Source organism: Oncorhynchus mykiss, chromosome 9, assembly GCF_013265735.2.
Source record: "Oncorhynchus mykiss isolate Arlee chromosome 9, USDA_OmykA_1.1, whole genome shotgun sequence".
NCBI classification, from domain to species: domain Eukaryota; kingdom Metazoa; phylum Chordata; class Actinopteri; order Salmoniformes; family Salmonidae; genus Oncorhynchus; species Oncorhynchus mykiss.
Genome location: NC_048573.1, coordinates 39,997,380 through 40,114,453, shown reverse-complemented (window position 1 = coordinate 40,114,453; position 117,074 = coordinate 39,997,380). Strand labels below are relative to the sequence as shown.

General features: G+C 42.3%; 7 protein-coding genes across 13 annotated transcripts; 1 reads left to right on the top strand and 6 right to left on the bottom strand.

The window, feature by feature from the left end:
• Positions 1 to 5,246: 5,246 nt before the first annotated feature.
• Positions 5,247 to 15,720, bottom strand: LOC110532061 (lethal(3)malignant brain tumor-like protein 1). 3 transcript variants are annotated; one of them, XM_021615664.2, is made up of 23 exons: positions 15,444 to 15,720; positions 15,114 to 15,166; positions 14,508 to 14,667; positions 14,102 to 14,289; positions 13,869 to 13,992; positions 13,534 to 13,699; positions 13,140 to 13,275; positions 12,903 to 12,939; positions 12,700 to 12,791; positions 12,187 to 12,291; positions 11,836 to 11,971; positions 11,536 to 11,627; positions 11,276 to 11,427; positions 11,077 to 11,153; positions 10,877 to 10,962; positions 10,560 to 10,670; positions 10,071 to 10,185; positions 9,825 to 9,924; positions 9,491 to 9,691; positions 9,318 to 9,367; positions 8,982 to 9,139; positions 8,823 to 8,885; positions 5,247 to 6,122 (listed from the first exon to the last, which is right to left on the bottom strand). In XM_021615664.2, the coding sequence occupies exons 3-23, from the start codon at positions 14,644 to 14,646 to the stop codon at positions 5,988 to 5,990; spliced, it is 2,463 nt and encodes an 820-aa protein (XP_021471339.1). In that variant the 5' UTR covers positions 14,647 to 14,667; positions 15,114 to 15,166; positions 15,444 to 15,720; the 3' UTR covers positions 5,247 to 5,987. The 3 variants fall into 3 exon arrangements, with proteins under 3 accessions (XP_021471339.1, XP_021471341.1, XP_021471342.1); XM_021615666.2 differs by having other exon boundaries at positions 15,560 to 15,720; XM_021615667.2 differs by lacking the exon at positions 15,114 to 15,166.
• Positions 15,721 to 15,848: 128 nt separating this feature from the next.
• Positions 15,849 to 19,772, bottom strand: LOC110532062 (serine/arginine-rich splicing factor 6). Its single transcript, XM_021615669.2, has 6 exons — positions 19,542 to 19,772; positions 18,798 to 18,952; positions 17,427 to 17,551; positions 17,082 to 17,284; positions 16,896 to 16,958; positions 15,849 to 16,805 (listed from the first exon to the last, which is right to left on the bottom strand). Exons 1-6 carry the CDS (start codon positions 19,646 to 19,648, stop codon positions 16,451 to 16,453), a joined length of 1,008 nt encoding a protein of 335 aa, XP_021471344.1. The 5' UTR covers positions 19,649 to 19,772; the 3' UTR covers positions 15,849 to 16,450.
• A 4,033-nt stretch (positions 19,773 to 23,805) lies between these two features.
• Positions 23,806 to 28,443, bottom strand: LOC110532058 (mRNA export factor). Of its 4 annotated transcripts, none has more exons than XM_036987969.1 (13): positions 28,225 to 28,443; positions 27,796 to 27,911; positions 27,569 to 27,673; positions 27,361 to 27,453; positions 27,181 to 27,267; positions 26,928 to 27,014; positions 26,447 to 26,518; positions 26,133 to 26,240; positions 25,772 to 25,878; positions 25,594 to 25,669; positions 25,281 to 25,475; positions 25,073 to 25,158; positions 23,806 to 24,896 (listed from the first exon to the last, which is right to left on the bottom strand). In XM_036987969.1, coding segments are annotated over exons 2-13 (1,098 nt in total). In that variant the 5' UTR covers positions 27,877 to 27,911; positions 28,225 to 28,443; the 3' UTR covers positions 23,806 to 24,895. The 4 variants fall into 4 exon arrangements, with proteins under 4 accessions (XP_036843864.1, XP_036843861.1, XP_036843862.1 ...); XM_036987966.1 differs by having other exon boundaries at positions 26,112 to 26,240; positions 28,225 to 28,352; XM_036987967.1 differs by having other exon boundaries at positions 26,112 to 26,240; positions 27,796 to 27,909; positions 28,222 to 28,349.
• Positions 28,444 to 28,635: 192 nt separating this feature from the next.
• LOC110532060 (eukaryotic translation initiation factor 2 subunit 2) lies at positions 28,636 to 38,602 on the bottom strand. The gene is made up of 9 exons (XM_021615663.2): positions 38,454 to 38,602; positions 37,799 to 37,979; positions 37,450 to 37,550; positions 30,979 to 31,111; positions 30,654 to 30,754; positions 30,336 to 30,484; positions 30,123 to 30,179; positions 29,921 to 30,006; positions 28,636 to 29,757 (listed from the first exon to the last, which is right to left on the bottom strand). Exons 1-9 carry the CDS (start codon positions 38,466 to 38,468, stop codon positions 29,582 to 29,584), a joined length of 999 nt encoding a protein of 332 aa, XP_021471338.2. The 5' UTR covers positions 38,469 to 38,602; the 3' UTR covers positions 28,636 to 29,581.
• An 11,996-nt stretch (positions 38,603 to 50,598) lies between these two features.
• Positions 50,599 to 57,646, bottom strand: LOC110532057 (charged multivesicular body protein 4c). The gene is made up of 5 exons (XM_021615658.2): positions 57,301 to 57,646; positions 52,324 to 52,501; positions 52,109 to 52,223; positions 51,868 to 51,994; positions 50,599 to 51,660 (listed from the first exon to the last, which is right to left on the bottom strand). Exons 1-5 carry the CDS (start codon positions 57,482 to 57,484, stop codon positions 51,596 to 51,598), a joined length of 669 nt encoding a protein of 222 aa, XP_021471333.1. The 5' UTR covers positions 57,485 to 57,646; the 3' UTR covers positions 50,599 to 51,595.
• Positions 57,647 to 58,902: 1,256 nt separating this feature from the next.
• Positions 58,903 to 63,438, top strand: LOC110532056 (vesicle-associated membrane protein-associated protein B). Its single transcript, XM_021615656.2, has 6 exons — positions 58,903 to 59,182; positions 60,386 to 60,538; positions 60,685 to 60,788; positions 61,101 to 61,181; positions 61,445 to 61,621; positions 61,850 to 63,438. Exons 1-6 carry the CDS (start codon positions 59,095 to 59,097, stop codon positions 62,012 to 62,014), a joined length of 768 nt encoding a protein of 255 aa, XP_021471331.1. The 5' UTR covers positions 58,903 to 59,094; the 3' UTR covers positions 62,015 to 63,438.
• Positions 63,439 to 67,900: 4,462 nt separating this feature from the next.
• On the bottom strand, positions 67,901 to 101,358 carry LOC110532055 (guanine nucleotide-binding protein G(s) subunit alpha). Of its 2 annotated transcripts, none has more exons than XM_021615654.2 (12): positions 99,949 to 101,358; positions 98,140 to 98,212; positions 95,284 to 95,338; positions 94,945 to 95,064; positions 90,378 to 90,475; positions 84,564 to 84,618; positions 74,121 to 74,194; positions 73,883 to 73,941; positions 73,492 to 73,612; positions 69,563 to 69,693; positions 69,323 to 69,408; positions 67,901 to 69,066 (listed from the first exon to the last, which is right to left on the bottom strand). In XM_021615654.2, exons 1-12 carry the CDS (start codon positions 100,085 to 100,087, stop codon positions 68,920 to 68,922), a joined length of 1,158 nt encoding a protein of 385 aa, XP_021471329.1. In that variant the 5' UTR covers positions 100,088 to 101,358; the 3' UTR covers positions 67,901 to 68,919. The 2 variants fall into 2 exon arrangements, with proteins under 2 accessions (XP_021471329.1, XP_021471330.1); XM_021615655.2 differs by having other exon boundaries at positions 69,323 to 69,390; positions 99,949 to 101,353.
• Positions 101,359 to 117,074: the final 15,716 nt, after the last annotated feature.

Below are 117,074 nucleotides of genomic sequence, written 5' to 3'. Positions count from 1 at the left end.
TCTTTGTAATGCGGGGCAGCTAAAATATTTGTGTCATGAATATCTGTTGTGCGATCAAATACGTTAATGGATGTGTAGTATTTCTCGTTTACAAGTTATTAAACATTCTGTTCCTAACTGAACAAATTAACATATGACACTTTGTTTAAACTTTTTAACTACTAGAATGCTAAAAAGGCAGCGAAAATGGTAAATATCGGTTATCGGTGTCGTTTCTTTTTGGCAAGGAAAATATCGGATATCGGTATTGGTTAAATTTCCTATTGGTGCATCCTTACCCACACCCCAAAGGACATCCAGCCAACATGACACAACTGAAGGAAGCATTGGAGTCAACATGGGCCAGCGTTCCTTTGGAACTTTTCGACACCTTGGAGAGTACATGCCTCGACGAACTGAGGCTGTTCTGAGGCGGAGGTGGAAGTCAATATTCAAAATCAAATCAAATTTTATTTGTCACATACAAATGGTTAGCAGATGTTAATGCGAGTGTAGCGAAATGCTTGTGTATTAGGAAGGTGTCCTTAATGTTTTGTACACTCAGTGTATGTGTCCCATGTCAAGCTGCTTCCAAGTTCGCTAAAACACCAGTATTATCCAGCCCATATAAACCTATAGGGTCCCATGCAGTAGGGTCCCACTAGCTGATCCTCAACACTGGAGCCCCCCAGGGGTGCGTACTCAGTCACCTCCTGTACTCCCTGTTTACCCACGACTGCATGGCCAGGCACGACTCCAACATCATCATTAAGCTTGCAGACGACACAACAGTGGTAGGCCTGATCACCGACAACGACGAGACAGCCTATAGGGAGGAGGTCAGAGACCTGGCTGGGTGGTGCCAGAATAACAACCTATCCCTCAACGTAACCAAGACTAAGGAGATGATTGTGGACTACAGGGAAAGGAGGACCGAGCATGCCCCCATTCTCATTGACAGGGCTATAGTGGAGCAGGTTGAGAGCTTTAAGTTCCTTGGTGTCCACATCATCAACAAACTAGAATGGTCCAAACACACCAAGACAGTCGTGAAGAGGGCATGACAAAGCCTATTCCCCATCAGGAAACTAAAAAGATTTGGTATGGGTCCTGAGATCCTCAAAAGGTTCTACAGCTGCAACATCGAGAGCATCCTGGTTGCATCACTGCCTAGTACGGCAACTGCTCAGCCTCCTACAGAGGGTAGTGCGTACGGCCCAGTACATCACTGAGGCTAAGCTGCCTGCCATCCAGGACATCTACACCAGGCGGTGTCAGAGGAAGGCCCTAAAAATGGTCAAAGACCCCAGCCACCCCAGTCATAGACTGTTCTCTCTACTACCGCATGGCAAGCGGTACCGGAGTGCAAAGTCTAGGACAAAAAGTATTCTCAACAGTTTTTACCCCCAAGCCATAAGACTCCTGAACAGGTAATCAAAAAGCTACCCGGACTATTTGCATTGTGTGTGTCCCCCTCAACCCCTCTTTTTACACTGCTTATTCTCTCTGTTTATCATGTATGCATAGTCACTTTAACTATACATTCATGTACATACTACCTCAATTGGGCCGACCAACCAGTGCCCCCGCACATTGGCTAACTGGGCTATCTGCATTGTGTCCCGCCACCCACCACCCACCAACCCCTCTTTTACGCTACTGCTACTCTCTGTTCATCATATATGCATAGTCATTTTAACTATACATTCATGTACATACTACCTCAATCAGCCTGACTAACCGGTGTCTGTATGTAGCCTCGCTACTGTTGTTTTTATTTCTGTCCTTACCTATTATTCACCTAATACCTTTTTACACTGTTGGTTAGAGCCTGTAAGTAAGCCATTTTACTGTAAGGTCTACTACACCTGTTGTGCTCGGCGCACATGACAAATAAACTTTGATTTGATTTCTTGAAATAATCATTGATCCAAATATTGGCCTATTAAATAAAGGATGATAGGCAATAAAGAAATAATCACTGATCTGACATTACTTGGTTGGTAGTCGGGCATAATATCTCCTTTACTATCCTTCTATGTCTTCAAGGATGGGAGGAATGAAGGATTCATAGCTTATACCAAAACAAGGGTATCGTCTCCATTATAGGCTATTTGTCTCCGCTATTCCGCTAACATAGACTACCACTTGCTCACCTTAGAGGCAAGTGGCTAGACCTGTTGGCTGTTAAGTTATAATGGAACGTAAACGCAATCCGTGACTTACATTCACAAGATAATAAGCATAGGCCTATGAGACCACTTCATTGGAGTGTGGCCTAGATAAAACACCATGCCATTACGCACAAATTTGTAATTTAACCTTTTGTTTCTACATATAGGCTGCTAGCCTAGCTGTTACTCTCTAAAATATACTGTGCATGGTGTTGGCATAAGCAGGGGATTGTAGGGAATTCGAGGACCACCGTGACGGGGACTGATACACACAACTCCATGTCTCTTAGCAGTCTGACAACGCACCATGGCAGAATGATATTGCTTTGGAGATAACGTGTGTGTGTGACGCTTGTTTGAACGAGTGTGTTATACCCCCCCCCACACACACACACACACACCTGCATACACACACAACCCCCTATCTCTACTATGTATAGTCATGGCCAAAGGTTTTGAGAATGAAATAAATATTAATTTCCACAAAGTTTGCTGCTTCAGTGTCTTTAGATATTTTTGTCAGATGTTACTATGGAATACTGAAGTATAATTACAAGCATTTCACAAGTGTCAAAGGCTTTTATTGACAATTACATGAAGTTGATGTAAAATAGTCAATATTTGCAGTGTTGACCCTTGTTTTTCAAGACCTCTGCAATTCGCCCTGGTATGCTGTCAATTAACTTCTGGGCCAAATCCTGACTGATGGCAGCCCATTCTTGCATAATAAATGCTTGGAGTTTGTCAGAATTTGTGGGTTTTTGTTTGTCCAACCGCTTCTTGAGGATTGACCACAAGTTTCCTGGCCATGGACCCACAATATCAATGTTTTGTTCCCCGAGCCACTTAGTTATCACTTTTGCCTTATGGCAAGGTGCTCCATCATGCTGGAAAAGTCAGTGTTTGTCACCAAACTGTTCCTGGATGGTTGGGAGAATTTGCTTCGGAGGATGTGTTGGAACCATTCTTTATTCATGGCTGTGTTCTTAGGCATATTTGTGAGTGAGCCCACTCCCTTGGCTGAGAAGCAACCCCACACATGAATGGTCTCAGGATGCTTTACTGTTGGCATGACACAGGACTGATGGTAGCGCTCACCTTGTCTTCTCCGGACAAGCTTTTTTCCAGATGCCAAAAAAAATCAGAAAGGGGATTCATCAGAGAAAATTACTTAACTCCAGTCCTCAGCAGTACAATCCCTGTACCTTTTGCAGAATATCAGTCTGTTCTTGATGTTTTTCCTGGAGAGAAGTGGCTTATTTGCTGCCCTTCTTGACACCAGGCCATCCTCCAAAAGTCTTCGCCTCACTGTGCGTGCAGATGCACTCACACCTGCCTGCTGCCATTCCTGAGCAAGCTCTGTACTGGTGTTGTCCCGATCCTGCAGCTGAATCAACTTTAGGAGATGGTCCTGGCGCTTGCTGGACTTTCTTGGGCGCCCTGAAGCCTTCTTCACAACAATTGAACCGCTCTCCTTGACGTTCTTGATGATCCGATAAATGGTTGATTTAGGTGCAATCTTACTGGCAGGAATATCCTTGCCTGTGAAGCCCTTTTTGTGCAAAGCAATGATGATGGCACGTGTTTCCTTGCATGAAACCATGTTTGACAGAGGAAGAACAATGATTCCAAGCACCATCCTCCTTTTGAAGCTTCCAGTCTGTTATTCAAACTCAATCAGCATGACAGAGAGATCTCCAGCCTTGTCCTCGTCAACACTCACACCTGTGTTAACGAGAGAATCACTGACATGATGTCAGCTGGTCCTTTTGTGGCAAGGCTGAAATGCAGTGGAAATGTTTTTGGGGGATTCAGTTCATTTGCATGGCAAAGAGGGACTTTGCAATTAATTGCAATTCATCTGATCACTCTTCCTAACATTCTGGAGTATATGCAAATTGCAATCATACAAACTGAGGCAGCAGACTTTGTGAAAATTAATATTTGTGTCATTCTCAAAACTTTTGGCCACGACTGTATAACAACACGGACTTGGATGAAATATCTCATCCGAGTCCGTGTGGTAAATCCTAAAAAGAATATGTGGCATAACCTCTTCCTAATAGGCCTACTTATCATAATATAGTCATTATGTGCTAAAAGAGAAAGGATTTACTTCTTACTAAAGCTAGTTCTAAAGTATATTTTCACCAGGTCATCTAACAGCAGGCATTTCAATTGTGGATCGAACAGCAACAGGGAGCCAAGGAGACATGCAGTTAACCAAATCCCCTACTTAAATCTTGAAATATAACTGAGACTTTATTCTCAAAATAATTTCTACTTTATTTTCAAAATATTGCCACTTTATTCTAGAAATATTGCAACTTTTTTTGCCACCCAAAACCCACCGGTACCGTAGATATGACAGCAGATGGTTCTGATTCAAACCGCTCATCACTAGTCCGAACCGTTTGGGCTACAAACTAATATGACCCCACCATAGAAAGGGGGGACTCTCATGAGCAAGATGGTGTTCTCCTTGTCACGGGTCTCATCTGACGGTAACATATACAAATGAATGGAAGTATGGAGGTAGTTTTGTGCCAACAAACAAGGCCTTAAATATGTGTCCAAAAAAAGTTCCCGAACTTTCTAATATCTCCTATGTAGATATTGGACAGACACTTCAAAACCTTATTCCTTATGATACATTTTTTGACGGGCTTTTTTTGCCATTTATGAATGTGTTATTCAATGTGTTTTATGACTTTATAAACATTTTATAGCAGGCGCCAGCAGATTCTTTAGATCTGCAGGGCGGAAAAAATGTAATTGCATCATATTAAACTGTACATTATTAAAAAACGTTTGTATCATAAGTAGCCTATCGTGATGTTTTGATACCATGACATTACCTGGTATACCATGCAACATTAAGTCAGTGTATGGCTCAGTTGGTAGAGCATGGTGCTTACACTGCCAGGGTTGTGGGTTTGATTCCTGGGGCCATCCATAGGTAAAATGATACCTGCACATTGATACCAATGGTTCATACCTTCCTTTTCACAAGCACAATACGTTTTATAATGATCAAGTATTTTGAATTCAATTACCTTCATCATCACCAGTCAACTGACGTCAAGACAAGTAAGAGATTGAACTGGACATTTATTTGTTCATATGGAATGAATGATTTTGACCCAAGCATATCTTGACACAGTTTGCCCACCAGAGAGAAATATAGTTCTAAGAATCCTGAAGCCCTTGTAACATTCTATTTAAATACAGTGTATAAGCCGACATAAAAAATAAAACCGACATAAAACAATAAATCCCCAGATATCTTGATTATATCCTTTTTGAAATGTTCCAAACTTAAGTTCATATTTTGAAACATTATTTTGACTTTGTCACATAAGATTTGTAAGTGCTTGAGAAACTTGAACCCGTTTCTGGTATTCAAAACGGACCATTTGCTCTATCTAGTGACCAACTATAAGAACAGCAGCATAAAATCACCCTGGATTTCAAATCTGGGGGAAAATAATGGCAATAAAATATCCCCATTTTTTATCTAACTAAATCCCACATAAATAATTCCATATATTTTGCATAAATCAAAATAAGTATATATTTCGACGCTCCTTACACTTTCCGGTAAGAATCCGTCTGATTTGACTCCTGTTATTGCATGAGCAGTGAAGCAACCGTACAGAAAACCTCAATTAGACGTTTTCCCTGTTTTCTTCATCTCTTTCCCCCACTAACCCCCCTCTACTGTTCTCTCTCTCTCTGATGGGTACTGAACACCAAACACATAACGGGTAGGATTCTGGATGAATTTGGCACATGATGACTGGTCACTGAATCTCTGGCCGAGTGGGGACGGGATCACTTGAGGCCTTCGTCAGTACTCTTGAACATTAAAATGGCGTTGGAGATTTTGAGGGCGGGACCGAGCTTGATGCTCATGATTTTGACGATGTCCGTCTGTTTCAGTAATAGAAAGGCCTCCCCGTCAATCATCTGAGAAGAAATATACAAGAAGCAGGTATATAAAAAATGTAATCATACAAACGAAAAAACAACATAATACAACTTAAATTGCAAGACCGGCTCTAGCCTTTTGGGGGCCCTAAGCGATATTTGGTTGGGGGCCCCCCCACCTCGCACATTTTTTTGTGTGGCCCCCCTCTTGATGGTGGAGAGAAAATGTAAAAGTTAATTTCCTGCAATTCTGCCATGGGGCGTAGAGAAAATGTTGCAGTTTTAAAGCTAATTTCCTGCAATTCTACACCTTTTATAATGACTTATGCCATATTAATATGATATCTGAGTGAAAATGACAAAATCAATCTCTGCACCCTGGAGGTCAGGGATCCTGGGAATGAGCCGGTCGATATTCGGCCATGATTATTACCAGTTTAGATAGCTGGCTAGACTAACTACCAATCTAAAAATTGTTAGCTGACTTGGCTAATTGAGTGACTGTGAGTGACTGACATAACAAGAGAAAAACTGCTGTTGCACAACCAAACAATGTACCTGGTGTATTCTACTATTCTTACTCTCAATAGTAAATTGGGACCCAGAGTTCCTAAAAAAACTAAACGCTTACCGCTTGTGCCTGGAACCGGCCCTGCTTAAATGACTTAACTTAGTTGTTTTCAATGTGCTCCAGTTTGTTTCAATACTTCAAACTTAAAAGGGTAGTGCAGTCAAAAAAGTAATTTCCTGTGTTTTATACACTGCTCAAAAAAATAAAGGGAGCACTTAAACAACACAATATAACTCCAAGTCAATCACACTTCTGTGAAATCAAACTGTCCACTTAGGAAGCAACACTGATTGACAATAAATGTCACATGCTGTTGTGCAAATGGAATAGACAACAGGTGGAAATTATAGGCAATTAGCAAGACACCCCCAATAAAGGAGTGGTTCTGCAGGTGGTGACCACAGACCACTTCTCAGTTCCTATGCTTCCTGGCTGATGTTTTGGTCACTTTTGAATTCTGGCGGTGCTTTCACTCTAGTGGTAGCATGAGACGGAGTCTACAACACACACAAGTGGCTCAGGTAGTGCAGCTCATCCAGGATAGCATATCAATGCGAGCTGTGGCAAGAAGGTTTGCTGTGTCTGTCAGCATAGTGTCCAGAGCATGGAGGCGCTACCAGGAGACAGGCCAGTACATCAGGAGATGTGGAGGATGCCGTAGGAGGGCAACAACCCAGCAGCGGGACCGCTACCTCCGCCTTTGTGCAAGGAGGAGCAGGAGGAGCACTGCCAGAGCCCTGCAAAATGACCTCCAGCAGGCCACAAATGTGCATGCGTCTGCTCAAACGGTCAGAAACAGACTCCATGAGGGTGGTATGAGGGCCTGACGTCCACAGGTGGGGGTTGTGCTTACAGCCCAACACCGTGCAGGACGTTTGGCATTTGCCAGAGAACACCAAGATTGGCAAATTCGCCACTGGCGCCCTGTGCTCTTCACAGATGAAAGCAGGTTCACACTGAGCACATGTGACAGACGTGACAGAGTCTGGAGACGCCGTGGAGAACGTTCTGCTGCCTGCAACATCCTCCAGCATGACCGGTTTGGCAGTGGGTCAGTCATGGTGTGGGGTGGCATTTCTTTGAGGGGCCGCACAGCCCTCCATGTGCTCACCAGAGGTAGCATGACTGCCATTAGGTACCGAGATGAGATCCTCAGACCCCTTGTGAGACCATATGCTGGTGCGGTTGGCCCTGGGTTCCTCCTAACGCAAGACAATGCTAGACCTCATGTGGCTGGAGTGTGTCAGCAGTTCCTGCAAGAGGAAGGCATTGATGCTATGGACTGGCCCGCCCGTTCCCCAGACCTGAATCCAATTGAGCACATCTGGGACATCATGTCTCCACCAACGCCACGTTTCACCACAGACTGTCCAGGAGTTGGCGGATGCTTTAGTCCAGGTCTGGGAGGAGATCCCTCAGGAGACCATCCGCCACCTCATCAGGAGCATGCCCAGGCGTTGTAGGGAGATCATACAGGCACGTGGAGGCCACACACATTACTGAGCCTCATTTTGACTTGTTTTAAGGACATTACATCAAAGTTGGATCAGCCTGTAGTGTGGTTTTCCCACTTTAATTTTGAGTGTGACTCCAAATCCAGACCTCCATGGGTTAATACATTTGATTTCCATTGATAATTTTTGTGTGATTTTGTTGTCAGCACATTCAACTATGTAAAGAAAAAAGTATTTAATAAGAATATTTCATTCATTCATATCTAGGATGTGTTATTTTAGTGTTCCCTTTATTTTTTTGAGCAGTGTATATATTTCCACACTATGAGGTTGGAATAATACTTTGAAATTGTGAAAATGATGATAAAGCACTTGTTTGGCAGAGTGGGTTTTTTGGACCGCCTAGTGACATCACCAGGCGATATAAGTTGATAGACTAATAACAAAGAGAGTTTGCCCTCCTCTCTGCCAATAACAGCTAGTTTTCTGGTTACACATCCCTCCCATTAGGCTCCTCCAAGTAGGCCCCTCTGACAGTCCTAGAAAAATTATTGCTTGAGAAATGGTATTTGTCTAAGAAGCTATTTTGGTTTCTTTTTGACCATTTTAATTGAAAACAAGCACAGTAAGGTACTTATAATTCTTATCCAGATAGGATTTGATATTGAGATAAAAACAGCTGCTTAGACTTTTAACTTATCAATTAACACTCACTTCCTCTTTGAAGACACAGGCTTGCTCTTCACAACCGGTCAGATTCTGGACAAATCCAAAGACCTGTTGCACAGAACACGAAGAAGAGTGACTGATAGTACTCTGCTCCACCTTTTGTCGCAGCCAAAGATAAATAGGGCTGAGTAGTATAGCTCTCACCTCCTCCACAGTCCACGCTGCCACCTGTGTAGCGCTGATGCCCTGGACGCCAGGCAGCAGTTTGCAGTGTTGCTCCCAGCACAGAGACAGGGTTCGGTCCGGGTGGGCTGACAAAGCAGACATGAACAGAGACGGGCACATACCCTCTGTGGCCATCGCTGCAACACAGGAAAATGCACGCACATATTAATGCATGTACACATATGGTACCTACACAAACACACAGAATACTGTATGGATGCAGTAAACTCGTAGCTGCCATAGAGAATCAGAGTGCGGACATAGACATAAATAGATATATGTACTGTGTACAAAGCTTAAAGCTGTGAGACTCACTCTGGTATGTTCTCTGCTGGATTTTTCTGTACTTAGGGGGACGGCCAATCCTGACAATAGAGAACGAGAGACACTGGTGAGACGGGGAGCTACAGCGGCAGATCAATACACCACTATGACTCCTGAGTCTGACGTCATACAACAGCCTTAGCCACTGTTGACATGAGGCTTACCTGCCATGGTACCGGGACTTTTTGGTCCTTTGGCCAAAGACTAAGATGCTCCGCTTTGCTCCGCTCCCCTCTGTATCTGATAGGTCGGTCTTGAGTCTGCCCTGGTTTCGCTCAGCCAGTGGGCAGCCTGACAGACAGTGATGTGCGGTGAACCGCCCAGTCACATGACCCGAGCCATCACATCCGGGTGTCGGACACTTCCTGTTTCAAACAGTAGAGTTGACTCCATTATAACATCAATATAACATAATCATAGCATTGGTATGGAACACATATCCACTTCCATTTATTGCTTCATAGGCGATTCAAATACCTATTTCTGGGGGTTACTGACCTGTGATGGAAGCTGTACTTGGTGGATCTGGAGTGGCTGATTCCTTTGCAAGGCATGGAGGAGAAACTGGACTGGCCTGTGGTTGCAGGTTTCCTGGGGCCTTATAAAAAAAACACACACACGCACCCAAGCACAAGCACACACGCACACAAGCCAAACAGAACATGTAAGCACTCAAATCAGGGTGAAGTAGAGTCAGTGAAGTATGGTAGCTGTTACCAAGGTGTTGGGTTTTGTTTGACTCACCGGGGGGCACTTTTAGCGGGTGACCCGTACTCTCACACCAGCCGACCGGGTGGATGTCAGGGTGGTCCGAGTCCATCCAATCATCATACATATGACTCCAGCCATCAAAATGGACCTGTGGGAGTATGGTATATTTAGGCAATAAGGCCCGAGGGGGTGAGGTATATGGCCAATATACCACGGCTAAGGGCTGTTCTTAGGCAAGACGCAAAGCGGAGTGCCTGGACACAGCCCTTAGCCGTGGTATATTGGCCATATACCACAAACCCCAGAGGTGCCTTATTGCTATTATAAACTGGTTACCAATGTAATTAGAGCAGGAAAAACAAATGTTTTGTCATACCCGTGGTATACGGTCTGATATACCATGGCTGACAGCCAATCAGCATTCAGGGTTCAAACCACCCAGTTTATAATATGGCATAGTTATGGGAGTATAGTAGTGGTACTGGCACATACAACCATGAGACATGCACACTGCTGGTTGACCTTAATGCGGTGTGTGTCGACCTCCTCCACTGTGGCCACCCGAATCAGGCCGGGGCTCCTTTTGTCTACTGCCTCCAGCTTCATCTGAGCCTGGAAGCCATGAGCAGGACGCTGCGGAGGGGAGGGTCACATCGTCATCACACAACGGCACTTAACACCTGACCTCAAATCAGTCCCTATGGTTAATCTCAAAACAGTCATTATGTTCACAACTCCACTTAGGCCAACACAAAAGGATTCAAGTCTAAAATCAATGTCTAAAATGACAGTAGTGTATGGTGGTTTTCATTGCAACAAATCCTCAGTGATGTACTCACTACTTTAAAGGCCTCAGCAGACACCGCGGTAGAGCCAGTCTCGTCCAGGTACCTTGGCCAGGAGAACCTGCCTGGGTCTGGGTAACCTGGCAGGACAGACAGGGCACATGGGATCCAGTTCAAAGGTGTGTGTGAAATGCCACTGTATTCCCTATCGTTTACTTAGAACTATATTCATTTCTTACAACTTTGTCAGTCACCTTGAGGTGGCGTGAGGGGGAGGCTCCTCTCTTGGCACCAGCCAATAGGATGGATGTATGGACTGCTGGTGTCACACCTGGATGGGGATTCAACATCGACTAATCAGATTAGAATTTAAGTCATGGCCAAACGGCTACTAAAACAGCACAGTTGATGATTTAGAGAAGTCGTGAAAAAAAACATGAAAAATGGCCTCACCAGTAGTCATACGTGTCATCCCAGTTATCAAAGTGAACCAGGAAGCGGTCGTCCACCACGTCGGTCACGGTCGCCACGCAGATGAGAGAGGGGTTCATGCGATCGACAGCCTCCAGCTTCATGCCCACCTCGAAATCACCCTCCGTATCAGTCTGACCAGTGGGCCACCAACACAAACACACCAAATTAGCTGCTTACAGTTCATTACTTCAGGTAGATGCAGGCCACTGAGTGGGGATAAGAGTCGTGCTTAGACTTACTCTTCCAGGGCTGGCAAACACCTCTTTGGGGGCAACTTGGGCTTTACTCATCCTCAGGTAGCTGGCCCAGGAGAACTCCTCCTCTTTGCAGCCTGTGGCACACACAGACACAAACATGTGACATGGACATGTCCCTGGACCACTACTCTAATAAGGGAAATCTCATGAATGACTTTATGACTCAGATCCTTAGGTGCTTGGGCAAATGATCTGCGCCATAATCAAAATGTGAAAAGGAAACTAATCGAGTCCAAATTGCAGCCCAACCACAAACCAAAGCCTAGTATAGTATACTCTGACCTTTGGGGGTGTACAGTTTGTGTCCAGTGCCCTCACACCATCCCGCCGGGTGGATGTCGGGGCAATTGGCATTTACCCAGAAGTCATGACAGTCTGAGTAGCCGTCAAAATGGAGACGCAGCCTGTAGCCACAAATCTACAAACAGGACAAGACAGACAGAAGTCAAACCGTGTCTCCCCAAATCTCTCTCTCCGTGTCTTTCCCTCAGTTATGTGGATCCGTCTCTCTAATCAGTGTGTACAGTCAGGGTGTATAGTGTGTATGAAACAAAACAGTCAGGACAGGGAGAGAGGTAGAAGCAAACCTCAAAGAGCATGCGACTGTAGGTTGAGCAGCGCTGCACACAGTACCTCAGCCACAGTCAGAACAAAGTACATGGAGGGGTGCTGCGGGTCGATGCCCTCTAACTTCATGCCCTGGCGGAAGCTGCTTTTGCACTGTGGGACCCGCTGAGACTGAAAATACAGGCGGTTATAGTGAGAAAAGCCATAGACACATTCATGCACGCACACTCACAATTTAATTTGCAAAGACTGTTAACTTTTATCCTCTAATTTACAAGGGCTGTGACAATACCAGTATCGCAATTGTTTTTCCATGGCAAAAATGAAAACCCAAAGCAGACCAAACTCTTTGTCCCTTTATAAACCTGCAGTATGTAAAATATTGTGTGCTATAAATAAATAAATGTGACTCTGGATGGCAACATAATGATGTTTGTTTCCAACATTAGCACTATTTTCCTAAAGAAGTTAAGTCCGCTTCGTATTTTGTTTCCTTGCTACGATACTAATGAGTGTCGCAATACTGGTATTGTCCTGGCCCTATCATTTAGTATGTATCGAAAGTTAGTAAAAACCAACCTTTTGAAAGAGTTTGGCTGGAGCTGCCACTGATTTGGTCTCCTCCAGATAATGTCCCCACGTCCACAGCTCCATTTTAACTTCACCAGTACCTGTTGTACACAGACAGAAAACACAACACAATGCATATTAGAAATCTGATACGAAAGAAACATGACTTGAATATATGGTTCAAATGGGTTTACATTTTTGCTGATTCTCACCCGCTCTGTTGTGTCCACTTTCTGTCTTCAAATAATCCTAGAACCACGAATACAACACATGGATTTACTGCAACAAAGAGATAGTACCTACAGCATGAATAGTATTGAACAAAATAATTGATTGATGCATATGGCCATCACATGCACGTGAGGTCATTTACTTATTACAACAACAAAAAATACTACTAAATTGCGAATGCTTTATGTGGGATAGAGTGACACTTGAGCCTTTCCCACCATGCCATCCAGCTCAGACTCTTCCTCCGATGGACTCAGGTAGTCCTTCCTCTTCCTCTTCTTCATGGGTTTCAGCAGCTCAGGGTCCAGAGACGCTACCCTGCCCCCGGGAATCTTCTCGGCACCTCCCACCCTACTAAGGAACAGATAAGAGAACAGTTGAGTCCACCACACAAAGCTTCGCCTTAGGTTACCTATGACCTACGTTACATCTTCTGCATGGTGGTTAATATCTTGTAGTTTGTTTGTTTTGTGTCTGACCATCCACTGTATGCGTATGATACATCCTTGATTTTCATTTAGCATAAAAGGCTACGATAAAATGCTTTTTATGGTAAAAAAAAAAATTCAGACATGAATTTGATGTGGATAGGCTTCACGCTTCAGTACTTACTTGTCAGTCATGGGTTCCCTGCGTAGTTGCTCCGGGTAGGTTCTCTGTGCCACTGGATAACAGCTCTCCTGTTGGCCTGTCCCTCCCTGGGTCTTAGGCACAGTCTTGATGGGCCTCTCCTGATCCACAGCCACACCACCCACAGTGCTGAGAGGACGCGCCACATCTACAATGGAGGCATTATGTCAGGTTTGGATTAGGAAAGGACTGCATACAGGGTTGCAAATTGTTTTTGAGGATATGTTTGAGCATGCTAGTTCATTTCCATTACAATTTAGTTAAGAGACTGTTAAGCTGCAGACAACACGCAGTATGACTAATTTTCAGTAGCCTACCTGTTTTGTTCATTGGCCTGTTTTCGGAGTCAGGTATTTTTCCAGACACCACTACTATTGGTTCAGCGCTGGTGATATTCCCTTGGCTGATCATCTCCAGTGTTCCACAGTCACTCACACAGAACTGGAAAAGAAACATATTTCAACAACTTGCCCACATGGCACGTCTTTACTCCAACAATGCTTACTATTAGAGAACCCTATGTTTCTAATAAAATACGATGGTCGTTCACCTTTAGGTTGCTGCTGGGTAAGATGGCCATCCCTTCTTTCCACTCCAGCACATGGACGATACTACAGGTCCCCCCAACCTGGGGGGCTAGAGTGGGGGTCTCCACCTGTCCAGCTATGGCTCCATTACCTGTCTCAGCAACACCCAGAGAGACCTCCACCTTCTGGGTACTAGGAGCAGGGGCTGGGGCTTGGGAGAGAAGAAGCAGGCTTCTGAGTTCTGAGTGAATGTGAAGATATGATGTAGCTACGTGAGACTAGTAGGAGGGTAGTATGTGCCCCTTCTGGGTTGTCAACATTTAGAACTTTGTGCAGCATATCTGAGTTGAAAAATGTTCAGGGTGTAATTCATAGCAGTACCCTATTGAGTGTCATAGTTCCAGAAGTGTCATTGTGGCCAAATCTTACCTGGCAGGATGAGTGCTGTGGTGGTCTGTGGGCGTGTCTTCTTCGACAGGCTGTCATTGGAGAGGGAATCACTGGAGTCAGTCAGGGGAGTAGGATCTGCTTTTTTGGCTGAAAAATCCAGCTCAACTTTGGCACTCATCGCAGACCTCACTTACTGCCTCTGAAAATAGATCATAACAATTTCACATATTTCTTAGGATTATAGTGACAGGGTGAGGTAACAATGGAATTCAGTGGAAAGGGGCCTGAATGTCAGAAGGGTTACAGGCTTCACATGTATTCCCCATATTATCCATCCCCTGCACCCACAGTATTATGTTTTCTGTTACTATTAAACATCAGAATATAGGGGACAATTCCCTATATGCTGCCATTTTTCAAATTTTAAGAATAAAAAATGTGGTGTGGGGCATTTTTAAGAAACCTTCCCAATTTTATGAATCACTTTTAGTATCACTTCACAGCATTGGAGATAAAAGTACATTCAGATTAAGGTTTATTTAAAAACAATTTGTTTTTAGGACATTTCTGTCGATGCTTTTTGACAACGCTGCTCTTAGAATAGCAAGGGAAAGTAGACAAAGCAAAATCGATATATTAATTTACCAAAAACACAGCAATTCCGCTGTAAAATGGCGGAAGATCATAAATCCTTGAAGCTATGAGAGAAAAAAAACAGTAACTCAGAATTTGTGAAAATGTACAAAGCAACCAATCCTGGCAAAATGTCTAATTAACGGCATCGCTTTATGACATGCAGCGACAACAATAATACAATCCCGTTTATGTTGCGGACCGTTAGCCCGTTATAGGTTTGCTGAGAACTATCAAATATGACAGAATATATTGAATAAAATTTGCGATAAGAAATAGCTTTATGGCTAATTATATGCATGCTGGATACCAACCACAATAAAATGACAATTGACATCTTACCATCTGCAAGTTATAACTTCCAAGATTCTGGACCGCCCTATTGTATGCATGTCAAAGCATTATAAATGTTTATCAGCTGATCAATTTGAAAAATGAAATGACTCAATTTCGCTTACCAGAGGTTCCTCTTGCGGATCAGAATTGTACGCATGCGCAGACCCATGTTCATTTAATCATAAGAATGTATAGCGCCAACTCAATGACAGCACCAAAATGTTTCGGGAATTATTTCGTCACAATTTCCCTACCACCGCTTTTCACATAAATACAATTTAGTATAGGAACACTGTACACCATTTCACCGTAAGGAAGAATCAATTTTCATATAGAACTGTCTGTAGTTTTGGCCCTAATACAGTCAAATCAGCGCTTTGTGTCATGGCAGCAATATAAATCACAACCCAGCGATTTTCATAACTTTTATTAAATGTACAATAAAAAAAATTGACATGGTTACACGTAATCAGACCGGCTTCTCATGTGGGAGGCTGGAATCTGTACCACGATCCCTGGTTAAATCTCGATGCCAAAAAAGTGTACCGCCACAAGATGTACAGCACATACATTGTGGGGTGTCAAAAACAAACCTTGGGCTCATTAGGTGAAATTACTCAAATCATGGAAAATAATGTCAAACACAACTGATGTAAGCAAAAGCAGACCGGAGGGAGGAATACAAATAACAATTAAGGAAATAAAATAAGTCCTGACTTGTTTTAAATACAAAGCCATTCAGACAAGCTCCTCCATGTACAAAACATAGCAGCTATAATCTACGATGTGCCACCCCCCCCCCACACAATGACTAAATTATTCTCAAGCCATGAATAATACAACGTCAAGATCATGGTTTAGATTGCTAAGTGCCAAAGATAGCACCGATTAACTGAGCAAGCCTTGATTAACCTGGTGCTGCGATAGATCTGCTAAATCAAATAGAAGCTGCTCCTATACATCCAGATTGCTTTAATGGGGAACATTTGGATGAAACAAACTGGGCAATGCCTTTAATCTCGGGAAGCTGATCTAGACCTGGAGCGAGATGGGGAGCGGGAGACAGGACGCTTGTCTGGCGACTTGGAGTGGCGGTCAGCTGCTGGGGACGGGGAGCGAGAGGACGGCTCCTCCTTCCCATTCCCCATGGGGGACGCCGAGCGGCTACGTGACTTCTTGCTGGTCAACTTCTCCTTGGAAGGGCTGCTGGAATCCCGCTCGGATTTCACCTTGGAACGGCTCTTGGAACGGGACTTGCTTTTGTCGGAGCGGGATCTGGATTTGCGGGTGCGAGAGTGGGAACGAGACTTGCCGGAACGGGACTTCCTTCCAGATCTAGAGCGACGTCTCTTGCTGCGAGAATGGGATCTACAGGGGGTGGACAATGGTTTACAATCGTTGTTGCACTCATGTTGACCAATCTAAACGGTCACTTTGTAGACAGGTGGGCATTCTTACCGGGACCTGGAGTTACTCCTGGAGCGGCTGCTCCTGCTACGAGAGCGACGTCTGCTGCGAGACCTGCAGAGGGGAACAAAAATACAAATGTCACACTCATCCCTTTAAAGTGACAACAAATGGAAAGCAGCAGGTTGGATGAGAAATTCAACTACTCATAAAGAGCAGGGCGGTGTAGAGCCTCACCTGGAGCGGCTGCCAGAGTAGGAGCGGCGGCGGCGAGACTTTTCCTCCACCAGGCGGATCTTCCTCCCGTTGATGTCTGTGCCGTCCAGCTTGTCCAGGGCCCTCCTCATGTCCGAACGTGAGCCGAACTCGATGACACCCTCGTTGGTACGCTCCTTGTGGGCGTCAGCGTACGTGACCTCCCCAGCCTGGCGCATGAAATCCTGTAGAGGCCGATGCAGAGTCACCCCGCAGTATATTTCCCACATTTTTTTTAGAAACAAATGGCCTGCCATGGATAGCAACTGGCAGCATCTTTAGTGCCCGCCCTTCACCTACAAATATAAAACTGTCCCAACAACTCACCTTCAGATCCTGCCAGCTGCAGCGGCTGGACAGATTCTCAACGATCAGCCGGTACTCGGTACGGACAGGTGGCCCGTACTTATCCCTGCCAGTGCGGCTTCTGCTGCTGCTGTAACCACTACTACCTTTAAAATGACAGGTTATACAAATAGTCAACAAAACAGAGTGGCATATAGGCATTTCACTCAGTGGATCAGACCATAAACAGAGAATGCAGCTACCAGGATAAATGGTGTGGTCATGTTTAACCTAGGTCCTGTAAGATGTCCATCTGGACCCATTCAAGACAAACCTCTTAATAAGTGACTGAGGTCTTAAAGCCGTGGCATTTGTTGTCTTAGTGGATGTCAGTTTATATTCTCCTCATTGTACCGCCTCTGAAGTAGTTCACTGCTGTTGCAAAGACCACCACTGCATCTGTTACCAGCAACATACAGCCAGTCTGACAAATGTTAAATAAGTGCAATTCTTTAGCCGTACAAACAAATCGACATTGATGTTCTTCTTCTTACAAACCCTTGAATCCTGAAAGACAAATAGAGGCTCCCACAAAGTCACTGTCAAAAATGGTATCACATTTAGTGAGTGCCAACTGACATAACGCTACATAAGTTTTGCCCATGACTTTGCCTAACCGGTTGTCAAACTGGGGGCAATTCAGCTGGTTTGCCCACTTACAGCGAGCGGTAACATGTTTTTGACTTAGCCGCCCCACTTATTCTTTCAACATAGAAACCAATGGGAATCCTCACCATCACCCCTGGTCTATTGGCAAAAGGATGCTGTCATCATGGCTTCCGGTTAGGTCAGCCAAGGGTCAAGGGGCATAGGTCACACACACATTGTAAGGTGAAAGCCAAGGCCAAACGGGACAGGCAGTCTCATCTTAGCCAGTCATCTTAGCCTCTATGGACTCGGCCTCAGCCTCAGCCCGCAGCTGGACTCTTTCAAATTGAAACATCAAGGACTTTGTTAATGCTGAAATCAAACGTAAAATACAATTCACATGTAATAGTATTTAATGATACAGCTAGGCTACATGGTGACAAAGCCATGACTTCATATTACCTAAATACAGTTGTTTATATGTGTTTACAATTCCACCAGGAAAGAAAACACTAGAAACATGGTTTTATTACAGCTAAACAGTAGTTGTCTGCGCCAAGTTGGGTCAAACTTGGACCATACTCAATGGTGACACTTATACTAACATGAAATACTTTATTACGGCAATGGTGAAACCATTGAGTATTGGCGAGCTAGGTCAAACTCCACTTTAGGATCACAGGTCTGCGTGTATACGGTCCACATTCACAATTCCTTGATCCACTGGGAAAGGGCAGAGGGAACATTGAAATAGATTGTACTTACTGCGACCACCCCCGCCACCACTATATCCATCTCGGTCGCGCCGCGGTCCTCTTGCATGTTCCACGGTCACACGCTCCCCGCACAACTCCTTGCCATTCAGTTCATACACAGCGTCATCCGCATCGCGATTGTCCTCAAACTCTACAAATCCATATCTAAAATATATATTTTTTAAAGTTAGGCTCGTCTTCGGGTAGCAATGACTACAAAACTAATGAGTATGAAGACGGTGATACTAATTTCGGGCAGATGTGGTATGTTGTAACGTTTTTTTGACGAGTAGGGGTTAACTTTACCCCAAAACGGGGTAAAATCAATTAGTGGGCTCATTGCCTGTGCATGAAAGGGGTTAAGGCAACAAGCTAAATTGGTTAACGTTTGGGTAGCTAACAGTTACATGGCGTACAAAAAAACGGTCTGTAGTGAAGCCAAACAAGCAGCCATTTTGAACACGCTAACGTTAGCTAGCTAACTAGGCAAGTTATTTACAAAACATTAAACGCTTTAGTAAAGCCAATGTGAATCTAATAACCACTAATGTTACCTAGTTGCTATTACATGCACGAATAGCAACACAATTGAAAGTCAAATGTGACTGTAGCTAGTTATTTCACGTATATGCTTTGGGAGAGCTAGCTAACCGAAATCAAGTAGTTATGAAGCTAACGGTCGCTAGCTAACGTTAGCTTTTCCAGCCCGGTGTTGTTCAACTGACTCTCTCTCATATGCTCAGCTTGAACTTACCCATTTTTCAGATCAATTTCCATAAGCTTTCCGTAGCCATTGAAAAACCGCTGAAGGTCTTTTTCTCGAGCATGATAACTTAGTTTTCCAACATAGACGCGGGGCATGACTATTGATACTCGGATGGCTTCTCCAACTGATAACAAAATGCCGTTAACAAAAGAGAAGTCGCTGAGTTAGGTAGTTTTATGTAGACCGTGACGTCAAGAATCATCGTCGCGAGAATACACGAGAATATCACACTCCAGAGTCAATGTCATATGCCGCGTTCATATACTAGTCGGAACTAGGAAACTCGGAAATGTCCAAAATAAAAAATATAAACTCGGAAATGTCCGAGTTGCCGATTCGTTGAACGCGGCACATGTATAACTATAACAATAACCTCCAAGCGTTTATTCAAGTTGGATAATCTTTGGATGCCGACAGCAGTCGCACCATTGGAAGACATAGCTTGGACTGTAGCCAAACCTATTCATGGTACACTGGGCTCCTGTAACTAAACTAAAGATATTCATTATTGTTGAACATGTTGCATTTTTACCCTGTTTTACCCGTTTCGATTTCTATTAAAGGGATTTCTATTAAAGGGTCACACATTTGGCATCAATGTGTGCAAGTCCCAGTATCTAAATTCTCCTTGTCTATAGTAGGCTATAGTATGCTACTAGTAGGCTACTAGAATACAGAACTAAACTACTCTGTACGATAGAACTAAACTGAATATCCACCAGTATTTTTCAGTCTATGTTTTAGTAGCCTACTACTACAGACAACTAGGGATCCTGAGAGTAGGCCGTCGAAGGACTACAGCAGTGGCGTTGTCTACCGCTATACGGATGTCACGTATCATTGATACCGACAAAGCGCATTGATATGAATCACACTGCTGCTCTCTTGTTTAGCTATTTGCGTTTTACGGATTGTGGTCGTTGTGGATGGATGTTCCCAAATCTAAATGTGTATTTGACCCCAATTCATTTATTAATGTTAACTGCCTATCAATCATTGTTTTTGAAACCAGTTTGACAGCCGGTGAAAAATGCGCTCTTACCATAGCCGCATAGTGCGGATCCCAGCCTATGGAATAAAAGTGGGGCTTTTATTGCTCAATCTAATTCATAACTGATCATTTATCCATATGCCTAATGGACACATGCTCAAACTCGCACACTCTTGATAGACTTAAAGGGGCAAACTGTAGTTGCTACATCCGTTTTTGGACTTATAAATTACATATATAGACAGTGGCAAGAAGAAGTATGTGAACCCTTTAGAATTACCTGGATTTCTGCATACATTGGGCATCAATTTTTGATCTCATCTTCGTCACGACAATAAACAAACACTGTCTGCTTAAACTAATAACACCCAAACAATTATAGTGAATGTCTTTATTGAACACACCCTATAAACATTCACAGTGCAGTTTGGAAAAAGTATGTGAACACTTGGATTTAATCATTGATATACCCGCTGTAGTGAGTGGCGTTTAATACCCATAAACCACCGTCAACAGAACAATACAATAAATGGGTCAAACAAAACCCAAAACCCAATACCAGCATACTGTGCATAAGCACTACAAGAAAACAATTACCTACAAGGACATGGGGGTGAACAGAGGGTTAAATACACATGTAATTGATGGAATTGGAACCAGGTGTGATGGAAGACAAGACAAAACCAATGGAAAATGAAAAGTGGATCAGTGATGGCTAGAAGGTTGGTGACTTCGACTGCCGCCCGAACAAATAGAGGGACCAACTTCAGCGGAGGTCGTGACACCCGCCCTCCTTTGGCAGCAATAACCTCAACCAAGGTTTTCTGTAGTTGCGGATCAGACCTACACAATGGTCAGGAGGAATTTTGGACCATTCGTCTTTACAAAAAACTGTTTCAGTTCAGCAATATTCTTGGGATGTCTGGTGTGAACCTCTCTTGAGGTCATGCCACAGCATCTCAATTGGCTTCTGGTCAGGACTCTGACTGGGCCACTCCAGAAGGCGTATTATCTTCTGTTGAAGCCATTCTGTTGTTGATTTACGTTGGTGTTTTGGATCGTTGTCCTGTTGCGTCACCCAACTTCTGTTGAGCTTCAATACACAGACCACCTTACATTCTCCTGCAAAATGTCTTGATCAACAGAAATGAATTCCCAAGTTTATGATAGCAAGCTGTCCAGGCCCTGAGGCAGCAAAGCAGTCCCAAACCATGACTCTCCCTCCACCATACTTTACAGTTGGGATGAGGTTTTAATATTGGTGTGCTGTGCATTTTCTTTTCTCCACACATAGTGTTGTGTGTTCCTTCCAAACAACTCAACTGTAGTTTCATCTGTCCATAGAATATTTTTGCCAGTAGAGCTGTGGAACATCCAGGTGTTCTTTTGCGAACTTCAGACGTGCAGCAATGTTTTTTTTGGACATCAATGGGTTCTTCCGTGGTGTCCTCCCATGAACACCATTCTTATTTAGTGTTTTACGTATCTTAGACTCGTTAACAGATCTTAGCATTCTTTCTAGGATGCATTGAGCATTCTGCGCTGTGCTCTTGCAGTCATCTTTGCAGGATGGCCACTCCTAGGGAGAGTAGCAACATTGCTGAACTTTCTCCATTAATAGCCAATTTGTCTTACCGTGGACTGATGAACATCAAGGCTTTTAGAGATACTTTCCACCTTTATACAAGTCAACAATTCTTAATCTTAGGTCTTCTGAGATCTCTTTTGTTCGAGGCATGGTTCACATCAGGCAATGCTTCTTGTGAATAGCAAACTCAAAATTTGTGAGTGTTTTTTATAGGGCAGGGCATCTCTAACCAACATCTCCAATCTCATCTCATTGATTGGGCTCCAGGTTAGCTGACTCCTGACTCCAATTAGCTTTTGGAGAAGTCAGCCTAGGGGTTCACATACTTTTTCCATCCTACGCTGTGAACGTTTAAATGATGTATTCAATATAGACAAGAAAGATGCAATAATGTGTGTTATTAGTTTAAGCACACTGTGTTTGTCCATTGTTGTGACTTAGATCAAGATCAGATCAAATTTTATTATCAACATTTATGCAGAAATTCAGGTAATTCCAAAGGGTTCCCATACCTTTTCTTGCCACTGTAACCATTGTTTCTTAAATAATATAACTTAGAAATGCCTCATAAGCTTAGTTCAACTGTCACACACCATACGAACTCAAAATGTAAGCTTGTTTTTGTCCAATGTTTGTAAACATTGTAAATGTAAACTACACTGTATAGCCTCATAACATGTTTCAATCAATAGTTTTGATGTCATGGATGGTCAGTCCTTGCATCCACAGCTCTGTCTATTAATCTGAAAGTGGTTGCATTTCTCCAGGCCCATCCCTCAGCTTTCTATCAAAACAGAGGCGGGGGGCGACCGTTTTGTTATTGTTTCATCTGTGGATTTGCCCTTTAAACAGCTGCATATTATTAAGATATCAAATTGTCACCAACAAAAAGGTCAACAATAGGCCTATAGCAAATGCAGCATATGGCATTCATTTTTCACTATTAAAATAGCAATTTTCAGTACTGCTCAAAGCATGCCATTGCATGAGCACAGCATTTATTTTTCATCTCGAATCAATGAGCCCAATCAGTCCTCCATGACAACAAAATCCTAAACAACAGAGTGGGGCTGGCTAATAAGTCCTTCGTTTTTGGGTTATGCTCAGGTAAAACAAGTTGTCTAATCTATACTTCCATATTTCCAAGTCCTATTCTTGCAGCTCAAGCGGTGTAACATTTATTGGAATGACTGGAATTCTGATAGACTTTGGTTTTTAATGTAAATATATCATTTATAACTTAATAGTATTATTGTATGTAGTAGAAGGTGATTGGTTAGAAGCCTACATAACCAACCCATAAAGTAAAATTTAACATCCATATATTGCCAGCTATGTGAACTTTAACATTGATTTATCCTGCAGTAGATGTCGTTCAATTGGTAACATACATTTTTGTCCTCTTCTAATACCTCTTAAGGGGAAAGTAATCTAAAAGTAACAAGATTATGTTACTAAATTTGGGTAATCCACAAGTTACGTTTCTGATTACAATTTTGGACAGGTAAGTAGTAACGGCGACAGATTACATTTAAAAAGTACCTACCCAACCCTGGTTCTATGCATTCCTATTTGCTTAGTGTTCTAAACATTGTGCCCCATTGCACGGAGTATGTACAAGTGTAAAATAGATGAGCATTAAAAAATGTCTTGTAAAAACCAGTCAGTTTAACTTGTCTTTATTTACTAATTTATTTAATTCTTCAATGTCATTAAATTGTACAACAATGTAACAGAGCACCATGCAATCATGGTGTCAGTTACCAGGTTTCCATCCAACTCTGTATGTGAGTAAAGTACGTTGGATAAAATATTTAATGCCAGGCCTGATGGAAACAGCAAATTTGTCGGTAAACTTTTAAAATGTCGACAAAACAATATGCTAGACGTGGCATATTTTCTTTGTAAATGTAATTATGCGAGTAATGGCGGTGGAAATGCTTTATGCGCAAATGTTGATATAATAACGAAGTAAACTTGGGAGTCATGCGATGAAATAAGTTATGATAAACTTCACAGGGCGGGGAGTGCACGGTGATGAGCTTTGATGCTACTTTCCAATAAATGTTGAGGGTCTTATTCTGGTGACATGATCTATGCTTGGCTGCCGTTTGATAAATACAAATAATCTTGCTCTTTTGACCATAATAATCTTATCCTGTAGTAGTAGGCTAAACCCACACTATCTGCCTGCTGTTAGCTGGAGCGCACGTGCCTATGGCCACATTCGCTATATAACAAACATTTTTGTGACAAAACCATCAAGAGTTGAAAATGCGATGGAAACCCATTTCATTTGTAATTTTTATTTAGTACATGGGAATTTAACCACAAACGTTATTTGTATGTGCACTATGCCATCAAGCACATCCTTCTACCCACAAAAAATCAATTGGATGGAAACATCTCTGGTGGAAAAATGCACACATTGTTTTCAGATTTAGTTTCAGCAGATTTAAGAATATTCACATGAAAAATCTGTCAGCAATTCGACGGAAACCTAGCTACTGACAATAGAAAATAAAATATCAGATATTACAAAACAATATCATCTCCTCACTCTCCAACCCCTATTTGGATGCATGTGGCTGGGACAGAGATCCAGGCCAATGCCAAGAAGATGAAAGACCTCCAGTGATTGGTCCTTTTGCAAGCAGCAGCTCCACCATTGGTGTTGGCACAGGATAGGAACAGAGTCGTGCAGGCATCACGTGTGCGTTTGACAAACCTCCATTTTGCAAACAGCAGGAGAGACAGGACAGATCTAGGGACATGAGGAAATGTACAAAAGGTCATTAAGTCTGTTGCTTTCAAGTCTTTGCTTGTCCGCCAATAAACATGTGGTTCTAGATTTCTTAAGCATAGAATGTCTTGTAAGGGCCACCATAGAGTTGCCCAAAGGCGATTGATGTGTTGAAAATCACAGGCAGTCTGACTCACCATTTCTTATTCCGAGGTTTCAGCTCCTCAGTAGCATTACGCAGGAAGATGTAGTTCTTTTTCTGAGGGTTGTAGTACTCATGCCCCTGAGGTTTAACACAAAATGTATCAATTGAACTTATTCAAAATAATGCCTGGCCATTTTGAAGGAATATAATGAGTCTTAAAATCAACCAATCATAACATGAGGTACGAGACGAAATGTTACCTTTGACCAGTCATAGCTAGAGGCGTAGGCAAAGATGTTGCCGTTGTTGTTGAACGAGCAAGCTGTGATTGGCTGGTCCAGCTGCTCCGAGGTCTTCAGCTTGGTGCGAGCGTCTTTATCCCAGAAGCTAAAGCGACCGTCAGACCCAACAGTCGCCAGTGTACCGTGGACAGGGTGGAAGGAGATGGCATTCACCTGTTTGATCAGAAACAGCAAGCTTTTTGCATTAAAAAACACCAACATCTTTCGCTTCCTACTGACTGTAGCCAAACTAATATGAAAGCAGGGTGGAGAGAGCACAAGCTGCACTCACAGCATAGATGTCTTGTGGTGTGGTTGTGTTGGTTCCATTCGACCTGTGGCACTTGAAGGTGAAGTTATCCTTGGCTCTACAACACAGAAAAAACACAGTGTGGTGAGTACGGTGCCCTGGGTAATAGCTAAGGTCTTTCTCACAGTTTGTAAGGAAAAGCACGTTTTGTGCCACTCACGGGTTAGGAGGGTTGATGTAGTGAATGGCGACCCGCCCTTCAATGCTCCCAAGAGCAAATCCAGCAGGCTTGTTCTGTTTGTCCTTAAAGATGGCTATGCAGCGGTGCTGATACAGGGAGACGGAAGAGGTGGTGTTAGGGTGTACACCACAGGCATTAATTACTCAATAATAACTGATAATCAATGGAAACCGCACACTGCGAAAAGGTGAGTGTAATATGTGCGAGGCAGATAAAGTGTGTAGTAGACAGTCCTGTAAATGTATTGGTCTTTTTAATTTTTTTTTATTGATCCTTTATTTATCCAGGAAGACTTATTTTAGGGAGACCTGTAAGTCACCTGGTATGTGAAACCAGTCACCTGGTGTTTGAGTGGTGAGTCTATCCTCCTGAACTCGGACGGCTGGTTCTCAAGCTGATATACAATCAAACCTCGCTCTGCCGATGCTACCACTGCCATGGGATACACCTGGAAATGACAGCAGCCAGCTCACCAATCAGCAGACAACACATGGCTTATAAAACCAGGACACAGCAGACTTTCATCTAAAAATGTTTTGAACATTTAACTGCTGAACACAATTTAAAATCACTAGCCGTTCCTCGCTATTCAGAGTTATTATAGAAAACTTAAAGAATATTAAAATCACTGGAGCTTTAGCACCAGGTCCTTACCACGTCTGCACAGTAGCACCTCTCCGGCAGCTGCAGGGACATCATTGGGTTGGGCGAACGGGTGTCCCAGAACTACAAGAGCAAATCAAACACAGGTGAGCAAACCATTATAGTGAGTAAGATAATGACATTATTATCCTCACAGGGACATTTTGTTTGTGGCACTGTGTACTTTAAAACATATCATCAAGCATACAATGGGCATAAATACAAAAACAGACAAATATAATGAGAATAGAAAAAGTGCAATTCATGGGTGTTTCATAATGATTTAACTGTACACAATATACACATCAGTACAACGTCAACATCAATGTCAACTGTAGGCCAGACCGTCATTCAGTAGCCTTACTGTCACTGGGATAAAGGACTGTTTGGCTCTATTTATTTTATGCCCTGTATCACTACATAATAACTATGATATAAAACAGATAGTCATTTTGGAACAAGGATTGTTTCCAATCACAATACATTTTCTTACCTTCAGAGTTTTGTCCCAGCTGCCTGTCATGATGCAGTTGTAGTTGGGGGCTTTGATCCAGTGGACTGTTCTGATAGGAGCATCATGCTAAGAGGAAACACAAATCAATACCATTTCTAATCGGATCTAGGTTCAACATACCTTTTCATAATGTTTTCATGGGAAGCAATTCCCCTCAGTTGTACAAAGATGCGATGAAACTACCAATTGAAAAATAACACTTAAAACAGTGTTCATAGCCTGAAATATTTACCTGTGCGATCTGTATTGCCTGGTTGCTGTTGAGATCCCACATTTTGGCAGTCTTATCACAAGATGCAGTGAAAACCTTGCTTCCATCCTGAGAGAGCAAGGGAACGAATAAGTAAAGCTTAATTCAAAGACCTTATATGGTTCGTAAAGATATGTGATGTGATATGTGAGGGGGGCCTACTTCGCTCCAACAGACATCAAGGACTGGACCTGTGTGCATTTGCTGGGCTTTGGGGACTGTCTGCCCATTGTCCTGTACCTCCCAACACCTCACCTGGAAAAATGTAAGAAAACAGTCACGTTTTACGAAGTGAATGGTTTTAGACTCATAACAAAAAGGCATAAGTCTGAAGTGAACACTTCAAGTGGAACTTAATGACTTGACTCACATCATTGGCCCAGGACCCCCCTATCAAGAAGTTCCCTGGCATGGCAGGGGGACTAAACGCCAAGCAACTGATGCTGTCATCTGGGGGTGAGGTTACTTCCACATCCTATATGAGATCACACATCATTCAAATTTATTTATACCCCTCAGAACAATTTCTAATAGTCAAATAGATTGATCATTAAGCAGGTTACTGAAAGGGAATGCTATTTTTTTTTAGCTAGTTACCTTCATTGGGTTGTGTGTGTCCGTGGTTGCCGCTCCGAATCCCCCTGCGCCAAACCCAGTGCTGGTCCCAAACAAGCTCATGACGTCGGATTGTCTTGAGCCAACACGCGGTTACTAATATGAAATGGTACATATTAGTAACCGGTACAATAAACAGCATTACAATAATGTGAAGTTATTCGATCAACATTTACATGCATTAGTGATAGTATACATAAATTATAATAATGAGAGGACAGTTAGCTATTGGACTTCAGTGGCTAGCTAAATGAATGGAGGTTGCTCACAAACCATCATGTTGTTCACCTAGCTAGCAATACATCTGCACCCAAGCCTCATATCAAGCGCCACTGTGATACTAAACAGCTTACTTTTATCGCAGGGAAATGCAGTAGTTTCAAATGTGTACATATCGAGTTTGTTTACCTTTTTTTTACGTTGAAAATAAGCTTGGTTAAAGAAGAAAACGCAGCGCGTTGAGCGGAATAGGAAGTGCATTCACTGCACATGCGTCGGCAATTTAGGTTGCGTTCCAGGTAGTCTTCATTGCAGTCGCGCTGTTCAGACAATCACACCTCACAATGAAAAAACTGTTAACATGTAAAACGTATTTTGATCTAAATCCTATGATTACCTAGAATTAATTTGTTCTAATTCCACCCGTTTTCATATAAAAACAAGTTTCGCTCCCTTTCAATGATAAGTTGCATTATAAACATTTATCTGGGTGTTACCTAGTCAAGAAAATCCATAAGGCAACCCACAACATACGGTCTTTAAAAAAAAGTGATGGGAGAATGTTAAATATCAGGTTGAAAACAATTTGAAAGAGACTTTAAATATGCTTTCTGAACAAATCCGGAGTATATTTGATACTATGTGAATACCTTGTAAGATTCTTGTTTGCTATTTGAAAGCAACAATCTTCTTAATACTAGGTGACCAGGCAGAATAATGTTTTTCCTAAGTGTCGAGGATCGGAAGTCAAAGTTAAAATCTTGTAATTGCCATAAAAGCGCGCACACGCACGCACACGCACACAATAAATAGATGTCATTGTCGTTTGTCCCACATATTCTGTAGTCTCAGTTTGAAAGTAATTAATGTACTCTTACTGGAGGACACCCAGCTACTTCCACCCACTGACAGTCTGCTATGATAGTATACAGATCTCAGATAAGCCCGTAAAAGCAGTAGAGGAGGGTATACAAGTTGAAAAACCGACTCTCCATAACCCTTTCACAATATCCTGCTGAAACTCTACTGCCTTGAAGCAAGCACAGTTCATGCAGCTGTGGTGGATGCGTAACCAGGCCCATACAGTATGGCTCGGCAGTGCAAAAGGGTACATACATGATACTGAAACCTAGCTCTTGGAATGCATCTTTAAAATGTTTGTTTACACACCCACTATGCTTCAACCAAAGGAAAGCCAATATCAATTACTTTGTCATAACAGCTTTGTCTTTATGATCCGATATGTGGGCTACATACGATTGAAGAAATGTGGGAAGAAGACACACTTGGAGGGAATAGAGAAGCTCTGAAAGAATCTGCCCACAGCTGAGAAAAGAGAAAACTGGGGGTTTGCCTGTGAAACCTTATGCATCTGCGCACTGCTCCTTATGACCTGCAAGACCTTTGAGCCTCAGAGCTTGTAGCGTTTCTCTCTCACATAATGCAGCGACAACAACAAACCCTCTCGGACTCCAAACAAAAGTCCAGTTATCAAGAGGATCCAAAGCTCCGGCGGGTCAGAGAGGGAGAAGCCAGGGTGTGGTTGGCCTTAGTTGGCTTTGGCACGGAGCTGTGCCCTCTTGCCCGTGACTGCCTGGAAGCCAGTCTTGATGCTGGCCACGGAGCAGCGTGAGTGGCAGGTCTCACACTGGAGGAAGTAGAGACGGGTGTCCTTTTGTAGGATGGTGTCAGGGGAGCGACACGTGTGACATGTCACATATTCCTCTGCAAGTCAAACACAAAGCCAAGATGAGGCACGCAAATATGTCTATAGTAGCTACAAGTGAAGGATAACTAAATTATATGCCTCTACAACTATTCTTTACATATTTTGCTCTAGGTCACCAGTATACCAATGTAAAATGGAATCCTGTATATTCCCACGTACTAATATATCTTCTCAAGACATTTTCAATCTGTTTCTGTTGAAATCTTCCTTTGATCACAAGCTGATTATTTCCATCTATGGAGCCACTGCAAAGAAAATAAATGTAATAGTCATTCATAAAAACAGAACTTAATAACAGATGTCTGGATATGAAGATTTCTACTGCGAAATCTGCAATAACCATAATACTAGGCCACTTTACCTTGTCCCCAGCTCAGCCAATAAAAATGCCAGAAGATGTTTTGGCTGACGATGCAACCTACAGAGAACAATAATTGACAGTTAAATGCAGTCAAATGTACTACTAGAAACACTACCACACTTCAATCATCATATACTGTAGCTCTCCTGTGGGAAGTAGAAACTCAAGTCCCTAAAGTCTGTAGAATGTATGAAGTAGACATGTTTAACTCACAGTTTACAGATATCAGTGAAGTTGACAAACGAGGTCTTCTTGGTGCCCACTCGGACCACCTGAGGGGGCTTCATAATAAACTTTCTCTTCTCTCCGGCCACCATGTCAGGGTTCTTCTCCCGCATGATGTTGAAGACGCGGTTCAGCAGCTGAGGAGGACATCACAAATATGATCATCAGACTCTCTCAAACTGGCGCAACTAGAATTGAAGGCACCAACAGCCTGAGGCTGGGGCGTGCCTTTGAATCAATATAACCAAATGCCCTTTGCAATATTATTTAAAATAATCTGAACTGAATTGAAATAAATAGGCCTACCTCATCATATGTGTAGTCTCTGTCTGTCCCTAACCACGCCGGACCAGACTGGGAGCTGAATGAGATGCCATCATTTTTTCCCTCCTCATCGTCCTCGAGGCCTCAAGCAAAAACACCACTTGGTCAAGTTTTAACGGATACAATTACACTCATTGAAAGGAAAGTAGAAGACAGATATCAGCATTCAATAATAATAATAATAATAATATTAATAATAGATTTAATTTGTATAGCGCATTTCATTACCCAAGAATCTCAACAGCGCTCAAGACAATGTCAGTCACTTAAGTGGATAATTACTACAAGGTCAAATGCCATCCCATACCATCGTCCTTCTCAAGTATCTCTCCTTCCTCCTGGAAGTCAACCTTCTTGGACTTTTTTTTCTTTGCTGGCAACTGAAGATCCAAGTCGTCCTCTTCCGCTGCCTCGCTCTGCTCTTCTTCAATTTTCAGCTCCTGTTTTTAATAGATTGGGAGAACCTGTCAGCAAAACTTAATTAGATGTGACAAGACTAGGGTTGCAAAGGGTCGGAAACTTTCAGGCAAATTTCCAGAATTTTCCCGGAAAGATTCCAAGGGTAGTTAGCCTGGGAATTTTGTCTAAATTCATTAAATGTTTTTGCTGAAAACAATGAAGCTTTTTTGTGGGATACACATAAGGCAATTCAAGGTCTTGTGGAATATTTTGGTTAAACTATCCCCAATTCAATGGAATTGCAACCCTCTGCATGCACAGTGCATTCTTCCATCACATGTGCAGTGCACTCTTCTATCTATTCTATTCTATTCTATTCTATTCTATTCTAATGAGATGATATTGAGCGAAGGACTACATGCTTTCTGGTAAGTTTTGATTACAATACTGGGTGGGGTGAATATATTTTATATGACATACATTATTTTTTGTTAACTAGTAATTAGTAGCCTACAGCAAAGTGTGTTTAAATCATTTCTTACTTGTTAACAATTTCTGCTAGTTAGTTATTTCTACCATGTGGGTTTTAGCTTGCTTGAGCCTGCTAACTGAGTGTTAATTCACCTGTTTCCATACACGTTTCATTTTAAACCATTTATCTTACAAAATGAGTTTTTTAATCTAACTGCTTAACTATTTATCTGTACATGGAATTGTATTTTTTTTAATTTTTTTTAAATCTTCACAGGAAAATGCCATGGGCACTATCTGATGTGGGAGACATTTCACTGCTAAAGTAAACTCAGCAAAAAAAGTAACATCTTCTCACTGTCAACTGTGTTTATTTTTAGAAAACTTAACATGGGTAAATATTTGTATGAACATAACAAGATTCAACAACTGAGACATAAACTGAACAAGTTCCACAGACATGTGGCTAACATAAATGGAATAATGTGTCCCTGAACAAAGGGGGGGTCAAAATCAAAAGTAACAGACAGTATCTGATGTGGCCACCAGCTGCATTAAGTACTGCAGTGCATCTCCTCCTCATGGACTGCACCAGATTTACCAGTTATTGCTGTGAGATGTTACCTGTACATTTCTGGGGGGAATGGCCCTAGCCCTCACCATCCGATCCAACAGGTCCCAGACGTGCTCAATGGGATTGAGATCTGGGCTTTTCGCTGGCCATGGCCGAACACTGACATTCCTGTCTTGCAGGAAATCACGCACAGAACGAGCAGTATGGCTGGTGGCATTGTCATGCTGGAGGGTCATGTCAGAATGAGCCTGCAGAAAGGGTACCACATGAGGGAGAAGAATGTCTTGACTGTAACGCACAGCTGAACAAGCTCAGTCCGATGATGCTGTGATGGACCCTCCACCTCCAAATCGATCCCTCTCCAGAGTACAGGCCTCGGTATAATGCTCATTCCTTCAACGATAAACGCGAATTCGACCATCACCCCTGGTGAGACAAAACCGCGACTTGTCAGTGAAGAGCACTTTTTGCCAGTCCTGTCTGGTCCAGCGACGGTGGGTTTGTGCCCATAAGAAACGTTGTTGCCGGTGATGTCTTACTACAGGCCTACAAGCCCTCAGTTCAGCCTCTCTCAGCATAATGCGGACAGTCTGAGCACTAATGGAGGGATTGTGCCTTCCTGGTGTAACTTGGGCAGTTGTTGTTGCCATCCTGTACCTGTCCCGCGGGTGTGATGTTCGGATGTACTGATCCTGTGCAGGTGTTGTTACACGTGGTCTGCCACTGCGAGGACGTTCAGCTGTCCGTCCTGTCTCCCTGTAGCACTGTCTTAGGTGTCTCACAGGACGGACATTGCAATTTATTGCCATGGCCACATCTGCAGTCCTCATGCCTCCTTGCAGCATGCCTAAGGCACGTTCACGCAGATGAGCAGGGACCCTGGGCATCTTTCTTTTGGTGTTTTTCAGAGTCAGTAGAAAGGCCTCTTTAGTGTCCTAAGTTTTCATAACTGTGACCTTAATTGCCTACCGTCTGTAAGCTGTTAGTGTCTTAACAACCGTTCCACAGGTGCATGTTCATTAATTGTTTCTGGGTCATTGAACAAGCATGGGAACCAGTGTTTAAACCCTTTACAATGAAGATCTGTGAAGTTATTTGGATTTTTACGAATTATTGTTGAAACAAAGGGTTCGGAGTTTAGAAGGAAAAGCTGTGTACATTTGCAAATACTGTGCCAAATCATTTGTGAAGAATGCAACAAAGATGCATAATCATCTGGGCATGTGCATAAAGCTCTACAAGAGAGCCAAGGAAATGATTAGGTACATGAAGGGTCATCAAGTTATAGCAGCAATCTACCTCACCAAGCAAAGTAAGAAGAATAAGAGCACCACATTGAAGCTGCCCAGCAACACCCATTGGGGTGGTGTTGTCATCATGTTTGACAGTCTCCTGGAGGTGGAGGAGTCTCTCCAAGAAAGGGCCATTTCACAGTCTGCCGTAATGGACAGCCCCATCAAGAGGATCCTCCTGGATGATGTCTTTTGGGAGAGAGTGGTAAGCAGCCTGAAACTCCTGAAACCTATAGCAGTAGCCATTGCACGGATCAGGGGAGACAATGCCATCCTGTCTGATGTTCAGACTCTGCTTACAGATGTAAGAGAAGAAATCTGTACTGCCCTACCCACTTCGCTGTTGCTCCAAAGGAAACTGCAGTTCTGAAATACATAAAAAGCGTGAAGACTTCTGCTTCAAGCCCATACATGCCACAGCGTACATGTTGGACTCCAAGTATGCTGGCAAGAGCATCCTGTCTGGTGTAGAGATCAACAAGGCCTATGGTGTCATCACTACCGTGTCTCGCCACCTTGGCCTGGATGAGAGTAAGGTTCTTGGCAGTCTGGCAAAGTATACTTCCAAGCAAGGGCTTTGGGATGGAGATGCAATATGGCAGTCGTGCCAACATACAGTGCCTTGCAAAAGTATTCATCCCCCTTGGTTTTGTCCCTATTTTGTTGCATTACAACCTGTAATTGAAATTGATTTTTATTTGGATTTCATGAAATGGACATACACAAAATAGTCCAAATTGGTGAAGTGAAATGAAAAAATGGACTTGTTTCAAAAATGTCTCAAAAACAAAAAACCTCAAACCGGTGCGTGCATATGCCTCTAAATAAGATCTGGTGCAACCAATTACCTCCAGAAGTCAGATAATTAGTTAAATAAAGTCCACCTATGTGCAATCTAAGTGTCACATGATCTAAGTATATTATACACCTGTTCTGAAAGGCCCCAGAATCTGCAACCCCACTAAACAAGGGGCACCACCAAGCAAGCGGCACCATGAAGATCAAGGAGCTCTCCAAACAGGTCAGGAACAAAGCTGTGGAGAAGTACAGATCAGGGATGAACTTTGAACATCCCACGGAGCACCATTAAATCCATTATTAAAAAATGGAAAGAATATGGCACCACAACAAACCTGCCAAGAGAGGGCCGCACACCAAAACTCACAGACCAGGCAAGGAGGGCATTAATCAGAGAGGCAACAATGAGACCAAAGATAACCCTGAAGGAGCTGCAAAGCTCCACTGCGGAGATTGGAGTATATGTCCATAGGACCAATCTAAACCATTGCTTAAAGAAAAAAATAAGCAAACACGCTTGGTGTTCGCCAAAAGGCATGTGGGAGACTCCCCAAACATATGGAAGAAGGTACTCTGGTCAGATGAGACCAAAATTTTGCTTTTTGGCCATCAAGGAAAAAGCTATGTCTGACGCAAACCCAACACCTCACATCACCCCGAGAACACCATCCCCACAGTGAAGCATGGTGGTGGCAGCATGATGCTGTCAGGATGTTTTTCATTGGCAGGGACTGGGAAACTGGTCAGAATTGAAGGAATGATGGATGGAGCTAAATTCAGGGAAATTCTTGAGGGAAACCTGTTTCAGTCTTCCAGAGATTTGTTCACCTTCCAGTAGGACAATGACCCTAAGCATACACACACACACCAAAGCACACAACAGGCTGACCAATACAAGGGTTGACAAATTGGTGGCCACCCGGGCAAATTTGAGGCTTTTTGAGCCTGACAACGAGCCATCCTCAACAAGGTTTGAAAGTGACAGTGAAGATGAGGCCTCAGACTCTGATGTTCAAGAGGTGGACATTGAGGAGGTCCAGGGAGAAGACATGGAAGCCTGAGAGGAACACAACCAAATCTTTAGTTTCTACACTATCATTTTACAGATGTCTGTTGAAAACATTTTTGGGAGATGCAATGGATCATTGGGGATCATTCAATATTCCCTTTCTTTTGTTGTTCAGTGAAATCATCCCATTTGAAGAGTCAACTCATTTAATTAAAGTTAAATTTGTAAATAAATAGTTTTTATTTTATTTCTATTGGAAGGATTTAATCATTTGCATTTATTTATACTTATGATAAGTTAAAATGTTTATCTTTTTGTCTCCATATGATATGGTAAATATATCCAATGCAAAAAACATCTACATTTAAATGGTATTAATATTAATTTGCATATATTTCCCTTAATTCCTATATATTCCCGTTAATTCCCACGGAACGTTTCCACCTCTGAATATTCCCCAAAAAGTGCAACCCTAGACAAGTCTCAGCTCAAAGTAGAGATTCAGAAATAAAAGTGCCGCAACAAAGCCTTGGAAATAAACACAAGGCAGTTAACTTCAATATCACGTCAATATGGCTCCCATAGACATGGCTCCACTCCAGGTACACACACAGCGTAAATGACAGTGCATTCGGAAAGTATTCAGACCCCTTGAATTTTTCCACATTTTGTTACGTTACAGCCTTATTCTAAAATGTATTAAATTGTTTTTTTCCCTCATCAATCTACACACAATACCCCATAATGAAAAATAAAAAAATATATATATATTTTTTGGAATGTATAAAAAAAAAAAATTATAATATCACATTTACATAAGTATTCAGACCCTTTACTAAAGTACTTTGTTGTAGCACCTTTGGCAGCGATTACAGGCTCGTATGATGCTACAAGCTTGGCACACCTGTATTTGTGGAGTTTCTCCCATTCTTCTCTGCAGATCCTCTCAAGCTCTGTAAGGTAGGATGGGGAGCGTCGCTGCATAGCTATTTTCAGGTCTCTCCAGAGATGTCCAATGGGTTCAAGTCCGGGCTCTGTCTGGGCCACTCAAGGACATTTAGAGACTTGTCCTAAAGCCACTCCTGCGTTGTCTTGGCTGTGTGCTTAGGGTCATTTTCTTGTTGGAATGTGAACCTTTGCCTCAGTCTGAGGTCCTGAGTGCTCTGGAGCAGGTTTTTATCAAGGATCTCTCTGTACTTTGCTCCGTTCATCTTTCCCTCAATCCTGACTAGTCTCCCAGTCCCTGCCACAAAAAAAACATTCCCACAGCATGATGCTGCCACTACCATGCTTCACCGTAGTGATGGTGCCAGGTTTCCTCCAGATGTGACGCTTGGCATTCAGGCCAAAGAGTTCAATCTTGGTGTCATTAGACCAGAAAATCTTGTTTCTCATGGACTCATCAGAGTCCTTTAGGTCCTTTTTGGCAAACTCCAAGCGGGCTGTCATGTGACCTTTACTGAGGAGTAGCTTCCGCCTGGCCACTACCATAAAAGCTTGATTGGTGGAGTGCTGCAGAGATGGTTGTTCTTCTGGAATGTTCTCCCATCTCCACAGAGGAACTCTGGAGCTCAATCAGAGTGACCATCGGGTTCTTGGTCATCTCCCTGACCAAGGCCCTTCTCCCCCGATTGCTCAGTTTAATTGGACGGCCAGCTCTAGGAAGAGTCTTGGTGGTTCCAAACTTATTTTATTTAAGAATTATGGAGGCCACTGTGTTCTTGGGGACCTTCAATGCTGCAGAAATGTTTTGGTACCCTTCCCCTGATCTGTGCCTTGACACAATCCTGTCTCAGAGCTCTCCAGACAATTCCTTTGACCTCATGGCTTGGTTTTTGCTCTGACATGCCCTGTCAACTATGGGACCTTATATAGACAGGTGTGTGCCTTTCCAAATCATGTCCAATCAATTGGATTTACCACAGGTGGACTCCAAGTTATAGAAACATCTCAAGGATGATCAATGGAAACAGGATGCACCTAAGCTCAATATCGAGTCTCATAGCAAAGGGTCTGAATACTTATGTAAATAAGGTATTTCTATTTTATTTTATTTTATACATATTCAAACACTTCTTAAAACCTGTTTTCGCTTTGTCATTATGGGGTATTGTTTGTAGATTGATGAGGGAAAAACAAATATTTAATCACTTTTTAGTATGGCTGTAATGTAAACAAAATGCGGAATAAAGGATGGGGTCTGAATACTTTCCGAATGCACAGTATATATCATACCTTTATCCCCTCCTCAATGTCATTATCAAACCCTTTCTTGGGCTTCTTCTTCTTTTTCTTCTGGTTGAAAAAGTTCAGGTCATCAAGATCGTCGGATTGCTCTAAAGATTTGAACAAACACTTCTGATATTGGTCTTACTGAGTTACTCTTCCGTTCCAGTCATGACAGATTAGTGGTCTAGAAGAGCAGAAAGTCACTACTGGGACATTACGTTTCCTCTGTTCCTTGTTTCCTCTCCTCACTTCCATCTGACATGTTGAGTAGGAAAGTGAGTCAAGGATGGAAGGAGAGGACCAAAGAATTTGAGGAAAGACCTTTGAGATCTTTGTCAGGTGTGAGCCTTCCTACCTTTCTTCCTTCCCTCGTCCTCGTCCAGGTCGAACTCTCTGTCCTCCCCACCGTCAGGTTCCACCTCCTTGGCCTCTACCTGCTGTGTGTCCTCTGCCACTCCGTCTCCACCTTCTTCTTCCAGCATGAAAGGCTTCTTCTTCTTCTTCTTCTTCTTGGTCATGTTGGGGTCGAATATCATCTGATGGGAGAATTAGACCATGATGATTAGCTTAGTCCCAGCGTTATTGAAGATAAATAGCTGTTTGTTGATACATTACATTATATTTGCAGTCTAAGACTAGTTCTGGTACAATGTGTACAAACATTGACATACACACACACAGCTAACATAAGTTTCCCAAGCCTAAATAATGGTTAGCTTTAATAACTACAGGAATAGACTTGTAGCTAGCTACCTAGCATAGCTGACATTTGGTCACTAAATTGAGTATGTGATTAATTGTTTTATTAGTTAGTTAGCCCACTAGCCAAGCGCTCAACATGCGTGAGTGGTCTGCTGTCTGATATACTGGTGGGAAAGACTTGTACTGTAGGCTGAGGCCAAAGTCATTCAACAACGATCGCCACTAACGTTAACGTAACTGGCTTATCTTCTTCTACTCGACCAATACTGATAATAGTATATACACCATGATAAAAAGTGATTACTTACTTCGTCTCCTGACATGTTTGCGGAAAGAACAAGAACGATCTAGGAAGTTTTTTTATCCCCCGACCAGTCTCACTTCAATTCGCCGACACTTCTTGCATCAGCGGTAAATTACCAATGCGCAATCGTGGACTAACGTAATGAGGTCGATATTCAGGGTTGCCAGGTCCAGTTTAGATATCTTGCCGAATGATCATACAAATAACCCATTCAAAACGCCTGAAAACTTGACAACAATTTTTTTTCACACAGCAAGTGCTGATTTGCCACATTTATACAATAAACCCTTTCCCATAACGTTATCGAGCCAATTAAGAAGCAATATCAACATAACTTGTAACAAGAATGAAAATGAGTTTTTCATCAAAATAATAATTAGAGCTATGATTATAAAGGAAGTTGAATATGTCTCAAGATAAAATATAATTCACCCTTATTTAACTCGCCAGATCATTTTCCATCAATTGATGTCGATTTAACCCGTGTGACTGCTATGATTAAGCAATATGGCACAAGGGGGTATGGTATATAGCCAATATACTACAGCTAATGGCTGTTCTTAAGGTTGAGGGCAAAGGGATACAGCCATTAGCCGTGGTATTGTGGCAAATACCAAAAACCCTTGGGGTACCTTATTGCTATTATAAACTGGTTACCAACATAATTAGAACAGTAACAATACATGTTTTGTCATACCCATGGTATGCAGTCTGATATACCACAAACTCTGATATACCACAGCTTTCAGCCAATCAACATTCAAGGCTTGAACAACCTAGTTTATAATTGTAAAGAAATCCCTTTTGATAGATACATCCGACAGGAGAGTTTGAGTGATAAAAGTTGGACAGAGGATTTCGAAATCTCTGAGCAAGAAACACTTGGATGAACTTTTAAAAAAGAAATGTTGGGCCATTTTCTGGCAATTGTGACTTTATGTGCCAGATGTTAAGCCTACAAACAGTTATAATGGCCCATTTGCGAGAGATTGACTTGTCATTTCAATAGGCATAGGCTACAGACTAAAATCTGGGTTTATGATTGTAATTAGACTTTGCTATGGTTTGCTTAGCTAGATGGAGGTAGCCTATAGCCCCTGATAGGCCTACATCTAATTTCAGATAGCTTACTGTAGCCTAGGCAAGATGTAAACTGAATGATATAGCAGCTTGATTAGTTCAAATTGACAGACTTATTTATTCAACATGAATAGCAAGGAGATTTCAAGAAGTGCTTGTGTTTCCAATAGCCTGTTGAAATAGGCTACTGAGGATGGGGGTCGTAATTTCCATCACTGATTTAAATATTAATAATGTGTTGGCTATATGAACTTAATATTCTTGTCAACAACAGCCAGTGTAATTTTTTTAACCTGTAGCCTAATCTGACTGATTGTTACCATCAATCTAATATGTTCTAACATATTATCGGCAATTGCGATAGAGCTTTGTTAACTTCCAGTTTAATGAACTAAACAATGGCCATTAATAAGACAAAACAACAATAAACTGAAATTATACACAATTTATTAAATCAGTTTGCCAGCTCCAGGTAGGCTACACAAGTGGCACAAATTGATTTGCAATGACTATAGTAATCTAAAATGGCATATAAATTAATAGGCTACTTCTAGCATGCTAATATGCTTTATGGAAAAAGGCTTGGAAAATAAAATAGTTGTCTCTATAATGACAAATAGCCTACCTACAACTGACAAAAAGTTATCACAACATGTGCACTTGCTACTCTGTCTCCTCTCCAGTGGCGATGTTAGCATGTAAATCTTGGTGGGGCAAACCCCCCCAAAATTTTGGGATGCATGCCAGCAAAACCACTACACAACACAACACTAAACAATACATGAATTTCCCTATAACAGTGACAAACGGTGCCCGCAAACTGTTAAGACCTAACAGCAGTCCCAACACCTTACCACTGCTACACCTGGCTATCAGCGGAGCCTTGTCTGACAGCGAAACAGTTAGTTCAGCTTAATTTACTGCCTTTAAAAAAACATAGCTGATATGGCTGACTGGCTTAAACAAATGTGGTTTCTACTGACAATTGAGATATACAAACTATGGCATAAGGGGACGACAAGCAGATAAGAGGCCATCCGTAATTTCGATTAAGACATTAATGAGCGAGCTAGGACGGCCATAGTCAATATAGCTATTTGTTCAGCACTTTTGAAATATACAGCAACAGAATTAAGAACATGTGCTGTTCTTACAGTATTATCCCTGTACACCAAGTCAGAACTGTGGGATAAATAAAGGGGGCATACTGTATAAGCAGACAATGAAAGCTCTTACAATATTCAATGATTACATTTCTCTAAAACAGGTTATAGGCTACATGTGCACCAGCAAGTCAGAACAGTAAGTGAAATTAAGAGGGGAAAATATACTAAATTTTTGGCTGAGGCACATGGGCTACTAAAGGCTTACTACATAACATACACAGAGTATTACTTTCTTAGCTACAGTATACATATCTCCCTGGCATATTACATCATTTATGCAGCAGCATACAATACATTTTTGGACTCACCTTGTTGTGTTGTACTCACTTGAACAGGAAGATTTCATCAAACTTTGTTATCAAAGTCTGGCATTATCTGGATTTAAGGTGATTTCAAGACAACTGAGAACTCTAAAAAAAACAAGGCCGAATCATGATGATGTCAGTGATCTTTATTTCGTAGCTCTAGGAAGAGGCCCGAGTTCCCGGCTTACAATTCCGATGACCGTTCAAAATGTATTTTCCCAGTCGGAGCTCGTTTTTTCCTGAACTTCACAGTTGTCTTAATTAAACTAACTGAAGTCAGATTTCCCAGATCCTAATTAACAGTTGTTTTGAGCGTGGCAGAACTCATGCTGGATTGACAGCATGGCTAATGTTGAATGTTTATCATTTTAAGCTTGGAAAAGAGACCCTTAAACATAGACTTGTGACCACACAGCCCTCCACTGAATAGCAGGCTAGTGATTGCTTTGCAATGCTTGCAGTTAGCCACTGATTCCTTCCAAACCACTCATTGTTGAATTTGCGATTTCCAACTTGTTTTGTAATGTTTATGTCCATACGTTTTATCTATAATTTCTCTTCATTATTTTTCTTAATTTGACAAGGATTAAAATGGATTTGCCAATAGATTGTCGATTTGATTCATGATGATGACTTCTAGCTAACATTTTGAAAGTATGATGTTGACATGATCAGTCCAATCAAAGCTACTGTACATATCAAGTGATTTGACATAATTGTATCTGTGGCTAGTGACCTTGAGCCTTCTTGGATGGGAATTTCTAATGTAACTATATGGCAGCAAACAAGGGGCTTGAATTTTTTTGCTCTACCATTAGATTTGGTGGTGACGTAGTGTCCCCATGAGTGACAGAACACTGAGCCAATCACTCTGTATTTTCCGCTGGCTCCCTCACCATCACAGAAAGCACTGAGCTAGGCTGAAACCCTTGCATTTTGGAGCAGCCTTACTCAAGAAAGCAAAAAATAGACCATGTTTGTATGTGGCCTTATTAAATAAATGATTTATTTTTACATTGTTTTGCAAACTAATATGTGACACATATTAATGCCAAAATAACATGCCAAACGCTTTAGCTAAAAATGTGGGGCTCAAAACAGGTGGGGCAGAGCTGAATGACACGTCGCCACTGCTCCTTTCACTCAAGTGACTCAGCCAATAGTGGACTTATGCCACCTGCTGCAGTGTTATCTCAACACACAGACCTATGGGGAGTGATCCAGGCCAGAATTCAGCCCAGGCTGACTGACATGACGTGATACCAATGCCTTACTAACGTCTGAGGGACGCCTGCGTGTTAATAAAATGATGCTGTCTCCTACCATTGAACGTGAAACTAACATGTCTGACAGGTCATAAGGTGCATACTTTATATTTATATGAATTGAATCTCAACCATAAATGTTAGAAACATACAGTGTTTCCCGTGAAAGCCAACGTTCTGATGTAGCCACATTGAGCTATGCGTATTTCCTGTTATCACAAGCACAATCTCAAAAAGGCTCCTGAGTGGCGCAGCGGTCTAAAGCACTGCATCTCAGTGCTAGAGGTGTCACTACAGACACCCTGGTTTGAATCCAGGCTGTATCACAACCGGCTGTGATTGGGAGTCCCATAGGGCGGCGCACAATTGGCCCAGCGCCATCCGGGTTTGGCCGGTGTTGGCGTCATTGTAAATAATAATTTGTTCTTAACTGACTTGCCTAGTTTCAATAAAGGTTCAAGAAAAAAAAGATGATGTCTAATCTATAGGCAATCTGGCTTTCCCTCAACACCTCATGGGATGGTATCTTATCTCGCTGCATACAGATCTAAACATTGTTAGCCAATCACAGACTGTGTTGTTACCAGTTCCTAGTAGCCTACTTCAAGCAACTAATAGTAGTTGTTTCTGTGACTTTCAGTGGAATAGACAAGTTCATAGGATTTCCCAGAGGGTCCATGTTATTCAGAATCCTTGGGCTGTCTCTACCTCAATCAAGTAAAAATGTAAAAGGGTTAAGTTAGTGTTAGGTTATGGTTTAGGGTTTAGGGTAGATTCCAAAGGAATCTAGATATGAGCGACCATTCATAAGAGTGCGAGAGGGTCATGGTATTTGAAAGCTTGGCGGCGACACAGACATGATTTATTTTTATTTTTTTACAAGCGTTAGAAGCGATTTTCTAGAATGACCAAGATGTCCTTAATCTGATTGAGGATTAAGTATATTTAAATTGTGTTATCGTTAGGAAATATTTAGGCCTACTGTGTTGATAAGGACATTTTGGTTTATTTGAAAATAATAACTTTTTGAGGAGTTGATAACGTATTGTTGATGGCACATAGACAATAATATTTACTGTGGCTATAGGGTAGTAGGCTAGTGTACAATAATAACGTAATTTGATGTGGGTGAAGTTGTAGCGGGAGTTGTAGCGATGAGACAAGACAGTAATTACTAACAATTGGATACCACGAAATTGGGGAGAAAAAGTGGGTAAAAAATAAATTTAAAATAACGCCATTGAATGTGCTACAGTATTATTTATTTCATTGATGAATTCAATTGTAAATGGGGATGGGTAGGTTACTCAATTTAGTGAATACTGAATGTCTTTGGCTTTTCAGCTGTTGAACTATGGCAATGTCGAACTAATTGATAAATCTATCTTTATTTTAGTCAAGATGTAATGAACCAGAGCAACTAATCAGCTTCACTGCAGCTGTTCAACCTACCACCCCCACTGCTCTCCCTCCACAAGCAACCACATCCTCTTCTCCTGTTCAACTAATTTGCCGCCACACTGAAAAGGACTGTACTGTGTCTGTACCCTGTCTGTGTCTGTGCTCATCTCAGTGCAACATGATCCACCCAAGGCCTCAGCTGAATGCCTAAATTGTGAGAAATGTAGTGTGTGTGTGGAGTTCCAAGAAAATAAGTGTGTGATGTGCCCCTGTGTCAATGTTGAAATGCCATAAATGTGTATGAAAATAATGACCCCTTGGGATCTAAAATGAGGGTGGAGTGCCCTCTTGTGTCTCCTTTTTGTCCGTTTGAGGATGATACAGTCACCCCTGGTGGAGGATCTTGGAACATGGCTATTTAAGTCAGCAGAGGTTGACAAAAACGTTCAAGGGATTGGTGCTATGTTGGGTGATATCTTGAATACCAGACAGGTGTTGGGGTACAGAATGAAATGGGGTAAACTGAACAGGTTGAACTTGTTGAGCACACTTCAAAAAAGGGGTTCTAACAGGGTTCTTTGGCTGTCACCAAAGGAGAACCTCTTTGGGTTCCACATAGAACCCTCTGTGGAATGGAACCTTGGCACTGAAGGCGTTCTACCTGTAACAAAAAAGGGTTCTTTAGTGTTCTCATATGGGGACCAAAGAATAATCATTTTAGATTCTAGATACCACTTTTTTTCTATGAGTGTAGGACTATATGGTGGTGCTTCAGTTGTTTTCTGTAAAAAATAAAATAATAAAATGGTTAATTGGGGTGCTGAGTTAAGATAATCAGAAATACTATGAAACATCCCCACTTTTAGCACACATTTGCAAGCAGGCAAAGTAGACTACTCATATACGTGCTGAGGCATGAGAGATCACTCAACGTTGACAGGACCACCCAAAAAAAAAAATACATGCTCACATGCAAACAAAAGGCGATAAAGAAATTGACAAAACATTGAAGAAATTGACAACATTCGTAAATGTTATGAGATAAAACAAAACTTGTTGATCAAGTGTAGCAGCTTGAATTGCATGAACAGAAATGACCGTAAATCAACATCGTAGATTATAAAAGACTGGAGTTAACTTTGAACCTTTACTGCTGGTGATATAGATAACGGGGAATTGATCAACATGAACAAACAAAGGGTAGCCTAAATAATTCACACGATGACACAATAAATACGCACATTTGTCGGGAGACAGAAACATGCCTTTGGTGCGTCTTCACCACACACCCATTCCCTCCCATTTTTTTATTACACTCAATACATAGCCTAATATTTACAAGGAATAGGCCTAGGGGTAACCTTAACGTTGTGAGGTATAAAGCAATAGTCGTTTGTGGAAAACAAATGAAACATCAAATGGCCCATGCAGGAGCATCTATTTTTATTTTTACAGATGCCTGTTTAATTATAAAAAGCAGAAGATAGTACATATCATTAATCATAATGGTCAAGCTATGCACACTAATCGGAAAACATTCTAACCTTATTAATAGGACTACATTTAGCCTAATTGGGAACACAGGGCTGAGGGGAGAAGTCAAAGGATCCTAGTCAGGCTATCGTTAGTCAAATCCGGATTAAATATAGGCCCTCGTGTGTATCAAATCTGTGGGCTAAAATGACAAAAATATAGCTGAAATATTCAGGCTTTATCATGATCTGTGATCAAAGTAGTCTTGGATGTTTTTGGTTCCGTTTAAACTAAGGTTATGCGTAAGAACGCAACTGTACTCAAATGAATAGCCTGATTCAATACGATTATCCTAAAAAAGAATGTGCTCGAATACTCATACCTACTATTAGTGACGTAAATTGAGTATGTAGTGTATTTATTGGTCATAGTATGGCTATAATAAGTATGCCAAAAGTTCCCGGAAATCATACTAAATTCTCCAAGGTAAGAAGAAAACACGCAGTGGACACTATTTCCGTGCTTTTATGGCCCATAATGCAATTCTTCAGAAAATGAACGTGGTTTCACAACGTTTTCAGATTGGAACAAAATATGCAGCCGAAGTTCGACGAGGGCAGATAAACATTCATTGCTTTAACTAATTATGACAAATGTTAAGAAAATGTTGAGCAATGTAATAAAGTAATGTTGGCTGAAAATGGGTTAGCTACGCTATCTTTACGAACCGCATAGCATTACAGCAGTATGTACCGCCTGTAAATTAGCTAGTTACCTATTAATATATCGAACTTGCCAGGCAGTGTTAACTGTGTGCTATCTAACTAATTAACGTTACCCAACGTTTATTGACTTGATTATTCACGTAATTCTTAGCTAAGTGGTATAGTCGTTGTGCGTTCTCAATGTACATAGTTAATTCTGTCTATCTACTTCGATTTCAGAGCACTCAATGTGCCAGAGTGCAGAATAACTGATGGATTTGCGTATGCTCCAGACCCGTTGAATATGGCGGGTGTCAGTAAACGTCAGCAAACAAAGCATAATTAAATTGTTGCCAGGAGCACAGTTACAGTCACCAAAGCTCTGGATAACATGAAATCAGCCTAACCAGCTCTGCCAGGGTGAGTAAAATGGTCAGAGTGTTCTCTCATGTGTCTGGCAGTAGCTAGCCAATGTTAGCCAGTTAGCTGGGGGTGCTTGACTGCCTTTGTGAGGTCAGAACGCTGAGATCAAAATCTACTCGGTCAGAGCGTCCAGTGTGCGATCCGAAAGCTTACACTCAGAATTTACTAAATGGACTATCTGACAATGTTTTGGATTTACGAACATCCAGAGCTCACTCTGACACTCTAGATTGAATTTACGAACACACCCGAAATCGTGAAATGTCTAGCTAGTCATTTGTTACGCAAACAAGCTAGCAAGAGGTTGCTTAGCAACAGCATCGACTTCCGGGTGACAGGCGAAGCGCTAGTACGCTCAACTGAAATGATACCAATGGTTTAGTATACTAAACTTAACTAATAGTATGAATTTAGTATGTTGGTATGGGTATTCGAACACAGCTAATGTGTTTCTGTTAAGATGTTTGGTCTATGAATATACCCATACCGCTTCTGTCTTGTTGCTATAGGCATAGCCACTAATATTCTACATTGCGGAGCATTTAAAACAACATTATCTTACGTGGGATAATGACACTTGCTTTACATTTAAAAGTGAATGTTTTCATAAGCCTATAGGTCAAAAAAATTCTGAGTTCCCAGTTGTCTTGTTTGCCGAGTTCAGAGTTGTTTTGAACGCGACAGTAGAGACCTAGCCATATCTTTGTTTAAAGGTGATATGCATATTCTAGCTAAATCGACAAATTCAATTGATTAGATTACTCTGGCAATTAAACATATATATACAAAATAATGAACTTGTAGACGTTTGTAAGGTGTTCATGGTAAGATATTTAATAATAAACTAAATTGACAATTAAACTAGCACAAGTGTGGCGTGTACATGACGTGAACGCATGATGTACACGTAGATGTTTTTAAGGCGTTCAAGGTGAGATATTTCATAATAGACTTACATGCAAACTGACACGTGATGTGTCAGTGTCACGTGTACGTGATATGAACGTGATGTGAACACGTTAGAAGAAAACTTGTCTCCATTGACAGTCCATGTTAATTCATTGCGGTATCTTATGGCGCTAGGAATAAGTTAGGTGACTTGGTGAGAGGTTTCAGTAGCTTCACTAGGCTGAATTCTGGCCTGAATCACTCCCCATACACACCACTCACTCACACAGCCTGCCTCACACTGCCTGATAGTCAGCAGAAGGTCACAGCTAAATACTGTATATATATTTTTAAGAGAAATGCCATGTTGGCCGCTGTGCAACTTTGAAGTACCCCAAAAACAAGCGACCTGCGATCTATACATTTTTACCTGCAACATCTTTTTCAAAGTAGCCAAATTAATCAGGAAAATCACAAACAAGACAACTCTGTCGATATTACAGTTTTTTTTCAAATACTTTTGTGCAATTTTCACAAGTATGTGGTATATTTCCAAAATGCTTACAACATTCAAAACAGATCTTTACAAAGGCAGTTGTTTCAAGTACAACACACACTATCATGAAGTCAGTTTTTCACCAAACTTAATCAGTTTCATCTAGAAATACATGTTCATATAAGGCAATGATGGGTAACTTTGATGGGAGTGGGCGTCACAAAAAATCAGAACTCATCATGGGCAGCAGTGGCTTGCGGGTCTGCATCAATGGTTTATATTAACACTAGATTTAGTTGTGTTGAAGCCACCGTGCCTCCATCTTGGCACTCCCACTTTAATTAATTTTTAGGAAGCTATAGCTATGCATTTATTAATGTCTACATTTAGTATATTACAGACACCTTAATGCATACTTTAAGCTAATTTCCTCGATTCCTCTGTGGCTCTCATGCTCTCTGGTGAAGAATTTAGAATGATTTTCTTTCTTTTTGTATAGACAAAAATAATTATATAAATTTAGGCAAATTTATTTCAATTTACTTTAGGGGAAACTTAGCCTATTGGACACACATGGTGTTTGGGAGCGCATGGGCACCACCATTGAGGCCATCTCCGTTTTCTTTGTCTATTCCTATGAGTTGGTAAACAAACTGAAAATGTGCATACTGCCACCAGGAGTGTGTTGTTTGAACAGGTATAAAGCCATGGTTGGTAATGTACTGACTGACACCTGTAGTACTGGCATGTTTGCTCACAAGTATAATTCATTGGCTGGTCCATCCTGATGACCTGGATGGAATTATGTGATCCTTCCTTAACCGAAAGGAAATCCCACCCAGTTGACTACTTCAAAATGGAGAAAGTCAATGGCGATGACCGTGCTAAAACAGGCTTTCGGGCACTAGAGTCCTCTATCATTCTCTATGATCAGGATTCAGATCCACATATGGAGGTGGTGTAACTCAGAAGCCAAGAGATCAGATTGTGTTTTTGTTGTTGTTGCTGTTCACACATTAGGGAAAAGATCCAATAAGTATCAGATATGCAAATAATTGTCAAGAAAATATCTTAATAGGGCTGCCTGTGTAAACTCATCCCTTATGTGTACATGTGTCAGTGGTATCCACTAGCAAGAGGCTGCTACTGCTCATTATCTATCCTGTCTATAGTCACTTTCCGAATGCTTTGTAGGTATGGGGTAAAGTCCTTCACTTTTTCCACATTTTGTTACGTAATATCTTTATTCAAAAATTTATTAAAAAGTTGTTCCTCAATCTACACACAACACCCCATAATGACAAAGCAATAAGTTTAGACATTTTAGCACAAAACAAAAAACAAATCATATTTACATACAGTACCAGCCAAAAGTACCTACTTTTTCCAGGATTTTTCAAATAGGGTTATCTTCTGTACACCATCCCTACCTTGTCACAACATAACATATTTGTCTCAAACGCATTAAGAAGTAAATTCCACAAATTAACCTTTAACAAGGCACACCTGGAACCTCATGAACCTGCTTGAGAGAATGCCAAGAGTTTGCAAAGCTGTCATCAAGGCAAAGGGTGGCTACTTTGAAGAATCTCAAATATAAAAATGTATTTTGATTTGTTTAACACTTGGTTACTACATGATTCCATATGGTGTTATTTTATAGTTGGTCTTCTATTATTCTACAATGTAGAAAATAGTAAAAATAAAAACCCTTAAACGTAGGCGTCCAAACTTTTGACTGGTACTGTAAGTATTCCGTACTTTGTTGAAGTCTTCTTGGGTATGACGTTACAAGCTTGGCACACCTGTATTTGGGGAGTTTCTCCCATTCTTTTCTGCAGATCCTCTGTCAGGTTGGATGGGGAGCATCACTGCACAGCTATTTTCAGGTCTCTCCAGAGATGTTTGATCGGGTTCAAGTCCGGGCTCTGGCTGGGCCACTCAAGGACATTCAGAGACTTGTCCCGAAGCCACTCCTGCATTGTCCTGTTGGAAGGTGAACCTTTGTCCCAGTCTGAGGTCCTGAGCGCTCTGGAGCAGGTTTTCATCAAGGATCTCTCTGTACTTTGCTCCATTCATATTTCCCTCGATCCTGACTAGTCTCCCAGTCCCTGCCGCTGAAAAACATCTCCACAGCATGATGCTGCCACCACCACGCTTCACCGTTGGGATGGTTCCAGGTTCCCTCTAGACGTGACTCTTGGCATTCAGGCTAAGGAGTTCACCTCATGGCTTAGTTTTTGCTCTGACATGCACTGTCAACTGTGGGACCTTTTTATATAGAGGTGTGTGCCTTTCATGTACAATCAATTGAATTTACTACAGGAGGACTCTAATCAAGATGTAGAAACATCTCAAGGATGATCAATGGAAACAAGATGCACTGGAGCTCAATTTCGAGTCTCATAAATTCTTATGTAAGTAAGGTATTGTTTTTTAAAATACTTTTGGAAAACAATTCTAAAAACCTGCTTTCACTATTTCATTATGGGGTATTGTGTGTAGATGGAGATTTGTTTCATAAATTATAAAGCTGTAACATAAAATGTGGAAAAAGTCAAGGGGTCTGAATACTTTCCGAATGCACTGTACATTTCTACCACAATAACCTCGTACCCCTGCATGTCGACTCGGTACTGGTTCACTGTGTATATAGCCAAGACGTCGTTACTCATTGTGTATTTATTCCTTTCGATTATTTTTCAATGTTAAAAATCTGCATTGTTGTGAAGGGCCCATAAGCATTTCAGACTACACCTGTTGTTTGCAAAGCATGTGACAAATCAAATATGATTGGACTCAAGAATTCCCTACCTGAAATTACAGCAACATCAGACACATTGCAAAACATTAAACTAAAACACCTTAATGATTTCAAAGTAATAAAAAAAAAATGCTTTTCTACTTTGAATTCACTGATTCCTAAGCAAGAAAAACCTCACCCACAATAAAATAATCCAAAACTTTAATGATTTTCCAAATAATGTTCTCATCTGGATAAATAAACCATAGGAATGCAAACATGCTTATCCTTGTTGTCTTTTTCCTATGTATTTTTGTTTTAATACATTGCTTAAAAAATTAACTAATCCTCAAATCCAAAATGTTGATACTATATCTACCTTCTAATCTATTCATTACAAAGCATTATCTTATTTTTTGCTGCAGTTAATATGTAGACTTTTTCAACATAAAATAAACTTTTTCAGAAAAGAGACAACAGAACAGGGTGGAGTTTCTTTCTCTAAAGCTGTGTGGTGTATTAAGATTTGCCTCATTGCATGCTTAGCACATGAAGAAAACCTGTGCCAGCAACAATATAAACGATTTAGATATTTCCTTCAAATCACAAGTGTCACATGGTGAGGATGCTTTGGAGTTGGAATAGTCAAAATGTAAAACAAAAGTTTCAGAATAACAATCCTGAAAATAGACCATTCTAAACGTTACCATGAGCGCATGCTCATATTTCTTCCTATTTTGGTAGAAATTAAACAAACAGTAAGTACTAATAAAAACATCTAGACCACACCCACTACGCCACACGATAAATATGTTTAAGTCGGAAAAATAGACATTGCAACTCCCATGTATTAAAATGTAAATTTGTCAGTGATGTTCATAACATCCCACAGACAAAGGCAACAGAACAGTTAAGTGATATTACAATAACTGCCCAAATGCAAGAGCGGGTGTTAATTATGCTAAACTTATTGAGAATTTTGATTCAAACATCCTGTTTATAGCTTTTATACAGTTTTTTTTTTACTTCATCTTTTCATGCAAGGCCATGGTACCCTTTCTCTAGTTTTGGGCGGGAAACAGAACCTACAGCATTGGCCTTTGTAGTGATAGTTTTAAGTGGTTGGTTCTCCTCGGACACAAAACAACCAATTTCAATAAGTCCTTTCTTTCCCTCTACAGCAGGTGGTGTCAGTAATGCAACTATATGGCCTCCATCGCCCAGCGCTGTAAGTTATCCATTTCATCCTCGTCTTCATCCTCCTTGGCTAAATTTAAAAAAAAAAAAACATATGCAGATAGTGAATTACTTGAGTAAATGTGGTAAATAAATGTTTGATAGCAATAAAGTGGTAAATTACAATAGATCAATTAGTTATTTCATGTTCTGTTGGGACAGTAACCGTGGCATACAATGTTCCCATGGAGGATTTGCTTGTTTTATTGCATATTATTGTATATTCCAAAAGACTCACCTGGTCTGGAGGGTAATGAAGTAGAAGGCACATTGGGTAGATGGGCATCTTCTGTCCCGCCGATCTCCAGCAAGTTTTTGTCCAATTCCTCTTGTTCCAGCTCATCCAACTCTGCCAGGAGTTCATCCTATGGTGCAAGACGATAAGAACATCCCAGTCTCTGTGATATCTGGTCAACTATTGAACTAACAGCACTGATAAGACAAACAAAGAACAATGTGCAACGAACATTGTCACCTACCTCATCAAACTCCTCTCCAAAGCCTACAGGTTTTGAGATGGCATCTGAGATTTCTTGCGCCAGCTCCTGCTGCTCAGTGATGTCTTGCATCAAGTCATCTACTTTGTCTATGTCCCTAACACAACCGGACAGGGGAACAGAGATTTGAATAAATACAAGAGCTGTATGACTGCACCTGACCAAAGCTAATAAACAAGTAGTGTGCCCTTGCTTACATGTTTTCATGGGCAGCCTTCATTGCCTTGGCGGCAAAGCCCATGTTTTTGAGCACTTCAGTATTGGTATTAGCATTTTCCAGCGCCTCCCTCTGGAACTCGATGGTGGACAATGTGCCATCGATCTGGGTAAGCTGGTTCTCGTACCGCTTCTTCCTTTTCAAGGCCTGCAGGGCCGCTGTGCGTAGTGAAAGGGGAATTTAAGTGATTAGTGGGTTCGATTCCCGGAACCATGGACAGCGTTTCTGAATCCCCAGGACTATCATGTGAGTAAATACATAACCTCTAACTACACTGAACAAAAATATTAAAGTGTTGGTCCCATGTTCTATGAGCTGAAATAAAAGATCCCCAGAAATGTTCAAAATGCAAAAACAGCTCTCTCTCAAATGTTGTGCACAAATTTGTTTACATTCCTCTTAGTGAGCATATCTCATTTGACAAGATAATCCATCCACCTGACAGGTATGGCATATAAAGAAGCTAATTAAACAGCATGATCCTCACACAGGTGCACCTTGTGTTGGGGGAAAAATGCCACTAAAATGTGCAGTTTTGTCACAACAATGACACAGATGTCTCAAGTGTGCGAGGGAGTGTGCAATTGGCATGCTGACCACAGGAATGTCCACCAGAGCTGTTGCCAGAGAATTTAAATGTTAATTTCTCTACCATAAGCCATCTTCTACATTCAACCGGCCTCACAACTGCAGACCACATTCAACCGGCCTCACAACCGCAGACCACGTGTATGGTGTGTCGGCAAGCGGTTTGATGATGTCAATGTTGTGAACAGAGTGCCCCGCGGTGGGGTTATGTATGGGCAGGCTTAAGCTACGTACAACAAATACAATGGAAATTTAATGCACAGAGATACTGTGACAAGATTCTGAGGCCCACTGTCGCGCCATTCATCCACCGCCATCACCTCATGTTCCAGCATGATAATGCATGCCCCCATGTCACAAGGATCTATACAAAATTCTTGGAAGTTGAAAATGTCCCAGTTCTTCCATGGCCTGCATACTCAGCAGACATGTCACCCATTGAGCACGTTTGGGATGCTCTGGGTCGATGTGTATGACAGCGTGTTTAAGTTCCCACCAGTATCCAGCAACTTCGCACAGCCTTTGAAAACGAGTGGAACAACATTCAACAGGCGACAGACAATCAACAGCCTGATCAACTCTATGCAAAGGAGATGTCTCGCTACATGAGGCAAATGGTGGTCACACACCAGATACTGACTGGTTCTCTGATCCATGCACCTACTTCTTTTTATGGTATGTGACCAACAGCTGCATAGAGTCACGTGAAATCCATAGATTAGTGCCTCTTATTTATTTTGACTGATTTCCTTATGAACTGTAACACAGATAACATCTTTGAAATTGCTATATGTTGCATTTATATATTTGACCATTATATTATGTCATATCTATGTTTAAGTCATTCATAGACGCTAACTGCATTTAGCGCCTATTAAAGATAGTATATTCTGGCCGGGAGAACGTTAAAACGCATCGCTTGCGGTACGGTTTTGGAAACAATTTTAAAAAATACTGTAAATCGCAACGGTGTTAAAACCTGTTAAATTCGCCTCGAAACAGAACATGTAAGGTCCTTGGACTATAAGGACTAACATCAGGCTCCTTTAGTCCGTTATTGGCTACGCTAGCCTGTCATGAACACTACTCAATACTTGGGTGTATTCCTCTGCTCAGGCGTTGCTGACGCCTGCCAGATGTTACAACACCTGGATAGGTATTTTATGTATCAGCTAACCCCATCCAATATTAGGGCACTCTGCCAGTCGATAACACACTCAATGACGTCACACGCAACCACTGGTTAAGGCATGCAACGTCTGAACAGGGGAACGCAACCAATGACAGGAGTCACTTGGAGCCTCTCTGTTGGCACTCAGTATTAGGTTACTATCCTGGAAGGATATTGAGGTCATCCCATCAGTAGGGGATGCCTGGTTGTTCTTTAAAAGTGAGTTCCTCACCATCTTAAATAAGCATGCCCCTTTCAAAAAATGTAGAACTAAGAACAGATACAGCCCTTGGTTCACTCCAGACCTGACTGCCCTTGACCAGCACAAAAACATCCTGTGGCGTACTAAACTAGCATTGAATAGTCCCCGCGATATGCAACTTTTCAGTGAAGTCAGGAACCAATACACAGTCAGTTAGGAAAGCAAAGGCTAGCTTTTTCAAACAGAAATGTGCATCCTGTAGCTCTAACTCAAATGTTTTGGGACACTTAAATCCATGGAGAATAAAAGCACCTCCTCCCAGCTGCCCACTGCAGAGGTTAGGTAACACTTACCGATAAATCCACGACAAACGAGAATTTCAAGAAGCATTTCTCTACAGCTGGCCATGCTCTACTCCTGGCTACCGCAACCCCGGCCAACAGCTCCGCACCCCCCGCAGCTACTTGACCAAGCCGCCCCAGCTTCTCCTTCACCCAAATAGCTAATGTTCTGAAAGAACTGCAAAACCTGGACCTGTACAAATCAGCTGGGCTAGACAATCTGGACCCTCTTTCTAAAATTATCCCCTGCCATTGTTGCAACCCCTATTACTAGCCTGTTCAACCTCTTTCGTATTGTCCGAGATTTCTAAAGATTGGAAAGCTGCCACGGTCATCCCCCTCTTCAAAGGGGGTGACACTAGACCCAAACTGTTACAGACCTATATCCATCCTGCCCTGCCTTTCTAAAGTTAGCCAAGTTAACAAACAGATCACTGACCATTTAGAATCCCACCGTACCTTCTCCGCTGTGCAATCCGGTTTCCGAGCTGGTCACGGGTGCACCTCAGCCACGCTCAAGGTACTAAACAATATCATAACCGCCATCGATAAAAGACAGTACTGTGCAGCCGTCTTCATCGACCTGGCCAAGGCTTTCGACTCTGTCAATCACCATTTTCTTATTGGCAGAGTCAACAGCCTTGGTTTCTCAAATGACTGCCTCGCCTGGTTCATCAACTACTTCTTAGTTAGAGTTCAGTGTGTCAAATCAGAGGGCCTGTTGTCCGGACCTCTGGCAGTCTCTATGGGGGGTACCACAGGGTTCAATTCTCGGGCCGACTTTTCTCTGTGTGTGAGTAATATTTATTTAATGTAATATATATATACACACACACACACATTGCTCTTGCTGCGGGTGATTCCTTAATCCACCTCTACGCAGACGACATCATTCTGTATACATCTGGCCCTTCTTTGCACACTGTGTTAACAAACCTCCAAACGAGCTTCAATGCCATTCAACACTCCTTCCGTGGCCTCCAACTGCTCTTAAATGCTAGTAAAACTAAATGCATGCTCTTCAACCGATCGCTGCCCGCACCCGCCCGCCCGACTAGCATCACTACTCTAGGCAGTTCTGACAGAATATGTGGACAACTACAAATACCTAGGTGTCTGGCTAGACTGTAAACTCTCCTTCCAGACTCATATTAAGCAACTCATTAAGCAACTTAAATATAGAATCGGCTTCCTATTTCGCAACAAAGCCTCCTTCACTCACGCTGCCAAACATACCCTCGTAAAACTGACTATCCTACCAATCCTCGACTTCAGCGATGTCATTTACAAAATAGCCTCCAACACTCTACTCAGCAAACTGGATGCAGTCTATCACAGTGCCATCCGTTTTGTCACCAAAGCCCCATATACCACCCACCACTGCGACCTGTATGCTCTTGTCGGCTGGCCCTCGCTACATATTCGTCACCAAACCCACTGGCTCCAGGTCATCTATAAGTCTTTGCTAGGTAAAGCTCCGTCTTATCTCAGTTCACTGGTCACCATAGCAACACCCACCCGTAGCACGCTCTCCAGCAGGTATATCTCACTCGTCATCCCCAAAGCCAACACCTCATTTGGCCACCTTTCCTTACAGTTCTCTGCTGCCAATGACTGGAACGAATTACAAAAATTGCTGAAGTTGGAGACATATCTCCCTCACTAACTTTAAGCATCAACAGTCTGAGCAGCTTACCGATCGCTGTACACAGCCCATCTGTAAATAGCCCACCCAACTACCTACCTCATCCCCATATTGTTTTTATTTACTTTTTTTTGCTCTTTTGCACACAAGTATTTCTACTTGCATATCTATCACTCCAGTGTTAATTTGCTAAATTGTAATTACCTCCCTACTATGGCCTATTTATTGCCTTACCTCCTTACTCCATTTGCACACACTGTATATAGATTTTTCTATTGTGTTATTGACTGTACGCTTGTTTATTCCATGTGTAACTCTGTTGTTGTTTGTGTCGCACTGCTTTGCTTTATCTTGGCCAGGTCGCAGTTGTAAATGAGAACTTGTTCTCACCTGGCCTATCTGGTTAAATAAAGGTGAAATAAAAATCACTACAGGCCGTGTAACTTTGTTTAGTCATAAAATAAAGGTGAAAAAATAAATTAATAAGCAGTAACTTTGTCCCTACGTGTCTAGTGTCTCAATTTTAACTGCAACGTTTGTATTTTTTTTTTTTTTGTTTGTATTGAAATTGTATGCACTTTGAGATTATTCTGTATAATGAAAAGCGCTTTACAAATGTAATACATTTTTAAGTAGATACTGTGTCAATGGAAGGGTGGCCCCTTCCCTTCTCTTGACAAACAGGCAAATTCATGACTCACACAAAATCCCCTGACTTGTTGATGGTGTAGCCAGAGTTTTGATAGCAGTCACTAACACAGAACGCACCTATACACGGGGATAATGTAATTTAGCTGTTCTAACACAGTTGTGGCAACGAGATAGGGCGAGCCTGGCAACCTGACATTCAGTGACAGCCGTGGCAGCTCGGAAAGTTAGCTGCTTTGACTAGTTAGCCAGCTAGTTGCTAACGTTAACATACAGGCGAACTTTAAGTAGCTAGCTTCATTAGCTAGCCAAGTTAGACAACCATCGTGAATATGTATATGTTATGTTAGTTGGCGACTCACCTCGTTTGTTTTTTGTGCCGTTTTTCTTTGCAGTTATGAGTTCCTGGTCAATCTTTTTCTCTAGAAAGTCCTGTTTCTTCGCTAACATCTGCTCTGTGTCTCGGAGTTTCTGAATCGCATCTTGTGGACTCGGCCCTTTCCCTCCTTTCCCCCCACCGCCGAACAGCTTCCCAAACACGGACATTCTGGGATCTAAACTATATGGAAATAATGTCCTTTTAAAACGTTTCAGACTAACTACAGTCTATGGTGTCACTCTTCTCGCCGATTGTTTTTCCTACTTCCTGGTTAAGGCTGTATGACGTAACATTATTCCCTAGTGGGTGGTATTCCATGGGGCTCCACCTGCTGGATAAGAAATGTAATAATATTTTTTTGTCAATTAACAGACGCTCCTATCCAGAGCAATTTACAGGAGTAAGTAGAGTTACTTTCAGTGCCCTGATCAAGATTTTTCACCTAGTCGGCTCAAGGATTCAAACGAGCAACCACTTGGTTACTGGCCCCACGCTCTTAACCTCTAGGCTACCTGCCGCCCTTATAATAATAATAATATATACATTTTATATTGGGCTTTTCACAGTTGTGTAAAGTAGTTAAGTAGAACTTAAAAGTACTTTTACTTACGTAGTTTTTTGTGGGTCTCTGTACTTTACTAATTATATTTGTGACAACGTTTACTCCACTGTATTCCTAAAGAAAATAATGTACTAATTACTCATTTTCCATGACAGCCAAAAGGACTCGTTACATTTTGAATGATTAGCAGGACGGGAAATGTGTGTAATTCACGCACTTATCAAGAGAACATCCCTGGTCATCCCTATTGCCTCTGATCTGGTGAACAAAAATGCATAATTTGTAAAGTATGTCTGAGTGTTAAACTGTGCCCCTTGTTATGCTTAATATAAGACATTTTAAATTATGTATACTTTTACTTTTGATACTTAAGCACATTTAAAACCAAATACTTTAAAACTTTTACTCAAGTAGTATTTTACTGGGTTACTTTTTTTTAAAGGAATCTTTTCTTTTACTCAAGTATGAAAATTGTGTACTTTTCCCCACCACTGGCTTTTCATTACAAGTAGATTCTCTCCAAGTCGCTTGTGTTGTTCTGATAGGCAGTTCGGAAAAGTAGTGTATTGAGCACTGATGGTGTATCTGATAGATGGGCCCTGGAGCAGTCACAGGAGGCTGCTGAGGGGAGGACGGCTCATAATAATGGCCGGAACGGAGTGAATGGAATGGCATCACTCCTCTCCCAGCCATTACCATGAGAATGTCCTCCCCAATTAAGGTGCCACCAACCTCCTGTGTTTGAGCTCTTCATCGGGCACCTCGTCGTACGAGACGTTCACAGCTCCTCCTTTGTAGGTAGGCTGGATCGTTCACTACCAGAAGTGAAGCACCCTCCTATTGCCCCTTGGGGCAAAATCAGTTTGACACCCCTGTTCTAAATTAAATTGACTTTACATTATCAAATAGTTGCCAGAGCAGAGGCTGTTCGGTTTGCTCTTTCATTTGTCCAGGTCATTTAAAAATAACCCTGCAAAAATGTAATAACTCACAGAAAAGATCTTCGCTGACATTCCACAGACCTGCCCTATCCCATGACGTCACATGGAGCCCTTCCTTCCTGCTTTCTGCTTGCTAGCTTAGCTTCAGCTGTATTTGGCAGTCCAAGTTTTCTTATTTTTATCCTCAGCTATCCCTTACCGAAGTCAGGTCGTATTCAGGAACATTTACAATAGCCATAATAGAAACAGCTGCGACATATAGTCCAGGTAATTTATGTCAGAAAGGCTTACGAACGTCTGTGACATGGCCAGACAAGAACAAGTCCTCCAGCTTGAGCCACCACACGAACTGAAATTTAGAGGTAAGACTAGGGCAGGGCCTGATAGTTTGGTCTGCAAATATTTGACCGTCGTTCCTAGATAATGTATTAACAATAGTGTTAACTTCATTGTGAAAAGATGGGTCTGCACACGGTGTATCATATTTCATATTTCCTATTTGCATACCGACGTCTTCTACCTACCGATGCTAACAGGCTAACGCCTAGCTGTCATTTTCTAGTTTAGCCTGTAACGAGAAAGCAGGCCCGGATCATTTCCTCAATCAATATCAGTTGCATGCTATTTAGTTACTATCATAATCACGATCTCCCTGGTTTGTGAGTCGGCTGTTGCCAGCATAAATAAATACTTATTTCAATAGCTACTAATGAAAAAATGTCTAACGTTGGTAGCAAACTAGATACTTTCTATACAGTCAGGACTACACTAGGGAAATTTCCATGAAAATAAAAAAACTACCCGAATGGATACAGAGAATAGTGTTTTTCAATCCATTCCTGGGGCTAACCCTAAACGTGGGCATTTTTGTTTCAGCCCAGCACACAACAACAATCCCTCGACCTCGATAAATTGAATCGGGATTCCCTAAGAACACGTCACTTCGATACAGCTAGGACCGGAAGTGACTCTTCGTAGCAGGTTTGAGCGCATTTTCGCTGAGACTAACCCTTTTCTTAACCTTAGTAATCCTAACTTGTTCCGTTAATTAGCCTAACCTGCTACGTACATTCCCCTAACCGGTTACGAAAAAGTCACTTCCAGTCTAAGGCTCTTTCAAAGCGGCGTGTTTTTTGAGGAATCTCGAGTTGAATCAGGTATGTTATGGATGGGCTGAAACACAAATGTGCACCCCTTAGGGGGAGCCCCAGGAATTGATTGAGAAATACTGCTGTAGAAAAAGGTGACTGTTGACAATTGTTAGGCACGGATCAGTGAGTCCAAGCAGAATGGTAAGATCCGGAGGTGGACCGTTTTACCTCTTCTAATGGAATTATTGAACAGGGACTATCATTGATGATTGGTTTTGAGAATTATATCAATAGTCATAACAAAATATATTAACTAAAGATACAAGTCTAAAGATAACAAAAAATATGTGGGGTCATCTCAATAAAATGGTCCTCCCCAACTTTTTTTGGGGAAAAAAATAAGATCGCTATAATAAGATGAGTCAGCTAGCTAGCATTGATATCTATTGTCTGTTCTCTCTCCGTCTTTTCAAGGTCCATTTACAGATGTTGTCACGGCCACCCTGAAGCTAGGCAACCCAACGGATAGAAATGTCTGTTTCAAAGTCAAGACGACCGCGCCCCGTCGATACTGTGTCCGTCCAAACAGTGGCATCATCGACGCAGGCACCTCAATCAATGTGTCTGGTTGGTGTTGATTGCACATTTATTGTAACTGACAAATCTCAAATAGAGGAACTAAAAGTATGTTGAGCTGGTCAAAGTAAGGTAACACGTTGTGCTGTTGCTAAGAGGTTGCTCAGTGGCATGTATCTGTCTGCTTTGTTTCATAGTTATGCTGCAGCCTTTCGACTATGATCCCAATGAAAAGAGCAAACACAAATTCATGGTGCAGTCCGTGCTTGCTCCGTATGACATGACTGACATGGAAGGGGTGGTAAGTGTCCAAATGGAATGTGATTAATCTGAATTTCACTAATTATGATCTGATGATCACAGTAAGTCCATTCAAGTTGCAGTTCTAGTTCAGAGGGACTGGTACTTACTGTCTCAATCCTCTACTTCTTTAGGTGTTGCAAGTGGGACAAATGTGCTGTCAAGATATGCTTGTCTTATGAGTGTCATAAGAGTCCCAAGCTGGGTGTGGTCATCTTGGTGTTGCCTTGTGATTCAGTTTTCCGTCAGCCCTCCCCTCTTCTTCTTTTTCTCTCTCTCATTCTTTCTCTCATTCTATCCTTCCCACCGACAGTGGAAAGAGGCAAAGCCAGAGGAGCTGATGGACTCCAAGTTGAGATGTGCATTTGAGCTGCCGCTAGAGAATGACAAAATTGTAAGTACTCTGTCACTATATCTTGTCATATCACTACATCCAACTGCATGTATTTTTCTTAATATTCCTTCCCTCATATATTTCATTTTAGTGTAAGATGCGTTCAGAGCACCTTCATTCCATTCACAAACAGTTCCTGAATGATTGTCATCTCCATTGCATCTCTGAAGCAGCCATTGCCCTTTTTTTTTTGTATGTTGTCTTTCTCATCCCCATTCTGTTATTCATCTGCATAGTTCTGTCTCCTCCACTCCTCCCCACAGCATGCCAGTGAAAGCAACACAAATGTGTCCTCCGCCCACGTAAAGCCAGAGCTCTCCTCACTCCCTAAGTCGGCCAGCTCCTCCCTGGATGACGGGGAGGTGAAGAAGATCACGGAGGAGTGCAAGAGGCTGCAGATGGAGGTCCAGAGGCTACGGGAAGAGAACAAACAGATCAGGGTGAGTCTCTAATGGCTCTAGGACCCACAACAGTCAGATCTGTTCCACACAATACATTTATCTGCACCATCTGTAACAATGCAGACTTACTTAACAGGCCTCACCTTTCGTTTCTTATTTGAGATGGGTAATTGACTGATTTGAGATCAGTAACGGCTGTTTCACTGTTATTGCCACAAAAAAACAGCTGTTCTATATTTGCCCTGTGACTCCTCCCCCTTTACCAAGGAGGATGATGGTCTGCGGAAGAGGAAAGTCACCTCCATGGTGTCCTCCCCCCACTCCTCTTCCTCCCAGGCCATGACGAAGGAGGAGGGCCTAAGTACCCGTGTTCTGGCGCTCTGCGTGCTGTTCTTCGTCATCGGAGTCATCATCGGGAAATTGGTCCTGTAGACAGCCAGTGGCAGCGTGCTCGGAGGACCGAACAAAACAACAACGGGATGTATACTTTTTGTTGTTGCGTAATGCAACATCACAAGTTTATTTGAGTAGTGACATTTTTTAACATAAAGCGAAGGTAATCAAGAGTCGTCTTGCCTTTTTAAAATCACTCTATTCTCCGTCCTTCCACTCCTACTCGCACAGATACAGTACAAATTATTGTGTGGGGGAAGTGGCAACGTTGTGATCTATAAGTAGCAATGTGTTCCGGTAAGGCCAAGGCTTTTCCTACTGCAGGATTAACGTGACAGTTCTGATGTTGTGTGAATGTTTTACTCATTGCTTTTTTTTAAGGGAAGGACACTGTCTTGTGAGTCGAGAGGCTCCCTGTGAGTTTTAGCAAGAATGGGTAATTATGTAAATTCAGTCATCCAAAATTATTCCTTAAACAGAAAATGGATTTAGGAGGTAACTGAAAATGAAATGTTAACCATTGTTTTGTCCCAAAGAGACCCCTTTCCAATAGTCAAACTTGTAATTGGTTTTCAATATATCACAGAAGATGTACTGTCTCACCGTGCTGCAGTGAATTAGTTCTATGCACACTTGTTTAGTGACTGAGGTGAAAGTACAGAATGACCGACTTGTCCTTTTGGTCGAAGGCCTGGGATGTGAGTGATATCCTCAGGGTCAGTATGAAATGGCTGTCATCTTCAGAGAGAACAACAGTGATGCAGCTTTTCCAGATGACGGCAAATGGCTTTACCTTAGGTGAAGCCTGGAAATGATCCAAGTCCTGTATCTGATTGCAGCTGAGTAAGAGAAATATGCAACATCCATTTTTGACATACAGTACACTAAAATATAACGATGGGTTTGGACTCATGACGCTGTATATAGTTTGATAGTACTTTATGTTCTTGTGCTTTGCTTCAGTTTTCTTTTTTGAGTATCATGTAAGGCATAATTGTTTTGTAATTATATTTGTACGCACTGTATTCAAATCAAGTTCTCATATAGTGTCTACAAATAGCATGGAAATGACCTCAATAGTTTTCTTTCTTCCTGTCTTAAACACAGCAGCAAATATGACTGTCTTCTCAAAAGGGACCATCTCGGAACTAGCTATCGGTTGGGGTGTTTTCTCTCTTGGAATGGTTTCCACTGTCTTAGCTGTCTAAAGAATCAACCGTCCTGTTTGTATTTAAAATCACTTTTTTTTTGTAGCTTGGGGGGCTTGGATTGTGGACGGCTGGATGGAGATTTGAGCTGTGAACACTATATTAAAAACTGCTTTGGCGCTTCAGACCATCACATGTAACCACAATAATTGGATACAGTTTTGTATGTACATTAAATAAACAAAATATAATGGATTGTGTAGCATCATAATGAATTAAATGCATAAACCCAAAACTTGTTTTTTGGTGGAAAGTTGATTTGCTTCAGTCTTATTCATGGTGCAAGGACAACCAAGCAGAGGTGTAAAGTGCAGCCTTTGGGAGTTTGGAATGGCCCCAGTCAGTATTTTGCATTATTGTTGGGACAGATTTTGTGTTCGAGTGTGTGGCATGCCTGTGTCCACACAGTCTTTAATGCATGCCCTATTTAGTTGATCTAAAGATTTATAGGTTTATAAAGATTGTATGTAATCCTTTAGTAATACCTTATTCACTTGCTAACAGCTGTATTCTACAGGACCAAGGTTTCACAAAGCCCCTGCATTACTGAAAGTTGGACCCTCCCTCTATAACTTGTTGATAATCCTTCCACCTTCAGACAGATTTCATCTCGTTCAACTATAAATGCTTGCTTGAACAACTAAATTATTATTCTTACGGAGATGGGGCTGTAAGATTCTGACATGCATGGATTTGTCACCATCTAGTGGTGGAAAGTGGCAGACTAGAGCAGTGGTTCCCAAACTTTCAGTCACTGTACCACCAACTGAAATATCACATTTACATAAGTATTCAGACCCTTTACTCAGTACTTTGTTGAAGCACCTTCAGCAGCAATTAAAGCCTTGAGTCTTCTTGGGTATGATGCTACAAGCTTGGCACACCTGTATTTGGGGAGTTTCTCCCATTATTCTCTGCAATTACTCAAGCTCTGTCAGGTTGGATGGGGAGCCACTCTGCACAGCTATTTTCAGGTCTCTCCAGAGATGTTTAGTCGGGTTCAAGTCCGGGCTCTGGCTGGAACACTCAAGGACATTCAGAGACTTGTCCAAAGCCACTCCTGCGTTGTCTTAGCTGTGTGCTTAGGGTCATTGTCCTGAGCGCTCTGAATCAGGTTTTCATCAAGGATCTCTCTGTACTTTGCTCCGTTCATCTTTCCTTCGATCCTGACTAGTCTCCCAGTCCCTGCCTCTGAAAAACATCCCCACAGCATGATGCTGCCACCACCATGCTTCACCGTAGGGATGGTGCCAGGTTTCCTCCAGACATGACGCTTAGCATTCAGGCCAAAATCTTGTTTCTCATGGTCAGAATTCTTTAGTTGACTTTTGGCAAACTCCAAGCGGGCTGTCATGTGCCTTTTACTGAGGTGTTGCTTCCGTCTGGTCACTGCCATAAAGGCCTGATTGGTGGAGTGCTGCAGAGATGGGAGAACCTTCCAGAAGGACAACCATCTCCACAGAGGAACTCGGGAGCTCTGTCAGAGTGACCATCGGGATCTTGGCCACCTCCCTGACCAAGGCCCTTCTCCCCCAATTGCTCAGTTTGGCTGGGCGGCCAGCTCTAGGAAGAGTCTTGTTGGTTCCAAACTTCTTCCAATTAAGAATGATGGAGGCCACTGTGTTCTTGGATCGTCAATGCTGGAGACATTTTTTTGGTACCCTTCCCCAGATCTGTGCCTTGACACAATCCTGTCGACCTCATGGCTTGTTTTTTTTGCTTTGACATGCACAGTCAACTGTGGGACCTTATATAGATAGCGTGCCTTTCCAAATTGTCCAATCAATTGCATTTTCCACAGGTGGACTCCAAGTTCTAGAAACATCAAGGATGGTCAATGGAAACAGGATGCACCTGAGCTCAATTTCGAGTTTCATAGCAAAGGGTCTGAATACTTATGTAAATAAGGTATATGTTTATTTTTTATAATTTAGCAAAAATGTCTAAAAAAAACTGTTTTCGCTTTGCCATTATGGGGTATTGTGTGTAGATAGATTGAGTACATGTTTTCCTCATCAATTTTAGAATAAGGCTGTAACGTAACATGTGGAAATAGTGAAGTTGTCTGAATACATAGTATATCATATATCAAACAAAGTATGGAGGTCTCTGTTCAATACCCACACTACGAGACAGGATAAGCTATTCTGATATGGTTGTCACAGACCATGAACCCAGCCCTCACCCAGTCACCAGGAATTGCAAGCTATGTCAACCATTCAGGACATAGATAAAAACAAAGTATACACCGAGTATACAAAACATTGCCTTTTTCCATGACATAGACTAACCCAGGTGAAAGCTATGATCCCTTATTGAGGTCACTTGTTTAATCCACTCAATATTAGGAAGTGTTCATACTGGTTGGTATACTCAGTGTAGTTCATGGGTCAACCACCCTGTAAATCTCGCTCAATATCATTGAGAAGACTTGTCCATCGTGCTACATAGGATACCTACCTTCTGCGCGCAGTTGTGTCAATGGCAGTGTTCTCATGTTCAGGAGCATGGCACTGAACGGTGGTCATATGGGGCGGCAGGTTAGCCTAGTGGTTAGCGCGTGGGACTAGCAACTGAAAGGTTGCAAGTTCAAATCCCCAAGGTACAACTGTCATTTTGCCCCTGAACAGGCAGTTACCCCACTGTTCCTAGGCCATCATTGACTTAACAGACTTGCCTAGTTAAATAAAAGGTCAAAATAAATAAAAGGGACATTCATGTTGGGCTGAAACTCTAACCAGCAGCACTCCTGCCTCTTTCCTCTACACTTCCTTTGACCTTGAACTAATGACTAACTCGTCAATAGATGCAATTGAAACACATTACGTCCCCTCACCTACATAAAATTACTGCAGTTAATTATCTTGTAATTCCCTAAGCTACACTCCTGACGAGAAATACATTCATCAACCATTGTGATGTTGACCTACACCATGACAATGTTTAGGCAAATACCCAAAGACCCATGTTAATATTTTTCATAAACTGTAACTGTGCAAATAAGCTTTGTGGGGAATGCCAGTGTCTGGGTTAAACTGGGAATGACCGTTCTATCGCCTTGGATGGGAAACAAAGACAGAATTGAATAGAGTCGTGATGCATGTGATAGATGCAGTATAATGTTCTCTTTGAAAAGCAGTGAAGTAACAGCGAGGAGTTAAAAGAGCTGTCTAAGTAAATACAGTGGACATAACGAGATCTGGCTAACGATGGATGAATGAAATGTCACGGGTGTATCTGGTGTAGGTTTGTCCTTGTGGTTGTGTGTAAGGACGGGCCTGTGGCTGTCTGCACCAAAAACCTTTATTTCGCAGAGCTCCTCTTCTGAAAGTAGAGACTCATTTTTGATGTACACAGTAAATGAAAACTAGGGCACTGAAGTGAAAGTGTAATACTGTACAGTCCGTCTGTTGTGCAACACTAGGAAGGACCCCAAAACAATACAATTGTTTGTTATCTTTAGCAAAAGAAAAAAAATAAATGTAGAAACAAGCAAATGTTTTGCATTTGGATATTTGTCATTACCTTTTACCTTTAAGCTATAAAAAAAAAAAGAAAAAAAAAAGGTAAATAAACTCACCCTTCATGTTGTTCGCTAATGAAACAAAACCTGAACAAAACCTAAACGAAAAGAATTTAAGTTACAGCAATAGGCACACTAAAAAAAATGTGTCACGGTTCTTTGATACTAATAAAATACTTTTTTAAATCCATAGACATTTCATATATTTATATATTTTTTGGTATATGGATCCAAAAATAGACATTTAAATCATAAAGGGGAGATAGGGGAGGGAAATTAAAAATCCAAAGCTACGAATGGTTGTTCCCCTTCCCTGGAGAGAGAGAGGGGGGGGGGGGGGCAACTGGCCAATCCATACAGCGCAGTATAACACCCACTTTAGCTCGTTATACACGTACAGTCGTGATCAAGGCACAGGGATCTTCTTAGTCATTTTTCAATAAAGTTGTACAAAATAATACATTTTACAGTCTGTACAAGAATAATAGTTCAGCAGTAAATTAAAGAGATACAAAGAGCCTGGGAAGGAGGAGGGAGGGGTAGGGTAGGAGGGAGGGGTAGGAGAGAGGGGTAGGGTAGGAGAGAGGGGTAGGGTAGGAGAGAGGGGTAGGGTAGGAGAGAGGGGTAGGGTAGGAGAGAGGGGTAGGAGAGAGGGCTGGGGGAGAGAGGGCTGGGGGAGAGAGGGCTGGGGGAGAGAGGGCTGGGGGAGAGAGGGCTGGGGGAGAGAGGGCTGGGGGAGAGAGGGCTGGGGGAGAGAGGGCTGGGGGAGAGAGGGCTGGGGGAGAGAGGGCTGGGGGAGAGAGGGCTGGGGGAGAGAGGGCTGGGGGAGAGAGGGCTGGGGGAGAGAGGGCTGGGGGAGAGAGGGCTGGGGGAGAGAGGGCTCTGGGGGAGAGAGGGCTCTGGGGGAGAGAGGGCTGGGGGAGAGAGGGCTGGGGGAGAGAGGGCTGGGGGAGAGAGGGCTGGGGGAGAGAGGGCTGGGGGAGAGAGGGCTGGGGGAGAGAGGGCTGGGGGAGAGGGCTGGGGAAGAGGGCTGGGGAAGAGGGCTGGGGGAGAGGGCTGGGGGAGAGGGCTGGGGGAGAGGGCTGGGGGAGAGGGCTGGGGGAGAGGGGTAGGGTAGGAGAGAGTGGGGATAAGGGAAATGGAGGAAACCAAGGAGGGGGGGGGGGGGGGTGACCATATGAGTAAAGATTAGTGTCCCATTTATCGTTATCTTCCTCTTTTTTTAATTTCAGGATATTTTTTCTTTAAAAACATAACAAAGAGCATTGCCAGTAAAGTAACAGTGCATGGTATGTGGTGAAGTTAAGAGAGGATAGGGAGGAGTGAAAGAGGCGAGAGAGAGAGTGTGTGTGTGAGAGAGCGCACAGGGCACAATGGCACAACAGTCTACACAGACAAAACAAATCGTGGAGACAGAAACGGGGCTGATCAGACTTCTCTTAACTTATATGGTACTGTACTGTATATGGGCTTTGCACTCCGTTGAGTTCTGTGAACGTTGGCCTTTCTCCTTCCGCTGCTGTACCGACAAGGCAAAGTCATGTGACAATCCTGTGGGTGTCATGGTGTCCAAGCTCCACCATATTCACATAAATATTCCCTTCCCCCAAACCCCGCTCACCATGATGCTTCTCTGGTTCATTGTCCGTCATTGAAATTGCTCCTGGTAGGTATCTTGGCTGTGATTCATTGAAAACACTGAGCCAGTCAATCTGTGGCTGCAGCCAGCAAGCAGCTAAGACTCAGGACTTGCTCAGTTCAGGACCAGTGACCATGCAGTCGAGTAAAAGCGTGTGGGGTTATTTTTCTGTATGCAAGCAGTTATGGGTAAACTGAGATTAAGTGTGCCTAAGAGTGTGTCTGTGTGTGTGTCAAAATATGAACGGAGGTTGTGAAAGAAAGACAGCCCGGTGCCATGTCAGTGTGCGTACTCGCGCCCGTGTGTGTGTGTGTGGTGAAATGGGTTCAAGTCTTGAGCACAGTGCTAAAATGCTGTGGAGTTCAGCTGATCTGGCTTGGATGTATTCTGTGTTTTGCAGTATTTCAATAGCAATTTCCATGTTGCGCTGTAGCTCTCATGTCTAGTTTGACTTCAGGAGTCCCCAAGAGCACACAGAGTCAGGGCGACAGGGGTGGGTTTCAGGGAATCGGGAGTGGGGGTCAGGGAGGGACCGGAGGTCGGGGTTCCGAGTCTGTGTTGCAGTCCCCTCCCATCACAAGAGCTCGTACTGCCGAAGGTGCATCCGCTGAATGATGTCCCGACAGTCGTTGAAGACCCGGCGGATGTTTTCCGTGTCGACGGCGCAGGTAAAATGGGGGTAACAATAGTGCCTGCCATCTCCGCTGGCTGTGCTGATCCTCTGAAGAAGAAAAAAAAATCACAGTGAAACACAATGAGACAAATTTGCACTACCACCATTCAGGACATCATCCCCTTGACTCAATAACAAATCTAACACTTACTGCACGTTAGCCTTCCTGCTAACTTATTCAATACGAGTAAGAGAAAGTCATCTCATTTGTCATCTTTTGTTGCGATTAGATACTATTTTGTAATCAATACCATAAGATTCCACGTAACATTAGCAGGGGAGACATCGGAATGTCTGCACTTACCAGGAACTCATCTCGTATGAAGTACTTTGCCCTCGTGACACGCGGATCCTCCCCTGCTTCCGGTGTTGCTATAGAAGCGTGAGAGACTGAATGATGAGTGTTATGATTGGATTCTGGTACACCATCACACATTGTCAGTGCCACAGTTTGCTATGGCGATTACTTATCAGCCACAGGAAAGAACATTCAGGAGCCACCTACTGTGGCTAAAATCAGAAGCAGTCTCTGTGTGTGTCTCACCATCATCCGGTGTGGTGTAGCGTGCAAACTCTGGGAAATACTCTTCGATTTTTGATTTCCCAGCCAACACCTTCTCCGCTAGCAGGTCCTGTTTGTTGAGGAATAGGATGACAGAAATGGTCCGCAGCCACCTAAAGAGACAAACACACAAGAGATGCTGGGTAAATACACAGAAAGCAGTCAGTGGTCCATTAGAGCGAGCAAATTAGATTAATGAGAGCATTTTAATAGAACAGAGGAATAGAATGAATCTTCATGTTCGTGGATAGTGGGTGTCATGGGTTGTGCACGTTTCTCTGTGTGTGTCAGTGGAGGCTCCTCAGAGGAGGAAGGGGAGGACCATCCTACTCAGTAAATTTCATAAGTAAGAAGGGAAACGTAAAAAATATTTTTTTTTTTTAGATAAAACTATACTAAAATATAATCACATCACCAAATAACTGATTAAAACACTGTTTTGCAATGAATGTCTACATTATCCTCAACAGCACCCTCTAGGGTAGCACCATCGTGTAGCCGGAGGACAGCTATTTTCTGTCCTCCTCTGGGTACATTAACTTCAATACAAAACCTAGGAGGTTCATGGTTCTCACCCCTTCCATAGACTTAAACAGTAATTATGACAACTTCGGGGGACGTACTTCAACCTATCAGAGCTCTATCAGCTGCAGTATGAACTGACATGCTGTCCACCCAATCAAAGGATCAGAAAATAAATCTACTACTGAAAGCATAAGCTGCAGCTAGCTAAGACTGCAGTGCATAAAGTGCGGTGAGTCGTTGACTCAGACAATTGTACAGTTTTGAACAAATTAATTTGTCAAATTAAGGAGAAGCAGCAGAGAGAGCTAGCTAGCTATATTGCTTTGTATGTTCTTTTCTTCTTAGTTTACCTTTCTTTTAGTTAGAAAATGCATCTAATTTGGCCTAGCAACCTGACTCGGAGAGGAATGCTACAGTGGGGAGAACAAGTATTTGATAACCTGCAAAATTGGCAGTGTTTCCTACTTACAAAGCATGTAGAGGTCTGTAATTTTTATCATAGGTACACTTCAACTGTGAGAGACAAATCTAAAACAAAAATCCAGAAAATCACATTGTATGATTTTTAAGTAATTAATTTGCATTTTATTGCATGACATAAGTATTTGATCACTTACCAACCAGTAAGAATTCCAGCTCTCACAGACCTGTTAGTTTTTCTTTAAGAAGCCCTCCTGTTCTCCACTCATTACCTGTATAAAAGACACCTGTCCACACACTCAAACAAACAGACTCCAACCTCTCCACAATGGCCAAGACCAGAGAGCTGTGTAAGGACATCAGCGGTAAAATTGTAGACCTGCACAAGGCTGGGATGGGCTACAGGACAATAGGCAAGCAGCTTGGTGAGAAGACAACAACTGTTGGCGCAATTATTAGAAAATGGAAGAAGTTCAAGATGACGGTCAATCACCCTTGGTCTGGGGCTCCATGCAAGATCTCACCTCGTGGGGCATCAATGATCATAAGGAAGGTGAGGGATCAGCACAGAACTACACGGCAGGACCTGGTTAATGACCTGAAGAGAGCTGGGACCATAGTCTCAAAGAAAACCATTAGTAACACACTACGCCATCCTGCAGCGCACGCAAGGTCCCCCTGCTCAAGCCAGCGCATGTCCAGGCCCATCTTAAGTTTGCCAATGACCATCTGGACGATCCAGAGGAGGAATGGGAGAAGGTCATGTGGTCGGATGAGATAAAAAAAATAGCTTTTTGGTCTAAACTCCACTCGCCGTGTTTGGAGGAAGAAGGATGAGTACAACCCCAAGAACACCATCCCAACCGTGAAGCATGGAGGTGGAAACACCATTCTTTGGGGATGCTTTTCTGCAAAGGGGACAGGACAACTGCACCGTATTGAGGGGAGGATGGATGGGGCCATGTATCGCGAGATCTTGGCCAACAACCTCCTTTCCTCAGTAAGAGCATTGAAGATGGGTCGTGGCTGGGTCTTGCAGCATGACAACGACCCGAAACACACAGCCAGGGCAACTAAGGAGTTGCTCCGTAAGAAGCATCTCAAGGTCCTGGAGTGGCCTAGTCAGTCTCCAGACCTGAACCAAATAGAAAATCGTTGGAGGGAGCTGAAAGTCTGTTTTGCCCAGCGATAGCCCCAAAAACCTGAAGGATCTGGAGAAGGTCTGTATGGAGGAGTGGACCAAAATCCCTGCTGCAGTGTGTGCAAACCTGGTCAAGAACTAGAGGAAACATATGATCTCTGTAATTGCAAACAAAGGTTTCTGTACCAAATATTAAGTTCTGCTTTTCTGATGTATCAAATACTTATGTCATGCAATAAAATGCAAATTAATTACTTAAAAATCATGTGATTTTCTGGATTTTTGTTTTAGATTCCGTCTCTCACAGTTGAAGTGTACCAATGACAAAAATTACAGACCTCTACATGCTTTGTAAGTAGGAAAACCTGCAAAATCGGCAGTGTATCAAATACTTGTTCTCCCCACTGTATTTATGTTAGCTAGCTGGCTAAGACTATCCAACACTGTAACTCCTTCAAGTCAAGGTAAGCTGTCGTTTTTACTAACCTTTTTACTAACCGTTGTGACTACTAAACTGCTTGCTGTACACTGTACTGTGTGATAGTATACTCAATCCAATCCATGTGTACAAACGCCTTAGTTCTAGTTTGTCGACTATAACATTAATACAGTGGAGAACCGTGACTATAGGACCTAGGTCTTCAGAGGAACCAAAAATCTTCCAATACATTGCATCAAACTCCAAAATAACATTACCTTTCAAACTTATTTCAGTTTATCTTGAAAGAGGATGCTAACAAATTAGCAACAACATCGTCTCACTACTACAACACAAGCTAGCTAACGTTACTAGTGTAAAAGGCTCTGCATGGTCAATCCGATATCTGAAGTGGCATTTACTGCGATCATGCAGACTCCACAGACGTCGGGGCTTTGTGTTTATACAGAACGTACCGCCCCCACCTACCGTCAACCAATCATGTCAATGTGGAGCACTCCACATTGTTACAAAATGTGTGCGATGGCGATGCGTTATGGAGCTTGATTTGATCCTTTTTTAATTGATTTATTATTTTAAAGGTAACCTTTATTTAACTAGGCAAGTCAGTTAAGAACAAATTGATATTTACAATGACGGCCTACCCCGGCCAAACCCGGACGACGCTGGACCAATTGTACGCCACCCTATGAGACTCCCAATCACAGCCGGATGTGATACAGACTGGATTTGAACCAAGGACTGTAGTGATGCCTCTTGCACCGAGATGCAGTGCCTTAGGACCGCTGCGCCACTTCACTACTAACCCTTCTCTTTCCAATACAAACTGAAGAGATGAAATCAGAAGATCATTAAAATGATTGTAAAGCTGAAATAGAAAAACATCAACAAGCGAAGGGTAAAGGTGAGAGGAGAGCGTGTAGATGCGAGAACAACAGACAAGTTCCCTACTTTTTCGCTCTTCCAGAACCCAAAACGTGTTTACGCTCACTAACAGTCAATTACTGGCATTCTTTTGCATGACAATAACCCGGCTTTCAAAATCTCATGACCGCCACAGTCCTAGGAGGGACCTACCTGAATTTGTCCAACAGAAGCTCTTGTTTAAGTGGACTAATGATTAACCCCCAAATTACTCACTGTCTGACCACCCTGATTACTCCGATTTTTCTCTCAACCTGTGCACCTACGCTATAAACTTTCATTTTGTATGCTAGGTTGTAGCAACCTCATGATGGGTATAGGGGAAAATCATGTAGTAGCCTAAACCTGAGCTGGGTGAATGGAATATGAATGACAGTCATCCAATATGCTTTCATAGAAAAAAAAGAAGCACTAGCGAACGGCACCGACCGCCACTGGTGTGTGCGTGCATTTGTGCGTCACCTGTTGTTCCAAATGTTCTTGAATAGATTGAGAGCCTCCTGTAAACGGTTGGTCTGATTGTCCTCCCGGATCACCATGTTGTAGCTGCTACTGGCCACCACGAAAATAATGGCTGTTACATCTAGTGGGGAAGACAGAGGGAGGAAGGGCACAGGCAAGCTGGTTTTGTAAACGGCAATCAATGACACAGTCAAAAGGCACTTCAGGTTTAAGCCTAAGATCGAAACACACAGTCATAGCAGAAAAGCGATGGTAGGAAAATACGGGAAACCTTTAGAGGAACGAGAATACAGACTAAGACCCTTCTAGACTAAAAATGATCTATAAATTAAATCCAAATTGTGAGTTACTCTATTGGGTTGGCCAGATCAAATGGAAAAACAAATGTTACCATTAAAGCACTGGATCCATTTCCGACGTTCATCCCTTTGCCCACCAACATCAAACATGCTGTTGAAGAAATGGCAAAGTGAGACAAATGCCACACACTACCACCTTGTGGCGTAGTGATGAATCACATGTTCGCTGCACTGTATGGACTCGTAAACGTCTGCAGGGCCGGGTTGGAGATTTCTCTTTGAGTATTGTACTAATAACCGAATGCGACGATAACCCTGGGTTATACTCACTGGAAATTTACTTTGTCCACCTGAAATCTGGTTTCAAAGATCCCAGAGGTGAGCACTCGGCATCTCAGTAGGTCCTGAGAGATGACAAAAGAAAGACTGGAGTCATTCATCTGCTTTATATTTATCAATATCAATATTCTGAAAAGTTGATGATGGAGTACAGTAGGCATCTCTCTCCAATTGAGGTCTCTGGCCAAAAGTAGTGCACTATACAGGGAATAGGGTGTACTTATAATGGTGCCGTAGGGGATGGCTGTCATTTCTACAGGCTCCTAACCAACTGTGCTATTTTTTTTTTCGCATTGTTTTAACTTATTTTGTATATAATGTTGCTGTCTCTTATGACAGAAAATAGATTCTGGACAGAACAGCGATTACTCACCTCAAAACGGGACGAAATTGTGTTATTTAATGAGTCATACTTTAAGGACATACTGCTTTCCCGATACCAGGCCAAAATTGTGAGAATTCGTCGGCGAGTGGGTAAACTGCCACTACCATGCATACTATTGGCCAACGTGCAATCATTGGGGGGAGAAAAAAACTGGGTGATCTACGATCAAGACTATCCTACCAACGAGACATTAAAAACTAATATCTTATGTTTCACTGAGTCGTGGCGGAACGATGATACGGATAATATAGAGGTGTCTGGGTTTTCCGTGCATCGGCAGGACAGAGCAGCTACGTCTGGTGTGATGAAGGGCGGGGGTGTGTGTCTATTTGTCAATAACTGCCGGTGCGCGATGTCTAATATCAAAGAAGTCTCAAGGTATTGCTCATGATAAGCTGTTGTTCACACAATCTACCAAGAGAGTTCTCATCTATATTACTCATAGCCGTCCATTTACCACAACAAACCGATGCTGGCACGAAGACCGCACTCAACGAGCTAACAAGAAAATGCTCATCCAGAAGCGGCACTCCTAGTGGCCGGGGACTTTAATGCAGGCAAACTTAAACCCGTTTATCCTCATTTCTACCATGTGACACCAGAGAGAGAGAGAGAGAAAAAATATGTAAAACAAATCCCTCTAAACCACCGTTACTCCACACAGAGACACATACAATGCTCTCACTCCCTCTTCATTTGGCAAATCTGACCATAATTCTATCCTCCTGATTCCTGGAGGAAGTACTTATTGACTCGCTCAATACGGAAGTGGTCAGATGACACGGATGCTACGCTACAGGACTGTTTTGCTAGCACAGACTGGACTATGTTCCGGGGTTCATCTAATGGCATTGAGGAGTCACTTGCTTCATCAATAATTGCATCGACATACATATTCACAGTCCCCACAGTGACCGTACATACATATTCCAACCAGAAGCCATGGATTACAGGCAACATCTGCGGGACACTAATCCGGACGCTTATAAGAAATCTCGCTCTAGCCTCAGATGAACCAGCAAAGCGTCAATACAGGACAAAAATGTAATCCTACTACACCGGCTATGACGCTCGTCGGATGTGGCAGGGTCTGCAAACACAGCCACGAGCTGTCCACTGACGCGAGCCTACCAGACCAGCCTTTTCTGCTCGCTTCTAGGCAAGCAACACTGAAGCATGCATGAGAGCACCAGCTGTTCCGGACGACTGTGTGATCACACTCTCTGTAGCCGATATGAGCAAGACCTTTAAACAGGTCAACATTCACAAGGCTACAGGGCCAAACGGATTACCAGGACGTGTACTCAAAGCATGCGCGGACCAATTGGCAAGTGTCTTCACTGACATTTTCAACCTCTCCCTGACCGAGTCTGTAATACTGGCAGACTACCATAGTCCCTGTGCCCAAGAAAGTGAAGGTAACCTGCCTAAATGACTACCGCCCCATAGCACTTACAGTGCCTTGCGAAAGTATTCGGCCCCCTTGAACTTTGCGACCTTTTGCCACATTTCAGGCTTCAAACATAAAGATATAAAACTGTATTTTTTTGTGAAGAATCAACAACAAGTGGGACACAATCATGAAGTGGAACGACATTTATTGGATATTTCAAACTTTTTTAACAAATCAAAAACTGAAAAATTGGGCATGCAAAATTATTCAGCCCCTTTACTTTCAGTGCAGCAAACTCTCTCCAGAAGTTCAGTGAGGATCTCTGAATGATCCAATGTTGACCTAAATGACTAATGATGATAAATACAATCCACCTGTGTGTAATCAAGTCTCCGTATAAATGCACCTGCACTGTGATAGTCTCAGAGGTCCGTTAAAAGCGCAGAGAGCATCATGAAGAACAAGGAACACACCAGGCAGGTCCGAGATACTGTTGTGAAGAAGTTTAAAGCCGGATTTGGATACAAAAAGATTTCCCAAGCTTTAAACATCCCAAGGAGCACTGTGCAAGCGATAATATTGAAATGTATCAGACCACTGCAAATCTACCAAGACCTGGCCGTCCCTCTAAACTTTCAGCTCATACAAGGAGAAGACTGATCAGAGATGCAGCCAAGAGGCCCATGATCACTCTGGATGAACTGCAGAGATCTACAGCTGAGGTGGGAGACTCTGTTCACAGGACAACAATCAGTCGTATATTGCACAAATCTGGCCTTTATGGAAGAGTGGCAAGAAGAAAGCCATTTCTTAAAGATATCCATAAGAAGTGTTGTTTAAAGTTTGCCAAAAGCCACCTGGGAGACACACCAAACATGTGGAAGAAGGTGCTCTGGTCAGATGAAACCAAAATGGAACTTTTTGGCAACAATGCAAAACGTTATGTTTGGCGTAAAAGCAACACAGCTCATCACAATGAACACACCATCCCCACTGTCAAACATGGTGGTGGCAGCATCATGGTTTGGGCCTGCTTTTCTTCAGCAGGGACAGGGAAGATGGTTAAAATTGATGGGAAGATGGATGGAGCCAAATACAGGACCATTCTGGAAGAAAACCTGATGGAGTCTGCAAAAGACCTGAGACTGGGACGGAGATTTGTCTTCCAACAAGACAATGATCCAAAACATAAAGCAAAATCTACAATGGAATGGTTCAAAAATAAACATATCCAGGTGTTAGAATGGCCAAGTCAAAGTCCAGACCTGAATCCAATCGAGAATCTGTGGAAAGAACTGAAAACTGCTGTTCACAAATGCTCTCCATCCAACCTCACTGAGCTCGAGCTGTTTTGCAAGGAGGAATGGGAAAAAATGTCAGTCTCTCGATGTGCAAAACTGATAGAGACATACCCCAAGCGACTTACAGCTGTAATCGCAGCAAAAGGTGGCGCTACAAAGTATTAACTTAAGGGGGCTGAATAATTTTGCACGCCCAATTTTTCAGTTTTTGATTTGTTAAAAAAGTTTGAAATATCCAATAAATGTCGTTCCACTTCATGATTGTGTCCCACTTGTTGTTGATTCTTCACAAAAAAATACAGTTTTATATCTTTATGTTTGAAGCCTGAAATGTGGCAAAAGGTCGCAGAGTTCAAGGGGGCCGAATACTTTCGCAAGGCACTGTACGTCAGTAGACATGGAGTGCTTTGAAAGGCTGGTCATGGCTCACATTAACACCATCCTCCCGGAAACCCTAGACGCCAATTCACATACCGCCCCAACAGATCTCAAATCACACTCCACACTGCCCTTTCCCACCTGGACAAAAAGAAGACCTATATGAGAATGCTGTTCATTGACTACAGCTCAACGTCTAACACCATAGTGCCCACAAAGCTCATCATTAAGCTAAGGACCCTGGGACTAAACACCTCCCTCTGCAACTGGATCCTGGACTTCCTGACGGGCCACCCCCAGTTGGTAAGGGAAGGCAAAAACACATCTGCCCTGCTGATCCTCAACACTGGGGCCCTTCAGAGGTGGGTGCTGAGTTAGCCTGAAGCTAGCCCGGCCAGGGCTCCTGTGCTACCACCGAAGTCCACTCCTGGGCTACAATTTTCGGACCCCTTCTACTGCCGGTACGGGGCAATGAACCCCGCCGATCCTCTACGACTGGAATACTGACATAATCTGCCCGAGGATTCCAACAGGCCCCTCAGGCCCTGCTAACTGTCAGAATAGCTGTGGTCCCAGTCAGCCCAACCACTCACTGGACCCATATGTTCCCTTGGCTACGCATGCCTCTCTCTAATATCAATATGCCTCATCCATTACTGTCCTGGTTAGTGATTACTGTCTTATTTCACTGTAGAGCCTCTAGCCCTGCTCAATATGCCTTAACCAACCATGTTGTCCCACCTCCTACATATGCGATGACATCACCTGGTTTAAACGTCTCTAGAGACTATATCTCTCTCATCATTACTCAATGCCTAGGTTTACCGCCAATGTACTCACATCCTACCTTACCTTTGTCTGTACACTATGCCTTGAATATATGCTATCGTGCCCAGAAACCTGCTCCTTTTACGCTCTGTTCCGAACGTGCTAAATGGCCAGTTCGTATAGCATTTAGCCGTACCCTTATCCTACTTCTCCTCTGTTCCTCTGGTGATGTAGAGGTTAATCCAGGTCCTGCAGTGCCTAGCTCCACTCCCACTCCCCAGGTGCTCACATTTGTTGACTTCTGTAACCGTAAAAGCCTTGGTTTTATGCATGTTAACATTAGAAGCCTACTCCCTAAGTTTGTTTTAGTCACTGCTTTCGAACACTCTGCCAACCCGGATGTCTTAGCCGTGTCTGAATCCTGGCTTAGGAAAACCACCAAAAACCCTGAAACCTCCATCGCTAACTAACATTTTCCGCCAAGATAGAACTGCCAAAGGGGGCGGTGTTGCAATCTACTGCAAAGATAGCCTATAGAGTTCTGTATTACTATCCAAGTCTGTACCCAAACAATTTGAGCTTCTACTTCTAAAAATTCACCTTTTCAGAAACAAGTCTCACTGTTGCCGCTTGCTATAGACCTCCCTCTGCCCCAGGCTGTGCCCTCGATACCATATGTGAATTGATTGCCCCCCATCCATCTTCTGAGCTCGTGCTACTAGGTGACCTAAACTGGGACATGCTTAACACCCCGGCCATCCTACAATCCAAGCTTGATGCCCTCAAATCTCACACAAATGATCAATGAACCTACCAGGTACAACTCCAAATCCGTAAACACAGGCACCCTCATAGATGTCATCCTAGCTAACTCGCCCTCCAAATACACCTCTGCTGTTTTCAATCAAGATCTCAGCGATCACTGCCTCATCGCCTGCATCCGTAATGGGTCTGCGACCAAATGACCACCCCTCATCACTGACAAACGCTCCCTAAAACACTTCAGCGAGCAGGCCTTTCTAATTGACCTGGCCGGGGTATCCTGGAATGACATTGACCTGATCCCGTCAGTAGATGATGCCTGGCTATTCTTTAAGTGCCTTCCACACCATCTTAAATAAGCATGCCCCGTTAAAAAATGTAGAACTAGGAATAGATATAGTCCTTAGTTCACTCCAGACCTGTCTGCCCTTGACCAGCACAAAAAACCTTCTGTGGCGTTCTGCATTAGCATCGAATAGCCCCCGTGATACGCAACTTTTCAGGGAAGTTAGCTTTTCTAAGGCTAGCTTCTTCAAACAGAAATTTGCATCCTGTAGTACTAACTCAAAAAAGTTCTGGGACACTAAAGTCCATGGAGAATAAGAGCATCTCCTCCCAGCTGCTCACTGCTCTGAGGCTAGGAAACACTGTCACCACTGATAAATCCACTATAATTGAGAATTTCAATAAGCATTTCTCTATGGCTGGCCATGCTTTCCACCTGGCTACCCCTACCCCGGTCAACTGCCCGTGATCCTACACAGCAACCCGCCAAAGCCCCCACCATTTCTCCTTTACCCAAATTCAGATAGCTAATGTTCTGAAAGAGCTGCAAAATCTGGACCCCTACAAATCAGCCAGGCTAGACAATCTGCCCAAATTGTTGCAACCCCTATTACTAGCCTGTTCAACCTCTTTCGTATCGTCTGAGATTCCCAAAGATTGGATAGCTGCCGCGGTCATCCCCCTCTTCAAAGGGGGTGACACTCTAGGTCTGTAGCAGTTTGGGTCTACAGTGCCTTGCGAAAGTATTCGGCCCCCTTGAACTTTGCGACCTTTTGCCACATTTCAGGCTTCAAACATAAAGATATAGAACTGTATTTTTTTGTGAAGAATCAACAACAAGTGGGACACAATCATGAAGTGGAACGACATTTATTGGATATTTCAAACTTTTTTAACAAATCAAAAACTGAAAAATTGGGCGTGCAAAATTATTCAGCCCCCTTAAGTTAATACTTTGTAGCGCCGCCTTTTGCTGCGATTACAGCTGTAAGTCGCTTGGGGTATGTCTCTATCAGTTTTGCACATCGAGAGACTGACATTTTTTCCCATTCCTCCTTGCAAAACAGCTCGAGCTCAGTGAGGTTGGATGGAGAGCATTTGTGAACAGCAGTTTTCAGTTCTTTCCACAGATTCTCGATTGGATTCAGGTCTGGACTTTGACTTGGCCATTCTAACACCTGGATATGTTTATTTTTGAACCATTCCATTGTAGATTTTGCTTTATGTTTTGGATCATTGTCTTGTTGGAAGACAAATCTCCGTCCCAGTCTCAGGTCTTTTGCAGACTCCATCAGGTTTTCTTCCAGAATGGTCCTGTATTTGGCTCCATCCATCTTCCCATCAATTTTAACCATCTTCCCTGTCCCTGCTGAAGAAAAGCAGGCCCAAACCATGATGCTGCCACCACCATGTTTGACAGTGGGGATGGTGTGTTCAGCTGTGTTGCTTTTACACCAAACATAACGTTTTGCATTGTTGCCAAAAAGTTCCATTTTGGTTTCATCTGACCAGAGCACCTTCTTCCACATGTTTGGTGTGTCTCCCAGGTGGCTTGTGGCAAACTTTAAACGACACTTTTTATGGATATCTTTAAGAAATGGCTTTCTTCTTGCCACTCTTCCATAAAGGCCAGATTTGTGCAATATACGACTGATTGTTGTCCTATGGACAGAGTCTCCCACCTCAGCTGTAGATCTCTGCAGTTCATCCAGAGTGATCATGGGCCTCTTGGCTGCATCTCTGATCAGTCTTCTCCTTGTATGAGCTGAAAGTTTAGAGGGACGGCCAGGTCTTGGTAGATTTGCAGTGGTCTGATACTCCTTCCATTTCAATATTATCGCTTGCACAGTGCTCCTTGGGATGTTTAAAGCTTGGGAAATCTTTTTGTATCCAAATCCGGCTTTAAAACTTCTTCACAACAGTATCTCGGACCTGCCTGGTGTGTTCCTTGTTCTTCATGATGCTCTCTGCGCTTTTAACGGACCTCTGAGACTATCACAGTGCAGGTGCATTTATACTGAGACTTGATTACACACAGGTGGATTGTATTTAACATCATTAGTCATTTAGGTCAACATTGGATCATTCAGAGATCCTCACTGAACTTCTGGAGAGAGTTTGCTGCACTGAAAGTAAAGGGGCTGAATAATTTTGCACGCCCAATTTTTCAGTTTTTGATTTGTTAAAAAAGTTTGAAATATCCAATAAATGTCGTTCCACTTCATGATTGTGTCCCACTTGTTGATTCTTCACAAAAAAATATAGTTTTATATCTTTATGTTTGAAACCTGAAATGTGGCAAAAGGTCGCAAAGTTCAAGGGGGCCGAATAATTTCGCAAGGCACTGTATATCTATCCTACCATGTCTTTCTAAAGTCTTCGAAGGCCAAGTTAACAGATAACCGACCATTTCGAATCCCACCGTACCTTCTCCACTATGCAATCTGGTTTCAGAGCTGATCATGGGTGCACCTCAGTCACGCTCAAGGTCCTAAACGACATCATAACCGCCATCGATAAGAGACTGTGCAGCCGTATTCATCGACCTGGCCAAGGCTTTCGACTCTGTCAATCACCACATCCTCATCGGCAGACTCGACAGCCTTGGTTTCTCAATTGCCCTGCCTGGTTTACCAACTACTTCTCAGATTCTAGATTTCAGTGTGTCAAATCGGAGGGCCTGTTGTCCAGACCTATGGCAGTCTCTATGGGGGTGCCACAGGGTTCAATCCTCGTGCCGACTCTCTTCTCTGTATACATCAATGATGTTGCTCTTGCTGCTGGTGACTCTGGTACACCTCTACGCAGACGACACCATTCTGTATACTTCTGGCCCTTCTTTGGACACTTAACTAACCTCCAGACGAGCTTCAATGCCATACAACTCTCCTTCCGTGGCCTCCAACTGCTCTTAAAACGCAAGTAAAACTAAATGCATGCTATTCAACCGATCACTGCCCGCACCTGCTCGCCCGTCCAGCATCACTACTCTGGACGGCTCTGACTTAGAATACGTGGACAAGAACAAATATCTAGGTGTCTGGTTAGACTGTAAACTCTCCTTCCAGACTCACATTAAGCATCTCCAATCAAATTAAATCTAGAATTGGCTTCCTATATCGCAACAAAGCATCCTTCACTCATGCTGCCAAACATACCCTCGTAAAACTGACCATCCTACCGATCCTCGACTTCAGTGATGTCATCTATAAAATAGCCTCCAACACTCTACTCAACAAACTGGATGCAGTCTATCACAGTGCCATCCGTTTTGTCACCAAAGTCCCATACACTACCCACCGCTGCGACCTGTACACTCTTATTGGCTGACCCTCGCTTCATACTCGTCGCCAAACCCACAGGTTGATACAGGTTATCAACAAGTCTCTGCTAGGTAAAGCCCCGCCTTATCTCAGCTCACTGGTCACAACAGCACCCACTCGTAGCACGCGCTCCAGCAGGTATATCTCACTGGTCACCCCCAAAGCCAATTCTTCCTTTGGTCGTCTTTCCTTCCAGTTCTCTGCTGCCAATGACTGGAACGAACTGCAAAAATCTCTGAAGCTGGAGACTCATATCTCCCTCACTAGCTTTAAGCACCAGCTGTCAGAGCAGCTCACAGATCACTACACCAGTACATAGCCCACCTGTAAACAGCCCATCTATCTACCTACCTCATCCCCATACTGTATTTATTTATCTTGCTCCTTTCCACCCAAGTATCTCTACTTACACATTCATCTTCTGCACATCTACCATTCCAGTGTTTAATTGCTATACTGTAATTACTTCACCACCATGGCCTATTTATTGCCTTAACTCCCGTATCTTACGTCATTTGCACTCATTGTACATAGACTTTTTGTTTTCTTTTGTTCTACTGTATTATTGACTATGTTTTGTTTATTCCATGTGTAACTCTGTGTTGTTGTATGTGTCGAATTGCTATGCTTTCTTGGCCAGGTCGCAGTTGCAAATGAGAACTTGTTCTCAACTAGCCTACCTGGTTAAATAAAGGAGAAATAAAAAATTAAAAACATTTTTTGTCCCCTCCTGTACTCTGTTCACCCACGACTGCGTGGCCAAGCACGACTAACACCATCCTTAAGTTTGATGACGACACAACAGTGGTAGGCCTGATCACCATGACAACGATGAGAAATTCTCTAGGGAGGTGGTCAGAGACCTGGCAGTGTTGTGCTAGGACAACAACCTCTCCCTCAATGTGAGCAAGACAAAGGAGCTGTTCGTTGACTACAGGAAAAGGCGGGCCGAACAGGCCCCCGTAAACATCGACAGGGCTGTAGTGGAGTGGGTCGAGAGTTTTAAGTTCCTTGGTGTCCACCAACAAACTATTATGGTCCAAACACACCAAGACAGTCATGAGGAGGGCATGACAACACCTTTTCCCCCTCAGGAGACTGAGAAGATTTGGCATGGGTCCCCAGATCAAAAAGTTCTACAGCTGCACCATCGAGAGCACCCTGACCGGTATGGCAACTGCTCGGCATCCGACCGTAAGGAGCTACAGAGGGTAGTGCATACGGCCCAGTACATCACTGGGACCAAGCTTCCTGCCATCCAGGACCTATATACTAGACGGTGTCAGAAGAAGGCGAAAAAAAATTGTCAACAACTCCAGTAACCCAAGTCATACTGTTCTCTCTGCTACCGCATGGCAAGCTGTACCGGAGTGCCAAGTCTAAGTCCAAAAGGCTCCTTAACAGCTTCTACCCCCAAGCCATAAGACTGCTAAACAATTAATCAAATGGCCACCGGACTATTTACATTGACACCCCCTCCCTTTGTTTTTACACTGCTGCTACTCGCTGTTTATTATCTAGGCATAGTCACTTTACCCCTACCTACAAATTGCCTCATATAACCTGTACCCCTGCACATTGACTCGGTACCGGTACCCCCTGTATATAGCCTCGTTATTTTTTTTTATTGTGTTACTTTTAATTTTTTTTACTTTCGTTTATTTAGTAAATATTTTCTTAACTATTTCTTGAACTGCATTGTTGGTTAAGGGCTTGTAAGTAAGCATTTCACGGTAAGGTCTACACCGATTGTATTCGGCACATTTGACAAATAAAGTTTGATTTGAGATGTATCCCAGGGTCTCTGGTAATGGCGGCATTGAGACCACGGAAACTCACCTGATCAGTGGGAGTGTAGTCACTCTGCTTCACAATATCAATCTTGTCTAGAAAGCTGAGAAGAAAAAAACAGAGATTCAGAAGGATGAACAGGACAAAATGGCGGAATTCCCATCAACAGTTAGCAGGGGCAGTGAGTGAGCCTTACGGGAAGCTATTCTGTGTGGGGACAGGTAGAAACCACTGAGCTCAATAGCATTATATAGACCTGTGTTTCTCCAACTATCTTTGTGCTAAAGAGAGACTAACCTGCAGTAAGCCATCACACCTTCCTCTTTGGAGGCCATTTTAGATAAAAACTAGGACTTGCGAAGTAAGAGTTGAGACAGCAATGCTGTATGTAAAATTAAAGTCGCTTGGGAACAGGTTTTTGATGTCCCAATACCTTGGCATCTGGTTTATTATCTGATAAATAAAACTCACCCATGAATCCATTCGTTTTAATTTAAGCTATTACATAAAATATTGGCTACAAAAAGAATGCTCAATATATGGGGCATTGAAAAGTTAGCCTTGTGCCACGAGGAAACAGAATCAATAGAGCATCTTTTCTGGTATTACTCATCGGTGGCTCGCTTTTGGACTCAGGTCCAGGAATGGTTGTTATGTTATAATATCAGGATTCAGATGGATTTGAAATCTGTACTGTTAGGGGATCTGAAAAACCGTGACCAGTCAATGGGAAATATCATTATTATATTCTTGGATAAAGTATTTATTTTAGGGCAATATCAGTATAAAATGTTAGAAATAGGGAGGTTCAGGACCCTCGTAAGACATCACAGTAAAATGGAGGGATGTATTTGTAAAAGGAAATAGCAAAATGGCACTATACTGAGAAAGATGGGTTAGTCTGTGGACATCTGTGTTGGAGGTAGGATCACAGTGAATGGTGGATTTCGCCGCTGTGGGTGAAAATCCAGCACTTGCAGAAAGAGTAAATTAGGAATATATGTAGAATTATTTAACTACATGTACATGACATATTGTTGTCCGTTAGTTAACTTGAAAGCTGATTAAAATCAGTGTCAGCTAACTGAGCAGCCAGTTAACATCCTAGGGACCAGTGTTGGTCCAGGTCAGGAACCAGGGGGGGTGGAGAGAAACACTAGCATACATTTGTAGAGACACTCACAGATTATAGGAACGGCAATGGTTCCAGTCCTGTGGTCATACCGACTTTGAAACAAATGTCCCATTCCAATGCATACGTTAACAACTGATATTTCACTTGGGTTTAAACAGTCCCTATAGGAGTGGCTAATACAACTGAACGTCACAAACAGGGTGTGACAGACAAAATGCTGGCCTGGTCTCACAAGCCTACTTAACACAGAGGAATGCCGAGCCTCTGGATAACCAGGAATGTGACATGGTGGGGTGGAATGGGGCAGGCCTAACTACAGGTGAGCCATGGCAGGAATGAGTCGGCACTCACTGGGAGAGACCTAGAACCTAGAGGGCTAGAACTAGGCGATATATCGAATTCATTTTAATGTATGTTTTTGCGCAACAATCCAAATGCCTGTATCGCAAGAATCAAGATTCTGTTAGTTTTTAGTGTTTAATAACGCTTGTCCGCTTGTACTCATGGTCATATTTTTTGGTCTCGTCCCCTTCGCTCCTCTGTGCACCTTCCCATTTACACCAGAGATCTTAATATGACGTGATGCACGTCTCCACCCTAACAATGGGAGTCCGAAAGGCAGAGGCGACAAACTTATGGCCAAAATAAGCTCATAGAAAATAATTAGCCTTATTTAAGACTTTTTGCGAGAGTGAAACCTCTCGCGTCGCCTCTTCCTCTATATACACACACACACACCAAGTCCCTCCCTCCCTTTGCCTCTCACGCCATCAAGTTTAAGAGATCACGTATTCCTCTCTGACGAGCGTTTTCCGGTTTCAACGGGCTATTTTTGCATTTCAGGTTTGGTCCAACAGAATCGGTTATATGGACACCAAAACACAGAGACATTATTTTACCGTGATCGAGGATAAGTTAACTTTTCAAACTACACCCGTTTTATGTCTCAACTATTCAAACTGCGCACAGAGCAGACACTACTAAAACGAGAGTATCAAGGAACATTGATTCTGGAAAATGAATGCTCAGTTTGTCGCGTGCGGCATTGGTGCACTGCTATAAGTATTTTAGCCAAATACTGGTATACTAGCTGTCTAGTCTGTTTTTATAAATATGCAATAAGAATAAAACACAATTATACAAGGAATTGACACCTCATTCTCTTTCTGAGAAATAAGGTAGGCCAATTGATTTCAACATCTGAACAAAGTGGACAGTGCGTTCATAACAATTGTGTGTTCATACTTCAACCCTGTTTGCTAGCACATATAAACTTGGCTAAACTTGAAACATAAAGATTAGCTGGCTGATCACTAGCTCGGGGGCTTGAGAGATTGTCGATGAGACTTGTTTTAATTTTCTATAGCCAGATGCCTGCTACAAAAAGTGAATCATTACTAGTGCATTATGCATGGTTCTAGTTAAATGTATAACAAAAAGGGCATTTTCATATACAGACTTGAAAGCCAGATCAGTGATTATTGCACAAAAAAAACAACAAAAAAACAGGTTAAACTATTTTGATAAACTAATTACATTAGTGGGTCTTGTAGTTGTGGCTGGCTTATAACTTCACTCTGAATTCAATAGATTATCGCTGACTGTTTGAAATGCAGTGTATTTGACATTTAAAATTGTACAACAACGCTTATTTAGAGAAAACATTTTAAATCTAGATATGTATTGTGGATCACCCATAAATGTAAAAAATTAAAATAAAAAAAGTGATAGGATTTTTAGGCCATATCACCTAGCTCTAACTAGGACAAACACAGCGAGATTGTGTGTGTGTGTGTGTGTGTGTGTGTGTGTGTGCACATTTACCATTCTTTGTTATGGCAACAAAGATGGCCAGAGATAACTATGCAGACTCCAGAAGATTAACGCTAACTCTTTTCCTTTCCTGCTCGTTATAGAATAAATTTTGTAAAAGCTGTAAACTCTCCTTCCACAAAGGTTCACACTCACAAACTTGACCTGGCCCACCGGCCTGAACCCAAAAGACAAACAGAAAGTAGTGACATTACAGAGCAGATTCTAAAATAGCTCCCTGGCCTCCAGCACGGTTGCCATAGAGACAGAACCACAGGCTCTATAAATAGACTATCAGCTCAAAATCTTGTGTGACTAGAGTAGCCAGGGAGAGAAAGAAAAGGGAAGAGAACAGGGGGGGGGGAGGAGTGAGAGAAAGAGGGACTGGGAGAGAGGAAGCAGGAGTGAGTGAAAGAAAGAGCAGGAGCGAGAGGAGAGAATGAGTGAAAGGTAGAGAGAGCAGGAGAGTGAGGTAGTGAGAGAGTGAATGGGAGAGAGGGAGGGGCCAAAACTGGACTGGACCATCTGAACCACCTGAAGGGGTTGTCCTAGACTGTTAAGTAACACAATCAAATACGCAGTACTGTTTCTTCAAGCATTGGCACGTATTTTTTTATACAATCAGCTCAAAATCAAACTCCACTAGGGATGCACTGATGACATTTTTGGCCGATACCGATCTTTTCCTTGCCAAAAAAAAACAATAACGACATAAAACATTTGAGCGGCCTTTCAAGCATTCTAGTACAGTTAAATAGTTGAAACACGCAACAAAAATATATTTTTGGTCAGTGTGTGTGCATTTACGCATGTCCCCATTACCAGTAAAACCTAATCAAAACCTATTTCTTTCACTTGCTGTGCCGTTTCGTTGTTCATTTGTTCAGTCGTTCCATTCCCAAAGAGGATTTCATCGTACATGTCAAGCAGTGAAGTTTCAGCTCTGTCTGTGGCCTCTTCTGTTGTGGGTCCTCTTCGTCGGTGCGCACTGTCATTGTGCCCGATTCCATCTTGTCCAGCTGTATATAACATTTCACGTAAACTCTGTTTCTTGTCTGCATGGAAGTAGCGGTCCTTGTACCTAGCATCGAGCATGGAAGTAGCGGTCCTTGTACCTAGCATCGAGCATGGTGGTGACACAGTAAAGAGACTCAGAGAGAATGCCACCGAATCACTTGTTCACAGCCTCTAGTACTTTTACAAGTTTTAACCCCATGGTCTGTCGGCAGTTTTGTTGAGCAGGTGTTTCAATGCCATGACAGAGGGTATCATGTCTGCTGCAGACACAGTTGATGAGCTTATTTCTCCAGTCAGTTGTTCAAATGGAGCTAGGAGTGTGTTCATGTTTCAAACATGTTCTCAAATGCCATTGAAGTGGCAGCAGCGGTATGAGAACCAGCACATTATTGAGCGTGCAATATGGCTTTCCTCAGTACGAAATCCTCGTCCACCCACTGTGCTGTCAGACTCAGCATGCTCATGGGGCTGACATCGCTGGTCCAAATGTCAGTGGTGAAGCTAATAGCAGTGACGCCCATTGCAAGTAGCTCAGGGATGTGCATTTCAACAATACTGTGTAACTCCAGTAGGGCAACATCTGAAAAATAGCTCCTACTTGGTAGTGTGCACCGGGGCTCGAAGTGCTCCACCAGTCAGCAAAAGCCAACATCATCCACGACAGAGAACAGTTGATTGTCAAGGGCAATATATACCATTATTTTGCCGTTAATGGAATTCGCCTTTGAGTTGCCCCGATGAAATGTTCTTACTCGTTCAAAACTACTGCTCGACTTTAGTTGTTGGAAGTGTGCACTTCGTTTTTTTTTCTGTTTTTGTTCCAAGTAGCCGCCTTAACGTCTGGGGGTGATGCACGTTCAAATGAGTAATTAGGTTTGTGGTATTGAAAGATTTCACTTTCTCCCCTCTGGAAATAATAGCGGCACAAACGTTGCATATGGCCTTTCTGTTATCTTCCTTTGAAACGTCAAAATAGATCCACCCAGCAGACGTTGTGGGCTAGGTTAGGAATGCTGTGTTGTACGCGTAGTGCAGTATGTGTCGTGGCGTCATGACGTAATATAGGTGTGCACGTCAGCTTTGACATCGGTTTTGCACATCGCCGTTAAACTAGACATCGGGCCGTGCATCCCTAACACCACCATAACAGATTTAACTCTGAGGCGCCAGTCACTGTGGTTAAGTGGTGGACTTCCCCCCCCCACCCAACCTATCCAACCGCTAGTGAAATCTCTGCTTACCCCTTCTTATGACTCAGAACCTGCCATTTTTGGTCCCTGTCGCTGCAAATATCCTACATCACAGATGCGGAGATGGAGCCACACAACAGTTGAGAGAGAAAGCATGAAGGAGAGGAAAAGAAAGAAGAGAACGTCTGTGAGAGCGCGCATGCGAGTACGAGGGAGCGCGTGGAGTGAGAGCGTACTAGGGAGAGCGGCAGAGAGACACACATAGGCAGAGAGTGGTGGCATTGTTGATGCAGACAGCTCGGGGGATGTCATACTGTGGTGTGTGCGCACTGAGACGCGATGAGGAGCTGCAGGGTAACTTCCATGACAGAGCTCGCTATCACACAGCACTTCCTGGGTCCTTTTACACAGACCCTCAGCCACAGCAATAGGAACACAAAGAACTTTAAGGGCCATTTTTTCAGGCAGGATCCTTTACCCGTTATGTTGCCAGGCGTCACAGAAAACCAGAACAGTCTCACAAGGAAATTGCTTTGCACAATAAAGTTTTGATGAAATTGAATACGTTTCAGATTGGGTAGTGTGCTATACGTGCCCCTAATCTTTGGCCTAGACTGTTTATGTTCAACAACACAGGCCTGTATAAGGGCACTGGAGCTACTAAAGACTGCTGGTCCTCTCTCGGCATGTGGTGCAGTGCATACTTACTACTGCGCACAGTCGATCAGCTGGTACTCATTGGATCTCTCAAAACACACCCTCACGCCCTCGTCCTGCCAGAGAGTCTTCGCATTCTCATAAAACTCCTGAAAGGGAGAAATAAAGGGAGAAATAGTATGTGAGAGGAAGAGAGAGAGAGCGAGGGGATCAATTGAATTAAAGCAGGTCGAGAAAGAGGACACTGTCCATCCATGCGGTGTTTGAGGGCACTGCGATGTGCGGCCTCTTTTGTTGACACCACATGCTGTGTGCTTTGTGCTTGGCTAGAGCGTGTGTACATGTAGAAAAGGTAAATAGGGGTGGGAAGAATTACATTCCAATGGGGCAGCACACCTATTAGGGATCGGGCATTTATTGACTGGAGAACAGGTTCTGTGGCCAGTGAGGGTAACGGCCAAGGGGAGCTTCAATATAGGAAAAACCAAGTGACATCGTCAGGCCGTTGAAATTACAGATTGTGCCTTAAAGTTAAAAACAAGGAATGTTTTTCAACATTTCCTTCAACGAGGACAAATTAAGATTGCGTATGGTCGACAGGCTTAGGAGGGTCATCGTTGGCAGGTATCACAGACTTAACCCTAAATAATCACGTTAAAATCCCATATAAATATTGAATGAAACCTATTTCATTACTTTGACTCGGTAAACAAAAGTGGTGCAGGTGTAAACAGGGGAGTCAACTCATATCTAATGGCTAATCTGTTACATCCTTGTTTGATATCTTTCGCATAAAGTGGGAATGTCCACATAGCTTATCAACATTCAGAGGGCCAAAAAAGCACATGGAAAGGTAGATCGTCTCAAATCTCCCTTCATCCTCCTCCATTTGGACCTTGAAGGTAAACAGGAAACGGTGTCCTGTATAAAATAAAGGCTTCTGGACAACTAGACTATTGTGGAACAATTGGGCCACACACACACACACACAAACATAACATTTAGCTTTCGCTGCCCAACATATTTGTCCCACTTTTTGTCTGGCTTGGGTTACCCAAAATCCCTGCATCCACTCCATAAAAAAAGAGCACTCATTATGTGTCTTAGTAACAGAGTCCTCCTTTATCATCAGTCATGCGCTTCAGAGAAAAATAACTCCCCTGCTAACTCCTTATTGCATTACAGCAGCCAAACCAGAATCCTTTGGGGCCACAACTCAGTGCTATATTGTTTGCCTCTGCTCACCGGCTTTGCAGTGTTCGGGAAGCTACTCTGAAAATACAGTTTACCAAGCTGCCAATTACTTCACTCTGGAAGAAGTGAAGCTACACTAAGGCTACCCTTTAAAAAAAGTAGTTTCATTAACTAAAGTTACTTTGGAAAAAGTAGTCCACTACATCCAAACTACTTATCATATCTAAATCTGGAATGTCATAGACTACAAATTGCAAGAATAGATCACTCCGAAGTCAGATGTTAACAGATGATGTGATTTAGCCTATTACACAGAAAAACAATGTTTTAAGTGAGAATTAGGCAGGTCTAATGCCTGAAAAAGAAAGGAAATATTTGCCAACTTCACCCATATTTCCTTTTTTTTTTTATCATTTCCATTTCATCCTTTGGGATGGCCTTTCTCAAATACACAGATGTTGTTTTTGTAACAACAAAACCTATCACAGGGAGCTTGATCTTCCTTTAACTCTTTTTATTTGCAGCAAAGGGACAATTGTCAAGTTGAGGTTTATCAGAAGGCCATGGCTCCGTTTCCATGGCTGGTTGCTTTTACCTGGTTTCTAAAACCACAATCTAAAAACGGAGCACGTGCTACGCAAAAACCTTGCGCAATATGTGGCTGAATGGGAATCTCCTCACTAGCGTTCCACCTCTATGGTCAACACTACTACACTATCTTCATGTAGCGAGAGACATGGGAAAGGAAGTTGCCTGGTAGCTTTGCATTTTAGAAAACTGACATTTTATTGGCATTCAGACAACCTATAAGACTTCCATTATCATCAGCCGAGAAATCAGCTGTCCGAAAATAAACCCCATACCACAACAAAGACGACATCTTAAAACACGAAATTAACTAGAAGCGAATAGCCCAGACAGTAGATAACTGTACAAACTACCCCCGCTTCTACCCCCAGAAACTCCCACATCTAAAGGCCGCCTCCTTTTCCTCATCCTTTCTTTTTTTCTACGTGTACTCTGAGATCAGGTGACCAGAAGAACCGGTTTCCTCTCCGCCCTGGGGGGTGCCAGAGAGGGAGGGAGAGACAGTTACACTGTCTGACCTTAGCTCCTGATGGAGGGGAGTTGGGGGGGGACTCTAAATCACAGAGATCAAAAAACCACAGAGCAAGGCAGCAGACAATCACATCGCCTTCACATGTGGCCCTACACACCCAAACTCAGAGAGCGATGTTATGGCAGGTGTGTTAGGCCCAGAAGAAAGACAAAGCAATCTTCAATGACTGTCTACGGTGCAATGGTAGGGATGCAACCACTCAACTGTAACCGATCGCTTTGCATCAGCCGAAGACTCTTACGTGGACCTAAATTAACACGTAGCAACAGCAAAATATATGCAAAGCATTAACCAATCGGTGGTTTTCATTTCGATGAGTGACAACATGTTGTCGTCTGTCCTAGGGTTCTGGATAAGTCGAAAACAGGCCATTGAATTGCATTTCTAATGGATTTCTCGATGCTTTGGGAAACTTCGTTACACGTTGATCACAGGAACCTTGTTAACGTTTTTGTTGATTGAATAGTGTGCGCCACGGTGAGTTTTACCGGCTTGCAGTGTTCGGTGGTGCACACTATTCAATCAAAAAAACATTAACAAGGTTCCTGTGATCAACGTGTAACGAAGTTTCCCAAAGCATCGAGAAATCCATTAGAAATGCAATTCAATGGCCTGTTTTCGACTTATCCAGAACCCTGCTACCTGCTTAACTGTTACGGAGTCCTTACGTCCCTTCCAGCGAAGTCCTACCAAAAAGCACTCGGTTTGTTCAGGTGTGGGTCCCAGAGAGATATTTAGGAGTGTTAAAAAGCAATCAGTGTCAAGCAGTGGTACTCAGAGACCTCCAGGCCTTCCCTCAGGGCAGTCCATTAGTTAACAGGCATCCCATAGAGGCCCTAACTGCTAATTACTACTGTACTGTACCACATCCCACAGAGCTACCAGTACCCTGAGGCTGGCACCTGCAACAGGGACTGCTGGATGGGCCTTCCTAAGGGAACATGAACAGCATGTACAGTGCCTTTAGAATGTATTCACACCCCTAGACCCCCCCCCCTCCACACAATATTCCATAATGTCAAAGTGGAGTCAAGCTTTTCGAAATGTTTACACAAATCTAATTATCTGTATGGTAACCTCAGTCGAGCAGTGAATTTCAAACACAGATTCAACCACAAAGACCAGGGTGGTTTTCCAATGCCTCACAAAGACAAGCGCCTATTGTATAGCAGACATTGTATATCCCTTCAAGCATGAAGTCACAAATTGCACTTTGGATGGTGTATCAATACACCCAGTCACTACAAAGATACAGTCGTCCTTCCTAACAATGTTGCCGGAGAGGAAGGAAACTGCTCAGGGATTTCACCATGAGGCCAATGGTGACTTTAAAACAGTTACAATAGTGGCTGTGCTTGGAGAAAACTGAGGATGGATCAAGAACATTGTTACTCCACAATACTAACCTAATTGACAGAGTGAAAAGAAGGAAGCCTGTACAGAATACAAATTATTCCAAAACATACATCCAGTTTGCAACAAGGCACTAAAGTAATACTGCTAAACATATGTTATGTTTGGGGCAAATCCAATTAATTACCGAGTACCACTCTCCCAATTTTCAAGCATAGTGGTGGCCGCATCATGTTATGGGTATGCTTGTAATCATTAAGTCTTCTGGACTTTTTCAGGATAAAAAAAAAGAAACAGAATGAGTCAAGCACAGGCAAAAACCTAGTTCAGTCTGCTTTCCACCAGACACTGGGAGATTAATTTACCTGTCAGCAGGACAGTAACCTAAAACAAAATGCCAAATCTACACTGGAGTTGCTTACCAAGAAGACAGCGAACATTCCTGAGTTGCCGATTTAGTTTTTAAATATACTTGAAGATCTATCTCAAGACCTGAAAATGGTTGTCTAGCAATGATCAACAACCAATTTGACAGAGCTTGAAGAATGTTTTAAATAAAACGGGCAAATGTTCCATAATCCAGGTGTGAGAAGCTGGTTGAGAGAATGCCAAGAGTGTGCAAAGCTGTCAAGGCAAAGGGTGGCTACTTTGAAGAATCTCAAATATATTTAACACTTTTTTGGGTTACTACATGATTCCATGTGTGTTATTTCATAGTTTTGATGCCTTGACTATTATTCTACAATGTAGAAAATATTAAAAACAAAGAAAAACCCTGGAAGGAGTAGGCGTGTCCAAACTTTTGACTGGTACCGTGTGTGCACATGCACGGTACACACAAGAAAATAATGTGCCTACTCACACAGGCGTGTATACACTGTACATTCATGAAAAGACCATGACAATCTATAATGTTCTGTGTGTGGGTGGTAGAAACATTGTCATACTCACAGATGTGAATTCATAGTCCTTCTGACTGACTAAATTGAGGACATATTCGATCCGGCATTGGTTGTGTGGACTGGCGAGCTGAACGGGAGGCGTCAGTGTACTCATAGCCGCTACTATGGTCTAAAGAGCGACACACACACACACACACACACACACACACACACACACACACACACACGCGCACAATCAATACAGATCGAGGTGACAACACAGGATTGTCTTGGGGTATCTTATATTCAATAATCATTGATAAAATATTGATGATTCATGCTTAGCTGTTTAGATTGTGGGTAGGTAGACTAAATACAGTGATATGGAGGCTTCAAACCGAAAACTTACCTCAATAGCTTCTTTAATATTATTCTTGATGTCGTGAATCTTCTGCTTCTTCTCTCTGCGAAAAAAAACCCCACAAACACGTCAAAGCTCAATCTTCCATGTTGTAAATTACAATATAAATTGGTCATACATTGTTGATACAGCAAAACCAAACCCTAAAATGTACGTGGATAATAGTCTATAGAGAAACATCTGGCACATGCACTACACCTCACGATCATCCCTTCTGAACCTGCCATTATTCATGACTGACACACACACACACACGTCTTCAGCTATGTGAAACTCATATACCGAAAAACAGGTCACAGTCTCCCAGTGTCTACATTGCACTCCAATGAAAATACTCCACCTGCTACGATAAACACAAAATGATCCCATGTCAAACACGACCCCAATTGTAAGAGTGGTATCCGAGCTGCAACAGCCCATTACTAGACTGCTTCAAATGTACGACTAAATTGTAAAACAACCGTTTTGCTGAGCAGCACCCATCACAGACTGTGCACTACCAATGATATTTAGTTTACATCAAAAACACAAAACAGCAGTCAAGGAGTAAGAGGGAATGTGAAAGAGGTACACCGACAGATAGAGAGGGATAGAAAAGGGTGTGAGAGAAGGGAGGGAAAAGTCGAGAGAATAGGTCACAGCCACACAGACATCCCCCTAACCCAATAAACAAGAGGGTTAGATCGAGAAGGCCTTGTTTACATTTTCAACACGATGGTCATTCAAAATCACGTGCCATTACAAAGTAGCATGTGCTCGCTTATATGTGCGTGTGGAGAGAGAATAGGCAATAACTTGAAGTAGAAAGCATGCGTTTAGTGTATACATCCGTGTCCATCTTTGTCAAAGAAATGTACCAAAGAAGACAAAACAAAATAAATATATTTGGTGCAGTGTTTCACAAATGGATGAGCCATCAAGCTATTAGGGCTAGAACCGTATCAATGAAAGTTACTGAATGCAAAAAAACTTCATCATCCAGGAATCCACCAAACACCTCCAGGAATTCCTTGCAGAGCATCTTTCCCCCATTACTGACGAGGAAGCGCTGCTCAAGAGGTCAGACACACCGCCCTGCCTTTTATCCATTGCAAATACCATAGAAGTACAATCCATACGTTTAAAGTTATATAGGGTACAGCTAACTTAACACAGACACATCCAACTAATCAATTCATGTTTGAAATGTCTAGGACAGGGGTGTCAAACCGATCAGTCTTCAACGAGGTCCAGAGGGCCGCACTGAAAATCGGTTATATTTCCTCGCGGTCAAAATGAATTGTATTGGGAATTTTCGATACTCCTTGATTGTCTAGCTTTAGTGTCGGTGATTGGACAGTCAAGAAACGGTAATAATGTAGGTCCATTATCATTTCTCCATTATCATTTCTACACAGTTTCGATTTGGTTTTAGTCATTTAAAAGTATATTGATTATGTTTTATCATTATTCAAATGTTTTAGTCAAACTACCCCGGGCCGTATGATTGACACCCTGGATCTAGGATGTGACCAAGCGATGATCTGAGCACACACAGCTGTTGTAAGTGTTATGGAGTCACGATATGGGTCACACAATGCTGGGTGCCTTAGGTGCTGATTTGCTCATTTAACCAAAGCCACTCACCACACCAGAGCCTGAACCATCAAACCTAAGCCCACAAACTGGGGACTAAAACCCAAACCACCGAGGCTATGTCTAGACTTGACAGTTAATGACGTTTTTGTATTCTGATCATGGAGTTCTGATCATAGAATTCCAAACACGTCATGTGTCTTCACCTACATTTAAACGTGTCCACATTGTGCCAGGATTTAACTTTCCAGCGTTATCTTCAAATGCCAGTATCCATTCTGCAATCGGTGGAAAAGGCTAAATATAACCCAACAACTACTTGATGGCAGTAGTTAACTACTGTAGCTAACATCTTTAGCTAACCAGCAAGACAGCTAGCAAAGCTCAAGGGATTGCAAAGGGGTTAGCGTAACTAATATTAGCTATTTGGCTAGCATTCATGAAGCCAGCAAACACATTCCTCACACGCTAGGTGCCTCTCACTACCAAAACAAGTTCTTGACACTTGTGGGCGGAGTGCTGATGATGTCGCCCATTGTTTGCACTTTTGGTAGCCTGATTGCATCCAGACTGAGGAGAAATATACACACAATGATAACGAGGTGGTCAGACGGATCTGAACACAATCAGACAAAAAATGTGACTTTTGTCTTTTCAATGCGATCATCATATTCTGATTGGGCACTTACATGGGATTCTGAGGAGGCATAGAATCTCACCCATCTCCACATTTAGGCCTAAACCCCCAACCAACCTACTCACCTGGGCTTAGACATCTACCAACCAATGCACTAAGGCCTTAAAGCACAAGTCAACAACCAGGGCTTGAACCCCGCAGAGTTTGTTCCAAAGGAAGTTTGACTTCTCGTCTCTCCATTCGCTTTTCATTTTTGGAAGTCCATGCAATTGGACTGATAATTCTTGAACCGCAATCTAATATTTCCGTCAATACTTTAAAAATAGCTTAAGGACGAGACACCTAGACAGTAAGTAATAGTGGCTATTGAAGCACTAATCTTCAAACTGAGGGAACTGCAACTACCCTCCCATCACGTGCTCTTGCACAGGTGCATCTAGTGTGTGTATTATACAATTCAGGTATTGAAAGACCAATACAGGAAAGATGCCCACGGGGTCAAGTTGGTGTTTTGAATGTCTGTTTTCATTCTGGGTTCCTCCGTGATTCTCCCCCAATCCCTCTGGCCGTCTCAAACCCGGATCTTTATTCGCAGTTGAGGAGCGTCGCCTGGAGAAGAAAACGATACTTACTCTGCATTGAAGCCATTCACATGGAGGATTCGCATCTGCTTCACTATGGTGCTCTTCCCTGACTCACCAGCCCCTGTGTAGAGGTATAGAGTGAAAGAGCGAACAAGAGATTGAGAACGAGAGCGGTGGTTAGACACGTTTCAGAGAGTACAGCGCAATGCCCGATCCCGACAGCCAACCGAGGATGGTCATTTGGAATGTGATGCATCAAAACATAATGGTTGTAAAGAGAGACATGTTAAAAGGAATAGTCGAGCATTTTAAATCTGTGAAATAAACATGATCAGAACAGTTCTAATTGAAACAGGTTATTATGCCACTTGACTGAGGTTTCACACAGCAGCAAGAGGCCAGGAGTTGGAAAAAGTTGCCCTTTAACCTCTGGTCTAGGGTCAGATATAGTTGTATTCTCCAGTCGGTTAAGGTCGGGATTTAAGTTGGATAACTGATGTGGTGCGGGTCAACTTCTACCTTTGAGCGTGATTCCACCCGTGTCTGAAGCAAACAACTTCAAATTAGTGGGATGTTTGGTGAATCCACACACACACAGTATAAATGTCAATAAATGTGTGAAATATTAACCTGTTGAAATCTAATAATACAACAGTATTAACAGCTTCACTGATAACCAGGGGTGTACCGCTAACACAAAGTAAAAGGCGTAAAACCTCTATCAAGTCTGACAGATTATTTTAGATTGGCTAGTCTAGGTTTGTGAACTTTCCCCATGTGAGAATAACTAAGGGAGTTCGTTATCACAGATCCTCTCTAACGCCTATGGGGCAGACCTGAGCTGTACTGGCTCTGATATTGTCTTTTAACACTGTCCTTTCCCAGCACAGTCCCAGTGGTAGATGCCTAACCATCTAGTCCAGTACAGCTCGGCTTGAGCCTATAGTGTGAATCAAGCATAAAAAAAAGGTGCCAACTATACTCTAAATTTCAAATAGATTTATGACTAATATTTTTCCCCCCATAGCAGTGATATCAAATGGTAAGAGCTGTATCATGATTGGTTAAGGGTCAGATGTCTTATCTCCACTGTCTGACAAAAGTCAAACTCACAAATGGAGGCCAACATCTGAAAACGGTACAACAAAAAATTGGTCATATCATAGAAAAGTGCAAAGGGCACAGTGCTATATAAAGCAGTATGTAGAAGTCAATGAGAGTTCTGTTCTGCTTACTTTAGTTACCACAACTTCCTCTCCAACGGAAATACTGGTATAGCGTTCAACACACTAGGTCTCAGGCACTTTCTCATCAAATATCCTTTAGAGAGAGGACATCTGGACTGTTTTCACATTACAGTACCATGAGTAGAGAAGTGTCAGCGGTAGAAATGCTCAAAGAGTGCGCTGCATTATTCCGCACATAGGCCCGCCTCGAAATACACAGGCCTACGGATTTGAAAGTGTACAAGCAGATAGTTGTTCTGAGAGTACACCCACAACCCACATGTAGAGGCTCAACACCCATGTTTCATATAGATTAGGCAGGAGCTGTTACAATCACACAGGCCTACGACATAATGTATCAAAATGTGAAGAAAATAAACAAAAAATGTTGCAATGAGTAGGCTTCAATTATTCGTTAGAGGATCAAGTCGAACTGCATATTTTGATACACCGTGTCAGCTTGAAACATCATGCCAGCAACCATGTCACATTGAAAAAGTACAATTACTATGTTGTGTAGCAGGAAGGCCTACAGAGAAAACTAAATCCTATATCACATCAAATATAGGATTAGAAACAATGTCGCCAATGAGGCCTTGCCTGCAACACATCAGATTCCGTTCACATTTACCTAAAAGTAGTAGCCTGTGAGTTGCTCTATATAGCTGCTTGTCCTTCTGAAGCTGTTTCTCTATCTTTTTGTTGGCTTCTCTTTGTACCTTCTCCTCATTTCGCTGATCTTCAGTCTTACTGTTGCCCAAACAACCCATCTTCCCGCAAGAAAGTGGGTCCGGGGGAAGGTGAAGAAGAAAAATAACTAACCTAGATCTCTCGGTTGACCGACGGAATTGAGCCGAATATTAACGACATGTATACAGGCTGTGGTTTAATGTTACGTCGAACTAACGCCTGTTTTAAAACGTTGTCCTATTGCGTTTGTAAGTATGTGTGTATATAATGCGTCTTTTTCAACTGATATTACTGTCAAAGAGGGCAGGAGACTGTTGATGACGATACCCAGGCCGTCCTCTCAGTTTGGTCAATTCTATTAGGCTTTTTCCTTCTTCACGTACAGCTTTTATATGCCGATATAGATGACCATCCACAGGTTTAAAGGTTGATTGAGGGTTTTGCCTCGCTCACATTCAATTGAAGAGAGGATAAAAAGCCTATTTTCAGCCCACGAACGGCACGGGTCTCACGTCTCACTGTTGCCTGTGACAGAGACCGAAAATCGGCATAGCACAAAAACGCGACTGTAAAATTTGACCCGGATCTTTTTTGACACGGGTTAGAATAAACATCTCTTTGGGAAAAGGCGTATTTCCTGCGGCCTTTCTACGCGCAGAGACTGTAGACTGGAGGAAAAATATATATATATTTACACTTAACGAACTACATGTGTAATATTTCCCTTGCTTCCGTCTTCATTTAACTCATTTTTATATCCACAATATGATCCTCGATCTAAACGGTGAGTCCGGTTCAGTTTAGATCCCCAAAATAATTCAATTTTCGTGATTTTCCCCCGTTTCTGTGATGGCTGTTCCTTGCTGGTTTTTCTCAATCCAAAGGCCCTTCGCTGTCTTTTCTTTTGTTGCCGAAATTTGTATCCCTCCTCACATCAGCAAGGCTCCTAATAGCGCTCAGATAGCCCCCAATAAATTCTTAAATGGGTTCTGATTCTTCTAAACATGACGAAAACACGAAAATCATTCGAATTGTCCCGTTCCTTGCAGGTATAGCCCGCTGTCAGTCTGTTTTATATTCCTTCTGAACTCGAATGGTAGAGTTTACATGTGCATATACATTCATAAATATGACGCGTGTTGCACTAACACATTCCACTATGAAGACAGTTCCCTCCTGGACTGGTCGTGGAAGACGATTAAACACGCGTATAAGCAATTCTTGAAGGTATAAATGTTCTCTTCGGGAACAGTATATGAGATAGATGGGGTGGGGCAAACGGCGCTCAGTGAACCCTGGGAAGGACCAGCGCTTCATCACATGACTCCACAGAACGTCAGCATGGCGAAATTCTGCAGAGAAAACGGCGCCCTCTTCAAAGAAAGAACAGATTGCGACCCAAGACCCTTAACACGGGGCCACCGGAGTCACTCTCTTTTTATTTTTGGGATGTTTGGACGCGCAGTGGCACTAAATTAGGCTACCACATTGATTATGAAACACATGTTTCCAGTTGTTAATCATTATTCCAACGGGGCCACGAAAGCATGTTTGTTTATTCTTCTAAAAACCTAGGACTATATGAGGTTGGTAGGCCTTGTCATTTTGTTTTGCACTGAGTAGACAAGGGTGTTTTTTCAATTGCAGATTATAATCCTAATTTATTCTTTATTACTGGGCTGGAAATGAAATGGTATGCCCTGAAACCTGATGACTTCCTTGTCTTCATCTGTACACCCAGAGGTTACAGATAGGCTGACCAGATGGATTGAGTTCTGCCACTTCAGGATGGAACTATTGAATTAGTATTCTGAATTCCAATCCCAGGTTTATCCAAATCCCAACTGTATACTCCGATTGAGTATGGCGTAGGCTACATTTGGGATTGAACATGTGTCCAATTTATGGGGGACATTCTTGACAAATTCATGACAAAGCCTTTCACTGACACCCCCTGGTCACATTCTAAAACTTGATCACGTCAGATCTCCAAATCTGAGTATGACTCATGCTTTCTATAATGAACTAATTTACTGGGCTGTATTTGGAGATGCAAATAGTCTCTTGGGTGTGTCACTGTCATTGTTTGGATTGCTTTATTCAATGTCTTCCTGGAATTCCATTTGGCCAGTTCTCTGTATATAGACTGTCATCCAATATTTCTCGGTCCATTATTCTCCGCATTGACTCAGAATCTCAGTATAAATAGTTTCATCATCCCCAGTGGTGTTTTAAAGCTATTTGAATCAGAGATGCTCTAGTAGTATGTTCTTGATGTGCTGGTGTTCACATTCATCAACGTCTCATGACTTCTATGCCATGGTCATCTTGCGTTGTGATAATGTGTTGCTTTGAGGTCTGTGATGGCTTTAGCCTCTGTTGCTGTCACATCTTCTCAGCACTAGATGGCAGCAGTAACTTGGTTGTAAACAAGGTACTACCGTTCACATCCTTACTAGCTTTCACACGCTTTATTGTACAAATACAGTTTCAGTATATGATAAAAGTCCACAAACACACCCTGTTCTATCCTTACTCCAGTGATTCATGATGTAATGTGCAAATTCATTTGTCAGAGAGTGTATGGAAGACTTGACTAGATATCATGAATTGGGTTGAGAAAGACTGTTTATCGTTTAATATTGAACACTTGTTTATATTAAATTCACCGCATTTTGCATTATTTGTAAATTAATTTTATCCCTCAAAAGTGTATGCCTTGTAGGAGAGATTTGGGCTTACTTATTTCGTTGTTGCGTCTGTAGTTTGTCGGGGGTTTGAATGTTCCACTTAATTTGTACACTAGAGGGCACACTATGTTGGGTCATGGGTCACTGGACACATTAATAGGCACACAGTTAACCAGATAGTAAAGATGCATAATACATTTAGCATGTCCACTGCCGGTTCTGAACTCTTTTAAATGCTTACATAAGAGACAATATATGACAATATACCTTTTTTTTAGGGCGATTAGAGTGTTGGACCAGTAAGCGAAAGGTTACCAAGGTGAAACATTTGTCGATGCGCCCTTGAGCAGTGCACTTCATCCTAATATGCTCCAGGGGCACCATAATACTATGGCTGATACATTTCACTGCACCTATGTATGTGACAATCATTTTGTTTCATAATAAATACATAAAAATGTAACACCTTTGGAACTATGATATGCGCTACGGTAACTAGCATGGAACAATTGCTGTATTTTGCTCCTAATAAATGGGTAAAAGACCCAACCAAAGATCTAGGTTTGTAAAGGGGTTTGTGCTTCACACATTTATGAACATTTACAACCGCACCTGTGCTATAGTGGCTATCAGCCATTACATGCCTATTGATGCTAACATGAGCATGGGTGGATGGACTTCTCTGGGGGTGAGTGCATGATAAGCTCCAGAGTGGACATTCACTGAAAGGCTCTAAAAGCCATAGTGAGATCTTATATGTACCCCCCATCCTCTAGGCATTGAGGTGGGCTCTGGGGTGTATTGGTGCTGTTGACCTGTTCCCTCTGTTGGGCTTTGGGGTCAATTAGAGAAACTGTCATACTAACTGTGGTCCGTCAGCAGAACAGATGGGAGTCCCTTTCTGCAACATTTTACCGCAAACAATAATGCTGTCTTATGCTCCATATGGATAACATGTAGAATTTATGAACAGGCATAAGTAGTCTATGTAAGTCGTGGTGTTCGTGAAATGATCCAGTTTTATGTCACATGTGTTACATTCCCCAGCAAGAAACAAGAAATTGTTGCTCAAACTGAAGGGGGAACTAACAAAGAGCCATTCAAAACCAAAACGAAACAGGTGGGGTTCTAGGAGGGGTTCTGAAAAACACTCATGTGGGTGTGCACTGAAAGTTGACTAGCAACAACAACTGGAACCTAAAAGATATACCCACCATGATTTCCCACTAAATTTGCCCAAGAGTTGCTTTCTGTGCTTTCTGTGGCGGTGGGGCAAGCCAGCAGAAAATACAGAGCGTTGCGCTGTGATTGGCTCAGTGTTCTGTCACTCATGGGAACTTTACAAATACCTAGGTGTCTCGTTAGACTGTAAGCTCTCCTTCCAGACTCACATCAAACATCTCCAATCCAAAGTTAAATCTGGAATTGGCTTGCTATTTCGCAACAAAGCATCCTTCACTCATGCTGCCAAACATAACCTCGTAAAACTGACCATCCTACCGATCCTCGACTTCGGCGATGTCATTTACAAAATAGCCTCCAATACCCTACTCAATAAATTGGATGCAGTCTATCACAGTGCCATCCATTTTGTCACCAAAGCCCCATATACTACCCACCACTGCGATCTGTACGCTCTTATTGGCTGGCCCTCGCTTCATACTCGTCACCAAACCCACTGGCTCCAGGTCATCTACAAGACCCTGCTAGGTAAAGTCCAACCTTATCTCAGCTCGCTGGTCACCATAGCAGCACCCACCTGTAGCACGCGCTCCAGAAGGTATATCTCTCTGGTCACCCCCAAAACCAATTCTTCCTTCGGCCGCCTCTCCTTCCAGTTCTCTGCTGCCAATGACTGGAACAAACTACAAAAATCTCTGAAACTGGAAACACTTATCTCCCTCACTAGCTTTAAGCACCAGCTGTCAGAGCAGCTCACATATTACTGCACCTGTACATAGCCCATCTATAATTTAGCCCAAACAACTACCTCTTCCCCTACGGTATTTATTTATTTTGCTCCTTTGCACCCCATTATTTCTATTTCTACTTTGCACATTCTTCCACTGCAAATCTACCATTCCAGTGTTTTACTTGCTATATTCTATTTACTTCGCCACCAAGGCCTTTACCTCCCTTATCTCACCTCATTTGCTCACATCGTATATATACTTATTTTTCTACTGCATTATTGACTGTATGTTTGTTTTACTCCATGTGTAACTCTGTTGTTGTATGTATCGAACTGCTTTGCTTTATCTTGGCCAGGTCGCAATTGTAAATGAGAACTTGTTCTCAACTTGCCTACCTGGTTAAATAAAGGTGAAAAAAAAGAGGAGACATCGAAAATTCTAGCCCTTCGGGTGTTACATTAGAAGTGCCCATGCAAGAAGGCTCAAGGTCATTGGCCACAGATAAAATGACGTCAAATCACGTTATATGTACAGTAGCTTTGATTGGACTGATCATGTCAACATCATACTTTCACAATCTTAGCTAGCACTCATCATCATGAATCAAGTAGACAATCTACTGGCAAATACTTTTTAATCTTTGTTAAATGAAGATAAATAATGAAGAGAAATTATAGATAAAACGTATCTCATCGGCCATTGGACATATAAACATTACATAACAAGGAAATCGCAAATTCAATGAGTGGTTTGGTAGGAATCAGTGACAGTGGCAGTGTGGTCCCAAATCTGGGATTAAGGGGCTTTTTTCCATGTTTAAAGTGACAAACATTCAACATTCGCCGTGCTGTCAATGAAGCATGATTTGTGTCGTCGCACTCAAAACAACTGTTAACTCGGAAATGCGAGATCTTGACTTCACTTCAGTGAGTTCAAGACAACTGGGAAGTCAGTAGTAAACAAGTTCCGACTGGGAAAATACGTTTTGAACGTTCATCCAACTTGGATTTGTTCATCTGGCCTCCAGTTGTTTTGAAAGCACCATAAATACAGAGAATGCCAGACTTTGATGACAAAATTTGCCCATGAAGGACCGTGCCACATTCCTGTTTAAGTGAGCACAGCACAACAAAGTGAGTCCAAAAATGTATTGTATGCTGCTGCATAAATGATGTAATATGCCAGGGAGATATGTATACTGTAGCAAAGAAAGTAATACTAAGTGTATGTTGTGTAGTAAGATGTTAGTAGCCCATGTGCCTCACCCTAATCATTTATTATAATTTACCCCTCTTAATGTCGCCTACTGTTCTGACTGTTCTACTGTAGCCTATAACCTGTTTTAGAGAAATGTAATCATTGAATACTGTAGGTGTAACGGGGTGAGTGACTGGTTGCTGGGAAGTCAGGCGCAGGAGAGCAGAGATGGGTGATAACAGGAGAACTTTATTATACACCCTGGCCCAAAGGCACAGGCGAGGCAGCACAAAGCACAACCACAGTAACATGAACTGGATTAAACAAAACAAACAAACCTAGGTTTGAAACAAACCTAGCGCAAGTCAGCCTGTAGCGTAACACCCTACACAAAGAACAATTCCACACACAGACATGGGGGAAACAGAGGGTAATATACATGTAGTCTGATGAGGGAATGTGAACCAGGTGTGCGAGAAAACAAGACAAAACAAATGGAAAATGATAGGTGGAGAGGCGATGGCTAGAAGACCGGTGACGTCAACTGCCGAACGCTGCCGGAACAAGGAGAGGGACAGACTTCGGGGGAAGTCGTGACAGTAGGAGTTTTCATTGTCTGCTTATATGTCCCCTTTATTTATCTTACGGTTCTGACTTGGTGTACAGGGAGAGCACTGTAAGAACTGCCCATGTTCTGAATTATGTCGCTGTATATTTCGAAAGTGCTAAACAGATAGTTATATTGACTAACGTTATGTCCGTACTAGCTCGCTCATTAATATCTTAATCGAAATTACGGATTGCCTCTTATCCGCTTGTTGTCCCCTTATGCCATAGTTTGTACATCTCAATTGTCATTAGAAACCATATTTGTTTAAGCAAGTCAGCCATATCAGTTATGTTTTTTAAAAGGCAGTAAATGAGGCTGAATGAACTGTTTCCCTGCCAGACAAGGCTCCGCTGATAGCCAGGTGTAGAAGTGGTAAGGTGTTGGGACCGCTATTGGAACAGCTTTATGTAGGTTTGTGGGCACCGTTTATCACCGTTATAGTGCAATTAATGTATTGTTTAGTGTTGTGTTGTGTAGTGTAGTGGATTTGCTGGCATGCATCCCATTTATTTATTTTTTTTCCCAAACAAGATTTACATGCTAAAATCGCCACTGAAGGGGAGGCAATTCTATTGTCAGTAAAGGCAGAGGTGGGAGTATGAGATGTAGTCAGTGGTGGAAAAAGTACCCAATTGTCGTACTTGAGTAAATATAAAGATACCTTAATAGAACATTTGAAAAGTCACCCAGTAAAATCCTCGTGAGTACAAGTCTACAAGTATTTGGTTTTAAATATAGGTAAGTATCAAAAGTAAATGTTATTGCCAAAATATACTTAAGTATCAAAAGTAAATGTTATTGCCAAAATATACTTAAGTATCAAAGGTAAAAGTATAAATAATGTCAAATGTCTTATATTAAGCAAACCAGAGGGCACAATTTTCTTGCTTTTTAAATGTACGGATAGCCAGAGGTATGCTCCAATACTCAGACATAATTTACAAACGAAGCATGTGTTTAGTGAGTCCGCCAGATCATCAGTATGGATGACCAGGGAGGTTCTCTTGATAAGTGTGTAAATTACACAATTTTCCTGTCCTGCTAAGCATTAAAAAACGAGTACTTTTGGGTGTCAGGAAAAAAGTACATAATTGTCTTTAGGAATATAGTGAAGTAAAAGATGTCAGAAATATAAATAGTAAAGTACAGATACCCCAAAAAACTACTTAAGTTGTAATTTTACTTCAATACTTTACACCACTGAATGTAGGAGAGAGGAAGTTGTGTGTAGTACACTCCGATTAGGGCATACAGGTTTGAATGCCATGTTGTGGATGATAGGGAGACATGAAACAGGTCTGTGTGATGAGTGTTCAGTGGAGAAAACAATGGAGCATGTGTTGATATTTAGTGAATTCTATGACATAGATAGGGAGAGAGGCTGGATGAGTTTGGGGTTTGGTTGGTGTAGTGGCGGGAGGAAAGGGGAGGGATGTGGTGTCTTGGCCTGCATTTCACTTTCTTTGAGCAACAGGACTAATGAAAATAATTTAATGTAGTTAGGCTGTGACTGGCCTCAAACTCCAGTACAGTAGGTGGCGGTGTATGCACCTTGAACATTGGATGCTAGCCGCCAACCCAATCCCAAAGAAGAAGAAGACAAGCCAGCACAGGTGTAACACATACTAACATGATGTGACAGATGTGACACTATGCTTCTACATCTGCATTGCTTGCTGTTTAGGGTTTTAGGTTGGGTTTCTGCTTAGCACTTTGTGACATCTGCTGATGTAAAAAGGGCTTTATAAATACATTTGATTGATAGACCAATCGATGTGCCTAACTTGCTAACGTCCTACCTCAAGATATAAATGGGAAAAGCAAATCCTGTAACACATACAAAGATTAGTAATGACCTAAATCACACTGTGTCCTGTGAACTTCCATAGCCGCGGGAAGTAGTTTGGGGTTGGGGGTTTTTCTCGCTGGAGGGGGGGCTGGACAAATCTTTTTTCCCATCCTGGCTCTGTAGACGGCTATATCGGTCCACTAATACAGGACTATTAAACTATTAAAGGCCCAGTGCACCACTTTTGTAAAAATATACACTACTGGTCAAAAGTTTTAAAACACCTACTAATTCAAGGGTTTTTCTTAATTTTACTATTTTCTACATTGTAGAATAATAGTGAAGACATCACAACTATGAAATAACACATATGGAATCATGTAGTAACCAAAAAAGTGTTAAACAAATATATGTGTTATATATAAGTGTTAAACAAAAAATAAATATTATATTTGAGATTTTTCAAATAGCCACCCTTTGCCTTGATGACAGCTTTGCACACTCTTGGCATTCTCTCAACCAGCTTAATCTTGAATGATTTTCCAACATCTTGAAGGAGTTCCCACATATGCTGAGCACTTGTTGGCTGCTTTTCCTTCGCTCTGCGGTCCAACTCATCCCAAACCATCTCAATTGACGCCGACAGAGATGGTCGCCTCGCTTCAGGTACTTAGGAAACTATGCAGTTATTTGTTTTTTTATGTATTATTTCTTACATTGTTAGCCCAGAAAATCTCAAGTGTTATTATATACAGCTGGGAAGAACTATTGGATATAAAAGTGATGTCAACTTACCAACATTATGACCAGGAATACGTCTTTCCCGAAGCGGATCCTTCATTCGAACCTCCCCCTGGACATGGGATCTTATCCCAGAGGCCGACCCAAAACAAAGCGGTTGCCACAGGAGAGGCAGACGGAGCGGCCTACTGGTAAGACTCAGAAGGTGAGCACACCATCCACCGCTTCCGAGCATATTACTTGCCAATGTCCAATCTCTAGATAACAAGGTGGACGAAATTAGGGCACAAGTTGCCTTCCAGAGATTGTAACATTCCCTGTTTCACGGAAACATGGCTCACTCTGGATATGTTGTCAGAGTGAGTACAGCCACCCAGTTTCTTCATGTGTCGCGCCGACAGAAACAAACATCTCTCTGGTAAGAAGAAGGGTGGGGGTATATGCCTTATGATTAACAACTCATGGTGTAATCACAACAACATACAGGAACTCAAATCCTTTTGTTTACCTGACCTAGAATTCCTTACAATCAAATGCCGACCACATTTTCTTCCAAGAGAATTCTCTTCGATTATAGTTACAGCCGTGTATATCCCCCCCCCAAGCAGATACCTCGTTGGCCCTGAAAAAACTTCACTGGACTCTTTGTAAACTGGAAACCATACATCATGAGGCTGCATTTATTGTAGCTGGGGATTTTAACAAAGCTAACCTGAGAACAACACTTCCTAAATTCTATCAGAATATCAAATGCGCGACACAAGCTGGTTGCATTCTGGATCATTGCTACTCTAACTTCCGCAGTGCATACAAAGCCCTCCCCCGCCCTGCATTCGGCAAATCTGACCATGAACCAATTTTGTTGCTCCCAGTCTATAGATAGAAACTAAAACAGGAAACGTCCATGCTCAGGTCTATCCAACGCTGGTCTGACCAATCGGGTTCCACGCTTCAAGATATCTTTGATCACATGGACTGGGATATGTTCCGGATAGTCTCAGACAAAAACATTGATGTACAGTGGCTTGCGAAAGTATTCACCCCTCTTGGCATTTTTCACATTTTATTGCCTTACAACCTGGAATAAAAATAGATTTTTGGGGGGGTTGTATCATTTGATTTACATAACATGCCTACCACTTTGAAAATGCAAAATATGAAGAAATAAGATTGTAAAAAGCTGAAAACTTGAGTGTGCATTGTCACGACTTCCGCCGAAGTCGGTCCCTCTCCTTGTTCGGGCTGTGTTCGGCAGTCGACGTCACCGACCTTCTAGCCATCATTGATCCATTTTTCATTTTCCATTGGTTTTGTCTTGTCTTCCTACACACCTGGTTCCAATCCCATCAATTGCATGTTTAACCCTCTGTTTCCCCTCATGTCCTGGTCGGAGATTGTTTGTTGTATGTAGGTGTTTTCTGTTTTCTGTTGTGTGACGGGTTTTGAACCCTCTATTTGTTATTTTGTATGCTTTGGTTTTCGGAGGTTTTGATGTTTATTAAACAGCTCAGTTTTTTAACCAAGTTCATTCTCCTGCGCCTGACTTCCCTGCCACCAGCACGCACCACATTATGTGCGTAACTATTCACCCCCCAAAAGTCAATACTTTGTAGAGCCACCTTCTGCAGCAATTACAGCTGCAAGTCTCTTGGGGTATAAGCTTGGCACATCTAGCCACTGGGATTTTTGCCCATTCTTCAAGGCAAAACTTTTCTATCTCCTTCAATGTGGATGGGTACCGCTGGTGTACAGCAAACTTTAAGTCATACCACAGATTCTCAATTGAATTGAGATCTGGGCTTTGAACCTCCATGCCAGTCTCAAACTTCTGGAAGACTGAAACAGGTTTCCCTCAAGATTTTCCCTGTATTTAGCGCCATCAATCATTCCTTCAATTCCAATCCCAATGAAAACATCCCCACAGCATGATGCTGCCAACACCATGCTTCACTGTGGGGATGGTGTTCTTGGTGGTGATGAAAGGGGTTAGACATAGCGTTTTCCTTGATGGCCAAAAAGCTCAATTTTAGTCTCATCTGACCAGAGTACCTTCTTCCATATGTTTGGGGAGTCTCCCACATGCCCTTTGGCGAACACCAAACGTATTTTCTTATTTCTTTCTTTAAGCAATGGCTTTTTTTCTGCCCACTCTTCTGTAAAGCCCAGCTCTGTGGAGTGTACAGCTTAAAGTAGTCCTATGGACAGATACTCCAATCTCCACTGTGGAGCTTTGCAGCTCCTTCAGGGTTATCTTTGGTCTCTTTGTTGCCTCTCTGATTAATGCGCTCCTTGCCTGGTCCATGAGTTTTGGTGGGCGGCCCTTTCTTGGCAGGTTTGTTGTGGTGCCATATTCATTCCGTTTTTTAATAATGGATTTAATGGTGCTCCGTGGGATGTTCAAAGTTTCAGATTTTTTTTTTATAACCCAACCCTGATCTGTACATCTCCACTTTGTCCCCTGACCTGTTTGGAGAGTTCCTTGGTCTTCGTGGTGCCGCTTGCTTGGTGGTGCCCCTTGCTTAGTGGTGTTGTAGATTCTGGGGCCTTTCAGAACAGGTGTATATATACAGTGAAGTTTGAAGTTTACATACACCTTAGCCAAATACATTTAAACTCAGTTTTTCATAATTCCTGACATTTAATCAGAGTACAAATTCCCTGTCTTAAGTCAGTTATGATCACCACTTCATTTTTTAAATGTGAAATGTCAGAATAATAGTAGAGAGAATGATTTATTTCAGGTTTTATATCTTTCATCACATTCCCAGTGGGTCAGAAGTTTACATACACTCAATTAGTATTTGGTAGCATTGCCTTTAATGCCTTTAAATTGTTTAACTTTGGTCAAACGTTTCGGGTAGCCTCCCACAAGCTTCCCACAATAAGTTGGTGAATTTTGTAGGCCTCCTTTTGTAGGCCTCGCCCACGCCTTTTCAGTTCTGATTTTCTATAGGATGAGGTCAGGGCTTTGTGATGGCCACTCCAATATCTCAACTTTGTTGTCCTTAAGCCATTTTGCCACAACTTTGGAAGTGTGCTTGGGGTCATTGTCCATTTGGAAGTCTCTGTGTTGAGATGTTGCTTCAATATATCCACAAAATTTTCCTGACTCGTGATGCCATCTATTTTGTGAAGTGCATCAGTCCCTCCTGCAGCAAAGCACCCCCACAACATGATGCTGCCACCCCCATGCTTTACGGTTGGGATGGTGTTCTTTGGCTTGCAAGCCTCCCCCTTTTTCCTCCAAACATAATGATGGTCATTATGGCCAAACAGTTCTATTTTTATTTTTTCAGACCAGAGGACATTTCTCCAGAAAGTACGATCTTTGTCTTCATGTGCAGTTGCAAACCATAGTCTGGCTTTTTTATGGCGGTTTTTGAGCACTGGCTTCTTCCTTGCTGAGCGGCCTTTCAGGTTATGTCGATATAGGACTCATTTTTACTGTGGATATAGATTATTTTGTACCTGTTTCCTCCAGCATCTTCACAAGGCCCTTTGCTGTTGTTCTGGGATTGATTTGCACTTTTCGCACCAAAGTACGTTCATCTCTAAGAGACAGAACGCGTCTCCTTCCTGAGCGGTATGATGGCTGTGTGGTCTCATGGTGTTTATACTTGCATACTATTGTTTGTACAGATGAACGTGGTACCTTCAGGCATTTGGAAATTGCTCCCAAGAATGAACAAGACTTATGGAGGTCTACAATTTTTTTGGTCTTGGCTGATTTATGTAGATTTTCACATGATGGTAGGCCTTGAAATACATCCACAGGTACACCTCCAATTGACTAAAATAATGTCAATTAGCCTATCAGAAGCTTCTAAAACCATGACATCATTGTCTGGAATCTTCCACACTGTTTAAAGGCACAGTCAACTTTAGTGTATGTAAACTTCTGACCCACTGGAATTGTGATACAGTGAATTATAAGTGAAATAATCTGTCTGTAAACAATTGTTGGAAAAATTACTTGTGTCATGCACATAGTAGATGTCTTAACCGACTTGCCAAAACTATAGTTTGTTAACAAGAAATTTGTGGAGTGGTTGAAAAATGAATTTTAATGACTCCAACCTAAGTGTATGTAAACATCCGACTTCAACTGTATTTAATGCATTAGAACCTTGTTGTAAGTCATGTTTAAATAATGTTTTGTTCATTTCCCTTTCCCTTAAAATAATTGTTTAATGGTGCCATTATGTCTAATAGTCAATGCTACTTACTCTTATTTTTTTTCAACTTTGTCTAAGAATGACTCCTATGTCCCGGGGACAGTTCCCAGCAGTACTATAGCAACCAAGGCATCTGTATGGCCCTTTGGCCTCCTGCTTCCTTCCACATGCACTAATGTCTCTCTCAGTCTACTCACTGCACATTTAACTGCACTGTCAATGAAATATTAGCTGCGTGCTCAGCATGTACTGACAAAATCAATTTAAATCTTCTTCTGAAAGTAATTTAGTGGGATTCTCCTGGGTTGAAGACTTTACCTCCATGCGTTATTGTGATCCGGAGCGGCCACTCAAATACAGTTGATTATGTTACTCTGTAGTTTGGTTTACTACACAATTTTGGTTTCAGCAAGGTAGTTAAGTTCACGGTAAGTGAATAACTAACTCTTGATAAGGTATCACTTGACAAGGTATCTCAGTTAACGGCTCTTGATAAGCTATCTCTTGACTGAAAGATGCTACAGTTTGCTTACTCTATAGCACAATGCGGGTAAGTGATAAATGAAAACCTTACTTTACATGGGAGATATTACATTTAATAGTAGGATTCTATGGGAGATGAGCACTGTCTATGAAGTGTCTATGTGGTATGGTAACACTGGTGCTGATACATGGAGTACATGCTGCTGCAGACATGTTAATGGCAGACCCACTCTTGCATGCAGCTTTACAGTAAGCATTGGGTCTTGTTCCTATGCCCGGTCCCTGCAATAACTGCAATTATCGATCATTGACTAACAGTGAAATGAATCTCCTTCTGAAGGATATACAGTTCAATTAGTTTCCCCGTAGAGCTTCACAAGTGCTTACAGTATCAACACCATGATGTGTTTACTCTGAAGGGCCTCTAGACCTCCCCTACTAGAGAGTCGGGGTCAGACTTGGACCAGAAATTGGCACTGGTGTTTCTAACGCCACTCGCCCATTTTTCTTTTAAGTCCCCCGATTATTAGCTAAATAATGATAATTTAAAACAAATAAAAATGTAGACAAGCCCACTGAGCTGAAGATGGGCCAGGGTCATTCCACCCGGAAAAACACAAGAAAGAGGTATGACACCCACCATCTCAGATTGTTCTATAATTGTTTCTGTTGTTAGAAAAAAGATGGGATTAGCATTACTGCAACATCACTGTGTTGAAATATAATTTAATCTCTTGAGAAATTAAGCCAATTGATTGCACACCACATTTTCTTCATAGGATTCATATACAGTGGCAAGAAAAAGTATGTGAACCCTTTGGAAATACCTGGATTTCTGCATAAATTGGTTATACCATTTGATCTGATCTTCATCTAGGTCACAACAATAGACAAACACAGTCTGCTTAAACTAATAACACACAGACAATTATAGGTGTTCATGTCTTTATTGAACGTTTACATGTAGTGTGCTGTGTAAACATTCACAGTGCAGGGTGGGAAAAGTATGTGAACCCTTGAATTTAATAACAGGTTGACGTTTTCTATAGTTGCGGATCAGACCTGCACAACGGTCAGGAGGAATTTTGGACCATTCCCCTTTACAAAACTGTTTCAGTTTAGCAATATTGTCTGGTGTGAACTGCTCTCTTGAGGTCATGCCACAGCATCTCAATCGGGTTGAGGTCAGGACTCTGACTGGGCCACTCCAGAAGGCGTATTTTCGTCTGTTGAAGCCATTCCGTTGTTGATTTTGCTTCTGTGTTTTGAGTCGTTGTCCTGTTGCATCACCCAACTTCTGTTGAGCTTCAATTGGCGGACAGATAGCCTAACATTCTCCTGCAAAATGTCTTGATGAACTTGGGAATTCATTTTTCCGTCGATGATAGCAAAGCTGTCCGGGCCCTGAGGCAGCAAAACAGCCTCAAACCATGACGCTCCCTCCACCATACTTTACAGTTGGGATGAGGTTTTGGTGTTGGTGTGCTGTGGCTTTTTTTTATCCACAGAGTGTTGTGTGTTCCCTCCAAACAACTCAACTGTAGTTTCATCTGTCCACAGAATATTTTGCCAGTAGCGCTGTGGAACATCCAGGTGCACTTTTGCAAACTTCAGATGTGCAGCAATGTTTTTTTTGGACAGCAGTGACTTCTTCCGTGTTGTCCTCCCATGAACACCATTCTTGTTTAGTGTTTTATTTATCGTAGACTTCTCAACAGATATGTTCGCATGTTCCAGAGATATCTGTAAGCCTTTAGCTGACACTCTAGGATTCTTCTTAACCTCATTGAGCATTCTGCGCTGTGCTCTTGCAGTCATCTTTGCAGGACGGCCACTTCTATGGAGAGTTGCAACAGTTCTGAACTTTCTCCATTTATAGACAATTTGTCTTAACATGGACTGATGAACATCAAGGCTTTTAGAAATACTTGTGTAACCCTTTCCAGCTTTGTGCAAGTCTACAATTCTTAATCTTAGGTCTTCTGAGATCTCATTTGTTCGAGGCATGGTTCACATCAGGCAATGCTTCTTGTGAATAGCAAACTCAAATTTTGTGAGTGTTTTCTATAGGGCAGGGCAGCTCTAACCAACATCTCCAAACTCGTCTCATTGATTGAACTCCAGGTTAGCGGACTCCTGACTCCAATTAGCTTTTAGAGAAGTCATTAGCCTTGGGGTTCACATACTTTTTCCAACCTACACTGTGAATGTTTAAATTATTTATTCAATGTGGACAAGAAAAATACAATAATTTGTGTGTTATTAGTTTAAGCACACTATGTTTGTCTATTGTTGTGACTTAGATGAAGAACAGATCAAATTTGATGACCCATTTATACAGAAATCCAGGTAATTCCAAAGGGTTCACATACTTTTTCTTGCCACTGTAATATTCAATAAATATAGTACCTAAATTCCGATTTGGACCAAACTTTTTTCTAACAATGAGTTAGACATGAGGAATCGAAAAACATTGTCAAAAACCACACCCACACACCATGCCAGTCCCACACCAACAATGAGCATATAGTATGCAGAGGGGCGGCAGGTAGCCTAGTGGGTAGAATGTTAGGTCAGCAACCGAAAGGTTGCTAGATCAAATCCCCGAGCTGACAAGGTAAACAATCTGTCGTTCTGCTCCTGAACAAGGCGGTTAAACCCACTGTTTCCAGGCTGTCATTTTAAATAACAATTTGTTCTTATCTGACTTGCCTAGTTAAATATATTTTCTCTATGTTCTCTATGTATGACAAGTATTACGAAGAGGCTCAGAGAATTGTTTCGTCATCATATGTAATCTATTCTGTAAAAATGAATTTGGTGACGTTTTTTCCACAAAGCTTAGAGAAGTTATTAATTGAAGTTGTTAGGTTTACGTCCCATCCTCGAGCCTGATATTAACAGGTTCTGACCACTAGATGGTACTGTTCCATGTGATTTTCCTTATCCCTGAACTCCAGACAATGGTACCAAATGTATCTGATTATTTGAAGGTGCAAGGTGCAAGTTAATTCAGTTGAATGACTTGATTAAACGTCTCCCTTAAAAAAACAATGTTTATCTAGATGTGTAGCCTCGTTTCCTGTGTTCCCTCCCACTCCTGCCCGACAGACAATGTGCTGTGTTCACCATACTCATCTGCTGCAGTCACTGGCTCTTAATAGCCTCACAGCCATGAATATTAGATAAACTTTCCCTCGCCAGCAGAAAATGATGATGAGCTGTGATAAAATACACAGGCCGGCCAAGTGCTGAAAAAAACAACCTATAAAAAAACACATCAATGTCCTATATTTTGAGGGTCCATGTTGTTGAACTTGGTCTCTGTATTAGTAACTGACAATACAAACAAATGGCCACAAAGTGAAAAAATTGTCTAGCCACCGGCGTGACTAAGTGTGTTTTTGCTCTGCCTAATGACACTGCGGACTCCAAGGCTCTTGGACAACTTCATCGTCAGTCATCTATT

Coding starts and splice junctions, on each gene's coding strand:
- LOC110532061 (XM_021615664.2), bottom strand. CDS start 14,646: ATGAGTGCCAAAGTTGAGCTGGATTTTTCAGCCAAAAAAGCAGATCCT. Junction 13,993..14,101: donor TACCCAGCAGCAACCTAAAG/GTGAACGACCAT, acceptor TTTCTTTTCCAG/TTCTGTGTGAGTGACTGTGG. Junction 6,123..8,822: donor CCTGTGTCTTCAAAGAGGAA/GTGAGTGTTAAT, acceptor ATTTCTTCTCAG/ATGATTGACGGGGAGGCCTT.
- LOC110532062 (XM_021615669.2), bottom strand. CDS start 19,648: ATGCCCCGCGTCTATGTTGGAAAACTAAGTTATCATGCTCGAGAAAAA. Junction 18,953..19,541: donor GAAATTGATCTGAAAAATGG/GTAAGTTCAAGC, acceptor TATATATTTTAG/ATATGGATTTGTAGAGTTTG. Junction 17,552..18,797: donor TGGTGGCGGGGGTGGTCGCA/GTAAGTACAATC, acceptor GTCATTTTAAAG/GTAGTAGTGGTTACAGCAGC.
- LOC110532058 (XM_036987966.1), bottom strand. CDS start 27,876: ATGAGCTTGTTTGGGACCAGCACTGGGTTTGGCGCAGGGGGATTCGGA. Junction 27,454..27,568: donor GGGGGTCCTGGGCCAATGAT/GTGAGTCAAGTC, acceptor ACATTTTTCCAG/GTGAGGTGTTGGGAGGTACA. Junction 26,241..26,446: donor GGTGCTACTGTGCAGACGTG/GTAAGGACCTGG, acceptor TGTCATTTCCAG/GTGTATCCCATGGCAGTGGT.
- LOC110532060 (XM_021615663.2), bottom strand. Junction 37,551..37,798: donor GGACGAGGGAAGGAAGAAAG/GTAGGAAGGCTC, acceptor TCAAATCTTTAG/AGCAATCCGACGATCTTGAT. Junction 30,007..30,122: donor TTGGCTGAGCTGGGGACAAG/GTAAAGTGGCCT, acceptor TTTTCTTTGCAG/TGGCTCCATAGATGGAAATA.
- LOC110532057 (XM_021615658.2), bottom strand. CDS start 57,484: ATGTCCGTGTTTGGGAAGCTGTTCGGCGGTGGGGGGAAAGGAGGGAAA. Junction 52,224..52,323: donor AAGGCTGCCCATGAAAACAT/GTAAGCAAGGGC, acceptor CGGTTGTGTTAG/GGACATAGACAAAGTAGATG. Junction 51,995..52,108: donor TTGGAGAGGAGTTTGATGAG/GTAGGTGACAAT, acceptor CTTGCACCATAG/GATGAACTCCTGGCAGAGTT.
- LOC110532056 (XM_021615656.2), top strand. CDS start 59,095: ATGTCAGAAAGGCTTACGAACGTCTGTGACATGGCCAGACAAGAACAA. Junction 60,789..61,100: donor TGACTGACATGGAAGGGGTG/GTAAGTGTCCAA, acceptor TCCCACCGACAG/TGGAAAGAGGCAAAGCCAGA. Junction 61,622..61,849: donor AAGAGAACAAACAGATCAGG/GTGAGTCTCTAA, acceptor CCCTTTACCAAG/GAGGATGATGGTCTGCGGAA.
- LOC110532055 (XM_021615654.2), bottom strand. CDS start 100,087: ATGGGTTGTTTGGGCAACAGTAAGACTGAAGATCAGCGAAATGAGGAG. Junction 95,339..98,139: donor GTGAATGGCTTCAATGCAGA/GTAAGTATCGTT, acceptor TTTTTTTCGCAG/AGAGAAGAAGCAGAAGATTC. Junction 69,409..69,562: donor CTACACCACACCGGATGATG/GTGAGACACACA, acceptor CTCATCATTCAG/TCTCTCACGCTTCTATAGCA.